The sequence below is a fragment of the Stigmatopora argus genome, unplaced genomic scaffold (genome assembly GCF_051989625.1).
Source record: "Stigmatopora argus isolate UIUO_Sarg unplaced genomic scaffold, RoL_Sarg_1.0 HiC_scaffold_35, whole genome shotgun sequence".
Classification (NCBI taxonomy): domain Eukaryota; kingdom Metazoa; phylum Chordata; class Actinopteri; order Syngnathiformes; family Syngnathidae; genus Stigmatopora; species Stigmatopora argus.
In genome coordinates this window covers 65,417-208,533 of record NW_027520049.1, presented here as the reverse complement: position 1 = coordinate 208,533, position 143,117 = coordinate 65,417, and positions in this window count along the sequence as shown.

The following is a 143,117-nucleotide window of genomic DNA, read 5'->3' as shown; positions in this document are numbered from 1 at the left end:
GAACTGGTCTTGGGTGGTTCTGGTTGTTCCATTTAACCTGAATTTTTGTCTCATATGAGGGTAGATGTATATTGACAATTCTGTATAAAATAATCTTCCAGGGTAGTTGTGAAGTAAAGTTATGCCACAAACAGTGTGCCTAATTTGGGCACTTTTATGACAACGAGTGCTTGTGTTGGAACTGGTCCTGAGTGGTTCTGGTTGGTCCATTTACCCAGGAATGGTGTCTTATTTGTGGGTAGATGTATACTTCACAATTTTGTTTAAAATTAGTCTTCCAGGGAGGTTCTGGGGGGATGTTAGGCAAGAATAAGTGCCCAAATTGGGGTAAATTGCGTCAAAAATAGTGGTTGTCTTGGAACTGGTCTTGGGTGGTTCTGGTTGGTCCATTTACCCTGAATTTTTGTCTCCTATGAGGGTAGATGTATATTGACCATTCTGTATAAAATAATCTTCCAGGGTAGTTGTGAAGTAAAGTTATGCCACAATCAATGTACCTAATATGGGCACTTTTATGACAACGAGTGCTTGTGTTGGAACTGGTCCTGAGCGGTTCTGGTTGGTCCATTTACCCTGAATTTTTGTCCCATATGAGGGGAGATGTATATTGACCATTTTCTATAAAATAATCTTCCAGGGAGTTTCTGGGTGGATGTTAGGCAAGAATAAGTGTCCAAATTGGGGTAATTTTCGTTAAAAATAGTGGTTGCATTGGAACTGGTCTTGGGTGGTTCTGTTTGGTCCATTTAACCTGAATTTTTGTCTCATATGAGGGTAGATGTATATTGACCATTCTGTATAAAATAATCTTCCAGGGTAGTTGTGAAGTAAAGTTATGCCACAAACAGTGTGCCTAATTTGGGCACTTTTATGACAACGAGTGCTTGTATTGGAACTGGTCCTGATTGGTTCTGGTTGGTCCATTTACCCAGGAATGGTGTCTTATTTGTGGGTAGATGTATAATTCACAATATTGTGTAAAATTAGTCTTCCAGGGAGGTTCTGGGGGGATGTTAGGCAAGAATAAGTGCCCAAATTGGGGTAAATTGCGTTAAAAATAGTGGTTGTCTTGGAACTGGTCTTGGGTGGTTCTGGTTTGTCCATTTAACCTGAATTTTTGTCTCATATGAGGGTAGATGTATATTGACAATTCTGTATAAAATAATCTTCCAGGGTAGTTGTGAAGTAAAGTTATGCCACAAACAGTGTGCATAATTTGGGCACTTTTATGACAACGAGTGCTTGTGTTGGAACTGGTCCTGAGCGGTTCTGGTTGGTCCATTTACCCTGAATTTTTGTCTCATATGAGGGGAGATGTATATTGACCATTTTCTATAAAATAATCTTCCAGGGAGTTTCTGGGTGGATGTTAGGCAAGAATAAGTGTCCAAATTGGGGTAATTTTCGTTAAAAATAGTGGTTGCATTGGAACTGGTCTTGGGTGGTTCTGGTTGGTCCATTTAACCTGAATTTTTGTCTCATATGAGGGTAGATGTATATTGACCATTCTGTATAAAATAATCTTCCAGGGTAGTTGTGAAGTAAAGTTATGCCACAAACAGTGTGCCTAATTTGGGCACTTTTATGACAACGAGTGCTTGTATTGGAACTGGTCCTGATTGGTTCTGGTTGGTCCATTTACCCAGGAATGGTGTCTTATTTGTGGGTAGATGTATAATTCACAATATTGTGTAAAATTAGTCTTCCAGGGAGGTTCTGGGGGGATGTTAGGCAAGAAATAGTGCCCAAATTGGGGTAAATTGCGTTAAAAATAGTGGTTGTCTTGGAACTGGTCTTGGGTGGTTCTGGTTGGTCCATTTAACCTGAATTTTTGTCTCATATGAGGGTAGATGTATATTGACAATTCTGTATAAAATAATCTTCCAGGGTAGTTGTGAAGTAAAGTTATGCCACAAACAGTGTGCCTAATTTGGGCACTTTTATGACAACGAGTGCTTGTGTTGGAACTGGTCCTGAGTGGTTCTGGTTGGTCCATTTACCCAGGAATGGTGTCTTATTTGTGGGTAGATGTATACTTCACAATTTTGTGTAAAATTAGTCTTCCAGGGAGGTTCTGGGGGGATGTTAGGCAAGAATAAGTGCCCAAATTGGGGTAAATTGCGTCAAAAATAGTGGTTGTCTTGGAACTGGTCTTGGGTGGTTCTGGTTGGTCCATTTACCCTGAATTTTTGTCTCCTATGAGGGTAGATGTATATTGACCATTCTGTATAAAATAATCTTCCAGGGTAGTTGTGAAGTAAAGTTATGCCACAATCAATGTACCTAATATGGGCACTTTTATGACAACGAGTGCTTGTCTTGGAACTGGTCCTGAGCGGTTCTGGTTGGTCCATTTACCCTGAATTTTTGTCTCATATGAGGGGAGATGTATATTGACCATTTTCTATAAAATAATCTTCCAGGGAGTTTCTGGGTGGATGTTAGGCAAGAATAAGTGTCCAAATTGGGGTAATTTTCGTTAAAAATAGTGGTTGCATTGGAACTGGTCTTGGGTGGTTCTGTTTGGTCCATTTAACCTGAATTTTTGTCTCATATGAGGGTAGATGTATATTGACCATTCTGTATAAAATAATCTTCCAGGGTAGTTGTGAAGTAAAGTTATGCCACAAACAGTGTGCCTAATTTGGGCACTTTTATGACAACGAGTGCTTGTATTGGAACTGGTCCTGATTGGTTCTGGTTGGTCCATTTACCCAGGAATGGTGTCTTATTTGTGGGTAGATGTATAATTCACAATATTGTGTAAAATTAGTCTTCCAGGGAGGTTCTGGGGGGATGTTAGGCAAGAAATAGTGCCCAAATTGGGGTAAATTGCGTTAAAAATAGTGGTTGTCTTGGAACTGGTCTTGGGTGGTTCGGGTTGGTCCATTTAACCTGAATTTTTGTCTCATATGAGGGTAGATGTATATTGACAATTCTGTATAAAATAATCTTTCAGGGTAGTTGTGAAGTAAAGTTATGCCACAAACAGTGTGCCTAATTTGGGCACTTTTATGACAACGAGTGCTTGTGTTGGAACTGGTCCTGAGCGGTTCTGGTTGGTCCATTTACCCTGATTTTTTGTCTCATATGAGGGGAGATGTATATTGACCATTTTCTATAAAATAATCTTCCAGGGAGTTTCTGGGTGGATGTTAGGCAAGAATAAGTGTCCAAATTGGGGTAATTTTCGTTAAAAATAGTGGTTGCATTGGAACTGGTCTTGGGTGGTTCTGTTTGGTCCATTTAACCTGAATTTTTGTCTCATATGAGGGTAGATGTATATTGACCATTCTGTATAAAATAATCTTCCAGGGTAGTTGTGAAGTAAAGTTATGCCACAAACAGTGTGCCTAATTTGGGCACTTTTATGACAACGAGTGCTTGTATTGGAACTGGTCCTGATTGGTTCTGGTTGGTCCATTTACCCAGGAATGGTGTCTTATTTGTGGGTAGATGTATACTTCACAATATTGTGTAAAATTAGTCTTCCAGGGAGGTTCTGGGGGGATGTTAGGCAAAAATAAGTGCCCAAATTGGGGTAAATTGCGTTAAAAATAGTGGTTGTCTTGGAACTGGTCTTGGGTGGTTCTGGTTGTTCCATTTAACCTGAATTTTTGTCTCATATGAGGGTAGATGTATATTGACAATTCTGTATAAAATAATCTTCCAGGGTAGTTGTGAAGTAAAGTTATGCCACAAACAGTGTGCCTAATTTGGGCACTTTTATGACAACGAGTGCTTGTGTTGGAACTGGTCCTGAGTGGTTCTGGTTGGTCCATTTACCCAGGAATGGTGTCTTATTTGTGGGTAGATGTATACTTCACAATTTTGTTTAAAATTAGTCTTCCAGGGAGGTTCTGGGGGGATGTTAGGCAAGAATAAGTGCCCAAATTGGGGTAAATTGCGTCAAAAATAGTGGTTGTCTTGGAACTGGTCTTGGGTGGTTCTGGTTGGTCCATTTACCCTGAATTTTTGTCTCCTATGAGGGTAGATGTATATTGACCATTCTGTATAAAATAATCTTCCAGGGTAGTTGTGAAGTAAAGTTATGCCACAATCAATGTACCTAATATGGGCACTTTTATGACAACGAGTGCTTGTGTTGGAACTGGTCCTGAGCGGTTCTGGTTGGTCCATTTACCCTGAATTTTTGTCCCATATGAGGGGAGATGTATATTGACCATTTTCTATAAAATAATCTTCCAGGGAGTTTCTGGGTGGATGTTAGGCAAGAATAAGTGTCCAAATTGGGGTAATTTTCGTTAAAAATAGTGGTTGCATTGGAACTGGTCTTGGGTGGTTCTGTTTGGTCCATTTAACCTGAATTTTTGTCTCATATGAGGGTAGATGTATATTGACCATTCTGTATAAAATAATCTTCCAGGGTAGTTGTGAAGTAAAGTTATGCCACAAACAGTGTGCCTAATTTGGGCACTTTTATGACAACGAGTGCTTGTATTGGAACTGGTCCTGATTGGTTCTGGTTGGTCCATTTACCCAGGAATGGTGTCTTATTTGTGGGTAGATGTATAATTCACAATATTGTGTAAAATTAGTCTTCCAGGGAGGTTCTGGGGGGATGTTAGGCAAGAAATAGTGCCCAAATTGGGGTAAATTGCGTTAAAAATAGTGGTTGTCTTGGAACTGGTCTTGGGTGGTTCTGGTTGTTCCATTTAACCTGAATTTTTGTCTCATATGAGGGTAGATGTATATTGACAATTCTGTATAAAATAATCTTCCAGGGTAGTTGTGAAGTAAAGTTATGCCACAAACAGTGTGCCTAATTTGGGCACTTTTATGACAACGAGTGCTTGTGTTGGAACTGGTCCTGAGTGGTTCTGGTTGGTCCATTTACCCAGGAATGGTGTCTTATTTGTGGGTAGATGTATACTTCACAATTTTGTTTAAAATTAGTCTTCCAGGGAGGTTCTGGGGGGATGTTAGGCAAGAATAAGTGCCCAAATTGGGGTAAATTGCGTCAAAAATAGTGGTTGTCTTGGAACTGGTCTTGGGTGGTTCTGGTTGGTCCATTTACCCTGAATTTTTGTCTCCTATGAGGGTAGATGTATATTGACCATTCTGTATAAAATAATCTTCCAGGGTAGTTGTGAAGTAAAGTTATGCCACAATCAATGTACCTAATATGGGCACTTTTATGACAACGAGTGCTTGTGTTGGAACTGGTCCTGAGCGGTTCTGGTTGGTCCATTTACCCTGAATTTTTGTCCCATATGAGGGGAGATGTATATTGACCATTTTCTATAAAATAATCTTCCAGGGAGTTTCTGGGTGGATGTTAGGCAAGAATAAGTGTCCAAATTGGGGTAATTTTCGTTAAAAATAGTGGTTGCATTGGAACTGGTCTTGGGTGGTTCTGTTTGGTCCATTTAACCTGAATTTTTGTCTCATATGAGGGTAGATGTATATTGACCATTCTGTATAAAATAATCTTCCAGGGTAGTTGTGAAGTAAAGTTATGCCACAAACAGTGTGCCTAATTTGGGCACTTTTATGACAACGAGTGCTTGTATTGGAACTGGTCCTGATTGGTTCTGGTTGGTCCATTTACCCAGGAATGGTGTCTTATTTGTGGGTAGATGTATAATTCACAATATTGTGTAAAATTAGTCTTCCAGGGAGGTTCTGGGGGGATGTTAGGCAAGAAATAGTGCCCAAATTGGGGTAAATTGCGTTAAAAATAGTGGTTGTCTTGGAACTGGTCTTGGGTGGTTCTGGTTTGTCCATTTAACCTGAATTTTTGTCTCATATGAGGGTAGATGTATATTGACAATTCTGTATAAAATAATCTTCCAGGGTAGTTGTGAAGTAAAGTTATGCCACAAACAGTGTGCATAATTTGGGCACTTTTATGACAACGAGTGCTTGTGTTGGAACTGGTCCTGAGCGGTTCTGGTTGGTCCATTTACCCTGAATTTTTGTCTCATATGAGGGGAGATGTATATTGACCATTTTCTATAAAATAATCTTCCAGGGAGTTTCTGGGTGGATGTTAGGCAAGAATAAGTGTCCAAATTGGGGTAATTTTCGTTAAAAATAGTGGTTGCATTGGAACTGGTCTTGGGTGGTTCTGGTTGGTCCATTTAACCTGAATTTTTGTCTCATATGAGGGTAGATGTATATTGACCATTCTGTATAAAATAATCTTCCAGGGTAGTTGTGAAGTAAAGTTATGCCACAAACAGTGTGCCTAATTTGGGCACTTTTATGACAACGAGTGCTTGTATTGGAACTGGTCCTGATTGGTTCTGGTTGGTCCATTTACCCAGGAATGGTGTCTTATTTGTGGGTAGATGTATAATTCACAATATTGTGTAAAATTAGTCTTCCAGGGAGGTTCTGGGGGGATGTTAGGCAAGAAATAGTGCCCAAATTGGGGTAAATTGCGTTAAAAATAGTGGTTGTCTTGGAACTGGTCTTGGGTGGTTCTGGTTGGTCCATTTAACCTGAATTTTTGTCTCATATGAGGGTAGATGTATATTGACAATTCTGTATAAAATAATCTTCCAGGGTAGTTGTGAAGTAAAGTTATGCCACAAACAGTGTGCCTAATTTGGGCACTTTTATGACAACGAGTGCTTGTGTTGGAACTGGTCCTGAGTGGTTCTGGTTGGTCCATTTACCCAGGAATGGTGTCTTATTTATGGGTAGATGTATATTGACCATTTTCTATAAAATAATCTTCCAGGGAGTTTCTGGGTGGATGTTAGGCAAGAATAAGTGTCCAAATTGGGGTAATTTTCGTTAAAAATAGTGGTTGCATTGGAACTAGTCTTGGGTGGTTCTGTTTGGTCCATTTAACCTGAATTTTTGTCTCATATGAGGGTAGGTGTATATTGACCATTCTGTATAAAATAATCTTCCAGGGTAGTTGTGAAGTAAAGTTATGCCACAAACAGTGTGCCTAATTTGGGCACTTTTATGACAACGAGTGCTTGTATTGGAACTGGTCCTGATTGGTTCTGGTTGGTCCATTTACCCAGGAAAGGTGTCTTATTTGTGGGTAGATGTATAATTCACAATATTGTGTAAAATTAGTCTTCCAGGGAGGTTCTGGGGGGATGTTAGGCAAGAAATAGTGCCCAAATTGGGGTAAATTGCGTTAAAAATAGTGGTTGTCTTGGAACTGGTCTTGGGTGGTTCTGGTTGGTCCATTTAACCTGAATTTTTGTCTCATATGAGGGTACATGTATATTGACAATTCTGTATAAAATAATCTTCCAGGGTAGTTGTGAAGTAAAGTTATGCCACAAACAGTGTGCCTAATTTGGGCACTTTTATGACAACGAGTGCTTGTATTGGAACTGGTCCTGATTGGTTCTGGTTGGTCCATTTACCCAGGAATGGTGTCTTATTTGTGGGTAGATGTATAATTCACAATATTGTGTAAAATTAGTCTTCCAGGGATCTTCTGGGGGGATGTTAGGCAAGAAATAGTGCCCAAATTGGGGTAAATTGCGTTAAAAATAGTGGTTGTCTTGGAACTGGTCTTGGGTGGTTCTGGTTGGTCCATTTAACCTGAATTTTTGTCTCATATGAGGGTAGATGTATATTGACAATTCTGTATAAAATAATCTTCCAGGGTAGTTGTGAAGTAAAGTTATGCCACAAACAGTGTGCCTAATTTGGGCACTTTTATGACAACGAGTGCTTGTGTTGGAACTGGTCCTGAGTGGTTCTGGTTGGTCCATTTACCCAGGAATGGTGTCTTATTTGTGGGTAGATGTATACTTCACAATTTTGTGTAAAATTAGTCTTCCAGGGAGGTTCTGGGGGGATGTTAGGCAAGAATAAGTGCCCAAATTGGGGTAAATTGCGTCAAAAATAGTGGTTGTCTTGGAACTGGTCTTGGGTGGTTCTGGTTGGTCCATTTACCCTGAATTTTTGTCTCCTATGAGGGTAGATGTATATTGACCATTCTGTATAAAATAATCTTCCAGGGTAGTTGTGAAGTAAAGTTATGCCACAATCAATGTACCTAATATGGGCACTTTTATGACAACGAGTGCTTGTCTTGGAACTGGTCCTGAGCGGTTCTGGTTGGTCCATTTACCCTGAATTTTTGTCTCATATGAGGGGAGATGTATATTGACCATTTTCTATAAAATAATCTTCCAGGGAGTTTCTGGGTGGATGTTAGGCAAGAATAAGTGTCCAAATTGGGGTAATTTTCGTTAAAAATAGTGGTTGCATTGGAACTGGTCTTGGGTGGTTCTGTTTGGTCCATTTAACCTGAATTTTTGTCTCATATGAGGGTAGATGTATATTGACCATTCTGTATAAAATAATCTTCCAGGGTAGTTGTGAAGTAAAGTTATGCCACAAACAGTGTGCCTAATTTGGGCACTTTTATGACAACGAGTGCTTGTATTGGAACTGGTCCTGATTGGTTCTGGTTGGTCCATTTACCCAGGAATGGTGTCTTATTTGTGGGTAGATGTATAATTCACAATATTGTGTAAAATTAGTCTTCCAGGGAGGTTCTGGGGGGATGTTAGGCAAGAAATAGTGCCCAAATTGGGGTAAATTGCGTTAAAAATAGTGGTTGTCTTGGAACTGGTCTTGGGTGGTTCTGGTTGGTCCATTTAACCTGAATTTTTGTCTCATATGAGGGGAGATGTATATTGACAATTCTGTATAAAATAATCTTCCAGGGTAGTTGTGAAGTAAAGTTATGCCACAAACAGTGTGCCTAATTTGGGCACTTTTATGACAACGAGTGCTTGTGTTGGAACTGGTCCTGAGCGGTTCTGGTTGGTCCATTTACCCTGAATTTTTGTCTCATATGAGGGGAGATGTATATTGACCATTTTCTATAAAATAATCTTCCAGGGAGTTTCTGGGTGGATGTTAGGCAAGAATAAGTGTCCAAATTGGGGTAATTTTCGTTAAAAATAGTGGTTGCATTGGAACTGGTCTTGGGTGGTTCTGTTTGGTCCATTTAACCTGAATTTTTGTCTCATATGAGGGTAGATGTATATTGACAATTCTGTATAAAATAATCTTCCAGGGTAGTTGTGAAGTAAAGTTATGCCACAAACAGTGTGCCTAATTTGGGCACTTTTATGACAACGAGTGCTTGTGTTGGAACTGGTCCTGAGTGGTTCTGGTTGGTCCATTTACCCAGGAATGGTGTCTTATTTGTGGGTAGATGTATACTTCACAATTTTGTGTAAAATTAGTCTTCCAGGGAGGTTCTGGGGGGATGTTAGGCAAGAATAAGTGCCCAAATTGGGGTAAATTGCGTCAAAAATAGTGGTTGTCTTGGAACTGGTCTTGGGTGGTTCTGGTTGGTCCATTTACCCTGAATTTTTGTCTCCTATGAGGGTAGATGTATATTGACCATTCTGTATAAAATAATCTTCCAGGGTAGTTGTGAAGTAAAGTTATGCCACAATCAATGTACCTAATATGGGCACTTTTATGACAACGAGTGCTTGTCTTGGAACTGGTCCTGAGCGGTTCTGGTTGGTCCATTTACCCTGAATTTTTGTCTCATATGAGGGGAGATGTATATTGACCATTTTCTATAAAATAATCTTCCAGGGAGTTTCTGGGTGGATGTTAGGCAAGAATAAGTGTCCAAATTGGGGTAATTTTCGTTAAAAATAGTGGTTGCATTGGAACTGGTCTTGGGTGGTTCTGTTTGGTCCATTTAACCTGAATTTTTGTCTCATATGAGGGTAGATGTATATTGACCATTCTGTATAAAATAATCTTCCAGGGTAGTTGTGAAGTAAAGTTATGCCACAAACAGTGTGCCTAATTTGGGCACTTTTATGACAACGAGTGCTTGTATTGGAACTGGTCCTGATTGGTTCTGGTTGGTCCATTTACCCAGGAATGGTGTCTTATTTGTGGGTAGATGTATAATTCACAATATTGTGTAAAATTAGTCTTCCAGGGAGGTTCTGGGGGGATGTTAGGCAAGAAATAGTGCCCAAATTGGGGTAAATTGCGTTAAAAATAGTGGTTGTCTTGGAACTGGTCTTGGGTGGTTCTGGTTGGTCCATTTAACCTGAATTTTTGTCTCATATGAGGGGAGATGTATATTGACAATTCTGTATAAAATAATCTTCCAGGGTAGTTGTGAAGTAAAGTTATGCCACAAACAGTGTGCCTAATTTGGGCACTTTTATGACAACGAGTGCTTGTGTTGGAACTGGTCCTGAGCGGTTCTGGTTGGTCCATTTACCCTGAATTTTTGTCTCATATGAGGGGAGATGTATATTGACCATTTTCTATAAAATAATCTTCCAGGGAGTTTCTGGGTGGATGTTAGGCAAGAATAAGTGTCCAAATTGGGGTAATTTTCGTTAAAAATAGTGGTTGCATTGGAACTGGTCTTGGGTGGTTCTGTTTGGTCCATTTAACCTGAATTTTTGTCTCATATGAGGGTAGATGTATATTGACCATTCTGTATAAAATAATCTTCCAGGGTAGTTGTGAAGTAAAGTTATGCCACAAACAGTGTGCCTAATTTGGGCACTTTTATGACAACGAGTGCTTGTATTGGAACTGGTCCTGATTGGTTCTGGTTGGTCCATTTACCCAGGAATGGTGTCTTATTTGTGGGTAGATGTATAATTCACAATATTGTGTAAAATTAGTCTTCCAGGGAGGTTCTGGGGGGATGTTAGGCAAGAAATAGTGCCCAAATTGGGGTAAATTGCGTTAAAAATAGTGGTTGTCTTGGAACTGGTCTTGGGTGGTTCTGGTTGGTCCATTTAACCTGAATTTTTGTCTCATATGAGGGTAGATGTATATTGACAATTCTGTATAAAATAATCTTCCAGGGTAGTTGTGAAGTAAAGTTATGCCACAAACAGTGTGCCTAATTTGGGCACTTTTATGACAACGAGTGCTTGTGTTGGAACTGGTCCTGAGTGGTTCTGGTTGGTCCATTTACCCAGGAATGGTGTCTTATTTGTGGGTAGATGTATACTTCACAATTTTGCGTAAAATTAGTCTTCCAGGGAGGTTCTGGGGGGATGTTAGGCAAGAATAAGTGCCCAAATTGGGGTAAATTGCGTCAAAAATAGTGGTTGTCTTGGAACTGGTCTTGGGTGGTTCTGGTTGTTCCATTTACCCTGAATTTTTGTCTCCTATGAGGGTAGATGTATATTGACCATTCTGTATAAAATAATCTTCCAGGGTAGTTGTGAAGTAAAGTTATGCCACAATCAATGTACCTAATATGGGCACTTTTATGACAACGAGTGCTTGTCTTGGAACTGGTCCTGAGCGGTTCTGGTTGGTCCATTTACCCTGAATTTTTGTCTCATATGAGGGGAGATGTATATTGACCATTTTCTATAAAATAATCTTCCAGGGAGTTTCTGGGTGGATGTTAGGCAAGAATAAGTGTCCAAATTGGGGTAATTTTCGTTAAAAATAGTGGTTGCATTGGAACTGGTCTTGGGTGGTTCTGTTTGGTCCATTTAACCTGAATTTTTGTCTCATATGAGGGTAGGTGTATATTGACCATTCTGTATAAAATAATCTTCCAGGGTAGTTGTGAAGTAAAGTTATGCCACAAACAGTGTGCCTAATTTGGGCACTTTTATGACAACGAGTGCTTGTATTGGAACTGGTCCTGATTGGTTCTGGTTGGTCCATTTACCCAGGAATGGTGTCTTATTTGTGGGTAGATGTATAATTCACAATATTGTGTAAAATTAGTCTTCCAGGGAGGTTCTGGGGGGATGTTAGGCAAGAAATAGTGCCCAAATTGGGGTAAATTGCGTTAAAAATAGTGGTTGTCTTGGAACTGGTCTTGGGTGGTTCTGGTTGGTCCATTTAACCTGAATTTTTGTCTCATATGAGGGTAGATGTATATTGACAATTCTGTATAAAATAATCTTCCAGGGTAGTTGTGAAGTAAAGTTATGCCACAAACAGTGTGCCTAATTTGGGCACTTTTATGACAACGAGTGCTTGTGTTGGAACTGGTCCTGAGTGGTTCTGGTTGGTCCATTTACCCAGGAATGGTGTCTTATTTGTGGGTAGATGTATACTTCACAATTTTGTGTAAATTTAGTCTTCCAGGGAGGTTCTGGGGGGATGTTAGGCAAGAATAAGTGCCCAAATTGGGGTAAATTGCGTCAAAAATAGTGGTTGTCTTGGAACTGGTCTTGGGTGGTTCTGGTTGGTCCATTTACCCTGAATTTTTGTCTCCTATGAGGGTAGATGTATATTGACCATTCTGTATAAAATAATCTTCCAGGGTAGTTGTGAAGTAAAGTTATGCCACAATCAATGTACCTAATATGGGCACTTTTATGACAACGAGTGCTTGTCTTGGAACTGGTCCTGAGCGGTTCTGGTTGGTCCATTTACCCTGAATTTTTGTCTCATATGAGGGGAGATGTATATTGACCATTTTCTATAAAATAATCTTCCAGGGAGTTTCTGGGTGGATGTTAGGCAAGAATAAGTGTCCAAATTGGGGTAATTTTCGTTAAAAATAGTGGTTGCATTGGAACTGGTCTTGGGTGGTTCTGTTTGGTCTATTTAACCTGAATTTTTGTCTCATATGAGGGTAGATGTATATTGACCATTCTGTATAAAATAATCTTCCAGGGTAGTTGTGAAGTAAAGTTATGCCACAAACAGTGTGCCTAATTTGGGCACTTTTATGACAAAGAGTGCTTGTATTGGAACTGGTCCTGATTGGTTCTGGTTGGTCCATTTACCCAGGAATGGTGTCTTATTTGTGGGTAGATGTATAATTCACAATATTGTGTAAAATTAGTCTTCCAGGGAGGTTCTGGGGGGATGTTAGGCAAGAAATAGTGCCCAAATTGGGGTAAATTGCGTTAAAAATAGTGGTTGTCTTGGAACTGGTCTTGGGTGGTTCTGGTTGGTCCATTTAACCTGAATTTTTGTCTCATATGAGGGTAGATGTATATTGACAATTCTGTATAAAATAATCTTCCAGGGTAGTTGTGAAGTAAAGTTATGCCACAAACAGTGTGCCTAATTTGGGCACTTTTATGACAACGAGTGCTTGTGTTGGAACTGGTCCTGAGTGGTTCTGGTTGGTCCATTTACCCAGGAATGGTGTCTTATTTGTGGGTAGATGTATAATTCACAATATTGTGTAAAATTAGTCTTCCAGGGAGGTTCTGGGGGGATGTTAGGCAAGAAATAGTGCCCAAATTGGGGTAAATTGCGTTAAAAATAGTGGTTGTCTTGGAACTGGTCTTGGGTGGTTCTGGTTGGTCCATTTAACCTGAATTTTTGTCTCATATGAGGGTAGATGTATATTGACAATTCTGTATAAAATAATCTTCCAGGGTAGTTGTGAAGTAAAGTTATGCCACAAACAGTGTGCCTAATTTGGGCACTTTTATGACAACGAGTGCTTGTGTTGGAACTGGTCCTGAGTGGTTCTGGTTGGTCCATTTACCCAGGAATGGTGTCTTATTTGTGGGTAGATGTATACTTCACAATTTTGTGTAAAATTAGTCTTCCAGGGAGGTTCTGGGGGGATGTTAGGCAAGAATAAGTGCCCAAATTGGGGTAAATTGCGTCAAAAATAGTGGTTGTCTTGGAACTGGTCTTGGGTGGTTCTGGTTGGTCCATTTACCCTGAATTTTTGTCTCCTATGAGGGTAGATGTATATTGACCATTCTGTATAAAATAATCTTCCAGGGTAGTTGTGAAGTAAAGTTATGCCACAATCAATGTACCTAATATGGGCACTTTTATGACAACGAGTGCTTGTCTTGGAACTGGTCCTGAGCGGTTCTGGTTGGTCCATTTACCCTGAATTTTTGTCTCATATGAGGGGAGATGTATATGGACCATTTTCTATAAAATAATCTTCCAGGGAGTTTCTGGGTGGATGTTAGGCAAGAATAAGTGTCCAAATTGGGGTAATTTTCGTTAAAAATAGTGGTTGCATTGGAACTGGTCTTGGGTGGTTCTGGTTGGTCCATTTAACCTGAATTTTTGTCTCCTATGAGGGTAGATGTATATTGACCATTCTGTATAAAATAATCTTCCAGGGTAGTTGTGAAGTAAAGTTATGCCACAAACAGTGTGCCTAATTTGGGCACTTTTATGACAACGAGTGCTTGTATTGGAACTGGTCCTGATTGGTTCTGGTTGGTCCATTTACCCAGGAATGGTGTCTTATTTGTGGGTAGATGTATAATTCACAATATTGTGTAAAATTAGTCTTCCAGGGAGGTTCTGGGGGGATGTTAGGCAAGAAATAGTGCCCAAATTGGGGTAAATTGCGTTAAAAATAGTGGTTGTCTTGGAACTGGTCTTGGGTGGTTCTGGTTGGTCCATTTAACCTGAATTTTTGTCTCATATGAGGGGAGATGTATATTGACAATTCTGTATAAAATAATCTTCCAGGGTAGTTGTGAAGTAAAGTTATGCCACAAACAGTGTGCCTAATTTGGGCACTTTTATGACAACGAGTGCTTGTGTTGGAACTGGTCCTGAGCGGTTCTGGTTGGTCCATTTACCCTGAATTTTTGTCTCATATGAGGGGAGATGTATATTGACCATTTTCTATAAAATAATCTTCCAGGGAGTTTCTGGGTGGATGTTAGGCAAGAATAAGTGTCCAAATTGGGGTAATTTTCGTTAAAAATAGTGGTTGCATTGGAACTGGTCTTGGGTGGTTCTGTTTGGTCCATTTAACCTGAATTTTTGTCTCATATGAGGGTAGATGTATATTGACCATTCTGTATAAAATAATCTTCCAGGGTAGTTGTGAAGTAAAGTTATGCCACAAACAGTGTGCCTAATTTGGGCACTTTTATGACAACGAGTGCTTGTATTGGAACTGGTCCTGATTGGTTCTGGTTGGTCCATTTACCCAGGAATGGTGTCTTATTTGTGGGTAGATGTATAATTCACAATATTGTGTAAAATTAGTCTTCCAGGGAGGTTCTGGGGGGATGTTAGGCAAGAAATAGTGCCCAAATTGGGGTAAATTGCGTTAAAAATAGTGGTTGTCTTGGAACTGGTCTTGGGTGGTTCTGGTTGGTCCATTTAACCTGAATTTTTGTCTCATATGAGGGTAGATGTATATTGACAATTCTGTATAAAATAATCTTCCAGGGTAGTTGTGAAGTAAAGTTATGCCACAAACAGTGTGCCTAATTTGGGCACTTTTATGACAACGAGTGCTTGTGTTGGAACTGGTCCTGAGTGGTTCTGGTTGGTCCATTTACCCAGGAATGGTGTCTTATTTGTGGGTAGATGTATACTTCACAATTTTGTGTAAAATTAGTCTTCCAGGGAGGTTCTGGGGGGATGTTAGGCAAGAATAAGTGCCCAAATTGGGGTAAATTGCGTCAAAAATAGTGGTTGTCTTGGAACTGGTCTTGGGTGGTTCTGGTTGGTCCATTTACCCTGAATTTTTGTCTCCTATGAGGGTAGATGTATATTGACCATTCTGTATAAAATAATCTTCCAGGGTAGTTGTGAAGTAAAGTTATGCAACAATCAATGTACCTAATATGGGCACTTTTATGACAACGAGTGCTTGTCTTGGAACTGGTCCTGAGCGGTTCTGGTTGGTCCATTTACCCTGAATTTTTGTCTCATATGAGGGGAGATGTATATTGACCATTTTCTATAAAATAATCTTCCAGGGAGTTTCTGGGTGGATGATAGGCAAGAATAAGTGTCCAAATTGGGGTAATTTTCGTTAAAAATAGTGGTTGCATTGGAACTGGTCTTGGGTGGTTCTGTTTGGTCCATTTAACCTGAATTTTTGTCTCATATGAGGGTAGATGTATATTGACCATTCTGTATAAAATAATCTTCCAGGGTAGTTGTGAAGTAAAGTTATGCCACAAACAGTGTGCCTAATTTGGGCACTTTTATGACAACGAGTGCTTGTATTGGAACTGGTCCTGATTGGTTCTGGTTGGTCCATTTACCCAGGAATGGTGTCTTATTTGTGGTTAGATGTATAATTCACAATATTGTGTAAAATTAGTCTTCCAGGGAGGTTCTGGGGGGATGTTAGGCAAGAAATAGTGCCCAAATTGGGGTAAATTGCGTTAAAAATAGTGGTTGTCTTGGAACTGGTCTTGGGTGGTTCTGGTTGGTCCATTTAACCTGAATTTTTGTCTCATATGAGGGTAGATGTATATTGACAATTCTGTATAAAATAATCTTCCAGGGTAGTTGTGAAGTAAAGTTATGCCACAAACAGTGTGCCTAATTTGGGCACTTTTATGACAACGAGTGCTTGTGTTGGAACTGGTCCTGAGCGGTTCTGGTTGGTCCATTTACCCTGATTTTTTGTCTCATATGAGGGGAGATGTATATTGACCATTTTCTATAAAATAATCTTCCAGGGAGTTTCTGGGTGGATGTTAGGCAAGAATAAGTGTCCAAATTGGGGTAATTTTCGTTAAAAATAGTGGTTGCATTGGAACTGGTCTTGGGTGGTTCTGTTTGGTCCATTTAACCTGAATTTTTGTCTCATATGAGGGTAGGTGTATATTGACCATTCTGTATAAAATAATCTTCCAGGGTAGTTGTGAAGTAAAGTTATGCCACAAACAGTGTGCCTAATTTGGGCACTTTTATGACAACGAGTGCTTGTATTGGAACTGGTCCTGATTGGTTCTGGTTGGTCCATTTACCCAGGAATGGTGTCTTATTTGTGGGTAGATGTATAATTCACAATATTGTGTAAAATTAGTCTTCCAGGGAGGTTCTGGGGGGATGTTAGGCAAGAAATAGTGCCCAAATTGGGGTAAATTGCGTTAAAAATAGTGGTTGTCTTGGAACTGGTCTTGGGTGGTTCTGGTTGGTCCATTTAACCTGAATTTTTGTCTCATATGAGGGTACATGTATATTGACAATTCTGTATAAAATAATCTTCCAGGGTAGTTGTGAAGTAAAGTTATGCCACAAACAGTGTGCCTAATTTGGGCACTTTTATGACAACGAGTGCTTGTATTGGAACTGGTCCTGATTGGTTCTGGTTGGTCCATTTACCCAGGAATGGTGTCTTATTTGTGGGTAGATGTATAATTCACAATATTGTGTAAAATTAGTCTTCCAGGGAGGTTCTGGGGGGATGTTAGGCAAGAAATAGTGCCCAAATTGGGGTAAATTGCGTTAAAAATAGTGGTTGTCTTGGAACTGGTCTTGGGTGGTTCTGGTTGGTCCATTTAACCTGAATTTTTGTCTCATATGAGGGTAGATGTATATTGACAATTCTGTATAAAATAATCTTCCAGGGTAGTTGTGAAGTAAAGTTATGCCACAAACAGTGTGCCTAATTTGGGCACTTTTATGACAACGAGTGCTTGTGTTGGAACTGGTCCTGAGTGGTTCTGGTTGGTCCATTTACCCAGGAATGGTGTCTTATTTGTGGGTAGATGTATACTTCACAATTTTGTGTAAAATTAGTCTTCCAGGGAGGTTCTGGGGGGATGTTAGGCAAGAATAAGTGCCCAAATTGGGGTAAATTGCGTCAAAAATAGTGGTTGTCTTGGAACTGGTCTTGGGTGGTTCTGGTTGGTCCATTTACCCTGAATTTTTGTCTCCTATGAGGGTAGATGTATATTGACCATTCTGTATAAAATAATCTTCCAGGGTAGTTGTGAAGTAAAGTTATGCCACAATCAATGTACCTAATATGGGCACTTTTATGACAACGAGTGCTTGTCTTGGAACTGGTCCTGAGCGGTTCTGGTTGGTCCATTTACCCTGAATTTTTGTCTCATATGAGGGGAGATGTATATTGACCATTTTCTATAAAATAATCTTCCAGGGAGTTTCTGGGTGGATGTTAGGCAAGAATAAGTGTCCAAATTGGGGTAATTTTCGTTAAAAATAGTGGTTGCATTGGAACTGGTCTTGGGTGGTTCTGTTTGGTCCATTTAACCTGAATTTTTGTCTCATATGAGGGTAGATGTATATTGACCATTCTGTATAAAATAATCTTCCAGGGTAGTTGTGAAGTAAAGTTATGCCACAAACAGTGTGCCTAATTTGGGCACTTTTATGACAACGAGTGCTTGTATTGGAACTGGTCCTGATTGGTTCTGGTTGGTCCATTTACCCAGGAATGGTGTCTTATTTGTGGGTAGATGTATAATTCACAATATTGTGTAAAATTAGTCTTCCAGGGAGGTTCTGGGGGGATGTTAGGCAAGAAATAGTGCCCAAATTGGGGTAAATTGCGTTAAAAATAGTGGTTGTCTTGGAACTGGTCTTGGGTGGTTCTGGTTGGTCCATTTAACCTGAATTTTTGTCTCATATGAGGGGAGATGTATATTGACAATTCTGTATAAAATAATCTTCCAGGGTAGTTGTGAAGTAAAGTTATGCCACAAACAGTGTGCCTAATTTGGGCACTTTTATGACAACGAGTGCTTGTGTTGGAACTGGTCCTGAGCGGTTCTGGTTGGTCCATTTACCCTGAATTTTTGTCTCATATGAGGGGAGATGTATATTGACCATTTTCTATAAAATAATCTTCCAGGGAGTTTCTGGGTGGATGTTAGGCAAGAATAAGTGTCCAAATTGGGGTAATTTTTGTTAAAAATAGTGGTTGCATTGGAACTGGTCTTGGGTGGTTCTGTTTGGTCCATTTAACCTGAATTTTTGTCTCATATGAGGGTAGATGTATATTGACCATTCTGTATAAAATAATCTTCCAGGGTAGTTGTGAAGTAAAGTTATGCCACAAACAGTGTGCCTAATTTGGGCACTTTTATGACAACGAGTGCTTGTATTGGAACTGGTCCTGATTGGTTCTGGTTGGTCCATTTACCCAGGAATGGTGTCTTATTTGTGGGTAGATGTATAATTCACAATATTGTGTAAAATTAGTCTTCCAGGGAGGTTCTGGGGGGATGTTAGGCAAGAAATAGTGCCCAAATTGGGGTAAATTGCGTTAAAAATAGTGGTTGTCTTGGAACTGGTCTTGGGTGGTTCTGGTTGGTCCATTTAACCTGAATTTTTGTCTCATATGAGGGTAGATGTATATTGACAATTCTGTATAAAATAATCTTCCAGGGTAGTTGTGAAGTAAAGTTATGCCACAAACAGTGTGCCTAATTTGGGCACTTTTATGACAACGAGTGCTTGTGTTGGAACTGGTCCTGAGTGGTTCTGGTTGGTCCATTTACCCAGGAATGGTGTCTTATTTGTGGGTAGATGTATACTTCACAATTTTGTGTAAAATTAGTCTTCCAGGGAGGTTCTGGGGGGATGTTAGGCAAGAAATAGTGCCCAAATTGGGGTAAATTGCGTTAAAAATAGTGGTTGTCTTGGAACTGGTCTTGGGTGGTTCTGGTTGGTCCATTTAACCTGAATTTTTGTCTCCTATGAGGGTAGATGTATATTGACCATTCTGTATAAAATAATCTTCCAGGGTAGTTGTGAAGTAAAGTTATGCCACAATCAATGTACCTAATATGGGCACTTTTATGACGAGTGCTTGTCTTGGAACTGGTCCTGAGCGGTTCTGGTTGGTCCATTTACCCTGAATTTTTGTCTCATATAAGGGGAGATGTATATTGACCATTTTCTATAAAATAATCTTCCAGGGAGTTTCTGGGTGGATGTTAGGCAAGAATAAGTGTCCAAATTGGGGTAATTTTCGTTAAAAATAGTGGTTGCATTGGAACTGGTCTTGGGTGGTTCTGTTTGGTCCATTTAACCTGAATTTTTGTCTCATGAGGGTAGATGTATATTGACCATTCTGTATAAAATAATCTTCCAGGGTAGTTGTGAAGTAAAGTTATGCCACAAACAGTGTGCCTAATTTGGGCACTTTTATGACAACGAGTGCTTGTATTGGAACTGGTCCTGATTGGTTCTGGTTGGTCCATTTACCCAGGAATGGTGTCTTATTTGTGGGTAGATGTATAATTCACAATATTGTGTAAAATTAGTCTTCCAGGGAGGTTCTGGGGGGATGTTAGGCAAGAAATAGTGCCCAAATTGGGGTAAATTGCGTTAAAAATAGTGGTTGTCTTGGAAATGGTCTTGGGTGGTTCTGGTTAATCCATTTAACCTGAATTTTTGTCTCATATGAGGGTAGATGTATATTGAAAATTCTGTATAAAATAATCTTCCAGGGTAGTTGTGAAGTAAAGTTATGCCACAAACAGTGTGCCTAATTTGGGCACTTTTATGACAACGAGTGCTTGTCTTGGAACTGGTCCTGAGCGGTTCTGGTTGGTCCATTTACCCTGAATTTTTGTCTCATATGAGGGGAGATGTATATTGACCATTTTCTATAAAATAATCTTCCAGGGAGTTTCTGGGTGGATGTTAGGCAAGAATAAGTGTCCAAATTGGGGTAATTTTCGTTAAAAATAGTGGTTGCATTGGAACTGGTCTTGGGTGGTTCTGTTTGGTCCATTTAACCTGAATTTTTGTCTCATATGAGGGTAGATGTATATTGACCATTCCGTCTAAAATAATCTTCCAGGGTAGTTGTGAAGTAAAGTTATGCCACAAACAATGTGCCTAATTTGGGCACTTTTATGACAACGAGTGCTTGTATTGGAACTGGTCCTGATTGGTTCTGGTTGGTCCATTTACCCAGGAATGGTGTCTTATTTGTGGGTAGATGTATAATTCACAATATTGTGTAAAATTAGTCTTCCAGGGAGGTTCTGGAGGGATGTTAGGCAAGAAATAGTGCCCAAATTGGGGTAAATTGCGTTAAAAATAGTGGTTGTCTTGGAACTGGTCTTGGGTGGTTCTGGTTGGTCCATTTAACCTGAATTTTTGTCTCATATGAGGGTAGATGTATATTGACAATTCTGTATAAAATAATCTTCCAGGGTAGTTGTGAAGTAAAGTTATGCCACAAACAGTGTGCCTAATTTGGGCACTTTTATGACAACGAGTGCTTGTGTTGGAACTGGTCCTGAGCGGTTCTGGTTGGTCCATTTACCCTGAATTTTTGTCTCATATGAGGGGAGATGTATATTGACCATTTTCTATAAAATAATCTTCCAGGGAGTTTCTGGGTGGATGTTAGGCAAGAATAAGTGTCCAAATTGGGGTAATTTTCGTTAAAAATAGTGGTTGCATTGGAACTGGTCTTGGGTGGTTCTGTTTGGTCCATTTAACCTGAATTTTTGTCTCATATGAGGGTAGATGTATATTGACCATTCTGTATAAAATAATCTTCCAGGGTAGTTGTGAAGTAAAGTTATGCCACAAACAGTGTGCCTAATTTGGGCACTTTTATGACAACGAGTGCTTGTATTGGAACTGGTCCTGATTGGTTCTGGTTGGTCCATTTACCCAGGAATGGTGTCTTATTTGTGGGTAGATGTATAATTCACAATATTGTGTAAAATTAGTCTTCCAGGGAGGTTCTGGAGGGATGTTAGGCAAGAAATAGTGCCCAAATTGGGGTAAATTGCGTTAAAAATAGTGGTTGTCTTGGAACTGGTCTTGGGTGGTTCTGGTTGGTCCATTTAACCTGAATTTTTGTCTCATATGAGGGTAGATGTATATTGACAATTCTGTATAAAATAATCTTCCAGGGTAGTTGTGAAGTAAAGTTATGCCACAAACAGTGTGCCTAATTTGGGCACTTTTATGACAACGAGTGCTTGTGTTGGAACTGGTCCTGAGCGGTTCTGGTTGGTCCATTTACCCTGAATTTTTGTCTCATATGAGGGGAGATGTATATTGACCATTTTCTATAAAATAATCTTCCAGGGAGTTTCTGGGTGGATGTTAGGCAAGAATAAGTGTCCAAATTGGGGTAATTTTCGTTAAAAATAGTGGTTGCATTGGAACTGGTCTTGGGTGGTTCTGTTTGGTCCATTTAACCTGAATTTTTGTCTCATATGAGGGTAGATGTATATTGACCATTCTGTATAAAATAATCTTCCAGGGTAGTTGTGAAGTAAAGTTATGCCACAAACAGTGTGCCTAATTTGGGCACTTTTATGACAACGAGTGCTTGTATTGGAACTGGTCCTGATTGGTTCTGGTTGGTCCATTTACCCAGGAATGGTGTCTTATTTGTGGGTAGATGTATAATTCACAATATTGTGTAAAATTAGTCTTCCAGGGAGGTTCTGGGGGGATGTTAGGCAAGAAATAGTGCCCAAATTGGGGTAAATTGCGTTAAAAATAGTGGTTGTCTTGGAACTGGTCTTGGGTGGTTCTGGTTGGTCCATTTAACCTGAATTTTTGTCTCATATGAGGGTAGATGTATATTGACAATTCTGTATAAAATAATCTTCCAGGGTAGTTGTGAAGTAAAGTTATGCCACAAACAGTGTGCCTAATTTGGGCACTTTTATGACAACGAGTGCTTGTGTTGGAACTGGTCCTGAGTGGTTCTGGTTGGTCCATTTACCCAGGAATGGTGTCTTATTTGTGGGTAGATGTATACTTCACAATTTTGTGTAAAATTAGTCTTCCAGGGAGGTTCTGGGGGGATGTTAGGCAAGAATAAGTGCCCAAATTGGGGTAAATTGCGTCAAAAATAGTGGTTGTCTTGGAACTGGTCTTGGGTGGTTCTGGTTGGTCCATTTACCCTGAATTTTTGTCTCCTATGAGGGTAGATGTATATTGACCATTCTGTATAAAATAATCTTCCAGGGTAGTTGTGAAGTAAAGTTATGCCACAATCAATGTACCTAATATGGGCACTTTTATGACAACGAGTGCTTGTCTTGGAACTGGTCCTGAGCGGTTCTGGTTGGTCCATTTACCCTGAATTTTTGTCTCATATGAGGGGAGATGTATATTGACCATTTTCTATAAAATAATCTTCCAGGGAGTTTCTGGGTGGATGTTAGGCAAGAATAAGTGTCCAAATTGGGGTAATTTTCGTTAAAAAGAGTGGTTGCATTGGAACTGGTCTTGGGTGGTTCTGTTTGGTCCATTTAACCTGAATTTTTGTCTCATATGAGGGTAGATGTATATTGACAATTCTGTATAAAATAATCTTCCAGGGTAGTTGTGAAGTAAAGTTATGCCACAAACAGTGTGCCTAATTTGGGCACTTTTATGACAACGAGTGCTTGTGTTGGAACTGGTCCTGATTGGTTCTGGTTGGTCCATTTACCCAGGAATGGTGTCTTATTTGTGGGTAGATGTATAATTCACAATATTGTGTAAAATTAGTCTTCCAGGGAGGTTCTGGGGGGATGTTAGGCAAGAAATAGTGCCCAAATTGGGGTAAATTGCGTTAAAAATAGTGGTTGTCTGGGAACTGGTCTTGGGTGGTTCTGGTTGGTCCATTTAACCTGAATTTTTGTCTCATATGAGGGTAGATGTATATTGACAATTCTGTATAAAATAATCTTCCAGGGTAGTTGTGAAGTAAAGTTATGCCACAAACAGTGTGCCTAATTTGGGCACTTTTATGACAACGAGTGCTTGTGTTGGAACTGGTCCTGAGCGGTTCTGGTTGGTCCATTTACCCTGATTTTTTGTCTCATATGAGGGGAGATGTATATTGACCATTTTCTATAAAATAATCTTCCAGGGAGTTTCTGGGTGGATGTTAGGCAAGAATAAGTGTCCAAATTGGGGTAATTTTCGTTAAAAATAGTGGTTGCATTGGAACTGGTCTTGGGTGGTTCTGTTTGGTCCATTTAACCTGAATTTTTGTCTCATATGAGGGTAGATGTATATTGACCATTCTGTATAAAATAATCTTCCAGGGTAGTTGTGAAGTAAAGTTATGCCACAAACAGTGTGCCTAATTTGGGCACTTTTATGACAACGAGTGCTTGTATTGGAACTGGTCCTGATTGGTTCTGGTTGGTCCATTTACCCAGGAATGGTGTCTTATTTGTGGGTAGATGTATAATTCACAATATTGTGTAAAATTAGTCTTCCAGGGAGGTTCTGGGGGGATGTTAGGCAAGAAATAGTGCCCAAATTGGGGTAAATTGCGTTAAAAATAGTGGTTGTCTTGGAACTGGTCTTGGGTGGTTCTGGTTGGTCCATTTAACCTGAATTTTTGTCTCATATGAGGGTAGATGTATATTGACAATTCTGTATAAAATAATCTTCCAGGGTAGTTGTGAAGTAAAGTTATGCCACAAACAGTGTGCCTAATTTGGGCACTTTTATGACAATGAGTGCTTGTGTTGGAACTGGTCCTGAGTGGTTCTGGTTGGTCCATTTACCCAGGAATGGTGTCTTATTTGTGGGTAGATGTATACTTCACAATTTTGTGTAAAATTAGTCTTCCAGGGAGGTTCTGGGGGGATGTTAGGCAAGAATAAGTGCCCAAATTGGGGTAAATTGCGTCAAAAATAGTGGTTGTCTTGGAACTGGTCTTGGGTGGTTCTGGTTGGTCCATTTACCCTGAATTTTTGTCTCCTATGAGGGTAGATGTATATTGACCATTCTGTATAAAATAATCTTCCAGGGTAGTTGTGAAGTAAAGTTATGCCACAATCAATGTACCTAATATGGGCACTTTTATGACAACGAGTGCTTGTCTTGGAACTGGTCCTGAGCGGTTCTGGTTGGTCCATTTACCCTGAATTTTTGTCTCATATGAGGGGAGATGTATATTGACCATTTTCTATAAAATAATCTTCCAGGGAGTTTCTGGGTGGATGTTAGGCAAGAATAAGTGTCCAAATTGGGGTAATTTTCGTTAAAAAGAGTGGTTGCATTGGAACTGGTCTTGGGTGGTTCTGTTTGGTCCATTTAACCTGAATTTTTGTCTCATATGAGGGTAGATGTATATTGACAATTCTGTATAAAATAATCTTCCAGGGTAGTTGTGAAGTAAAGTTATGCCACAAACAGTGTGCCTAATTTGGGCACTTTTATGACAACGAGTGCTTGTGTTGGAACTGGTCCTGATTGGTTCTGGTTGGTCCATTTACCCAGGAATGGTGTCTTATTTGTGGGTAGATGTATAATTCACAATATTGTGTAAAATTAGTCTTCCAGGGAGGTTCTGGGGGGATGTTAGGCAAGAAATAGTGCCCAAATTGGGGTAAATTGCGTTAAAAATAGTGGTTGTCTGGGAACTGGTCTTGGGTGGTTCTGGTTGGTCCATTTAACCTGAATTTTTGTCTCATATGAGGGTAGATGTATATTGACAATTCTGTATAAAATAATCTTCCAGGGTAGTTGTGAAGTAAAGTTATGCCACAAACAGTGTGCCTAATTTGGGCACTTTTATGACAACGAGTGCTTGTGTTGGAACTGGTCCTGAGCGGTTCTGGTTGGTCCATTTACCCTGATTTTTTGTCTCATATGAGGGGAGATGTATATTGACCATTTTCTATAAAATAATCTTCCAGGGAGTTTCTGGGTGGATGTTAGGCAAGAATAAGTGTCCAAATTGGGGTAATTTTCGTTAAAAATAGTGGTTGCATTGGAACTGGTCTTGGGTGGTTCTGTTTGGTCCATTTAACCTGAATTTTTGTCTCATATGAGGGTAGATGTATATTGACCATTCTGTATAAAATAATCTTCCAGGGTAGTTGTGAAGTAAAGTTATGCCACAAACAGTGTGCCTAATTTGGGCACTTTTATGACAACGAGTGCTTGTATTGGAACTGGTCCTGATTGGTTCTGGTTGGTCCATTTACCCAGGAATGGTGTCTTATTTGTGGGTAGATGTATAATTCACAATATTGTGTAAAATTAGTCTTCCAGGGAGGTTCTGGGGGGATGTTAGGCAAGAAATAGTGCCCAAATTGGGGTAAATTGCGTTAAAAATAGTGGTTGTCTTGGAACTGGTCTTGGGTGGTTCTGGTTGGTCCATTTAACCTGAATTTTTGTCTCATATGAGGGTAGATGTATATTGACAATTCTGTATAAAATAATCTTCCAGGGTAGTTGTGAAGTAAAGTTATGCCACAAACAGTGTGCCTAATTTGGGCACTTTTATGACAATGAGTGCTTGTGTTGGAACTGGTCTTGAGTGGTTCTGGTTGGTCCATTTACCCAGGAATGGTGTCTTATTTGTGGGTAGATGTATACTTCACAATTTTGTGTAAAATTAGTCTTCCAGGGAGGTTCTGGGGGGATGTTAGGCAAGAATAAGTGCCCAAATTGGGGTAAATTGCGTCAAAAATAGTGGTTGTCTTGGAACTGGTCTTGGGTGGTTCTGGTTGGTCCATTTACCCTGAATTTTTGTCTCCTATGAGGGTAGATGTATATTGACCATTCTGTATAAAATAATCTTCCAGGGTAGTTGTGAAGTAAAGTTATGCCACAATCAATGTACCTAATATGGGCACTTTTATGACAACGAGTGCTTGTCTTGGAACTGGTCCTGAGCGGTTCTGGTTGGTCCATTTACCCTGAATTTTTGTCTCATATGAGGGGAGATGTATATTGACCATTTTCTATAAAATAATCTTCCAGGGAGTTTCTGGGTGGATGTTAGGCAAGAATAAGTGTCCAAATTGGGGTAATTTTCGTTAAAAATAGTGGTTGCATTGGAACTGGTCTTGGGTGGTTCTGTTTGGTCCATTTAACCTGAATTTTTGTCTCATATGAGGGTAGATGTATATTGACCATTCTGTATAAAATAATCTTCCAGGGTAGTTGTGAAGTAAAGTTATGCCACAAACAGTGTGCCTAATTTGGGCACTTTTATGACAACGAGTGCTTGTATTGGAACTGGTCCTGATTGGTTCTGGTTGGTCCATTTACCCAGGAATGGTGTCTTATTTGTGGGTAGATGTATAATTCACAATATTGTGTAAAATTAGTCTTCCAGGGAGGTTCTGGGGGGATGTTAGGCAAGAAATAGTGCCCAAATTGGGGTAAATTGCGTTAAAAATAGTGGTTGTCTTGGAACTGGTCTTGGGTGGTTCTGGTTGGTCCATTTAACCTGAATTTTTGTCTCATATGAGGGTAGATGTATATTGACAATTCTGTATAAAATAATCTTCCAGGGTAGTTGTGAAGTAAAGTTATGCCACAAACAGTGTGCCTAATTTGGGCACTTTTATGACAATGAGTGCTTGTGTTGGAACTGGTCTTGAGTGGTTCTGGTTGGTCCATTTACCCAGGAATGGTGTCTTATTTGTGGGTAGATGTATACTTCACAATTTTGTGTAAAATTAGTCTTCCAGGGAGGTTCTGGGGGGATGTTAGGCAAGAATAAGTGCCCAAATTGGGGTAAATTGCGTCAAAAATAGTGGTTGTCTTGGAACTGGTCTTGGGTGGTTCTGGTTGGTCCATTTACCCTGAATTTTTGTCTCCTATGAGGGTAGATGTATATTGACCATTCTGTATAAAATAATCTTCCAGGGTAGTTGTGAAGTAAAGTTATGCCACAATCAATGTACCTAATATGGGCACTTTTATGACAACGAGTGCTTGTCTTGGAACTGGTCCTGAGCGGTTCTGGTTGGTCCATTTACCCTGAATTTTTGTCTCATATGAGGGGAGATGTATATTGACCATTTTCTATAAAATAATCTTCCAGGGAGTTTCTGGGTGGATGTTAGGCAAGAATAAGTGTCCAAATTGGGGTAATTTTCGTTAAAAATAGTGGTTGCATTGGAACTGGTCTTGGGTGGTTCTGTTTGGTCCATTTAACCTGAATTTTTGTCTCATATGAGGGTAGATGTATATTGACCATTCTGTATAAAATAATCTTCCAGGGTAGTTGTGAAGTAAAGTTATGCCACAAACAGTGTGCCTAATTTGGGCACTTTTATGACAACGAGTGCTTGTGTTGGAACTGGTCCTGAGTGTTTCTGGTTGGTCCATTTACCCAGGAATGGTGTCTTATTTGTGGGTAGATGTATACTTCACAATTTTTTGTAAAATTAGTCTTCCAGGGAGGTTCTGGGGGGATGTTAGGCAAGAATAAGTGCCCAAATTGGGGTAAATTGCGTCAAAAATAGTGGTTGTCTTGGAACTGGTCTTGGGTGGTTCTGGTTGGTCCATTTACCCTGAATTTTTGTCTCCTATGAGGGTAGATGTATATTGACCATTCTGTATAAAATAATTTTCCAGGGTAGTTGTGAAGTAAAGTTATGCCACAATCAATGTACCTAATATGGGCACTTTTATGACAACGAGTGCTTGTCTTGGAACTGGTCCTGAGCGGTTCTGGTTGGTCCATTTACCCTGAATTTTTGTCTCATATGAGGGGAGATGTATATTGACCATTTTCTATAAAATAATCTTCCAGGGAGTTTCTGGGTGGATGTTAGGCAAGAATAAGTGTCCAAATTGGGGTAATTTTCGTTAAAAATAGTGGTTGCATTGGAACTGGTCTTGGGTGGTTCTGTTTGGTCCATTTAACCTGAATTTTTGTCTCATATGAGGGTAGATGTATATTGACCATTCTGTATAAAATAATCTTCCAGGGTAGTTGTGAAGTAAAGTTATGCCACAAACAGTGTGCCTAATTTGGGCACTTTTATGACAACGAGTGCTTGTATTGGAACTGGTCCTGATTGGTTCTGGTTGGTCCATTTACCCAGGAATGGTGTCTTATTTGTGGGTAGATGTATAATTCACAATATTGTGTAAAATTAGTCTTCCAGGGAGGTTCTGGGGGGATGTTAGGCAAGAAATAGTGCCCAAATTGGGGTAAATTGCGTTAAAAATAGTGGTTGTCTTGGAACTGGTCTTGGGTGGTTCTGGTTGGTCCATTTAACCTGAATTTTTGTCTCATATGAGGGTAGATGTATATTGACAATTCTGTATAAAATAATCTTCCAGGGTAGTTGTGAAGTAAAGTTATGCCACAAACAGTGTGCCTAATTTGGGCACTTTTATGACAATGAGTGCTTGTGTTGGAACTGGTCTTGAGTGGTTCTGGTTGGTCCATTTACCCAGGAATGGTGTCTTATTTGTGGGTAGATGTATACTTCACAATTTTGTGTAAAATTAGTCTTCCAGGGAGGTTCTGGGGGGATGTTAGGCAAGAATAAGTGCCCAAATTGGGGTAAATTGCGTCAAAAATAGTGGTTGTCTTGGAACTGGTCTTGGGTGGTTCTGGTTGGTCCATTTACCCTGAATTTTTGTCTCCTATGAGGGTAGATGTATATTGACCATTCTGTATAAAATAATCTTCCAGGGTAGTTGTGAAGTAAAGTTATGCCACAATCAATGTACCTAATATGGGCACTTTTATGACAACGAGTGCTTGTCTTGGAACTGGTCCTGAGCGGTTCTGGTTGGTCCATTTACCCTGAATTTTTGTCTCATATGAGGGGAGATGTATATTGACCATTTTCTATAAAATAATCTTCCAGGGAGTTTCTGGGTGGATGTTAGGCAAGAATAAGTGTCCAAATTGGGGTAATTTTCGTTAAAAAGAGTGGTTGCATTGGAACTGGTCTTGGGTGGTTCTGTTTGGTCCATTTAACCTGAATTTTTGTCTCATATGAGGGTAGATGTATATTGACCATTCTGTATAAAATAATCTTCCAGGGTAGTTGTGAAGTAAAGTTATGCCACAAACAGTGTGCCTAATTTGGGCACTTTTATGACAACGAGTGCTTGTATTGGAACTGGTCCTGATTGGTTCTGGTTGGTCCATTTACCCAGGAATGGTGTCTTATTTGTGGGTAGATGTATAATTCACAATATTGTGTAAAATTAGTCTTCCAGGGAGGTTCTGGGGGGATGTTAGGCAAGAAATAGTGCCCAAATTGGGGTAAATTGCGTTAAAAATAGTGGTTGTCTTGGAACTGGTCTTGGGTGGTTCTGGTTGGTCCATTTAACCTGAATTTTTGTCTCATATGAGGGTAGATGTATATTGACAATTCTGTATAAAATAATCTTCCAGGGTAGTTGTGAAGTAAAGTTATGCCACAAACAGTGTGCCTAATTTGGGCACTTTTATGACAACGAGTGCTTGTGTTGGAACTGGTCCTGAGTGTTTCTGGTTGGTCCATTTACCCAGGAATGGTGTCTTATTTGTGGGTAGATGTATACTTCACAATTTTTTGTAAAATTAGTCTTCCAGGGAGGTTCTGGGGGGATGTTAGGCAAGAATAAGTGCCCAAATTGGGGTAAATTGCGTCAAAAATAGTGGTTGTCTTGGAACTGGTCTTGGGTGGTTCTGGTTGGTCCATTTACCCTGAATTTTTGTCTCCTATGAGGGTAGATGTATATTGACCATTCTGTATAAAATAATTTTCCAGGGTAGTTGTGAAGTAAAGTTATGCCACAATCAATGTACCTAATATGGGCACTTTTATGACAACGAGTGCTTGTCTTGGAACTGGTCCTGAGCGGTTCTGGTTGGTCCATTTACCCTGAATTTTTGTCTCATATGAGGGGAGATGTATATTGACCATTTTCTATAAAATAATCTTCCAGGGAGTTTCTGGGTGGATGTTAGGCAAGAATAAGTGTCCAAATTGGGGTAATTTTCGTTAAAAATAGTGGTTGCATTGGAACTGGTCTTGGGTGGTTCTGTTTGGTCCATTTAACCTGAATTTTTGTCTCATATGAGGGTAGATGTATATTGACCATTCTGTATAAAATAATCTTCCAGGGTAGTTGTGAAGTAAAGTTATGCCACAAACAGTGTGCCTAATTTGGGCACTTTTATGACAACGAGTGCTTGTATTGGAACTGGTCCTGATTGGTTCTGGTTGGTCCATTTACCCAGGAATGGTGTCTTATTTGTGGGTAGATGTATAATTCACAATATTGTGTAAAATTAGTCTTCCAGGGAGGTTCTGGGGGGATGTTAGGCAAGAAATAGTGCCCAAATTGGGGTAAATTGCGTTAAAAATAGTGGTTGTCTTGGAACTGGTCTTGGGTGGTTCTGGTTGGTCCATTTAACCTGATTTTTTGTCTCATATGAGGGTAGATGTATATTGACAATTCTGTATAAAATAATCTTCCAGGGTAGTTGTGAAGTAAAGTTATGCCACAAACAGTGTGCCTAATTTGGGCACTTTTATGACAACGAGTGCTTGTGTTGGAACTGGTCCTGAGCGGTTCTGTTTGGTCCATTTACCCTGATTTTTTGTCTCATATGAGGGGAGATGTATATTGACCATTTTCTATAAAATAATCTTCCAGGGAGTTTCTGGGTGGATATTAGGCAAGAATAAGTGTCCAAATTGGGGTAATTTTCGTTAAAAATAGTGGTTGCATTGGAACTGGTCTTGGGTGGTTCTGTTTGGTCCATTTAACCTGAATTTTTGTCTCATATGAGGGTAGATGTATATTGACCATTCTGTATAAAATAATCTTCCAGGGTAGTTGTGAAGTAAAGTTATGCCACAAACAGTGTGCCTAATTTGGGCACTTTTATGACAACGAGTGCTTGTATTGGAACTGGTCCTGATTGGTTCTGGTTGGTCCATTTACCCAGGAATGGTGTCTTATTTGTGGGTAGATGTATAATTCACAATATTGTGTAAAATTAGTCTTCCAGGGAGGTTCTGGGGGGATGTTAGGCAAGAAATAGTGCCCAAATTGGGGTAAATTGCGTTAAAAATAGTGGTTGTCTTGGAACTGGTCTTGGGTGGTTCTGGTTGGTCCATTTAACTTGAATTTTTGTCTTCTATGAGGGTAGATGTATATTGACAATTCTGTATAAAATAATCTTCCAGGGTAGTTGTGAAGTAAAGTTATGCCACAAACAGTGTGCCTAATTTGGGCACTTTTATGACAACGAGTGCTTGTGTTGGAACTGGTCCTGAGTGGTTCTGGTTGGTCCATTTACCCAGGAATGGTGTCTTATTTGTGGGTAGATGTATACTTCACAATTTTGTGTAAAATTAGTCTTCCAGGGAGGTTCTGGGGGGATGTTAGGCAAGAATAAGTGCCCAAATTGGGGTAAATTGCGTCAAAAATAGTGGTTGTCTTGGAACTGGTCTTGGGTGGTTCTGGTTGGTCCATTTACCCTGAATTTTTGTCTCCTATGAGGGTAGATGTATATTGACCATTCTGTATAAAATAATCTTCCAGGGTAGTTGTGAAGTAAAGTTATGCCACAATCAATGTACCTAATATGGGCACTTTTATGACAACGAGTGCTTGTCTTGGAACTGGTCCTGAGCGGTTCTGGTTGGTCCATTTACCCTGAATTTTTGTCTCATATGAGGGGAGATGTATATTGACCATTTTCTATAAAATAATCTTCCAGGGAGTTTCTGGGTGGATGTTAGGCAAGAATAAGTGTCCAAATTGGGGTAATTTTCGTTAAAAATAGTGGTTGCATTGGAACTGGTCTTGGGTGGTTCTGTTTGGTCCATTTAACCTGAATTTTTGTCTCATATGAGGGTAGATGTATATTGACCATTCTGTATAAAATAATCTTCCAGGGTAGTTGTGAAGTAAAGTTATGCCACAAACAGTGTGCCTAATTTGGGCACTTTTATGACAACGAGTGCTTGTATTGGAACTGGTCCTGATTGGTTCTGGTTGGTCCATTTACCCAGGAATGGTGTCTTATTTGTGGGTAGATGTATAATTCACAATATTGTGTAAAATTAGTCTTCCAGGGAGGTTCTGGGGGGATGTTAGGCAAGAAATAGTGCCCAAATTGGGGTAAATTGCGTTAAAAATAGTGGTTGTCTTGGAACTGGTCTTGGGTGGTTCGGGTTGGTCCATTTAACCTGAATTTTTGTCTCATATGAGGGTAGATGTATATTGACAATTCTGTATAAAATAATCTTTCAGGGTAGTTGTGAAGTAAAGTTATGCCACAAACAGTGTGCCTAATTTGGGCACTTTTATGACAACGAGTGCTTGTGTTGGAACTGGTCCTGAGCGGTTCTGGTTGGTCCATTTACCCTGATTTTTTGTCTCATATGAGGGGAGATGTATATTGACCATTTTCTATAAAATAATCTTCCAGGGAGTTTCTGGGTGGATGTTAGGCAAGAATAAGTGTCCAAATTGGGGTAATTTTCGTTAAAAATAGTGGTTGCATTGGAACTGGTCTTGGGTGGTTCTGTTTGGTCCATTTAACCTGAATTTTTGTCTCATATGAGGGTAGATGTATATTGACCATTCTGTATAAAATAATCTTCCAGGGTAGTTGTGAAGTAAAGTTATGCCACAAACAGTGTGCCTAATTTGGGCACTTTTATGACAACGAGTGCTTGTATTGGAACTGGTCCTGATTGGTTCTGGTTGGTCCATTTACCCAGGAATGGTGTCTTATTTGTGGGTAGATGTATACTTCACAATATTGTGTAAAATTAGTCTTCCAGGGAGGTTCTGGGGGGATGTTAGGCAAAAATAAGTGCCCAAATTGGGGTAAATTGCGTTAAAAATAGTGGTTGTCTTGGAACTGGTCTTGGGTGGTTCTGGTTGTTCCATTTAACCTGAATTTTTGTCTCATATGAGGGTAGATGTATATTGACAATTCTGTATAAAATAATCTTCCAGGGTAGTTGTGAAGTAAAGTTATGCCACAAACAGTGTGCCTAATTTGGGCACTTTTATGACAACGAGTGCTTGTGTTGGAACTGGTCCTGAGTGGTTCTGGTTGGTCCATTTACCCAGGAATGGTGTCTTATTTGTGGGTAGATGTATACTTCACAATTTTGTTTAAAATTAGTCTTCCAGGGAGGTTCTGGGGGGATGTTAGGCAAGAATAAGTGCCCAAATTGGGGTAAATTGCGTCAAAAATAGTGGTTGTCTTGGAACTGGTCTTGGGTGGTTCTGGTTGGTCCATTTACCCTGAATTTTTGTCTCCTATGAGGGTAGATGTATATTGACCATTCTGTATAAAATAATCTTCCAGGGTAGTTGTGAAGTAAAGTTATGCCACAATCAATGTACCTAATATGGGCACTTTTATGACAACGAGTGCTTGTGTTGGAACTGGTCCTGAGCGGTTCTGGTTGGTCCATTTACCCTGAATTTTTGTCCCATATGAGGGGAGATGTATATTGACCATTTTCTATAAAATAATCTTCCAGGGAGTTTCTGGGTGGATGTTAGGCAAGAATAAGTGTCCAAATTGGGGTAATTTTCGTTAAAAATAGTGGTTGCATTGGAACTGGTCTTGGGTGGTTCTGTTTGGTCCATTTAACCTGAATTTTTGTCTCATATGAGGGTAGATGTATATTGACCATTCTGTATAAAATAATCTTCCAGGGTAGTTGTGAAGTAAAGTTATGCCACAAACAGTGTGCCTAATTTGGGCACTTTTATGACAACGAGTGCTTGTATTGGAACTGGTCCTGATTGGTTCTGGTTGGTCCATTTACCCAGGAATGGTGTCTTATTTGTGGGTAGATGTATAATTCACAATATTGTGTAAAATTAGTCTTCCAGGGAGGTTCTGGGGGGATGTTAGGCAAGAAATAGTGCCCAAATTGGGGTAAATTGCGTTAAAAATAGTGGTTGTCTTGGAACTGGTCTTGGGTGGTTCGGGTTGGTCCATTTAACCTGAATTTTTGTCTCATATGAGGGTAGATGTATATTGACAATTCTGTATAAAATAATCTTTCAGGGTAGTTGTGAAGTAAAGTTATGCCACAAACAGTGTGCCTAATTTGGGCACTTTTATGACAACGAGTGCTTGTGTTGGAACTGGTCCTGAGCGGTTCTGGTTGGTCCATTTACCCTGATTTTTTTGTCTCATATGAGGGGAGATGTATATTGACCATTTTCTATAAAATAATCTTCCAGGGAGTTTCTGGGTGGATGTTAGGCAAGAATAAGTGTCCAAATTGGGGTAATTTTCGTTAAAAATAGTGGTTGCATTGGAACTGGTCTTGGATGGTTCTGTTTGGTCCATTTAACCTGAATTTTTGTCTCATATGAGGGTAGATGTATATTGACCATTCTGTATAAAATAATCTTCCAGGGTAGTTGTGAAGTAAAGTTATGCCACAAACAGTGTGCCTAATTTGGGCACTTTTATGACAACGAGTGCTTGTATTGGAACTGGTCCTGATTGGTTCTGGTTGGTCCATTTACCCAGGAATGGTGTCTTATTTGTGGGTAGATGTATACTTCACAATATTGTGTAAAATTAGTCTTCCAGGGAGGTTCTGGGGGGATGTTAGGCAAAAATAAGTGCCCGAATTGGGGTAAATTGCGTTAAAAATAGTGGTTGTCTTGGAACTGGTCTTGGGTGGTTCTGGTTGTTCCATTTAACCTGAATTTTTGTCTCATATGAGGGTAGATGTATATTGACAATTCTGTATAAAATAATCTTCCAGGGTAGTTGTGAAGTAAAGTTATGCCACAAACAGTGTGCCTAATTTGGGCACTTTTATGACAACGAGTGCTTGTGTTGGAACTGGTCCTGAGTGGTTCTGGTTGGTCCATTTACCCAGGAATGGTGTCTTATTTGTGGGTAGATGTATACTTCACAATTTTGATTAAAATTAGTCTTCCAGGGAGGTTCTGGGGGGATGTTAGGCAAGAATAAGTGCCCAAATTGGGGTAAATTGCGTCAAAAATAGTGGTTGTCTTGGAACTGGTCTTGGGTGGTTCTGGTTGGTCCATTTACCCTGAATTTTTGTCTCCTATGAGGGTAGATGTATATTGACCATTCTGTATAAAATAATCTTCCAGGGTAGTTGTGAAGTAAAGTTATGCCACAATCAATGTACCTAATATGGGCACTTTTATGACAACGAGTGCTTGTGTTGGAACTGGTCCTGAGCGGTTCTGGTTGGTCCATTTACCCTGAATTTTTGTCCCATATGAGGGGAGATGTATATTGACCATTTTCTATAAAATAATCTTCCAGGGAGTTTCTGGGTGGATGTTAGGCAAGAATAAGTGTCCAAATTGGGGTAATTTTCGTTAAAAATAGTGGTTGCATTGGAACTGGTCTTGGGTGGTTCTGTTTGGTCCATTTAACCTGAATTTTTGTCTCATATGAGGGTAGATGTATATTGACCATTCTGTATAAAATAATCTTCCAGGGTAGTTGTGAAGTAAAGTTATGCCACAAACAGTGTGCCTAATTTGGGCACTTTTATGACAACGAGTGCTTGTATTGGAACTGGTCCTGATTGGTTCTGGTTGGTCCATTTACCCAGGAATGGTGTCTTATTTGTGGGTAGATGTATAATTCACAATATTGTGTAAAATTAGTCTTCCAGGGAGGTTCTGGGGGGATGTTAGGCAAGAAATAGTGCCCAAATTGGGGTAAATTGCGTTAAAAATAGTGGTTGTCTTGGAACTGGTCTTGGGTGGTTCTGGTTGGTCCATTTAACCTGAATTTTTGTCTCCTATGAGGGTAGATGTATATTGACAATTCTGTATAAAATAATCTTCCAGGGTAGTTGTGAAGTAAAGTTATGCCACAAACAGTGTGCATAATTTGGGCACTTTTATGACAACGAGTGCTTGTGTTGGAACTGGTCCTGAGCGGTTCTGGTTGGTCCATTTACCCTGAATTTTTGTCTCATATGAGGGGAGATGTATATTGACCATTTTCTATAAAATAATCTTCCAGGGAGTTTCTGGGTGGATGTTAGGCAAGAATAAGTGTCCAAATTGGGGTAATTTTCGTTAAAAATAGTGGTTGCATTGGAACTGGTCTTGGGTGGTTCTGGTTGGTCCATTTAACCTGAATTTTTGTCTCATATGAGGGTAGATGTATATTGACCATTCTGTATAAAATAATCTTCCAGGGTAGTTGTGAAGTAAAGTTATGCCACAAACAGTGTGCCTAATTTGGGCACTTTTATGACAACGAGTGCTTGTATTGGAACTGGTCCTGATTGGTTCTGGTTGGTCCATTTACCCAGGAATGGTGTCTTATTTGTGGGTAGATGTATAATTCACAATATTGTGTAAAATTAGTCTTCCAGGGAGGTTCTGGGGGGATGTTAGGCAAGAAATAGTGCCCAAATTGGGGTAAATTGCGTTAAAAATAGTGGTTGTCTTGGAACTGGTCTTGGGTGGTTCTGGTTGGTCCATTTAACCTGAATTTTTGTCTCATATGAGGGTAGATGTATATTGACAATTCTGTATAAAATAATCTTCCAGGGTAGTTGTGAAGTAAAGTTATGCCACAAACAGTGTGCCTAATTTGGGCACTTTTATGACAACGAGTGCTTGTGTTGGAACTGGTCCTGAGTGGTTCTGGTTGGTCCATTTACCCAGGAATGGTGTCTTATTTATGGGTAGATGTATACTTCACAATTTTGTGTAAAATTAATCTTCCAGGGAGGTTCTGGGGGGATGTTAGGCAAGAATAAGTGCCCAAATTGGGGTAAATTGCGTCAAAAATAGTGGTTGTCTTGGAACTGGTCTTGGGTGGTTCTGGTTGGTCCATTTACCCTGAATTTTTGTCTCCTATGAGGGTAGATGTATATTGACCAGTCTGTATAAAATAATCTTCCAGGGTAGTTGTGAAGTAAAGTTATGCCACAATCAATGTACCTAATATGGGCACTTTTATGACAACGAGTGCTTGTCTTGGAACTGGTCCTGAGCGGTTCTGGTTGGTCCATTTACCCTGAATTTTTGTCTCATATGAGGGGAGATGTATATTGACCATTTTCTATAAAATAATCTTCCAGGGAGTTTCTGGGGGAATGTTAGGCAAGAATAAGTGTCCAAATTGGGGTAATTTTCGTTAAAAATAGTGGTTGCATTGGAACTGGTCTTGGTTGGTTCTGGTTGGTCCATTTAACCTGAATTTTTGTCTCATATGAGGGTAGATGTATATTGACCATTCTGTATAAAATAATCTTCCAGGGTAGTTGTGAAGTAAAGTTATGCCACAAACAGTGTGCCTAATTTGGGCACTTTTATGACAACGAGTGCTTTTATTGGAACAGGTCCTGATTGGTTCTGGTTGGTCCATTTACCCAGGAATGGTGTCTTATTTGTGGGTAGATGTATAATTCACAATATTGTGTAAAATTAGTCTTCCAGAGAGGTTCTGGGGGGATGTTAGGCAAGAAATAGTGCCCAAATTGGGGTAAATTGCGTTAAAAATAGTGGTTGTCTTGGAACTGGTCTTGGGTGGTTCTGGTTGGTCAATTTAACCTGAATTTTTGTCTCATATGAGGGTAGATGTATATTGACAATTCTGTATAAAATAATCTTCCAGGGTAGTTGTGAAGTAAAGTTATGCCACAAACAGTGTGCCTAATTTGGGCACTTTTATGACAACGAGTGCTTGTGTTGGAACTGGTCCTGAGTGTTTCTGGTTGGTCCATTTACCCAGGAATGGTGTCTTATTTGTGGGTAGATGTATACTTCACAATTTTTTGTAAAATTAGTCTTCCAGGGAGGTTCTGGGGGGATGTTAGGCAAGAATAAGTGCCCAAATTGGGGTAAATTGCGTCAAAAATAGTGGTTGTCTTGGAACTGGTCTTGGGTGGTTCTGGTTGGTCCATTTACCCTGAATTTTTGTCTCCTATGAGGGTAGATGTATATTGACCATTCTGTATAAAATAATTTTCCAGGGTAGTTGTGAAGTAAAGTTATGCCACAATCAATGTACCTAATATGGGCACTTTTATGACAACGAGTGCTTGTCTTGGAACTGGTCCTGAGCGGTTCTGGTTGGTCCATTTACCCTGAATTTTTGTCTCATATGAGGGGAGATGTATATTGACCATTTTCTATAAAATAATCTTCCAGGGAGTTTCTGGGTGGATGTTAGGCAAGAATAAGTGTCCAAATTGGGGTAATTTTCGTTAAAAATAGTGGTTGCATTGGAACTGGTCTTGGGTGGTTCTGTTTGGTCCATTTAACCTGAATTTTTGTCTCATATGAGGGTAGATGTATATTGACCATTCTGTATAAAATAATCTTCCAGGGTAGTTGTGAAGTAAAGTTATGCCACAAACAGTGTGCCTAATTTGGGCACTTTTATGACAACGAGTGCTTGTATTGGAACTGGTCCTGATTGGTTCTGGTTGGTCCATTTACCCAGGAATGGTGTCTTATTTGTGGGTAGATGTATAATTCACAATATTGTGTAAAATTAGTCTTCCAGGGAGGTTCTGGGGGGATGTTAGGCAAGAAATAGTGCCCAAATTGGGGTAAATTGCGTTAAAAATAGTGGTTGTCTTGGAACTGGTCTTGGGTGGTTCTGGTTGGTCCATTTAACCTGATTTTTTGTCTCATATGAGGGTAGATGTATATTGACAATTCTGTATAAAATAATCTTCCAGGGTAGTTGTGAAGTAAAGTTATGCCACAAACAGTGTGCCTAATTTGGGCACTTTTATGACAACGAGTGCTTGTGTTGGAACTGGTCCTGAGCGGTTCTGGTTGGTCCATTTACCCTGATTTTTTGTCTCATATGAGGGGAGATGTATATTGACCATTTTCTATAAAATAATCTTCCAGGGAGTTTCTGGGTGGATATTAGGCAAGAATAAGTGTCCAAATTGGGGTAATTTTCGTTAAAAATAGTGGTTGCATTGGAACTGGTCTTGGGTGGTTCTGTTTGGTCCATTTAACCTGAATTTTTGTCTCATATGAGGGTAGATGTATATTGACCATTCTGTATAAAATAATCTTCCAGGGTAGTTGTGAAGTAAAGTTATGCCACAAACAGTGTGCCTAATTTGGGCACTTTTATGACAACGAGTGCTTGTATTGGAACTGGTCCTGATTGGTTCTGGTTGGTCCATTTACCCAGGAATGGTGTCTTATTTGTGGGTAGATGTATAATTCACAATATTGTGTAAAATTAGTCTTCCAGGGAGGTTCTGGGGGGATGTTAGGCAAGAAATAGTGCCCAAATTGGGGTAAATTGCGTTAAAAATAGTGGTTGTCTTGGAACTGGTCTTGGGTGGTTCTGGTTGGTCCATTTAACCTGAATTTTTGTCTTCTATGAGGGTAGATGTATATTGACAATTCTGTATAAAATAATCTTCCAGGGTAGTTGTGAAGTAAAGTTATGCCACAAACAGTGTGCCTAATTTGGGCACTTTTATGACAACGAGTGCTTGTGTTGGAACTGGTCCTGAGTGGTTCTGGTTGGTCCATTTACCCAGGAATGGTGTCTTATTTGTGGGTAGATGTATACTTCACAATTTTGTGTAAAATTAGTCTTCCAGGGAGGTTCTGGGGGGATGTTAGGCAAGAATAAGTGCCCAAATTGGGGTAAATTGCGTCAAAAATAGTGGTTGTCTTGGAACTGGTCTTGGGTGGTTCTGGTTGGTCCATTTACCCTGAATTTTTGTCTCCTATGAGGGTAGATGTATATTGACCATTCTGTATAAAATAATCTTCCAGGGTAGTTGTGAAGTAAAGTTATGCCACAATCAATGTACCTAATATGGGCACTTTTATGACAACGAGTGCTTGTCTTGGAACTGGTCCTGAGCGGTTCTGGTTGGTCCATTTACCCTGAATTTTTGTCTCATATGAGGGGAGATGTATATTGACCATTTTCTATAAAATAATCTTCCAGGGAGTTTCTGGGTGGATGTTAGGCAAGAATAAGTGTCCAAATTGGGGTAATTTTCGTTAAAAATAGTGGTTGCATTGGAACTGGTCTTGGGTGGTTCTGTTTGGTCCATTTAACCTGAATTTTTGTCTCATATGAGGGTAGATGTATATTGACCATTCTGTATAAAATAATCTTCCAGGGTAGTTGTGAAGTAAAGTTATGCCACAAACAGTGTGCCTAATTTGGGCACTTTTATGACAACGAGTGCTTGTATTGGAACTGGTCCTGATTGGTTCTGGTTGGTCCATTTACCCAGGAATGGTGTCTTATTTGTGGGTAGATGTATAATTCACAATATTGTGTAAAATTAGTCTTCCAGGGAGGTTCTGGGGGGATGTTAGGCAAGAAATAGTGCCCAAATTGGGGTAAATTGCGTTAAAAATAGTGGTTGTCTTGGAACTGGTCTTGGGTGGTTCGGGTTGGTCCATTTAACCTGAATTTTTGTCTCATATGAGGGTAGATGTATATTGACAATTCTGTATAAAATAATCTTTCAGGGTAGTTGTGAAGTAAAGTTATGCCACAAACAGTGTGCCTAATTTGGGCACTTTTATGACAACGAGTGCTTGTGTTGGAACTGGTCCCGAGCGGTTCTGGTTGGTCCATTTACCCTGATTTTTTGTCTCATATGAGTGGAGATGTATATTGACCATTTTCTATAAAATAATCTTCCAGGGAGTTTCTGGGTGGATGTTAGGCAAGAATAAGTGTCCAAATTGGGGTAATTTTCGTTAAAAATAGTGGTTGCATTGGAACTGGTCTTGGGTGGTTCTGTTTGGTCCATTTAACCTGAATTTTTGTCTCATATGAGGGTAGATGTATATTGACCATTCTGTATAAAATAATCTTCCAGGGTAGTTGTGAAGTAAAGTTATGCCACAAACAGTGTGCCTAATTTGGGCACTTTTATGACAACGAGTGCTTGTATTGGAACTGGTCCTGATTGGTTCTGGTTAGTCCATTTACCCAGGAATGGTGTCTTATTTGTGGGTAGATGTATACTTCACAATATTGTGTAAAATTAGTCTTCCAGGGAGGTTCTGGGGGGATGTTAGGCAAAAATAAGTGCCCAAATTGGGGTAAATTGCGTTAAAAATAGTGGTTGTCTTGGAACTGGTCTTGGGTGGTTCTGGTTGTTCCATTTAACCTGAATTTTTGTCTCATATGAGGGTAGATGTATATTGACAATTCTGTATAAAATAATCTTCCAGGGTAGTTGTGAAGTAAAGTTATGCCACAAACAGTGTGCCTAATTTGGGCACTTTTATGACAACGAGTGCTTGTATTGGAACTGGTCCTGATTGGTTCTGGTTGGTCCATTTACCCAGGAATGGTGTCTTATTTGTGGGTAGATGTATAATTCACAATATTGTGTAAAATTAGTCTTCCAGAGAGGTTCTGGGGGGATGTTAGGCAAGAAATAGTGCCCAAATTGGGGTAAATTGCGTTAAAAATAGTGGTTGTCTTGGAACTGGTCTTGGGTGGTTCTGGTTGGTCCATTTAACCTGAATTTTTGTCTCATATGAGGGTAGATGTATATTGACAATTCTGTATAAAATAATCTTCCAGGGTAGTTGTGAAGTAAAGTTATGCCACAATCAATGTACCTAATATGGGCACTTTTATGACAACGAGTGCTTGTGTTGGAACTGGTCCTGAGCGGTTCTGGTTGGTCCATTTACCCTGAATTTTTGTCTCATATGAGGGGAGATGTATATTGACCATTTTCTATAAAATAATCTTCCAGGGAGTTTCTGGGTGGATGTTAGGCAAGAATAAGTGTCCAAATTGGGGTAATTTTCGTTAAAAATAGTGGTTGCATTGGAACTGGTCTTGGGTGGTTCTGGTTGGTCCATTTAACCTGAATTTTTGTCTCATATGAGGGTAGATGTATATTGACCATTCTGTATAAAATAATCTTCCAGGGTAGTTGTGAAGTAAAGTTATGCCACAAAAAGTGTGCCTAATTTGGGCACTTTTATGACAACGAGTGCTTGTATTGGAACTGGTCCTGATTGGTTCTGGTTGGTCCATTTACCCAGGAATGGTGTCTTATTTGTGGGTAGATGTATAATTCACAATATTGTGTAAAATTAGTCTTCCAGGGAGGTTCTGGGGGGATGTTAGGCAAGAAATAGTGCCCAAATTGGGGTAAATTGCGTTAAAAATAGTGGTTGTCTTGGAACTGGTCTTGGGTGGTTCTGGTTGGTCCATTTAACCTGAATTTTTGTCTCATATGAGGGTAGATGTATATTGACAATTCTGTATAAAATAATCTTCCAGGGTAGTTGTGAAGTAAAGTTATGCCACAAACAGTGTGCCTAATTTGGGCACTTTTATGACAACGAGTGCTTGTGTTGGAACTGGTCCTGAGTGGTTCTGGTTGGTCCATTTACCCAGGAATGGTGTCTTATTTATGGGTAGATGTATACTTCACAATTTTGTGTAAAATTAATCTTCCAGGGAGGTTCTGGGGGGATGTTAGGCAAGAATAAGTGCCCAAATTGGGGTAAATTGCGTCAAAAATAGTGGTTGTCTTGGAACTGGTCTTGGGTGGTTCTGGTTGGTCCATTTACCCTGAATTTTTGTCTCCTATGAGGGTAGATGTATATTGACCATTCTGTATAAAATAATCTTCCAGGGTAGTTGTGAAGTAAAGTTATGCCACAATCAATGTACCTAATATGGGCACTTTTATGACAACGAGTGCTTGTCTTGGAACTGGTCCTGAGCGGTTCTGGTTGGTCCATTTACCCTGAATTTTTGTCTCATATGAGGGGAGATGTATATTGACCATTTTCTATAAAATAATCTTCCAGGGAGTTTCTGGGGGAATGTTAGGCAAGAATAAGTGTCCAAATTGGGGTAATTTTCGTTAAAAATAGTGGTTGCATTGGAACTGGTCTTGGGTGGTTCTGGTTGGTCCATTTAACCTGAATTTTTGTCTCATATGAGGGTAGATATATATTGACCATTCTGTATAAAATAATCTTCCAGGGTAGTTGTGAAGTAAAGTTATGCCACAAACAGTGTGCCTAATTTGGGCACTTTTATGACAACGAGTGCTTTTATTGGAACAGGTCCTGATTGGTTCTGGTTGGTCCATTTACCCAGGAATGGTGTCTTATTTGTGGGTAGATGTATAATTCACAATATTGTGTAAAATTAGTCTTCCAGAGAGGTTCTGGGGGGATGTTAGGCAAGAAATAGTGCCCAAATTGGGGTAAATTGCGTTAAAAATAGTGGTTGTCTTGGAACTGGTCTTGGGTGGTTCTGGTTGGTCCATTTAACCTGAATTTTTGTCTCATATGAGGGTAGATGTATATTGACAATTCTGTATAAAATAATCTTCCAGGGTAGTTGTGAAGTAAAGTTATGCCACAAACAGTGTGCCTAATTTGGGCACTTTTATGACAACGAGTGCTTGTGTTGGAACTGGTCCTGAGTGTTTCTGGTTGGTCCATTTACCCAGGAATGGTGTCTTATTTGTGGGTAGATGTATACTTCACAATTTTTTGTAAAATTAGTCTTCCAGGGAGGTTCTGGGGGGATGTTAGGCAAGAATAAGTGCCCAAATTGGGGTAAATTGCGTCAAAAATAGTGGTTGTCTTGGAACTGGTCTTGGGTGGTTCTGGTTGGTCCATTTACCCTGAATTTTTGTCTCCTATGAGGGTAGATGTATATTGACCATTCTGTATAAAATAATTTTCCAGGGTAGTTGTGAAGTAAAGTTATGCCACAATCAATGTACCTAATATGGGCACTTTTATGACAACGAGTGCTTGTCTTGGAACTGGTCCTGAGCGGTTCTGGTTGGTCCATTTACCCTGAATTTTTGTCTCATATGAGGGGAGATGTATATTGACCATTTTCTATAAAATAATCTTCCAGGGAGTTTCTGGGTGGATGTTAGGCAAGAATAAGTGTCCAAATTGGGGTAATTTTCGTTAAAAATAGTGGTTGCATTGGAACTGGTCTTGGGTGGTTCTGTTTGGTCCATTTAACCTGAATTTTTGTCTCATATGAGGGTAGATGTATATTGACCATTCTGTATAAAATAATCTTCCAGGGTAGTTGTGAAGTAAAGTTATGCCACAAACAGTGTGCCTAATTTGGGCACTTTTATGACAACGAGTGCTTGTATTGGAACTGGTCCTGATTGGTTCTGGTTGGTCCATTTACCCAGGAATGGTGTCTTATTTGTGGGTAGATGTATAATTCACAATATTGTGTAAAATTAGTCTTCCAGGGAGGTTCTGGGGGGATGTTAGGCAAGAAATAGTGCCCAAATTGGGGTAAATTGCGTTAAAAATAGTGGTTGTCTTGGAACTGGTCTTGGGTGGTTCTGGTTGGTCCATTTAACCTGATTTTTTGTCTCATATGAGGGTAGATGTATATTGACAATTCTGTATAAAATAATCTTCCAGGGTAGTTGTGAAGTAAAGTTATGCCACAAACAGTGTGCCTAATTTGGGCACTTTTATGACAACGAGTGCTTGTGTTGGAACTGGTCCTGAGCGGTTCTGGTTGGTCCATTTACCCTGATTTTTTGTCTCATATGAGGGGAGATGTATATTGACCATTTTCTATAAAATAATCTTCCAGGGAGTTTCTGGGTGGATATTAGGCAAGAATAAGTGTCCAAATTGGGGTAATTTTCGTTAAAAATAGTGGTTGCATTGGAACTGGTCTTGGGTGGTTCTGTTTGGTCCATTTAACCTGAATTTTTGTCTCATATGAGGGTAGATGTATATTGACCATTCTGTATAAAATAATCTTCCAGGGTAGTTGTGAAGTAAAGTTATGCCACAAACAGTGTGCCTAATTTGGGCACTTTTATGACAACGAGTGCTTGTATTGGAACTGGTCCTGATTGGTTCTGGTTGGTCCATTTACCCAGGAATGGTGTCTTATTTGTGGGTAGATGTATAATTCACAATATTGTGTAAAATTAGTCTTCCAGGGAGGTTCTGGGGGGATGTTAGGCAAGAAATAGTGCCCAAATTGGGGTAAATTGCGTTAAAAATAGTGGTTGTCTTGGAACTGGTCTTGGGTGGTTCTGGTTGGTCCATTTAACCTGAATTTTTGTCTTCTATGAGGGTAGATGTATATTGACAATTCTGTATAAAATAATCTTCCAGGGTAGTTGTGAAGTAAAGTTATGCCACAAACAGTGTGCCTAATTTGGGCACTTTTATGACAACGAGTGCTTGTGTTGGAACTGGTCCTGAGTGGTTCTGGTTGGTCCATTTACCCAGGAATGGTGTCTTATTTGTGGGTAGATGTATACTTCACAATTTTGTGTAAAATTAGTCTTCCAGGGAGGTTCTGGGGGGATGTTAGGCAAGAATAAGTGCCCAAATTGGGGTAAATTGCGTCAAAAATAGTGGTTGTCTTGGAACTGGTCTTGGGTGGTTCTGGTTGGTCCATTTACCCTGAATTTTTGTCTCCTATGAGGGTAGATGTATATTGACCATTCTGTATAAAATAATCTTCCAGGGTAGTTGTGAAGTAAAGTTATGCCACAATCAATGTACCTAATATGGGCACTTTTATGACAACGAGTGCTTGTCTTGGAACTGGTCCTGAGCGGTTCTGGTTGGTCCATTTACCCTGAATTTTTGTCTCATATGAGGGGAGATGTATATTGACCATTTTCTATAAAATAATCTTCCAGGGAGTTTCTGGGTGGATGTTAGGCAAGAATAAGTGTCCAAATTGGGGTAATTTTCGTTAAAAATAGTGGTTGCATTGGAACTGGTCTTGGGTGGTTCTGTTTGGTCCATTTAACCTGAATTTTTGTCTCATATGAGGGTAGATGTATATTGACCATTCTGTATAAAATAATCTTCCAGGGTAGTTGTGAAGTAAAGTTATGCCACAAACAGTGTGCCTAATTTGGGCACTTTTATGACAACGAGTGCTTGTATTGGAACTGGTCCTGATTGGTTCTGGTTGGTCCATTTACCCAGGAATGGTGTCTTATTTGTGGGTAGATGTATAATTCACAATATTGTGTAAAATTAGTCTTCCAGGGAGGTTCTGGGGGGATGTTAGGCAAGAAATAGTGCCCAAATTGGGGTAAATTGCGTTAAAAATAGTGGTTGTCTTGGAACTGGTCTTGGGTGGTTCGGGTTGGTCCATTTAACCTGAATTTTTGTCTCATATGAGGGTAGATGTATATTGACAATTCTGTATAAAATAATCTTTCAGGGTAGTTGTGAAGTAAAGTTATGCCACAAACAGTGTGCCTAATTTGGGCACTTTTATGACAACGAGTGCTTGTGTTGGAACTGGTCCTGAGCGGTTCTGGTTGGTCCATTTACCCTGATTTTTTGTCTCATATGAGTGGAGATGTATATTGACCATTTTCTATAAAATAATCTTCCAGGGAGTTTCTGGGTGGATGTTAGGCAAGAATAAGTGTCCAAATTGGGGTAATTTTCGTTAAAAATAGTGGTTGCATTGGAACTGGTCTTGGGTGGTTCTGTTTGGTCCATTTAACCTGAATTTTTGTCTCATATGAGGGTAGATGTATATTGACCATTCTGTATAAAATAATCTTCCAGGGTAGTTGTGAAGTAAAGTTATGCCACAAACAGTGTGCCTAATTTGGGCACTTTTATGACAACGAGTGCTTGTATTGGAACTGGTCCTGATTGGTTCTGGTTGGTCCATTTACCCAGGAATGGTGTCTTATTTGTGGGTAGATGTATACTTCACAATATTGTGTAAAATTAGTCTTCCAGGGAGGTTCTGGGGGGATGTTAGGCAAAAATAAGTGCCCAAATTGGGGTAAATTGCGTTAAAAATAGTGGTTGTCTTGGAACTGGTCTTGGGTGGTTCTGGTTGTTCCATTTAACCTGAATTTTTGTCTCATATGAGGGTAGATGTATATTGACAATTCTGTATAAAATAATCTTCCAGGGTAGTTGTGAAGTAAAGTTATGCCACAAACAGTGTGCCTAATTTGGGCACTTTTATGACAACGAGTGCTTGTGTTGGAACTGGTCCTGAGTGGTTCTGGTTGGTCCATTTACCCAGGAATGGTGTCTTATTTGTGGGTAGATGTATACTTCACAATTTTGTTTAAAATTAGTCTTCCAGGGAGGTTCTGGGGGGATGTTAGGCAAGAATAAGTGCCCAAATTGGGGTAAATTGCGTCAAAAATAGTGGTTGTCTTGGAACTGGTCTTGGGTGGTTCTGGTTGGTCCATTTACCCTGAATTTTTGTCTCCTATGAGGGTAGATGTATATTGACCATTCTGTATAAAATAATCTTCCAGGGTAGTTGTGAAGTAAAGTTATGCCACAATCAATGTACCTAATATGGGCACTTTTATGACAACGAGTGCTTGTGTTGGAACTGGTCCTGAGCGGTTCTGGTTGGTCCATTTACCCTGAATTTTTGTCTCATATGAGGGGAGATGTATATTGACCATTTTCTATAAAATAATCTTCCAGGGAGTTTCTGGGTGGATGTTAGGCAAGAATAAGTGTCCAAATTGGGGTAATTTTCGTTAAAAATAGTGGTTGCATTGGAACTGGTCTTGGGTGGTTCTGGTTGGTCCATTTAACCTGAATTTTTGTCTCATATGAGGGTAGATGTATATTGACCATTCTGTATAAAATAATCTTCCAGGGTAGTTGTGAAGTAAAGTTATGCCACAAACAGTGTGCCTAATTTGGGCACTTTTATGACAACGAGTGCTTGTATTGGAACTGGTCCTGATTGGTTCTGGTTGGTCCATTTACCCAGGAATGGTGTCTTATTTGTGGGTAGATGTATAATTCACAATATTGTGTAAAATTAGTCTTCCAGGGAGGTTCTGGGGGGATGTTAGGCAAGAAATAGTGCCCAAATTGGGGTAAATTGCGTTAAAAATAGTGGTTGTCTTGGAACTGGTCTTGGGTGGTTCTGGTTGGTCCATTTAACCTGAATTTTTGTCTCATATGAGGGTAGATGTATATTGACAATTCTGTATAAAATAATCTTCCAGGGTAGTTGTGAAGTAAAGTTATGCCACAAACAGTGTGCCTAATTTGGGCACTTTTATGACAACGAGTGCTTGTGTTGGAACTGGTCCTGAGTGGTTCTGGTTGGTCCATTTACCCAGGAATGGTGTCTTATTTATGGGTAGATGTATACTTCACAATTTTGTGTAAAATTAATCTTCCAGGGAGGTTCTGGGGGGATGTTAGGCAAGAATAAGTGCCCAAATTGGGGTAAATTGCGTCAAAAATAGTGGTTGTCTTGGAACTGGTCTTGGGTGGTTCTGGTTGGTCCATTTACCCTGAATTTTTGTCTCCTATGAGGGTAGATGTATATTGACCATTCTGTATAAAATAATCTTCCAGGGTAGTTGTGAAGTAAAGTTATGCCACAATCAATGTACCTAATATGGGCACTTTTATGACAACGAGTGCTTGTCTTGGAACTGGTCCTGAGCGGTTCTGGTTGGTCCATTTACCCTGAATTTTTGTCTCATATGAGGGGAGATGTATATTGACCATTTTCTATAAAATAATCTTCCAGGGAGTTTCTGGGGGAATGTTAGGCAAGAATAAGTGTCCAAATTGGGGTAATTTTCGTTAAAAATAGTGGTTGCATTGGAACTGGTCTTGGGTGGTTCTGGTTGGTCCATTTAACCTGAATTTTTGTCTCATATGAGGGTAGATGTATATTGACCATTCTGTATAAAATAATCTTCCAGGGTAGTTGTGAAGTAAAGTTATGCCACAAACAGTGTGCCTAATTTGGGCACTTTTATGACAACGAGTGCTTTTATTGGAACAGGTCCTGATTGGTTCTGGTTGGTCCATTTACCCAGGAATGGTGTCTTATTTGTGGGTAGATGTATAATTCACAATATTGTGTAAAATTAGTCTTCCAGAGAGGTTCTGGGGGGATGTTAGGCAAGAAATAGTGCCCAAATTGGGGTAAATTGCGTTAAAAATAGTGGTTGTCTTGGAACTGGTCTTGGGTGGTTCTGGTTGGTCCATTTAACCTGAATTTTTGTCTCATATGAGGGTAGATGTATATTGACAATTCTGTATAAAATAATCTTCCAGGGTAGTTGTGAAGTAAAGTTATGCCACAATCAATGTACCTAATATGGGCACTTTTATGACAACGAGTGCTTGTGTTGGAACTGGTCCTGAGCGGTTCTGGTTGGTCCATTTACCCTGATTTTTTGTCTCATCTGAGGGGAGATGTATATTGACCATTTTCTCTAAAATAATCTTCCAGGGAGTTTCTGGGTGGATGTTAGGCAAGAATAAGTGTCCAAATTGGGGTAATTTTCGTTAAAAATAGTGGTTGCATTGGAACTGGTCTTGGGTGGTTCTGTTTGGTCCATTTAACCTGAATTTTTGTCTCATATGAGGGTAGGTGTATATTGACCATTCTGTATAAAATAATCTTCCAGGGTAGTGGTGAAGTAAAGTTATGCCACAAACAGTGTGCCTAATTTGGGCACTTTTATGACAACGAGTGCTTGTATTGGAACTGGTCCTGATTGGTTCTGGTTGGTCCATTTACCCAGGAATGGTGTCTTATTTGTGGGTAGATGTATAATTCACAATATTGTGTAAAATTAGTCTTCCAGGGAGGTTCTGGGGGGATGTTAGGCAAGAAATAGTGCCCAAATTGGGGTAAATTGCGTTAAAAATAGTGGTTGTCTTGGAACTGGTCTTGGGTGGTTCTGGTTGGTCCATTTAACCTGAATTTTTGTCTCATATGAGGGTAGATGTATATTGACAATTCTGTATAAAATAATCTTCCAGGGTAGTTGTGAAGTAAAGTTATGCCACAAACAGTGTGCCTAATTTGGGCACTTTTATGACAACGAGTGCTTGTGTTGGAACTGGTCCTGAGTGGTTCTGGTTGGTCCATTTACCCAGGAATGGTGTCTTATTTGTGGGTAGATGTATACTTCACAATTTTGTGTAAAATTAGTCTTCCAGGGAGGTTCTGGGGGGATGTTAGGCAAGAATAAGTGCCCAAATTGGGGTAAATTGCGTCAAAAATAGTGGTTGTCTTGGAACTGGTCTTGGGTGGTTCTGGTTGGTCCATTTACCCTGAATTTTTGTCTCCTATGAGGGTAGATGTATATTGACCATTCTGTATAAAATAATCTTCCAGGGTAGTTGTGAAGTAAAGTTATGCCACAATCAATGTACCTAATATGGGCACTTTTATGACAACGAGTGCTTGTCTTGGAACTGGTCCTGAGCGGTTCTGGTTGGTCCATTTACCCTGAATTTTTGTCTCATATGAGGGGAGATGTATATTGACCATTTTCTATAAAATAATCTTCCAGGGAGTTTCTGGGTGGATGTTAGGCAAGAATAAGTGTCCAAATTGGGGTAATTTTCGTTAAAAATAGTGGTTGCATTGGAACTGGTCTTGGGTGGTTCTGTTTGGTCCATTTAACCTGAATTTTTGTCTCATATGAGGGTAGATGTATATTGACCATTCTGTATAAAATAATCTTCCAGGGTAGTTGTGAAGTAAAGTTATGCCACAAACAGTGTGCCTAATTTGGGCACTTTTATGACAACGAGTGCTTGTATTGGAACTGGTCCTGATTGGTTCTGGTTGGTCCATTTACCCAGGAATGGTGTCTTATTTGTGGGTAGATGTATAATTCACAATATTGTGTAAAATTAGTCTTCCAGGGAGGTTCTGGGGGGATGTTAGGCAAGAAATAGTGCCCAAATTGGGGTAAATTGCGTTAAAAATAGTGGTTGTCTTGGAACTGGTCTTGGGTGGTTCTGGTTGGTCCATTTAACCTGAATTTTTGTCTCATATGAGGGTACATGTATATTGACAATTCTGTATAAAATAATCTTCCAGGGTAGTTGTGAAGTAAAGTTATGCCACAAACAGTGTGCCTAATTTGGGCACTTTTATGACAACGAGTGCTTGTATTGGAACTGGTCCTGATTGGTTCTGGTTGGTCCATTTACCCAGGAATGGTGTCTTATTTGTGGGTAGATGTATAATTCACAATATTGTGTAAAATTAGTCTTCCAGGGAGGTTCTGGGGGGATGTTAGGCAAGAAATAGTGCCCAAATTGGGGTAAATTGCGTTAAAAATAGTGGTTGTCTTGGAACTGGTCTTGGGTGGTTCTGGTTGGTCCATTTAACCTGAATTTTTGTCTCATATGAGGGTAGATGTATATTGACAATTCTGTATAAAATAATCTTCCAGGGTAGTTGTGAAGTAAAGTTATGCCACAAACAGTGTGCCTAATTTGGGCACTTTTATGACAACGAGTGCTTGTGTTGGAACTGGTCCTGAGTGGTTCTGGTTGGTCCATTTACCCAGGAATGGTGTCTTATTTGTGGGTAGATGTATACTTCACAATTTTGTGTAAAATTAGTCTTCCAGGGAGGTTCTGGGGGGATGTTAGGCAAGAATAAGTGCCCAAATTGGGGTAAATTGCGTCAAAAATAGTGGTTGTCTTGGAACTGGTCTTGGGTGGTTCTGGTTGGTCCATTTACCCTGAATTTTTGTCTCCTATGAGGGTAGATGTATATTGACCATTCTGTATAAAATAATCTTCCAGGGTAGTTGTGAAGTAAAGTTATGCCACAATCAATGTACCTAATATGGGCACTTTTATGACAACGAGTGCTTGTCTTGGAACTGGTCCTGAGCGGTTCTGGTTGGTCCATTTACCCTGACTTTTTGTCTCATATGAGGGGAGATGTATATTGACCATTTTCTATAAAATAATCTTCCAGGGAGTTTCTGGGTGGATGTTAGGCAAGAATAAGTGTCCAAATTGGGGTAATTTTCGTTAAAAATAGTGGTTGCATTGGAACTGGTCTTGGGTGGTTCTGTTTGGTCCATTTAACCTGAATTTTTGTCTCATATGAGGGTAGATGTATATTGACCATTCTGTATAAAATAATCTTCCAGGGTAGTTGTGAAGTAAAGTTATGCCACAAACAGTGTGCCTAATTTGGGCACTTTTATGACAACGAGTGCTTGTATTGGAACTGGTCCTGATTGGTTCTGGTTGGTCCATTTACCCAGGAATGGTGTCTTATTTGTGGGTAGATGTATAATTCACAATATTGTGTAAAATTAGTCTTCCAGGGAGGTTCTGGGGGGATGTTAGGCAAGAAATAGTGCCCAAATTGGGGTAAATTGCGTCAAAAATAGTGGTTGTCTTGGAACTGGTCTTGGGTGGTTCTGGTTGGTCCATTTACCCTGAATTTTTGTCTCCTATGAGGGTAGATGTATATTGACCATTCTGTATAAAATAATCTTCCAGGGTAGTTGTGAAGTAAAGTTATGCCACAATCAATGTACCTAATATGGGCACTTTTATGACAACGAGTGCTTGTCTTGGAACTGGTCCTGAGCGGTTCTGGTTGGTCCATTTACCCTGAATTTTTGTCTCATATGAGGGGAGATGTATATTGACCATTTTCTATAAAATAATCTTCCAGGGAGTTTCTGGGTGGATGTTAGGCAAGAATAAGTGTCCAAATTGGGGTAATTTTCGTTAAAAATAGTGGTTGCATTGGAACTGGTCTTGGGTGGTTCTGTTTGGTCCATTTAACCTGAATTTTTGTCTCATATGAGGGTAGATGTATATTGACCATTCTGTATAAAATAATCTTCCAGGGTAGTTGTGAAGTAAAGTTATGCCACAAACAGTGTGCCTAATTTGGGCACTTTTATGACAACGAGTGCTTGTATTGGAACTGGTCCTGATTGGTTCTGGTTGGTCCATTTACCCAGGAATGGTGTCTTATTTGTGGGTAGATGTATAATTCACAATATTGTGTAAAATTAGTCTTCCAGGGAGGTTCTGGGGGGATGTTAGGCAAGAAATAGTGCCCAAATTGGGGTAAATTGCGTTAAAAATAGTGGTTGTCTTGGAACTGGTCTTGGGTGGTTCTGGTTGGTCCATTTAACCTGAATTTTTGTCTCATATGAGGGTACATGTATATTGACAATTCTGTATAAAATAATCTTCCAGGGTAGTTGTGAAGTAAAGTTATGCCACAAACAGTGTGCCTAATTCTGGCACTTTTATGACAACGAGTGCTTGTATTGGAACTGGTCCTGATTGGTTCTGGTTGGTCCATTTACCCATGAATGGTGTCTTATTTGTGGGTAGATGTATAATTCACAATATTGTGTAAAATTAGTCTTCCAGGGAGGTTCTGGGGGGATGTTAGGCAAGAAATAGTGCCCAAATTGGGGTAAATTGCGTTAAAAATAGTGGTTGTCTTGGAACTGGTCTTGGGTGGTTCTGGTTGGTCCATTTAACCTGAATTTTTGTCTCATATGAGGGTAGATGTATATTGACAATTCTGTATAAAATAATCTTCCAGGGTAGTTGTGAAGTAAAGTTATGCCACAAACAGTGTGCCTAATTTGGGCACTTTTATGACAACGAGTGCTTGTGTTGGAACTGGTCCTGAGTGGTTCTGGTTGGTCCATTTACCCAGGAATGGTGTCTTATTTGTGGGTAGATGTATACTTCACAATTTTGTGTAAAATTAGTCTTCCAGGGAGGTTCTGGGGGGATGTTAGGCAAGAATAAGTGCCCAAATTGGGGTAAATTGCGTCAAAAATAGTGGTTGTCTTGGAACTGGTCTTGGGTGGTTCTGGTTGGTCCATTTACCCTGAATTTTTGTCTCCTATGAGGGTAGATGTATATTGACCATTCTGTATAAAATAATCTTCCAGGGTAGTTGTGAAGTAAAGTTATGCCACAATCAATGTACCTAATATGGGCACTTTTATGACAACGAGTGCTTGTCTTGGAACTGGTCCTGAGCGGTTCTGGTTGGTCCATTTACCCTGACTTTTTGTCTCATATGAGGGGAGATGTATATTGACCATTTTCTATAAAATAATCTTCCAGGGAGTTTCTGGGTGGATGTTAGGCAAGAATAAGTGTCCAAATTGGGGTAATTTTCGTTAAAAATAGTGGTTGCATTGGAACTGGTCTTGGGTGGTTCTGTTTGGTCCATTTAACCTGAATTTTTGTCTCATATGAGGGTAGATGTATATTGACCATTCTGTATAAAATAATCTTCCAGGGTAGTTGTGAAGTAAAGTTATGCCACAAACAGTGTGCCTAATTTGGGCACTTTTATGACAACGAGTGCTTGTATTGGAACTGGTCCTGATTGGTTCTGGTTGGTCCATTTACCCAGGAATGGTGTCTTATTTGTGGGTAGATGTATAATTCACAATATTGTGTAAAATTAGTCTTCCAGGGAGGTTCTGGGGGGATGTTAGGCAAGAAATAGTGCCCAAATTGGGGTAAATTGCGTTAAAAATAGTGGTTGTCTTGGAACTGGTCTTGGGTGGTTCTGGTTGGTCCATTTAACCTGAATTTTTGTCTCATATGAGGGGAGATGTATATTGACAATTCTGTATAAAATAATCTTCCAGGGTAGTTGTGAAGTAAAGTTATGCCACAAACAGTGTGCCTAATTTGGGCACTTTTATGACAACGAGTGCTTGTGTTGGAACTGGTCCTGAGCGGTTCTGGTTGGTCCATTTACCCTGAATTTTTGTCTCATATGAGGGGAGATGTATATTGACCATTTTCTATAAAATAATCTTCCAGGGAGTTTCTGGGTGGATGTTAGGCAAGAATAAGTGTCCAAATTGGGGTAATTTTCGTTAAAAATAGTGGTTGCATTGGAACTGGTCTTGGGTGGTTCTGTTTGGTCCATTTAACCTGAATTTTTGTCTCATATGAGGGTAGATGTATATTGACCATTCTGTATAAAATAATCTTCCAGGGTAGTTGTGAAGTAAAGTTATGCCACAAACAGTGTGCCTAATTTGGGCACTTTTATGACAACGAGTGCTTGTATTGGAACTGGTCCTGATTGGTTCTGGTTGGTCCATTTACCCAGGAATGGTGTCTTATTTGTGGGTAGATGTATAATTCACAATATTGTGTAAAATTAGTCTTCCAGGGAGGTTCTGGGGGGATGTTAGGCAAGAAATAGTGCCCAAATTGGGGTAAATTGCGTTAAAAATAGTGGTTGTCTTGGAACTGGTCTTGGGTGGTTCTGGTTGGTCCATTTAACCTGAATTTTTGTCTCATATGAGGGTAGATGTATATTGACAATTCTGTATAAAATAATCTTCCAGGGTAGTTGTGAAGTAAAGTTATGCCACAAACAGTGTGCCTAATTTGGGCACTTTTATGACAACGAGTGCTTGTGTTGGAACTGGTCCTGAGTGGTTCTGGTTGGTCCATTTACCCAGGAATGGTGTCTTATTTGTGGGTAGATGTATACTTCACAATTTTGTGTAAAATTAGTCTTCCAGGGAGGTTCTGGGGGGATGTTAGGCAAGAATAAGTGCCCAAATTGGGGTAAATTGCGTCAAAAATAGTGGTTGTCTTGGAACTGGTCTTGGGTGGTTCTGGTTGTTCCATTTACCCTGAATTTTTGTCTCCTATGAGGGTAGATGTATATTGACCATTCTGTATAAAATAATCTTCCAGGGTAGTTGTGAAGTAAAGTTATGCCACAATCAATGTACCTAATATGGGCACTTTTATGACAACGAGTGCTTGTCTTGGAACTGGTCCTGAGCGGTTCTGGTTGGTCCATTTACCCTGAATTTTTGTCTCATATGAGGGGAGATGTATATTGACCATTTTCTATAAAATAATCTTCCAGGGAGTTTCTGGGTGGATGTTAGGCAAGAATAAGTGTCCAAATTGGGGTAATTTTCGTTAAAAATAGTGGTTGCATTGGAACTGGTCTTGGGTGGTTCTGTTTGGTCCATTTAACCTGAATTTTTGTCTCATATGAGGGTAGGTGTATATTGACCATTCTGTATAAAATAATCTTCCAGGGTAGTTGTGAAGTAAAGTTATGCCACAAACAGTGTGCCTAATTTGGGCACTTTTATGACAACGAGTGCTTGTATTGGAACTGGTCCTGATTGGTTCTGGTTGGTCCATTTACCCAGGAATGGTGTCTTATTTGTGGGTAGATGTATAATTCACAATATTGTGTAAAATTAGTCTTCCAGGGAGGTTCTGGGGGGATGTTAGGCAAGAAATAGTGCCCAAATTGGGGTAAATTGCGTTAAAAATAGTGGTTGTCTTGGAACTGGTCTTGGGTGGTTCTGGTTGGTCCATTTAACCTGAATTTTTGTCTCATATGAGGGTAGATGTATATTGACAATTCTGTATAAAATAATCTTCCAGGGTAGTTGTGAAGTAAAGTTATGCCACAAACAGTGTGCCTAATTTGGGCACTTTTATGACAACGAGTGCTTGTGTTGGAACTGGTCCTGAGTGGTTCTGGTTGGTCCATTTACCCAGGAATGGTGTCTTATTTGTGGGTAGATGTATACTTCACAATTTTGTGTAAATTTAGTCTTCCAGGGAGGTTCTGGGGGGATGTTAGGCAAGAATAAGTGCCCAAATTGGGGTAAATTGCGTCAAAAATAGTGGTTGTCTTGGAACTGGTCTTGGGTGGTTCTGGTTGGTCCATTTACCCTGAATTTTTGTCTCCTATGAGGGTAGATGTATATTGACCATTCTGTATAAAATAATCTTCCAGGGTAGTTGTGAAGTAAAGTTATGCCACAATCAATGTACCTAATATGGGCACTTTTATGACAACGAGTGCTTGTCTTGGAACTGGTCCTGAGCGGTTCTGGTTGGTCCATTTACCCTGAATTTTTGTCTCATATGAGGGGAGATGTATATTGACCATTTTCTATAAAATAATCTTCCAGGGAGTTTCTGGGTGGATGTTAGGCAAGAATAAGTGTCCAAATTGGGGTAATTTTCGTTAAAAATAGTGGTTGCATTGGAACTGGTCTTGGGTGGTTCTGTTTGGTCCATTTAACCTGAATTTTTGTCTCATATGAGGGTAGATGTATATTGACCATTCTGTATAAAATAATCTTCCAGGGTAGTTGTGAAGTAAAGTTATGCCACAAACAGTGTGCCTAATTTGGGCACTTTTATGACAACGAGTGCTTGTATTGGAACTGGTCCTGATTGGTTCTGGTTGGTCCATTTACCCAGGAATGGTGTCTTATTTGTGGGTAGATGTATAATTCACAATATTGTGTAAAATTAGTCTTCCAGGGAGGTTCTGGGGGGATGTTAGGCAAGAAATAGTGCCCAAATTGGGGTAAATTGCGTTAAAAATAGTGGTTGTCTTGGAACTGGTCTTGGGTGGTTCTGGTTGGTCCATTTAACCTGAATTTTTGTCTCATATGAGGGTAGATGTATATTGACAATTCTGTATAAAATAATCTTCCAGGGTAGTTGTGAAGTAAAGTTATGCCACAAACAGTGTGCCTAATTTGGGCACTTTTATGACAACGAGTGCTTGTGTTGGAACTGGTCCTGAGTGGTTCTGGTTGGTCCATTTACCCAGGAATGGTGTCTTATTTGTGGGTAGATGTATAATTCACAATATTGTGTAAAATTAGTCTTCCAGGGAGGTTCTGGGGGGATGTTAGGCAAGAAATAGTGCCCAAATTGGGGTAAATTGCGTTAAAAATAGTGGTTGTCTTGGAACTGGTCTTGGGTGGTTCTGGTTGGTCCATTTAACCTGAATTTTTGTCTCATATGAGGGTAGATGTATATTGACAATTCTGTATAAAATAATCTTCCAGGGTAGTTGTGAAGTAAAGTTATGCCACAAACAGTGTGCCTAATTTGGGCACTTTTATGACAACGAGTGCTTGTGTTGGAACTGGTCCTGAGTGGTTCTGGTTGGTCCATTTACCCAGGAATGGTGTCTTATTTGTGGGTAGATGTATACTTCACAATTTTGTGTAAAATTAGTCTTCCAGGGAGGTTCTGGGGGGATGTTAGGCAAGAATAAGTGCCCAAATTGGGGTAAATTGCGTCAAAAATAGTGGTTGTCTTGGAACTGGTCTTGGGTGGTTCTGGTTGGTCCATTTACCCTGAATTTTTGTCTCCTATGAGGGTAGATGTATATTGACCATTCTGTATAAAATAATCTTCCAGGGTAGTTGTGAAGTAAAGTTATGCAACAATCAATGTACCTAATATGGGCACTTTTATGACAACGAGTGCTTGTCTTGGAACTGGTCCTGAGCGGTTCTGGTTGGTCCATTTACCCTGAATTTTTGTCTCATATGAGGGGAGATGTATATTGACCATTTTCTATAAAATAATCTTCCAGGGATTTTCTGGGTGGATGTTAGGCAAGAATAAGTGTCCAAATTGGGGTAATTTTCGTTAAAAATAGTGGTTGCATTGGAACTGGTCTTGGGTGGTTCTGTTTGGTCCATTTAACCTGAATTTTTGTCTCATATGAGGGTAGATGTATATTGACCATTCTGTATAAAATAATCTTCCAGGGTAGTTGTGAAGTAAAGTTATGCCACAAACAGTGTGCCTAATTTGGGCACTTTTATGACAACGAGTGCTTGTATTGGAACTGGTCCTGATTGGTTCTGGTTGGTCCGTTTACCCAGGAATGGTGTCTTATTTGTGGTTAGATGTATAATTCACAATATTGTGTAAAATTAGTCTTCCAGGGAGGTTCTGGGGGGATGTTAGGCAAGAAATAGTGCCCAAATTGGGGTAAATTGCGTTAAAAATAGTGGTTGTCTTGGAACTGGTCTTGGGTGGTTCTGGTTGGTCCATTTAACCTGAATTTTTGTCTCATATGAGGGTAGATGTATATTGACAATTCTGTATAAAATAATCTTCCAGGGTAGTTGTGAAGTAAAGTTATGCCACAAACAGTGTGCCTAATTTGGGCACTTTTATGACAACGAGTGCTTGTGTTGGAACTGGTCCTGAGCGGTTCTGGTTGGTCCATTTACCCTGATTTTTTGTCTCATATGAGGGGAGATGTATATTGACCATTTTCTATAAAATAATCTTCCAGGGAGTTTCTGGGTGGATGTTAGGCAAGAATAAGTGTCCAAATTGGGGTAATTTTCGTTAAAAATAGTGGTTGCATTGGAACTGGTCTTGGGTGGTTCTGTTTGGTCCATTTAACCTGAATTTTTGTCTCATATGAGGGTAGGTGTATATTGACCATTCTGTATAAAATAATCTTCCAGGGTAGTTGTGAAGTAAAGTTATGCCACAAACAGTGTGCCTAATTTGGGCACTTTTATGACAACGAGTGCTTGTATTGGAACTGGTCCTGATTGGTTCTGGTTGGTCCATTTACCCAGGAAAGGTGTCTTATTTGTGGGTAGATGTATAATTCACAATATTGTGTAAAATTAGTCTTCCAGGGAGGTTCTGGGGGGATGTTAGGCAAGAAATAGTGCCCAAATTGGGGTAAATTGCGTTAAAAATAGTGGTTGTCTTGGAACTGGTCTTGGGTGGTTCTGGTTGGTCCATTTAACCTGAATTTTTGTCTCATATGAGGGTACATGTATATTGACAATTCTGTATAAAATAATCTTCCAGGGTAGTTGTGAAGTAAAGTTATGCCACAAACAGTGTGCCTAATTTGGGCACTTTTATGACAACGAGTGCTTGTATTGGAACTGGTCCTGATTGGTTCTGGTTGGTCCATTTACCCAGGAATGGTGTCTTATTTGTGGGTAGATGTATAATTCACAATATTGTGTAAAATTAGTCTTCCAGGGATCTTCTGGGGGGATGTTAGGCAAGAAATAGTGCCCAAATTGGGGTAAATTGCGTTAAAAATAGTGGTTGTCTTGGAACTGGTCTTGGGTGGTTCTGGTTGGTCCATTTAACCTGAATTTTTGTCTCATATGAGGGTAGATGTATATTGACAATTCTGTATAAAATAATCTTCCAGGGTAGTTGTGAAGTAAAGTTATGCCACAAACAGTGTGCCTAATTTGGGCACTTTTATGACAACGAGTGCTTGTGTTGGAACTGGTCCTGAGTGGTTCTGGTTGGTCCATTTACCCAGGAATGGTGTCTTATTTGTGGGTAGATGTATACTTCACAATTTTGTGTAAAATTAGTCTTCCAGGGAGGTTCTGGGGGGATGTTAGGCAAGAATAAGTGCCCAAATTGGGGTAAATTGCGTCAAAAATAGTGGTTGTCTTGGAACTGGTCTTGGGTGGTTCTGGTTGGTCCATTTACCCTGAATTTTTGTCTCATATGAGGGGAGATGTATATTGACCATTTTCTATAAAATAATCTTCCAGGGAGTTTCTGGGTGGATGTTAGGCAAGAATAAGTGTCCAAATTGGGGTAATTTTCGTTAAAAATAGTGGTTGCATTGGAACTGGTCTTGGGTGGTTCTGTTTGGTCCATTTAACCTGAATTTTTGTCTCATATGAGGGTAGATGTATATTGACCATTCTGTATAAAATAATCTTCCAGGGTAGTTGTGAAGTAAAGTTATGCCACAAACAGTGTGCCTAATTTGGGCACTTTTATGACAACGAGTGCTTGTATTGGAACTGGTCCTGATTGGTTCTGGTTGGTCCATTTACCCAGGAATGGTGTCTTATTTGTGGGTAGATGTATAATTCACAATATTGTGTAAAATTAGTCTTCCAGGGAGGTTCTGGGGGGATGTTAGGCAAGAAATAGTGCCCAAATTGGGGTAAATTGCGTTAAAAATAGTGGTTGTCTTGGAACTGGTCTTGGGTGGTTCTGGTTGGTCCATTTAACCTGAATTTTTGTCTCATATGAGGGGAGATGTATATTGACAATTCTGTATAAAATAATCTTCCAGGGTAGTTGTGAAGTAAAGTTATGCCACAAACAGTGTGCCTAATTTGGGCACTTTTATGACAACGAGTGCTTGTGTTGGAACTGGTCCTGAGCGGTTCTGGTTGGTCCATTTACCCTGAATTTTTGTCTCATATGAGGGGAGATGTATATTGACCATTTTCTATAAAATAATCTTCCAGGGAGTTTCTGGGTGGATGTTAGGCAAGAATAAGTGTCCAAATTGGGGTAATTTTCGTTAAAAATAGTGGTTGCATTGGAACTGGTCTTGGGTGGTTCTGTTTGGTCCATTTAACCTGAATTTTTGTCTCATATGAGGGTAGATGTATATTGACAATTCTGTATAAAATAATCTTCCAGGGTAGTTGTGAAGTAAAGTTATGCCACAAACAGTGTGCCTAATTTGGGCACTTTTATGACAACGAGTGCTTGTGTTGGAACTGGTCCTGAGTGGTTCTGGTTGGTCCATTTACCCAGGAATGGTGTCTTATTTGTGGGTAGATGTATACTTCACAATTTTGTGTAAAATTAGTCTTCCAGGGAGGTTCTGGGGGGATGTTAGGCAAGAATAAGTGCCCAAATTGGGGTAAATTGCGTCAAAAATAGTGGTTGTCTTGGAACTGGTCTTGGGTGGTTCTGGTTGGTCCATTTACCCTGAATTTTTGTCTCCTATGAGGGTAGATGTATATTGACCATTCTGTATAAAATAATCTTCCAGGGTAGTTGTGAAGTAAAGTTATGCCACAATCAATGTACCTAATATGGGCACTTTTATGACAACGAGTGCTTGTCTTGGAACTGGTCCTGAGCGGTTCTGGTTGGTCCATTTACCCTGAATTTTTGTCTCATATGAGGGGAGATGTATATTGACCATTTTCTATAAAATAATCTTCCAGGGAGTTTCTGGGTGGATGTTAGGCAAGAATAAGTGTCCAAATTGGGGTAATTTTCGTTAAAAATAGTGGTTGCATTGGAACTGGTCTTGGGTGGTTCTGTTTGGTCCATTTAACCTGAATTTTTGTCTCATATGAGGGTAGATGTATATTGACCATTCTGTATAAAATAATCTTCCAGGGTAGTTGTGAAGTAAAGTTATGCCACAAACAGTGTGCCTAATTTGGGCACTTTTATGACAACGAGTGCTTGTATTGGAACTGGTCCTGATTGGTTCTGGTTGGTCCATTTACCCAGGAATGGTGTCTTATTTGTGAATAGATGTATAATTCACAATATTGTGTAAAATTAGTCTTCCAGGGAGGTTCTGGGGGGATGTTAGGCAAGAAATAGTGCCCAAATTGGGGTAAATTGCGTTAAAAATAGTGGTTGTCTTGGAACTGGTCTTGGGTGGTTCTGGTTGGTCCATTTAACCTGAATTTTTGTCTCATATGAGGGGAGATGTATATTGACAATTCTGTATAAAATAATCTTCCAGGGTAGTTGTGAAGTAAAGTTATGCCACAAACAGTGTGCCTAATTTGGGCACTTTTATGACAACGAGTGCTTGTGTTGGAACTGGTCCTGAGCGGTTCTGGTTGGTCCATTTACCCTGAATTTTTGTCTCATATGAGGGGAGATGTATATTGACCATTTTCTATAAAATAATCTTCCAGGGAGTTTCTGGGTGGATGTTAGGCAAGAATAAGTGTCCAAATTGGGGTAATTTTCGTTAAAAATAGTGGTTGCATTGGAACTGGTCTTGGGTGGTTCTGTTTGGTCCATTTAACCTGAATTTTTGTCTCATATGAGGGTAGATGTATATTGACCATTCTGTATAAAATAATCTTCCAGGGTAGTTGTGAAGTAAAGTTATGCCACAAACAGTGTGCCTAATTTGGGCACTTTTATGACAACGAGTGCTTGTATTGGAACTGGTCCTGATTGGTTCTGGTTGGTCCATTTACCCAGGAATGGTGTCTTATTTGTGGGTAGATGTATAATTCACAATATTGTGTAAAATTAGTCTTCCAGGGAGGTTCTGGGGGGATGTTAGGCAAGAAATAGTGCCCAAATTGGGGTAAATTGCGTTAAAAATAGTGGTTGTCTTGGAACTGGTCTTGGGTGGTTCTGGTTGGTCCATTTAACCTGAATTTTTGTCTCATATGAGGGTAGATGTATATTGACAATTCTGTATAAAATAATCTTCCAGGGTAGTTGTGAAGTAAAGTTATGCCACAAACAGTGTGCCTAATTTGGGCACTTTTATGACAACGAGTGCTTGTGTTGGAACTGGTCCTGAGTGGTTCTGGTTGGTCCATTTACCCAGGAATGGTGTCTTATTTGTGGGTAGATGTATACTTCACAATTTTGTGTAAAATTAGTCTTCCAGGGAGGTTCTGGGGGATGTTAGGCAAGAATAAGTGCCCAAATTGGGGTAAATTGCGTCAAAAATAGTGGTTGTCTTGGAACTGGTCTTGGGTGGTTCTGGTTGTTCCATTTACCCTGAATTTTTGTCTCCTATGAGGGTAGATGTATATTGACCATTCTGTATAAAATAATCTTCCAGGGTAGTTGTGAAGTAAAGTTATGCCACAATCAATGTACCTAATATGGGCACTTTTATGACAACGAGTGCTTGTCTTGGAACTGGTCCTGAGCGGTTCTGGTTGGTCCATTTACCCTGAATTTTTGTCTCATATGAGGGGAGATGTATATTGACCATTTTCTATAAAATAATCTTCCAGGGAGTTTCTGGGTGGATGTTAGGCAAGAATAAGTGTCCAAATTGGGGTAATTTTCGTTAAAAATAGTGGTTGCATTGGAACTGGTCTTGGGTGGTTCTGTTTGGTCCATTTAACCTGAATTTTTGTCTCATATGAGGGTAGATGTATATTGACCATTCTGTATAAAATAATCTTCCAGGGTAGTTGTGAAGTAAAGTTATGCCACAAACAGTGTGCCTAATTTGGGCACTTTTATGACAACGAGTGCTTGTATTGGAACTGGTCCTGATTGGTTCTGGTTGATCCATTTACCCAGGAATGGTGTCTTATTTGTGGGTAGATGTATAATTCACAATATTGTGTAAAATTAGTCTTCCAGGGAGGTTCTGGGGGGATGTTAGGCAAGAAATAGTGCCCAAATTGGGGTAAATTGCGTTAAAAATAGTGGTTGTCTTGGAACTGGTCTTGGGTGGTTCTGGTTGGTCCATTTAACCAGAATTTTTGTCTCATATGAGGGTAGATCTATATTGACAATTCTGTATAAAATAATCTTCCAGGGTAGTTGTGAAGTAAAGTTATGCCACAAACAGTGTGCCTAATTTGGGCACTTTTATGACAACGAGTGCTTGTGTTGGAACTGGTCCTGAGTGGTTCTGGTTGGTCCATTTACCCAGGAATGGTGTCTTATTTGTGGGTAGATGTATAATTCACAATATTGTGTAAAATTAGTCTTCCAGGGAGGTTCTGGGGGGATGTTAGGCAAGAAATAGTGCCCAAATTGGGGTAAATTGCGTTAAAAATAGTGGTTGTCTTGGAACTGGTCTTGGGTGGTTCTGGTTGGTCCATTTAACCTGAATTTTTGTCTCATATGAGGGTAGATGTATATTGACAATTCTGTATAAAATAATCTTCCAGGGTAGTTGTGAAGTAAAGTTATGCCACAAACAGTGTGCCTAATTTGGGCACTTTTATGACAACGAGTGCTTGTGTTGGAACTGGTCCTGAGTGGTTCTGGTTGGTCCATTTACCCAGGAATGGTGTCTTATTTGTGGGTAGATGTATACTTCACAATTTTGTGTAAAATTAGTCTTCCAGGGAGGTTCTGGGGGGATGTTAGGCAAGAATAAGTGCCCAAATTGGGGTAAATTGCGTCAAAAATAGTGGTTGTCTTGGAACTGGTCTTGGGTGGTTCTGGTTGGTCCATTTACCCTGAATTTTTGTCTCCTATGAGGGTAGATGTATATTGACCATTCTGTATAAAATAATCTTCCAGGGTAGTTGTGAAGTAAAGTTATGCCACAATCAATGTACCTAATATGGGCACTTTTATGACAACGAGTGCTTGTCTTGGAACTGGTCCTGAGCGGTTCTGGTTGGTCCATTTACCCTGAATTTTTGTCTCATATGAGGGGAGATGTATATGGACCATTTTCTATAAAATAATCTTCCAGGGAGTTTCTGGGTGGATGTTAGGCAAGAATAAGTGTCCAAATTGGGGTAATTTTCGTTTCAAATAGTGGTTGCATTGGAACTGGTCTTGGGTGGTTCTGTTTGGTCCATTTAACCTGAATTTTTGTCTCATATGAGGGTAGATGTATATTGACCATTCTGTATAAAATAATCTTCCAGGGTAGTTGTGAAGTAAAGTTATGCCACAAACAGTGTGCCTAATTTGGGCACTTTTATGACAACGAGTGCTTGTATTGGAACTGGTCCTGATTGGTTCTGGTTGGTCCATTTACCCAGGAATGGTGTCTTATTTGTGGGTAGATGTATAATTCACAATATTGTGTAAAATTAGTCTTCCAGGGAGGTTCTGGGGGGATGTTAGGCAAGAAATAGTGCCCAAATTGGGGTAAATTGCGTTAAAAATAGTGGTTGTCTTGGAACTGGTCTTGGGTGGTTCTGGTTGGTCCATTTAACCTGAATTTTTGTCTCATATGAGGGGAGATGTATATTGACAATTCTGTATAAAATAATCTTCCAGGGTAGTTGTGAAGTAAAGTTATGCCACAAACAGTGTGCCTAATTTGGGCACTTTTATGACAACGAGTGCTTGTGTTGGAACTGGTCCTGAGCGGTTCTGGTTGGTCCATTTACCCTGAATTTTTGTCTCATATGAGGGGAGATGTATATTGACCATTTTCTATAAAATAATCTTCCAGGGAGTTTCTGGGTGGATGTTAGGCAAGAATAAGTGTCCAAATTGGGGTAATTTTCGTTAAAAATAGTGGTTGCATTGGAACTGGTCTTGGGTGGTTCTGTTTGGTCCATTTAACCTGAATTTTTGTCTCATATGAGGGTAGATGTATATTGACCATTCTGTATAAAATAATCTTCCAGGGTAGTTGTGAAGTAAAGTTATGCCACAAACAGTGTGCCTAATTTGGGCACTTTTATGACAACGAGTGCTTGTATTGGAACTGGTCCTGATTGGTTCTGGTTGGTCCATTTACCCAGGAATGGTGTCTTATTTGTGGGTAGATGTATAATTCACAATATTGTGTAAAATTAGTCTTCCAGGGAGGTTCTGGGGGGATGTTAGGCAAGAAATAGTGCCCAAATTGGGGTAAATTGCGTTAAAAATAGTGGTTGTCTTGGAACTGGTCTTGGGTGGTTCTGGTTGGTCCATTTAACCTGAATTTTTGTCTCATATGAGGGTAGATGTATATTGACAATTCTGTATAAAATAATCTTCCAGGGTAGTTGTGAAGTAAAGTTATGCCACAAACAGTGTGCCTAATTTGGGCACTTTTATGACAACGAGTGCTTGTGTTGGAACTGGTCCTGAGTGGTTCTGGTTGGTCCATTTACCCAGGAATGGTGTCTTATTTGTGGGTAGATGTATACTTCACAATTTTGTGTAAAATTAGTCTTCCAGGGAGGTTCTGGGGGGATGTTAGGCAAGAATAAGTGCCCAAATTGGGGTAAATTGCGTCAAAAATAGTGGTTGTCTTGGAACTGGTCTTGGGTGGTTCTGGTTGGTCCATTTACCCTGAATTTTTGTCTCCTATGAGGGTAGATGTATATTGACCATTCTGTATAAAATAATCTTCCAGGGTAGTTGTGAAGTAAAGTTATGCAACAATCAATGTACCTAATATGGGCACTTTTATGACAACGAGTGCTTGTCTTGGAACTGGTCCTGAGCGGTTCTGGTTGGTCCATTTACCCTGAATTTTTGTCTCATATGAGGGGAGATGTATATTGACCATTTTCTATAAAATAATCTTCCAGGGAGTTTCTGGGTGGATGTTAGGCAAGAATAAGTGTCCAAATTGGGGTAATTTTCGTTAAAAATAGTGGTTGCATTGGAACTGGTCTTGGGTGGTTCTGTTTGGTCCATTTAACCTGAATTTTTGTCTCATATGAGGGTAGATGTATATTGACCATTCTGTATAAAATAATCTTCCAGGGTAGTTGTGAAGTAAAGTTATGCCACAAACAGTGTGCCTAATTTGGGCACTTTTATGACAACGAGTGCTTGTATTGGAACTGGTCCTGATTGGTTCTGGTTGGTCCATTTACCCAGGAATGGTGTCTTATTTGTGGGTAGATGTATAATTCACAATATTGTGTAAAATTAGTCTTCCAGGGAGGTTCTGGGGGGATGTTAGGCAAGAAATAGTGCCCAAATTGGGGTAAATTGCGTTAAAAATAGTGGTTGTCTTGGAACTGGTCTTGGGTGGTTCTGGTTGGTCCATTTAACCTGAATTTTTGTCTCATATGAGGGTAGATGTATATTGACAATTCTGTATAAAATAATCTTCCAGGGTAGTTGTGAAGTAAAGTTATGCCACAAACAGTGTGCCTAATTTGGGCACTTTTATGACAACGAGTGCTTGTGTTGGAACTGGTCCTGAGCGGTTCTGGTTGGTCCATTTACCCTGATTTTTTTGTCTCATATGAGGGGAGATGTATATTGACCATTTTCTATAAAATAATCTTCCAGGGAGTTTCTGGGTGGATGTTAGGCAAGAATAAGTGTCCAAATTGGGGTAATTTTCGTTAAAAATAGTGGTTGCATTGGAACTGGTCTTGGGTGGTTCTGTTTGGTCCATTTAACCTGAATTTTTGTCTCATATGAGGGTAGGTGTATATTGACCATTCTGTATAAAATAATCTTCCAGGGTAGTTGTGAAGTAAAGTTATGCCACAAACAGTGTGCCTAATTTGGGCACTTTTATGACAACGAGTGCTTGTATTGGAACTGGTCCTGATTGGTTCTGGTTGGTCCATTTACCCAGGAATGGTGTCTTATTTGTGGGTAGATGTATAATTCACAATATTGTGTAAAATTAGTCTTCCAGGGAGGTTCTGGGGGGATGTTAGGCAAGAAATAGTGCCCAAATTGGGGTAAATTGCGTTAAAAATAGTGGTTGTCTTGGAACTGGTCTTGGGTGGTTCTGTTTGGTCCATTTAACCTGAATTTTTGTCTCATATGAGGGTAGATGTATATTGACAATTCTGTATAAAATAATCTTCCAGGGTAGTTGTGAAGTAAAGTTATGCCACAAACAGTGTGCCTAATTTGGGCACTTTTATGACAACGAGTGCTTGTGTTGGAACTGGTCCTGAGTGGTTCTGGTTGGTCCATTTACCCAGGAATGGTGTCTTATTTGTGGGTAGATGTATACTTCACAATTTTGTGTAAAATTAGTCTTCCAGGGAGGTTCTGGGGGGATGTTAGGCAAGAATAAGTGCCCAAAATGGGGTAAATTGCGTCAAAAATAGTGGTTGTCTTGGAACTGGTCTTGGGTGGTTCTGGTTGGTCCATTTACCCTGAATTTTTGTCTCCTATGAGGGTAGATGTATATTGACCATTCTGTATAAAATAATCTTCCAGGGTAGTTGTGAAGTAAAGTTATGCCACAATCAATGTACCTAATATGGGCACTTTTATGACAACGAGTGCTTGTCTTGGAACTGGTCCTGAGCGGTTCTGGTTGGTCCATTTACCCTGAATTTTTGTCTCATATGAGGGGAGATGTATATTGACCATTTTCTATAAAATAATCTTCCAGGGAGTTTCTGGGTGGATGTTAGGCAAGAATAAGTGTCCAAATTGGGGTAATTTTCGTTAAAAATAGTGGTTGCATTGGAACTGGTCTTGGGTGGTTCTGTTTGGTCCATTTAACCTGAATTTTTGTCTCATATGAGGGTAGATGTATATTGACAATTCTGTATAAAATAATCTTCCAGGGTAGTTGTGAAGTAAAGTTATGCCACAAACAGTGTGCCTAATTTGGGCACTTTTATGACAACGAGTGCTTGTGTTGGAACTGGTCCTGAGTGGTTCTGGTTGGTCCATTTACCCAGGAATGGTGTCTTATTTGTGGGTAGATGTATACTTCACAATTTTGTGTAAAATTAGTCTTCCAGGGAGGTTCTGGGGGGATGTTAGGCAAGAATAAGTGCCCAAATTGGGGTAAATTGCGTCAAAAATAGTGGTTGTCTTGGAACTGGTCTTGGGTGGTTTTGGTTGGTCCATTTACCCTGAATTTTTGTCTCCTATGAGGGTAGATGTATATTGACCATTCTGTATAAAATAATCTTCCAGGGTAGTTGTGAAGTAAAGTTATGCCACAATCAATGTACCTAATATGGGCACTTTTATGACAACGAGTGCTTGTCTTGGAACTGGTCCTGAGCGGTTCTGGTTGGTCCATTTACCCGGAATTTTTGTCTCATATGAGGGGAGATGTATATTGACCATTTTCTATAAAATAATCTTCCAGGGAGTTTCTGGGTGGATGTTAGGCAAGAATAAGTGTCCAAATTGGGGTAATTTTCGTTAAAAATAGTGGTTGCATTGGAACTGGTCTTGGGTGGTTCTGTTTGGTCCATTTAACCTGAATTTTTGTCTCATATGAGGGTAGATGTATATTGACCATTCTGTATAAAATAATCTTCCAGGGTAGTTGTGAAGTAAAGTTATGCCACAAACAGTGTGCCTAATTTGGGCACTTTTATGACAACGAGTGCTTGTATTGGAACTGGTCCTGATTGGTTCTGGTTGGTCCATTTACCCAGGAATGGTGTCTTATTTGTGGGTAGATGTATAATTCACAATATTGTGTAAAATTAGTCTTCCAGGGAGGTTCTGGGGGGATGTTAGGCAAGAAATAGTGCCCAAATTGGGGTAAATTGCGTTAAAAATAGTGGTTGTCTTGGAACTGGTCTTGGGTGGTTCTGGTTGGTCCATTTAACCTGAATTTTTGTCTCATATGAGGGTAGATGTATATTGACAATTCTGTATAAAATAATCTTCCAGGGTAGTTGTGAAGTAAAGTTATGCCACAAACAGTGTGCCTAATTTGGGCACTTTTATGACAACGAGTGCTTGTGTTGGAACTGGTCCTGAGCGGTTCTGGTTGGTCCATTTACCCTGATTTTTTGTCTCATATGAGGGGAGATGTATATTGACCATTTTCTATAAAATAATCTTCCAGGGAGTTTCTGGGTGGATGTTAGGCAAGAATAAGTGTCCAAATTGGGGTAATTTTCGTTAAAAATAGTGGTTGCATTGGAACTGGTCTTGGGTGATTCTGTTTGGTCCATTTAACCTGAATTTTTGTCTCATATGAGGGTAGGTGTATATTGACCATTCTGTATAAAATAATCTTCCAGGGTAGTTGTGAAGTAAAGTTATGCCACAAACAGTGTGCCTAATTTGGGCACTTTTATGACAACGAGTGCTTGTATTGGAACTGGTCCTGATTGGTTCTGGTTGGTCCATTTACCCAGGAATGGTGTCTTATTTGTGGGTAGATGTATAATTCACAATATTGTGTAAAATTAGTCTTCCAGGGAGGTTCTGGGGGGATGTTAGGCAAGAAATAGTGCCCAAATTGGGGTAAATTGCGTTAAAAATAGTGGTTGTCTTGGAACTGGTCTTGGGTGGTTCTGTTTGGTCCATTTAACCTGAATTTTTGTCTCATATGAGGGTAGATGTATATTGACAATTCTGTATAAAATAATCTTCCAGGGTAGTTGTGAAGTAAAGTTATGCCACAAACAGTGTGCCTAATTTGGGCACTTTTATGACAACGAGTGCTTGTGTTGGAACTGGTCCTGAGTGGTTCTGGTTGGTCCATTTACCCAGGAATGGTGTCTTATTTGTGGGTAGATGTATACTTCACAATTTTGTGTAAAATTAGTCTTCCAGGGAGGTTCTGGGGGGATGTTAGGCAAGAATAAGTGCCCAAAATGGGGTAAATTGCGTCAAAAATAGTGGTTGTCTTGGAACTGGTCTTGGGTGGTTTTGGTTGGTCCATTTACCCTGAATTTTTGTCTCCTATGAGGGTAGATGTATATTGACCATTCTGTATAAAATAATCTTCCAGGGTAGTTGTGAAGTAAAGTTATGCCACAATCAATGTACCTAATATGGGCACTTTTATGACAACGAGTGCTTGTCTTGGAACTGGTCCTGAGCGGTTCTGGTTGGTCCATTTACCCGGAATTTTTGTCTCATATGAGGGGAGATGTATATTGACCATTTTCTATAAAATAATCTTCCAGGGAGTTTCTGGGTGGATGTTAGGCAAGAATAAGTGTCCAAATTGGGGTAATTTTCGTTAAAAATAGTGGTTGCATTGGAACTGGTCTTGGGTGGTTCTGTTTGGTCCATTTAACCTGAATTTTTGTCTCATATGAGGGTAGATGTATATTGACCATTCTGTATAAAATAATCTTCCAGGGTAGTTGTGAAGTAAAGTTATGCCACAAACAGTGTGCCTAATTTGGGCACTTTTATGACAACGAGTGCTTGTATTGGAACTGGTCCTGATTGGTTCTGGTTGGTCCATTTACCCAGGAATGGTGTCTTATTTGTGGGTAGATGTATAATTCACAATATTGTGTAAAATTAGTCTTCCAGGGAGGTTCTGGGGGGATGTTAGGCAAGAAATAGTGCCCAAATTGGGGTAAATTGCGTTAAAAATAGTGGTTGTCTTGGAACTGGTCTTGGGTGGTTCTGGTTGGTCCATTTAACCTGAATTTTTGTCTCATATGAGGGTAGATGTATATTGACAATTCTGTATAAAATAATCTTCCAGGGTAGTTGTGAAGTAAAGTTATGCCACAAACAGTGTGCCTAATTTGGGCACTTTTATGACAACGAGTGCTTGTGTTGGAACTGGTCCTGAGCGGTTCTGGTTGGTCCATTTACCCTGATTTTTTGTCTCATATGAGGGGAGATGTATATTGACCATTTTCTATAAAATAATCTTCCAGGGAGTTTCTGGGTGGATGTTAGGCAAGAATAAGTGTCCAAATTGGGGTAATTTTCGTTAAAAATAGTGGTTGCATTGGAACTGGTCTTGGGTGATTCTGTTTGGTCCATTTAACCTGAATTTTTGTCTCATATGAGGGTAGGTGTATATTGACCATTCTGTATAAAATAATCTTCCAGGGTAGTTGTGAAGTAAAGTTATGCCACAAACAGTGTGCCTAATTTGGGCACTTTTATGACAACGAGTGCTTGTATTGGAACTGGTCCTGATTGGTTCTGGTTGGTCCATTTACCCAGGAATGGTGTCTTATTTGTGGGTAGATGTATAATTCACAATATTGTGTAAAATTAGTCTTCCAGGGAGGTTCTGGGGGGATGTTAGGCAAGAAATAGTGCCCAAATTGGGGTAAATTGCGTTAAAAATAGTGGTTGTCTTGGAACTGGTCTTGGGTGGTTCTGTTTGGTCCATTTAACCTGAATTTTTGTCTCATATGAGGGTAGATGTATATTGACAATTCTGTATAAAATAATCTTCCAGGGTAGTTGTGAAGTAAAGTTATGCCACAAACAGTGTGCCTAATTTGGGCACTTTTATGACAACGAGTGCTTGTGTTGGAACTGGTCCTGAGTGGTTCTGGTTGGTCCATTTACCCAGGAATGGTGTCTTATTTGTGGGTAGATGTATACTTCACAATTTTGTGTAAAATTAGTCTTCCAGGGAGGTTCTGGGGGGATGTTAGGCAAGAATAAGTGCCCAAAATGGGGTAAATTGCGTCAAAAATAGTGGTTGTCTTGGAACTGGTCTTGGGTGGTTCTGGTTGGTCCATTTACCCTGAATTTTTGTCTCCTATGAGGGTAGATGTATATTGACCATTCTGTATAAAATAATCTTCCAGGGTAGTTGTGAAGTAAAGTTATGCCACAATCAATGTACCTAATATGGGCACTTTTATGACAACGAGTGCTTGTCTTGGAACTGGTCCTGAGCGGTTCTGGTTGGTCCATTTACCCTGAATTTTTGTCTCATATGAGGGGAGATGTATATTGACCATTTTCTATAAAATAATCTTCCAGGGAGTTTCTGGGTGGATGTTAGGCAAGAATAAGTGTCCAAATTGGGGTAATTTTCGTTAAAAATAGTGGTTGCATTGGAACTGGTCTTGGGTGGTTCTGTTTGGTCCATTTAACCTGAATTTTTGTCTCATATGAGGGTAGATGTATATTGACAATTCTGTATAAAATAATCTTCCAGGGTAGTTGTGAAGTAAAGTTATGCCACAAACAGTGTGCCTAATTTGGGCACTTTTATGACAACGAGTGCTTGTGTTGGAACTGGTCCTGAGTGGTTCTGGTTGGTCCATTTACCCAGAAATGGTGTCTTATTTGTGGGTAGATGTATACTTCACAATTTTGTGTAAAATTAGTCTTCCAGGGAGGTTCTGGGGGGATGTTAGGCAAGAATAAGTGCCCAAATTGGGGTAAATTGCGTCAAAAATAGTGGTTGTCTTGGAACTGGTCTTGGGTGGTTTTGGTTGGTCCATTTACCCTGAATTTTTGTCTCCTATGAGGGTAGATGTATATTGACCATTCTGTATAAAATAATCTTCCAGGGTAGTTGTGAAGTAAAGTTATGCCACAATCAATGTACCTAATATGGGCACTTTTATGACAACGAGTGCTTGTCTTGGAACTGGTCCTGAGCGGTTCTGGTTGGTCCATTTACCCGGAATTTTTGTCTCATATGAGGGGAGATGTATATTGACCATTTTCTATAAAATAATCTTCCAGGGAGTTTCTGGGTGGATGTTAGGCAAGAATAAGTGTCCAAATTGGGGTAATTTTCGTTAAAAATAGTGGTTGCATTGGAACTGGTCTTGGGTGGTTCTGTTTGGTCCATTTAACCTGAATTTTTGTCTCATATGAGGGTAGATGTATATTGACCATTCTGGATAAAATAATCTTCCAGGGTAGTTGTGAAGTAAAGTTATGCCACAAACAGTGTGCCTAATTTGGGCACTTTTATGACAACGAGTGCTTGTATTGGAACTGGTCCTGATTGGTTCTGGTTGGTCCATTTACCCAGGAATGGTGTCTTATTTGTGGGTAGATGTATAATTCACAATATTGTGTAAAATTAGTCTTCCAGGGAGGTTCTGGGGGGATGTTAGGCAAGAAATAGTGCCCAAATTGGGGTAAATTGCGTTAAAAATAGTGGTTGTCTTGGAACTGGTCTTGGGTGGTTCTGGTTGGTCCATTTAACCTGAATTTTTGTCTCATATGAGGGTAGATGTATATTGACAATTCTGTATAAAATAATCTTCCAGGGTAGTTGTGAAGTAAAGTTATGCCACAAACAGTGTGCCTAATTTGGGCACTTTTATGACAACGAGTGCTTGTGTTGGAACTGGTCCTGAGCGGTTCTGGTTGGTCCATTTACCCTGATTTTTTGTCTCATATGAGGGGAGATGTATATTGACCATTTTCTATAAAATAATCTTCCAGGGAGTTTCTGGGTGGATGTTAGGCAAGAATAAGTGTCCAAATTGGGGTAATTTTCGTTAAAAATAGTGGTTGCATTGGAACTGGTCTTGGGTGATTCTGTTTGGTCCATTTAACCTGAATTTTTGTCTCATATGAGGGTAGGTGTATATTGACCATTCTGTATAAAATAATCTTCCAGGGTAGTTGTGAAGTAAAGTTATGCCACAAACAGTGTGCCTAATTTGGGCACTTTTATGACAACGAGTGCTTGTATTGGAACTGGTCCTGATTGGTTCTGGTTGGTCCATTTACCCAGGAATGGTGTCTTATTTGTGGGTAGATGTATAATTCACAATATTGTGTAAAATTAGTCTTCCAGGGAGGTTCTGGGGGGATGTTAGGCAAGAAATAGTGCCCAAATTGGGGTAAATTGCGTTAAAAATAGTGGTTGTCTTGGAACTGGTCTTGGGTGGTTCTGGTTGGTCCATTTAACCTGAATTTTTGTCTCATATGAGGGTAGATGTATATTGACAATTCTGTATAAAATAATCTTCCAGGGTAGTTGTGAAGTAAAGTTATGCCACAAACAGTGTGCCTAATTTGGGCACTTTTATGACAACGAGTGCTTGTGTTGGAACTGGTCCTGAGTGGTTCTGGTTGGTCCATTTACCCAGGAATGGTGTCTTATTTGTGGGTAGATGTATACTTCACAATTTTGTGTAAAATTAGTCTTCCAGGGAGGTTCTGGGGGGATGTTAGGCAAGAATAAGTGCCCAAATTGGGGTAAATTGCGTCAAAAATAGTGGTTGTCTTGGAACTGGTCTTGGGTGGTTCTGGTTGGTCCATTTACCCTGAATTTTTGTCTCCTATGAGGGTAGATGTATATTGACCATTCTGTATAAAATAATCTTCCAGGGTAGTTGTGAAGTAAAGTTATGCCACAATCAATGTACCTAATATGGGCACTTTTATGACAACGAGTGCTTGTCTTGGAACTGGTCCTGAGCGGTTCTGGTTGGTCCATTTACCCTGAATTTTTGTCTCATATGAGGGGAGATGTATATTGACCATTTTCTATAAAATAATCTTCCAGGGAGTTTCTGGGTGGATGTTAGGCAAGAATAAGTGTCCAAATTGGGGTAATTTTCGTTAAAAATAGTGGTTGCATTGGAACTGGTCTTGGGTGGTTCTGTTTGGTCCATTTAACCTGAATTTTTGTCTCATATGAGGGTAGATGTATATTGACCATTCTGTATAAAATAATCTTCCAGGGTAGTTGTGAAGTAAAGTTATGCCACAAACAGTGTGCCTAATTTGGGCACTTTTATGACAACGAGTGCTTGTATTGGAACTGGTCCTGATTGGTTCTGGTTGGTCCATTTACCCAGGAATGGTGTCTTATTTGTGGGTAGATGTATAATTCACAATATTGTGTAAAATTAGTCTTCCAGGGAGGTTCTGGGGGGATGTTAGGCAAGAAATAGTGCCCAAATTGGGGTAAATTGCGTTAAAAATAGTGGTTGTCTTGGAACTGGTCTTGGGTGGTTCTGGTTGGTCCATTTAACCTGAATTTTTGTCTCATATGAGGGTAGATGTATATTGACAATTCTGTATAAAATAATCTTCCAGGGTAGTTGTGAAGTAAAGTTATGCCACAAACAGTGTGCCTAATTTGGGCACTTTTATGACAACGAGTGCTTGTGTTGGAACTGGTCCTGAGTGGTTCTGGTTGGTCCATTTACCCAGGAATGGTGTCTTATTTGTGGGTAGATGTATACTTCACAATTTTGTGTAAAATTAGTCTTCCAGGGAGGTTCTGGGGGGATGTTAGGCAAGAATAAGTGCCCAAATTGGGGTAAATTGCGTCAAAAATAGTGGTTGTCTTGGAACTGGTCTTGGGTGGTTCTGGTTGGTCCATTTACCCTGAATTTTTGTCTCCTATGAGGGTAGATGTAAATTGACCATTCTGTATAAAATAATCTTCCAGGGAGTTTCTGGGTGGATGTTAGGCAAGAATAAGTGTCCAAATTGGGGTAATTTTCGTTAAAAATAGTGGTTGCATTGGAACTGGTCTTGGGTGGTTCTGTTTGGTCCATTTAACCTGAATTTTTGTCTCATATGAGGGTAGATGTATATTGACCATTCTGTATAAAATAATCTTCCAGGGTAGTTGTGAAGTAAAGTTATGCCACAAACAGTGTGCCTAATTTGGGCACTTTTATGACAACGAGTGCTTGTATTGGAACTGGTCCTGATTGGTTCTGGTTGGTCCATTTACCCAGGAATGGTGTCTTATTTGTGGGTAGATGTATAATTCACAATATTGTGTAAAATTAGTCTTCCAGGGAGGTTCTGGGGGGATGTTAGGCAAGAAATAGTGCCCAAATTGGGGTAAATTGCGTTAAAAATAGTGGTTGTCTTGGAACTGGTCTTGGGTGGTTCTGGTTGGTCCATTTAACCTGAATTTTTGTCTCATATGAGGGTAGATGTATATTGACAATTCTGTATAAAATAATCTTCCAGGGTAGTTGTGAAGTAAAGTTATGCCACAAACAGTGTGCCTAATTTGGGCACTTTTATGACAACGAGTGCTTGTGTTGGAACTGGTCCTGAGTGGTTCTGGTTGGTCCATTTACCCAGGAATGGTGTCTTATTTGTGGGTAGATGTATACTTCACAATTTTGCGTAAAATTAGTCTTCCAGGGAGGTTCTGGGGGGATGTTAGGCAAGAATAAGTGCCCAAATTGGGGTAAATTGCGTCAAAAATAGTGGTTGTCTTGGAACTGGTCTTGGGTGGTTCTGGTTGTTCCATTTACCCTGAATTTTTGTCTCCTATGAGGGTAGATGTATATTGACCATTCTGTATAAAATAATCTTCCAGGGTAGTTGTGAAGTAAAGTTATGCCACAATCAATGTACCTAATATGGGCACTTTTATGACAACGAGTGCTTGTCTTGGAACTGGTCCTGAGCGGTTCTGGTTGGTCCATTTACCCTGATTTTTTGTCTCATATGAGGGGAGATGTATATTGACCATTTTCTATAAAATAATCTTCCAGGGAGTTTCTGGGTGGATGTTAGGCAAGAATAAGTGTCCAAATTGGGGTAATTTTCGTTAAAAATAGTGGTTGCATTGGAACTGGTCTTGGGTGATTCTGTTTGGTCCATTTAACCTGAATTTTTGTCTCATATGAGGGTAGGTGTATATTGACCATTCTGTATAAAATAATCTTCCAGGGTAGTTGTGAAGTAAAGTTATGCCACAAACAGTGTGCCTAATTTGGGCACTTTTATGACAACGAGTGCTTGTATTGGAACTGGTCCTGATTGGTTCTGGTTGGTCCATTTACCCAGGAATGGTGTCTTATTTGTGGGTAGATGTATAATTCACAATATTGTGTAAGATTAGTCTTCCAGGGAGGTTCTGGGGGGATGTTAGGCAAGAATAAGTGCCCAAATTGGGGTAAATTGCGTCAAAAATAGTGGTTGTCTTGGAACTGGTCTTGGGTGGTTCTGGTTGGTCCATTTACCCTGAATTTTTGTCTCCTATGAGGGTAGATGTATATTGACCATTCTGTATAAAATAATCTTCCAGGGTAGTTGTGAAGTAAAGTTATGCCACAATCAATGTACCTAATATGGGCACTTTTATGACAACGAGTGCTTGTCTTGGAACTGGTCCTGAGCGGTTCTGGTTGGTCCATTTACCCTGAATTTTTGTCTCATATGAGGGGAGATGTATATTGACCATTTTCTATAAAATAATCTTCCAGGGAGTTTCTGGGTGGATGTTAGGCAAGAATAAGTGTCCAAATTGGGGTAATTTTCGTTAAAAATAGTGGTTGCATTGGAACTGGTCTTGGGTGGTTCTGTTTGGTCCATTTAACCTGAATTTTTGTCTCATATGAGGGTAGATGTATATTGACCATTCTGTATAAAATAATCTTCCAGGGTAGTTGTGAAGTAAAGTTATGCCACAAACAGTGTGCCTAATTTGGGCACTTTTATGACAACGAGTGCTTGTATTGGAACTGGTCCTGATTGGTTCTGGTTGGTCCATTTACCCAGGAATGGTGTCTTATTTGTGGGTAGATGTATAATTCACAATATTGTGTAAAATTAGTCTTCCAGGGAGGTTCTGGGGGGATGTTAGGCAAGAAATAGTGCCCAAATTGGGGTAAATTGCGTTAAAAATAGTGGTTGTCTTGGAACTGGTCTTGGGTGGTTCTGGTTGGTCCATTTAACCTGAATTTTTGTCTCATATGAGGGTAGATGTATATTGACAATTCTGTATAAAATAATCTTCCAGGGTAGTTGTGAAGTAAAGTTATGCCACAAACAGTGTGCCTAATTTGGGCACTTTTATGACAACGAGTGCTTGTGTTGGAACTGGTCCTGAGTGGTTCTGGTTGGTCCATTTACCCAGGAATGGTGTCTTATTTGTGGGTAGATGTATACTTCACAATTTTGTGTAAAATTAGTCTTCCAGGGAGGTTCTGGGGGGATGTTAGGCAAGAATAAGTGCCCAAATTGGGGTAAATTGCGTCAAAAATAGTGGTTGTCTTGGAACTGGTCTTGGGTGGTTCTGGTTGGTCCATTTACCCTGAATTTTTGTCTCCTATGAGGGTAGATGTATATTGACCATTCTGTATAAAATAATCTTCCAGGGTAGTTGTGAAGTAAAGTTATGCCACAATCAATGTACCTAATATGGGCACTTTTATGACAACGAGTGCTTGTCTTGGAACTGGTCCTGAGCGGTTCTGGTTGGTCCATTTACCCTGAATTTTTGTCTCATATGAGGGGAGATGTATATTGACCATTTTCTATAAAATAATCTTCCAGGGAGTTTCTGGGTGGATGTTAGGCAAGAATAAGTGTCCAAATTGGGGTAATTTTCGTTAAAAATAGTGGTTGCATTGGAACTGGTCTTGGGTGGTTCTGTTTGGTCCATTTAACCTGAATTTTTGTCTCATATGAGGGTAGATGTATATTGACCATTCTGTATAAAATAATCTTCCAGGGTAGTTGTGAAGTAAAGTTATGCCACAAACAGTGTGCCTAATTTGGGCACTTTTATGACAACGAGTGCTTGTATTGGAACTGGTCCTGATTGGTTCTGGTTGGTCCATTTACCCAGGAATGGTGTCTTATTTGTGGGTAGATGTATAATTCACAATATTGTGTAAAATTAGTCTTCCAGGGAGGTTCTGGGGGGATGTTAGGCAAGAAATAGTGCCCAAATTGGGGTAAATTGCGTTAAAAATAGTGGTTGTCTTGGAACTGGTCTTGGGTGGTTCTGGTTGGTCCATTTAACCTGAATTTTTGTCTCATATGAGGGTAGATGTATATTGACAATTCTGTATAAAATAATCTTCCAGGGTAGTTGTGAAGTAAAGTTATGCCACAAACAGTGTGCCTAATTTGGGCACTTTTATGACAACGAGTGCTTGTGTTGGAACTGGTCCTGAGTGGTTCTGGTTGGTCCATTTACCCAGGAATGGTGTCTTATTTGTGGGTAGATGTATACTTCACAATTTTGTGTAAAATTAGTCTTCCAGGGAGGTTCTGGGGGGATGTTAGGCAAGAATAAGTGCCCAAATTGGGGTAAATTGCGTCAAAAATAGTGGTTGTCTTGGAACTGGTCTTGGGTGGTTCTGGTTGGTCCATTTACCCTGAATTTTTGTCTCCTATGAGGGTAGATGTAAATTGACCATTCTGTATAAAATAATCTTCCAGGGTAGTTGTGAAGTAAAGTTATGCCACAATCAATGTACCTAATATGGGCACTTTTATGACAACGAGTGCTTGTCTTGGAACTGGTCCTGAGCGGTTCTGGTTGGTCCATTTACCCTGAATTTTTGTCTCATATGAGGGGAGATGTATATTGACCATTTTCTATAAAATAATCTTCCAGGGAGTTTCTGGGTGGATGTTAGGCAAGAATAAGTGTCCAAATTGGGGTAATTTTCGTTAAAAATAGTGGTTGCATTGGAACTGGTCTTGGGTGGTTCTGTTTGGTCCATTTAACCTGAATTTTTGTCTCATATGAGGGTAGATGTATATTGACCATTCTGTATAAAATAATCTTCCAGGGTAGTTGTGAAGTAAAGTTATGCCACAAACAGTGTGCCTAATTTGGGCACTTTTATGACAACGAGTGCTTGTATTGGAACTGGTCCTGATTGGTTCTGGTTGGTCCATTTACCCAGGAATGGTGTCTTATTTGTGGGTAGATGTATAATTCACAATATTGTGTAAAATTAGTCTTCCAGGGAGGTTCTGGGGGGATGTTAGGCAAGAAATAGTGCCCAAATTGGGGTAAATTGCGTTAAAAATAGTGGTTGTCTTGGAACTGGTCCTGAGCGGTTCTGGTTGGTCCATTTAACCTGAATTTTTGTCTCATATGAGGGGAGATGTATATTGACCATTTTCTATAAAATAATCTTCCAGGGAGTTTCTGGGTGGATGTTAGGCAAGAATAAGTGTCCAAATTGGGGTAATTTTCGTTAAAAATAGTGGTTGCATTGGAACTGGTCTTGGGTGGTTCTGTTTGGTCCATTTAACCTGAATTTTTGTCTCATATGAGGGTAGATGTATATTGACCATTCTGTATAAAATAATCTTCCAGGGTAGTTGTGAAGTAAAGTTATGCCACAAACAGTGTGCCTAATTTGGGCACTTTTATGACAACGAGTGCTTGTATTGGAACTGGTCCTGATTGGTTCTGGTTGGTCCATTTACCCAGGAATGGTGTCTTATTTGTGGGTAGATGTATAATTCACAATATTGTGTAAAATTAGTCTTCCAGGGAGGTTCTGGGGGGATGTTAGGCAAGAAATAGTGCCCAAATTGGGGTAAATTGCGTTAAAAATAGTGGTTGTCTTGGAACTGGTCTTGGGTGGTTCTGGTTGGTCCATTTAACCTGAATTTTTGTCTCATATGAGGGTAGATGTATATTGACAATTCTGTATAAAATAATCTTCCAGGGTAGTTGTGAAGTAAAGTTATGCCACAAACAGTGTGCCTAATTTGGGCACTTTTATGACAACGAGTGCTTGTGTTGGAACTGGTCCTGAGTGGTTCTGGTTGGTCCATTTACCCAGGAATGGTGTCTTATTTGTGGGTAGATGTATACTTCACAATTTTGTGTAAAATTAGTCTTCCAGGGAGGTTCTGGGGGGATGTTAGGCAAGAATAAGTGCCCAAATTGGGGTAAATTGCGTCAAAAATAGTGGTTGTCTTGGAACTGGTCTTGGGTGGTTCTGGTTGTTCCATTTACCCTGAATTTTTGTCTCCTATGAGGGTAGATGTATATTGACCATTCTGTATAAAATAATCTTCCAGGGTAGTTGTGAAGTAAAGTTATGCCACAATCAATGTACCTAATATGGGCACTTTTATGACAACGAGTGCTTGTCTTGGAACTGGTCCTGAGCGGTTCTGGTTGGTCCATTTACCCTGATTTTTTGTCTCATATGAGGGGAGATGTATATTGACCATTTTCTATAAAATAATCTTCCAGGGAGTTTCTGGGTGGATGTTAGGCAAGAATAAGTGTCCAAATTGGGGTAATTTTCGTTAAAAATAGTGGTTGCATTGGAACTGGTCTTGGGTGATTCTGTTTGGTCCATTTAACCTGAATTTTTGTCTCATATGAGGGTAGGTGTATATTGACCATTCTGTATAAAATAATCTTCCAGGGTAGTTGTGAAGTAAAGTTATGCCACAAACAGTGTGCCTAATTTGGGCACTTTTATGACAACGAGTGCTTGTATTGGAACTGGTCCTGATTGGTTCTGGTTGGTCCATTTACCCAGGAATGGTGTCTTATTTGTGGGTAGATGTATAATTCACAATATTGTGTAAGATTAGTCTTCCAGGGAGGTTCTGGGGGGATGTTAGGCAAGAAATAGTGCCCAAATTGGGGTAAATTGCGTTAAAAATAGTGGTTGTCTTGGAACTGGTCTTGGGTGGTTCTGGTTGGTCCATTTAACCTGAATTTTTGTCTCATATGAGGGTAGATGTATATTGACAATTCTGTATAAAATAATCTTCCAGGGTAGTTGTGAAGTAAAGTTATGCCACAAACAGTGTGCCTAATTTGGGCACTTTTATGACAACGAGTGCTTGTGTTGGAACTGGTCCTGAGTGGTTCTGGTTGGTCCATTTACCCAGGAATGGTGTCTTATTTGTGGGTAGATGTATACTTCACAATTTTGTGTAAAATTAGTCTTCCAGGGAGGTTCTGGGGGGATGTTAGGCAAGAATAAGTGCCCAAATTGGGGTAAATTGCGTCAAAAATAGTGGTTGTCTTGGAACTGGTCTTGGGTGGTTCTGGTTGTTCCATTTACCCTGAATTTTTGTCTCCTATGAGGGTAGATGTATATTGACCATTCTGTATAAAATAATCTTCCAGGGTAGTTGTGAAGTAAAGTTATGCCACAATCAATGTACCTAATATGGGCACTTTTATGACAACGAGTGCTTGTCTTGGAACTGGTCCTGAGCGGTTCTGGTTGGTCCATTTACCCTGATTTTTTGTCTCATATGAGGGGAGATGTATATTGACCATTTTCTATAAAATAATCTTCCAGGGAGTTTCTGGGTGGATGTTAGGCAAGAATAAGTGTCCAAATTGGGGTAATTTTCGTTAAAAATAGTGGTTGCATTGGAACTGGTCTTGGGTGATTCTGTTTGGTCCATTTAACCTGAATTTTTGTCTCATATGAGGGTAGGTGTATATTGACCATTCTGTATAAAATAATCTTCCAGGGTAGTTGTGAAGTAAAGTTATGCCACAAACAGTGTGCCTAATTTGGGCACTTTTATGACAACGAGTGCTTGTATTGGAACTGGTCCTGATTGGTTCTGGTTGGTCCATTTACCCAGGAATGGTGTCTTATTTGTGGGTAGATGTATAATTCACAATATTGTGTAAGATTAGTCTTCCAGGGAGGTTCTGGGGGGATGTTAGGCAAGAAATAGTGCCCAAATTGGGGTAAATTGCGTTAAAAATAGTGGTTGTCTTGGAACTGGTCTTGGGTGGTTCTGGTTGGTCCATTTAACCTGAATTTTTGTCTCATATGAGGGTAGATGTATATTGACAATTCTGTATAAAATAATCTTCCAGGGTAGTTGTGAAGTAAAGTTATGCCACAAACAGTGTGCCTAATTTGGGCACTTTTATGACAACGAGTGCTTGTGTTGGAACTGGTCCTGAGTGGTTCTGGTTGGTCCATTTACCCAGGAATGGTGTCTTATTTGTGGGTAGATGTATACTTCACAATTTTGTGTAAAATTAGTCTTCCAGGGAGGTTCTGGGGGGATGTTAGGCAAGAATAAGTGCCCAAATTGGGGTAAATTGCGTCAAAAATAGTGGTTGTCTTGGAACTGGTCTTGGGTGGTTCTGGTTGGTCCATTTACCCTGAATTTTTGTCTCCTATGAGGGTAGATGTATATTGACCATTCTGTATAAAATAATCTTCCAGGGTAGTTGTGAAGTAAAGTTATGCCACAATCAATGTACCTAATATGGGCACTTTTATGACAACGAGTGCTTGTCTTGGAACTGGTCCTGAGCGGTTCTGGTTGGTCCATTTACCCTGAATTTTTGTCTCATATGAGGGGAGATGTATATTGACCATTTTCTATAAAATAATCTTCCAGGGAGTTTCTGGGTGGATGTTAGGCAAGAATAAGTGTCCAAATTGGGGTAATTTTCGTTAAAAATAGTGGTTGCATTGGAACTGGTCTTGGGTGGTTCTGTTTGGTCCATTTAACCTGAATTTTTGTCTCATATGAGGGTAGATGTATATTGACCATTCTGTATAAAATAATCTTCCAGGGTAGTTGTGAAGTAAAGTTATGCCACAAACAGTGTGCCTAATTTGGGCACTTTTATGACAACGAGTGCTTGTATTGGAACTGGTCCTGATTGGTTCTGGTTGGTCCATTTACCCAGGAATGGTGTCTTATTTGTGGGTAGATGTATAATTCACAATATTGTGTAAAATTAGTCTTCCAGGGAGGTTCTGGGGGGATGTTAGGCAAGAAATAGTGCCCAAATTGGGGTAAATTGCGTTAAAAATAGTGGTTGTCTTGGAACTGGTCTTGGGTGGTTCTGGTTGGTCCATTTAACCTGAATTTTTGTCTCATATGAGGGTAGATGTATATTGACAATTCTGTATAAAATAATCTTCCAGGGTAGTTGTGAAGTAAAGTTATGCCACAAACAGTGTGCCTAATTTGGGCACTTTTATGACAACGAGTGCTTGTGTTGGAACTGGTCCTGAGTGGTTCTGGTTGGTCCATTTACCCAGGAATGGTGTCTTATTTGTGGGTAGATGTATACTTCACAATTTTGTGTAAAATTAGTCTTCCAGGGAGGTTCTGGGGGGATGTTAGGCAAGAATAAGTGCCCAAATTGGGGTAAATTGCGTCAAAAATAGTGGTTGTCTTGGAACTGGTCTTGGGTGGTTCTGGTTGGTCCATTTACCCTGAATTTTTGTCTCCTATGAGGGTAGATGTATATTGACCATTCTGTATAAAATAATCTTCCAGGGTAGTTGTGAAGTAAAGTTATGCCACAATCAATGTACCTAATATGGGCACTTTTATGACAACGAGTGCTTGTCTTGGAACTGGTCCTGAGCGGTTCTGGTTGGTCCATTTACCCTGAATTTTTGTCTCATATGAGGGGAGATGTATATTGACCATTTTCTATAAAATAATCTTCCAGGGAGTTTCTGGGTGGATGTTAGGCAAGAATAAGTGTCCAAATTGGGGTAATTTTCATTAAAAATAGTGGTTGCATTGGAACTGGTCTTGGGTGGTTCTGTTTGGTCCATTTAACCTGAATTTTTGTCTCATATGAGGGTAGATGTATATTGACCATTCTGTATAAAATAATCTTCCAGGGTAGTTGTGAAGTAAAGTTATGCCACAAACAGTGTGCCTAATTTGGGCACTTTTATGACAACGAGTGCTTGTATTGGAACTGGTCCTGATTGGTTCTGGTTGGTCCATTTACCCAGGAATGGTGTCTTATTTGTGGGTAGATGTATAATTCACAATATTGTGTAAAATTAGTCTTCCAGGGAGGTTCTGGGGGGATGTTAGGCAAGAAATAGTGCCCAAATTGGGGTAAATTGCGTTAAAAATAGTGGTTGTCTTGGAACTGGTCTTGGGTGGTTCTGGTTGGTCCATTTAACCTGAATTTTTGTCTCATATGAGGGGAGATGTATATTGACAATTCTGTATAAAATAATCTTCCAGGGTAGTTGTGAAGTAAAGTTATGCCACAAACAGTGTGCCTAATTTGGGCACTTTTATGACAACGAGTGCTTGTGTTGGAACTGGTCCTGAGCGGTTCTGGTTGGTCCATTTACCCTGAATTTTTGTCTCATATGAGGGGAGATGTATATTGACCATTTTCTATAAAATAATCTTCCAGGGAGTTTCTGGGTGGATGTTAGGCAAGAATAAGTGTCCAAATTGGGGTAATTTTCGTTAAAAATAGTGGTTGCATTGGAACTGGTCTTGGGTGGTTCTGTTTGGTCCATTTAACCTGAATTTTTGTCTCATATGAGGGTAGATGTATATTGACCATTCTGTATAAAATAATCTTCCAGGGTAGTTGTGAAGTAAAGTTATGCCACAAACAGTGTGCCTAATTTGGGCACTTTTATGACAACGAGTGCTTGTATTGGAACTGGTCCTGATTGGTTCTGGTTGGTCCATTTACCCAGGAATGGTGTCTTATTTGTGGGTAGATGTATAATTCACAATATTGTGTAAAATTAGTCTTCCAGGGAGGTTCTGGGGGGATGTTAGGCAAGAAATAGTGCCCAAATTGGGGTAAATTGCGTTAAAAATAGTGGTTGTCTTGGAACTGGTCTTGGGTGGTTCTGGTTGGTCCATTTAACCTGAATTTTTGTCTCATATGAGGGTAGATGTATATTGACAATTCTGTATAAAATAATCTTCCAGGGTAGTTGTGAAGTAAAGTTATGCCACAAACAGTGTGCCTAATTTGGGCACTTTTATGACAACGAGTGCTTGTGTTGGAACTGGTCCTGAGTGGTTCTGGTTGGTCCATTTACCCAGGAATGGTGTCTTATTTGTGGGTAGATGTATACTTCACAATTTTGTGTAAAATTAGTCTTCCAGGGAGGTTCTGGGGGGATGTTAGGCAAGAATAAGTGCCCAAATTGGGGTAAATTGCGTCAAAAATAGTGGTTGTCTTGGAACTGGTCTTGGGTGGTTCTGGTTGTTCCATTTACCCTGAATTTTTGTCTCCTATGAGGGTAGATGTATATTGACCATTCTGTATAAAATAATCTTCCAGGGTAGTTGTGAAGTAAAGTTATGCCACAATCAATGTACCTAATATGGGCACTTTTATGACAACGAGTGCTTGTCTTGGAACTGGTCCTGAGCGGTTCTGGTTGGTCCATTTACCCTGAATTTTTGTCTCATATGAGGGGAGATGTATATTGACCATTTTCTATAAAATAATCTTCCAGGGAGTTTCTGGGTGGATGTTAGGCAAGAATAAGTGTCCAAATTGGGGTAATTTTCGTTAAAAATAGTGGTTGCATTGGAACTGGTCTTGGGTGGTTCTGTTTGGTCCATTTAACCTGAATTTTTGTCTCATATGAGGGTAGATGTATATTGACCATTCTGTATAAAATAATCTTCCAGGGTAGTTGTGAAGTAAAGTTATGCCACAAACAGTGTGCCTAATTTGGGCACTTTTATGACAACGAGTGCTTGTATTGGAACTGGTCCTGATTGGTTCTGGTTGGTCCATTTACCCAGGAATGGTGTCTTATTTGTGGGTAGATGTATAATTCACAATATTGTGTAAAATTAGTCTTCCAGGGAGGTTCTGGGGGGATGTTAGGCAAGAAATAGTGCCCAAATTGGGGTAAATTGCGTTAAAAATAGTGGTTGTCTTGGAACTGGTCTTGGGTGGTTCTGGTTGGTCCATTTAACCTGAATTTTTGTCTCATATGAGGGTAGATGTATATTGACAATTCTGTATAAAATAATCTTCCAGGGTAGTTGTGAAGTAAAGTTATGCCACAAACAGTGTGCCTAATTTGGGCACTTTTATGACAACGAGTGCTTGTGTTGGAACTGGTCCTGAGTGGTTCTGGTTGGTCCATTTACCCAGGAATGGTGTCTTATTTGTGGGTAGATGTATACTTCACAATTTTGTGTAAAATTAGTCTTCCAGGGAGGTTCTGGGGGGATGTTAGGCAAGAATAAGTGCCCAAATTGGGGTAAATTGCGTCAAAAATAGTGGTTGTCTTGGAACTGGTCTTGGGTGGTTCTGGTTGGTCCATTTACCCTGAATTTTTGTCTCCTATGAGGGTAGATGTATATTGACCATTCTGTATAAAATAATCTTCCAGGGTAGTTGTGAAGTAAAGTTATGCCACAATCAATGTACCTAATATGGGCACTTTTATGACAACGAGTGCTTGTCTTGGAACTGGTCCTGAGCGGTTCTGGTTGGTCCATTTACCCTGAATTTTTGTCTCATATGAGGGGAGATGTATATTGACCATTTTCTATAAAATAATCTTCCAGGGAGTTTCTGGGTGGATGTTAGGCAAGAATAAGTGTCCAAATTGGGGTAATTTTCGTTAAAAATAGTGGTTGCATTGGAACTGGTCTTGGGTGGTTCTGTTTGGTCCATTTAACCTGAATTTTTGTCTCATATGAGGGTAGATGTATATTGACCATTCTGTATAAAATAATCTTCCAGGGTAGTTGTGAAGTAAAGTTATGCCACAAACAGTGTGCCTAATTTGGGCACTTTTATGACAACGAGTGCTTGTATTGGAACTGGTCCTGATTGGTTCTGGTTGGTCCATTTACCCAGGAATGGTGTCTTATTTGTGGGTAGATGTATAATTCACAATATTGTGTAAAATTAGTCTTCCAGGGAGGTTCTGGGGGGATGTTAGGCAAGAAATAGTGCCCAAATTGGGGTAAATTGCGTTAAAAATAGTGGTTGTCTTGGAACTGGTCTTGGGTGGTTCTGGTTGGTCCATTTAACCTGAATTTTTGTCTCATATGAGGGGAGATGTATATTGACAATTCTGTATAAAATAATCTTCCAGGGTAGTTGTGAAGTAAAGTTATGCCACAAACAGTGTGCCTAATTTGGGCACTTTTATGACAACGAGTGCTTGTGTTGGAACTGGTCCTGAGTGGTTCTGGTTGGTCCATTTACCCAGGAATGGTGTCTTATTTGTGGGTAGATGTATACTTCACAATTTTGTGTAAAATTAGTCTTCCAGGGAGGTTCTGGGGGGATGTTAGGCAAGAATAAGTGCCCAAATTGGGGTAAATTGCGTCAAAAATAGTGGTTGTCTTGGAACTGGTCTTGGGTGGTTCTGGTTGTTCCATTTACCCTGAATTTTTGTCTCCTATGAGGGTAGATGTATATTGACCATTCTGTATAAAATAATCTTCCAGGGTAGTTGTGAAGTAAAGTTATGCCACAATCAATGTACCTAATATGGGCACTTTTATGACAACGAGTGCTTGTCTTGGAACTGGTCCTGAGCGGTTCTGGTTGGTCCATTTACCCTGAATTTTTGTCTCATATGAGGGGAGATGTATATTGACCATTTTCTATAAAATAATCTTCCAGGGAGTTTCTGGGTGGATGTTAGGCAAGAATAAGTGTCCAAATTGGGGTAATTTTCGTTAAAAATAGTGGTTGCATTGGAACTGGTCTTGGGTGGTTCTGTTTGGTCCATTTAACCTGAATTTTTGTCTCATATGAGGGTAGATGTATATTGACCATTCTGTATAAAATAATCTTCCAGGGTAGTTGTGAAGTAAAGTTATGCCACAAACAGTGTGCCTAATTTGGGCACTTTTATGACAACGAGTGCTTGTATTGGAACTGGTCCTGATTGGTTCTGGTTGGTCCATTTACCCAGGAATGGTGTCTTATTTGTGGGTAGATGTATAATTCACAATATTGTGTAAAATTAGTCTTCCAGGGAGGTTCTGGGGGGATGTTAGGCAAGAAATAGTGCCCAAATTGGGGTAAATTGCGTTAAAAATAGTGGTTGTCTTGGAACTGGTCTTGGGTGGTTCTGGTTGGTCCATTTAACCTGAATTTTTGTCTCATATGAGGGTAGATGTATATTGACAATTCTGTATAAAATAATCTTCCAGGGTAGTTGTGAAGTAAAGTTATGCCACAAACAGTGTGCCTAATTTGGGCACTTTTATGACAACGAGTGCTTGTGTTGGAACTGGTCCTGAGTGGTTCTGGTTGGTCCATTTACCCAGGAATGGTGTCTTATTTGTGGGTAGATGTATACTTCACAATTTTGTGTAAAATTAGTCTTCCAGGGAGGTTCTGGGGGGATGTTAGGCAAGAATAAGTGCCCAAATTGGGGTAAATTGCGTCAAAAATAGTGGTTGTCTTGGAACTGGTCTTGGGTGGTTCTGGTTGGTCCATTTACCCTGAATTTTTGTCTCCTATGAGGGTAGATGTATATTGACCATTCTGTATAAAATAATCTTCCAGGGTAGTTGTGAAGTAAAGTTATGCCACAATCAATGTACCTAATATGGGCACTTTTATGACAACGAGTGCTTGTCTTGGAACTGGTCCTGAGCGGTTCTGGTTGGTCCATTTACCCTGAATTTTTGTCTCTTATGAGGGGAGATGTATATTGACCATTTTCTATAAAATAATCTTCCAGGGAGTTTCTGGGTGGATGTTAGGCAAGAATAAGTGTCCAAATTGGGGTAATTTTCGTTAAAAATAGTGGTTGCATTGGAACTGGTCTTGGGTGGTTCTGTTTGGTCCATTTAACCTGAATTTTTGTCTCATATGAGGGTAGATGTATATTGACCATTCTGTATAAAATAATCTTCCAGGGTAGTTGTGAAGTAAAGTTATGCCACAAACAGTGTGCCTAATTTGGGCACTTTTATGACAACGAGTGCTTGTATTGGAACTGGTCCTGATTGGTTCTGGTTGGTCCATTTACCCAGGAATGGTGTCTTATTTGTGGGTAGATGTATAATTCACAATATTGTGTAAAATTAGTCTTCCAGGGAGGTTCTGGGGGGATGTTAGGCAAGAAATAGTGCCCAAATTGGGGTAAATTGCGTTAAAAATAGTGGTTGTCTTGGAACTGGTCTTGGGTGGTTCTGGTTGGTCCATTTAACCTGAATTTTTGTCTCATATGAGGGTAGATGTATATTGACAATTCTGTATAAAATAATCTTCCAGGGTAGTTGTGAAGTAAAGTTATGCCACAAACAGTGTGCCTAATTTGGGCACTTTTATGACAACGAGTGCTTGTGTTGGAACTGGTCCTGAGTGGTTCTGGTTGGTCCATTTACCCAGGAATGGTGTCTTATTTGTGGGTAGATGTATAATTCACAATATTGTGTAAAATTAGTCTTCCAGGGAGGTTCTGGGGGGATGTTAGGCAAGAAATAGTGCCCAAATTGGGGTAAATTGCGTTAAAAATAGTGGTTGTCTTGGAACTGGTCTTGGGTGGTTCTGGTTGGTCCATTTAACCTGAATTTTTGTCTCATATGAGGGTAGATGTATATTGACAATTCTGTATAAAATAATCTTCCAGGGTAGTTGTGAAGTAAAGTTATGCCACAAACAGTGTGCCTAATTTGGGCACTTTTATGACAACGAGTGCTTGTGTTGGAACTGGTCCTGAGTGGTTCTGGTTGGTCCATTTACCCAGGAATGGTGTCTTATTTGTGGGTAGATGTATACTTCACAATTTTGTGTAAAATTAGTCTTCCAGGGAGGTTCTGGGGGGATGTTAGGCAAGAATAAGTGCCCAAATTGGGGTAAATTGCGTCAAAAATAGTGGTTGTCTTGGAACTGGTCTTGGGTGGTTCTGGTTGGTCCATTTACCCTGAATTTTTGTCTCCTATGAGGGTAGATGTATATTGACCATTCTGTATAAAATAATCTTCCAGGGTAGTTGTGAAGTAAAGTTATGCCACAATCAATGTACCTAATATGGGCACTTTTATGACAACGAGTGCTTGTCTTGGAACTGGTCCTGAGCGGTTCTGGTTGGTCCATTTACCCTGAATTTTTGTCTCATATGAGGGGAGATGTATATTGACCATTTTCTATAAAATAATCTTCCAGGGAGTTTCTGGGTGGATGTTAGGCAAGAATAAGTGTCCAAATTGGGGTAATTTTCGTTAAAAATAGTGGTTGCATTGGAACTGGTCTTGGGTGGTTCTGTTTGGTCCATTTAACCTGAATTTTTGTCTCATATGAGGGTAGATGTATATTGACCATTCTGTATAAAATAATCTTCCAGGGTAGTTGTGAAGTAAAGTTATGCCACAAACAGTGTGCCTAATTTGGGCACTTTTATGACAACGAGTGCTTGTATTGGAACTGGTCCTGATTGGTTCTGGTTGGTCCATTTACCCAGGAATGGTGTCTTATTTGTGGGTAGATGTATAATTCACAATATTGTGTAAAATTAGTCTTCCAGGGAGGTTCTGGGGGGATGTTAGGCAAGAAATAGTGCCCAAATTGGGGTAAATTGCGTTAAAAATAGTGGTTGTCTTGGAACTGGTCTTGGGTGGTTCTGGTTGGTCCATTTAACCTGAATTTTTGTCTCATATGAGGGTAGATGTATATTGACAATTCTGTATAAAATAATCTTCCAGGGTAGTTGTGAAGTAAAGTTATGCCACAAACAGTGTGCCTAATTTGGGCACTTTTATGACAACGAGTGCTTGTGTTGGAACTGGTCCTGAGTGGTTCTGGTTGGTCCATTTACCCAGGAATGGTGTCTTATTTGTGGGTAGATGTATAATTCACAATATTGTGTAAAATTAGTCTTCCAGGGAGGTTCTGGGGGGATGTTAGGCAAGAAATAGTGCCCAAATTGGGGTAAATTGCGTTAAAAATAGTGGTTGTCTTGGAACTGGTCTTGGGTGGTTCTGGTTGGTCCATTTAACCTGAATTTTTGTCTCATATGAGGGTAGATGTATATTGACAATTCTGTATAAAATAATCTTCCAGGGTAGTTGTGAAGTAAAGTTATGCCACAAACAGTGTGCCTAATTTGGGCACTTTTATGACAACGAGTGCTTGTGTTGGAACTGGTCCTGAGTGGTTCTGGTTGGTCCATTTACCCAGGAATGGTGTCTTATTTGTGGGTAGATGTATACTTCACAATTTTGTGTAAAATTAGTCTTCCAGGGAGGTTCTGGGGGGATGTTAGGCAAGAATAAGTGCCCAAATTGGGGTAAATTGCGTCAAAAATAGTGGTTGTCTTGGAACTGGTCTTGGGTGGTTCTGGTTGGTCCATTTACCCTGAATTTTTGTCTCCTATGAGGGTAGATGTATATTGACCATTCTGTATAAAATAATCTTCCAGGGTAGTTGTGAAGTAAAGTTATGCCACAATCAATGTACCTAATATGGGCACTTTTATGACAACGAGTGCTTGTCTTGGAACTGGTCCTGAGCGGTTCTGGTTGGTCCATTTACCCTGAATTTTTGTCTCATATGAGGGGAGATGTATATGGACCATTTTCTATAAAATAATATTCCAGGGAGTTTCTGGGTGGATGTTAGGCAAGAATAAGTGTCCAAATTGGGGTAATTTTCGTTAAAAATAGTGGTTGCATTGGAACTGGTCTTGGGTGGTTCTGTTTGGTCCATTTAACCTGAATTTTTGTCTCATATGAGGGTAGATGTATATTGACCATTCTGTATAAAATAATCTTCCAGGGTAGTTGTGAAGTAAAGTTATGCCACAAACAGTGTGCCTAATTTGGGCACTTTTATGACAACGAGTGCTTGTATTGGAACTGGTCCTGATTGGTTCTGGTTGGTCCATTTACCCAGGAATGGTGTCTTATTTGTGGGTAGATGTATAATTCACAATATTGTGTAAAATTAGTCTTCCAGGGAGGTTCTGGGGGGATGTTAGGCAAGAAATAGTGCCCAAATTGGGGTAAATTGCGTTAAAAATAGTGGTTGTCTTGGAACTGGTCTTGGGTGGTTCTGGTTGGTCCATTTAACCTGAATTTTTGTCTCATATGAGGGTAGATGTATATTGACAATTCTGTATAAAATAATCTTCCAGGGTAGTTGTGAAGTAAAGTTATGCCACAAACAGTGTGCCTAATTTGGGCACTTTTATGACAACGAGTGCTTGTGTTGGAACTGGTCCTGAGCGGTTCTGGTTGGTCCATTTACCCTGATTTTTTGTCTCATATGAGGGGAGATGTATATTGACCATTTTCTATAAAATAATCTTCCAGGGAGTTTCTGGGTGGATGTTAGGCAAGAATAAGTGTCCAAATTGGGGTAATTTTCGTTAAAAATAGTGGTTGCATTGGAACTGGTCTTGGGTGGTTCTGTTTGGTCCATTTAACCTGAATTTTTGTCTCATATGAGGGTAGATGTATATTGACCATTCTGTATAAAATAATCTTCCAGGGTAGTTGTGAAGTAAAGTTATGCCACAAACAGTGTGCCTAATTTGGGCACTTTTATGACAACGAGTGCTTGTATTGGAACTGGTCCTGATTGGTTCTGGTTGGTCCATTTACCCAGGAATGGTGTCTTATTTGTGGGTAGATGTATACTTCACAATATTGTGTAAAATTAGTCTTCCAGGGAGGTTCTGGGGGGATGTTAGGCAAAAATAAGTGCCCAAATTGGGGTAAATTGCGTTAAAAATAGTGGTTGTCTTGGAACTGGTCTTGGGTGGTTCTGGTTGTTCCATTTAACCTGAATTTTTTTCTCATATGAGGGTAGATGTATATTGACAATTCTGTATAAAATAATCTTCCAGGGTAGTTGTGAAGTAAAGTTATGCCACAAACAGTGTGCCTAATTTGGGCACTTTTATGACAACGAGTGCTTGTGTTGGAACTGGTCCTGAGTGGTTCTGGTTGGTCCATTTACCCAGGAATGGTGTCTTATTTGTGGGTAGATGTATACTTCACAATTTTGTTTAAAATTAGTCTTCCAGGGAGGTTCTGGGGGGATGTTAGGCAAGAATAAGTGCCCAAATTGGGGTAAATTGCGTCAAAAATAGTGGTTGTCTTGGAACTGGTCTTGGGTGGTTCTGGTTGGTCCATTTACCCTGAATTTTTGTCTCCTATGAGGGTAGATGTATATTGACCATTCTGTATAAAATAATCTTCCAGGGTAGTTGTGAAGTAAAGTTATGCCACAATCAATGTACCTAATATGGGCACTTTTATGACAACGAGTGCTTGTGTTGGAACTGGTCCTGAGCGGTTCTGGTTGGTCCATTTACCCTGAATTTTTGTCCCATATGAGGGGAGATGTATATTGACCATTTTCTATAAAATAATCTTCCAGGGAGTTTCTGGGTGGATGTTAGGCAAGAATAAGTGTCCAAATTGGGGTAATTTTCGTTAAAAATAGTGGTTGCATTGGAACTGGTCTTGGGTGGTTCTGTTTGGTCCATTTAACCTGAATTTTTGTCTCATATGAGGGTAGATGTATATTGACCATTCTGTATAAAATAATCTTCCAGGGTAGTTGTGAAGTAAAGTTATGCCACAAACAGTGTGCCTAATTTGGGGACTTTTATGACAACGAGTGCTTGTATTGGAACTGGTCCTGATTGGTTCTGGTTGGTCCATTTACCCAGGAATGGTGTCTTATTTGTGGGTAGATGTATAATTCACAATATTGTGTAAAATTAGTCTTCCAGGGAGGTTCTGGGGGGATGTTAGGCAAGAAATAGTGCCCAAATTGGGGTAAATTGCGTTAAAAATAGTGGTTGTCTTGGAACTGGTCTTGGGTGGTTCTGGTTGGTCCATTTAACCTGAATTTTTGTCTCATATGAGGGTAGATGTATATTGACAATTCTGTATAAAATAATCTTCCAGGGTAGTTGTGAAGTAAAGTTATGCCACAAACAGTGTGCATAATTTGGGCACTTTTATGACAACGAGTGCTTGTGTTGGAACTGGTCCTGAGCGGTTCTGGTTGGTCCATTTACCCTGAATTTTTGTCTCATATGAGGGGAGATGTATATTGACCATTTTCTATAAAATAATCTTCCAGGGAGTTTCTGGGTGGATGTTAGGCAAGAATAAGTGTCCAAATTGGGGTAATTTTCGTTAAAAATAGTGGTTGCATTGGAACTGGTCTTGGGTGGTTCTGGTTGGTCCATTTAACCTGAATTTTTGTCTCATATGAGGGTAGATGTATATTGACCATTCTGTATAAAATAATCTTCCAGGGTAGTTGTGAAGTAAAGTTATGCCACAAACAGTGTGCCTAATTTGGGCACTTTTATGACAACGAGTGCTTGTATTGGAACTGGTCCTGATTGGTTCTGGTTGGTCCATTTACCCAGGAATGGTGTCTTATTTGTGGGTAGATGTATAATTCACAATATTGTGTAAAATTAGTCTTCCAGGGAGGTTCTGGGGGGATGTTAGGCAAGAAATAGTGCCCAAATTGGGGTAAATTGCGTTAAAAATAGTGGTTGTCTTGGAACTGGTCTTGGGTGGTTCTGGTTGGTCCATTTAACCTGAATTTTTGTCTCATATGAGGGTAGATGTATATTGACAATTCTGTATAAAATAATCTTCCAGGGTAGTTGTGAAGTAAAGTTATGCCACAAACAGTGTGCCTAATTTGGGCACTTTTATGACAACGAGTGCTTGTGTTGGAACTGGTCCTGAGTGGTTCTGGTTGGTCCATTTACCCAGGAATGGTGTCTTATTTGTGGGTAGATGTATACTTCACAATTTTGTGTAAAATTAATCTTCCAGGGAGGTTCTGGGGGGATGTTAGGCAAGAATAAGTGCCCAAATTGGGGTAAATTGCGTCAAAAATAGTGGTTGTCTTGGAACTGGTCTTGGGTGGTTCTGGTTGGTCCATTTACCCTGAATTTTTGTCTCCTATGAGGGTAGATGTATATTGACCATTCTGTATAAAATAATCTTCCAGGGTAGTTGTGAAGTAAAGTTATGCCACAATCAATGTACCTAATATGGGCACTTTTATGACAACGAGTGCTTGTCTTGGAACTGGTCCTGAGCGGTTCTGGTTGGTCCATTTACCCTGAATTTTTGTCTCATATGAGGGGAGATGTATATTGACCATTTTCTATAAAATAATCTTCCAGGGAGTTTCTGGGGGAATGTTAGGCAAGAATAAGTGTCCAAATTGGGGTAATTTTCGTTAAAAATAGTGGTTGCATTGGAACTGGTCTTGGGTGGTTCTGGTTGGTCCATTTAACCTGAATTTTTGTCTCATATGAGGGTAGATGTATATTGACCATTCTGTATAAAATAATCTTCCAGGGTAGTTGTGAAGTAAAGTTATGCCACAAACAGTGTGCCTAATTTGGGCACTTTTATGACAACGAGTGCTTGTGTTGGAACTGGTCCTGAGTGGTTCTGGTTGGTCCATTTACCCAGGAATGGTGTCTTATTTGTGGGTAGATGTATACTTCACAATTTTGTGTAAAATTAGTCTTCCAGGGAGGTTCTGGGGGGATGTTAGGCAAGAATAAGTGCCCAAATTGGGGTAAATTGCGTCAAAAATAGTGGTTGTCTTGGAACTGGTCTTGGGTGGTTCTGGTTGGTCCATTTACCCTGAATTTTTGTCTCCTATGAGGGTAGATGTATATTGACCATTCTGTATAAAATAATCTTCCAGGGTAGTTGTGAAGTAAAGTTATGCCACAATCAATGTACCTAATATGGGCACTTTTATGACAACGAGTGCTTGTCTTGGAACTGGTCCTGAGCGGTTCTGGTTGGTCCATTTACCCTGAATTTTTGTCTCATATGAGGGGAGATGTATATTGACCATTTTCTATAAAATAATCTTCCAGGGAGTTTCTGGGTGGATGTTAGGCAAGAATAAGTGTCCAAATTGGGGTAATTTTCGTTAAAAATAGTGGTTGCATTGGAACTGGTCTTGGGTGGTTCTGTTTGGTCCATTTAACCTCAATTTTTGTCTCATATGAGGGTAGATGTATATTGACCATTCTGTATAAAATAATCTTCCAGGGTAGTTGTGAAGTAAAGTTATGCCACAAACAGTGTGCCTAATTTGGGCACTTTTATGACAACGAGTGCTTGTATTGGAACTGGTCCTGATTGGTTCTGGTTGGTCCATTTACCCAGAAATGGTGTCTTATTTGTGGGTAGATGTATAATTCACAATATTGTGTAAAATTAGTCTTCCAGGGAGGTTCTGGGGGGATGTTAGGCAAGAAATAGTGCCCAAATTGGGGTAAATTGCGTTAAAAATAGTGGTTGTCTTGGAACTGGTCTTGGGTGGTTCTGGTTGGTCCATTTAACCTGAATTTTTGTCTCATATGAGGGTAGATGTATATTGACAATTCTGTATAAAATAATCTTCCAGGGTAGTTGTGAAGTAAAGTTATGCCACAAACAGTGTGCCTAATTTGGGCACTTTTATGACAACGAGTGCTTGTGTTGGAACTGGTCCTGAGTGGTTCTGGTTGGTCCATTTACCCAGGAATGGTGTCTTATTTGTGGGTAGATGTATACTTCACAATTTTGTGTAAAATTAGTCTTCCAGGGAGGTTCTGGGGGGATGTTAGGCAAGAATAAGTGCCCAAATTGGGGTAAATTGCGTCAAAAATAGTGGTTGTCTTGGAACTGGTCTTGGGTGGTTCTGGTTGGTCCATTTACCCTGAATTTTTGTCTCCTATGAGGGTAGATGTATATTGACCATTCTGTATAAAATAATCTTCCAGGGTAGTTGTGAAGTAAAGTTATGCCACAATCAATGTACCTAATATGGGCACTTTTATGACAACGAGTGCTTGTCTTGGAACTGGTCCTGAGCGGTTCTGGTTGGTCCATTTACCCTGAATTTTTGTCTCATATGAGGGGAGATGTATATTGACCATTTTCTATAAAATAATCTTCCAGGGAGTTTCTGGGTGGATGTTAGGCAAGAATAAGTGTCCAAATTGGGGTAATTTTCGTTAAAAATAGTGGTTGCATTGGAACTGGTCTTGGGTGGTTCTGTTTGGTCCATTTAACCTGAATTTTTGTCTCATATGAGGGTAGATGTATATTGACCATTCTGTATAAAATAATCTTCCAGGGTAGTTGTGAAGTAAAGTTATGCCACAAACAGTGTGCCTAATTTGGGCACTTTTATGACAACGAGTGCTTGTATTGGAACTGGTCCTGATTGGTTCTGGTTGGTCCATTTACCCAGGAATGGTGTCTTATTTGTGGGTAGATGTATAATTCACAATATTGTGTAAAATTAGTCTTCCAGGGAGGTTCTGGGGGGATGTTAGGCAAGAAATAGTGCCCAAATTGGGGTAAATTGCGTTAAAAATAGTGGTTGTCTTGGAACTGGTCTTGGGTGGTTCTGGTTGGTCCATTTAACCTGAATTTTTGTCTCATATGAGGGTACATGTATATTGACAATTCTGTATAAAATAATCTTCCAGGGTAGTTGTGAAGTAAAGTTATGCCACAAACAGTGTGCCTAATTTGGGCACTTTTATGACAACGAGTGCTTGTATTGGAACTGGTCCTGATTGGTTCTGGTTGGTCCATTTACCCAGGAATGGTGTCTTATTTGTGGGTAGATGTATAATTCACAATATTGTGTAAAATTAGTCTTCCAGGGAGGTTCTGGGGGGATGTTAGGCAAGAAATAGTGCCCAAATTGGGGTAAATTGCGTTAAAAATAGTGGTTGTCTTGGAACTGGTCTTGGGTGGTTCTGTTTGGTCCATTTAACCTGAATTTTTGTCTCATATGAGGGTAGATGTATATTGACAATTCTGTATAAAATAATCTTCCAGGGTAGTTGTGAAGTAAAGTTATGCCACAAACAGTGTGCCTAATTTGGGCACTTTTATGACAACGAGTGCTTGTGTTGGAACTGGTCCTGAGTGGTTCTGGTTGGTCCATTTACCCAGGAATGGTGTCTTATTTGTGGGTAGATGTATACTTCACAATTTTGTGTAAAATTAGTCTTCCAGGGAGGTTCTGGGGGGATGTTAGGCAAGAATAAGTGCCCAAATTGGGGTAAATTGCGTCAAAAATAGTGGTTGTCTTGGAACTGGTCTTGGGTGGTTCTGGTTGGTCCATTTACCCTGAATTTTTGTCTCCTATGAGGGTAGATGTATATTGACAATTCTGTATAAAATAATCTTCCAGGGTAGTTGTGAAGTAAAGTTATGCCACAAACAGTGTGCCTAATTTGGGCACTTTTATGACAACGAGTGCTTGTGTTGGAACTGGTCCTGAGCGGTTCTGGTTGGTCCATTTACCCTGATTTTTTGTCTCATATGAGGGGAGATGTATATTGACCATTTTCTATAAAATAATCTTCCAGGGAGTTTCTGGGTGGATGTTAGGCAAGAATAAGTGTCCAAATTGGGGTAATTTTCGTTAAAAATAGTGGTTGCATTGGAACTGGTCTTGGGTGGTTCTGTTTGGTCCATTTAACCTGAATTTTTGTCTCATATGAGGGTAGGTGTATATTGACCATTCTGTATAAAATAATCTTCCAGGGTAGTTGTGAAGTAAAGTTATGCCACAAACAGTGTGCCTAATTTGGGCACTTTTATGACAACGAGTGCTTGTATTGGAACTGGTCCTGATTGGTTCTGGTTGGTCCATTTACCCAGGAATGGTGTCTTATTTGTGGGTAGATGTATAATTCACAATATTGTGTAAAATTAGTCTTCCAGGGAGGTTCTGGGGGGATGTTAGGCAAGAAATAGTGCCCAAATTGGGGTAAATTGCGTTAAAAATAGTGGTTGTCTTGGAACTGGTCTTGGGTGGTTCTGGTTGGTCCATTTAACCTGAATTTTTGTCTCATATGAGGGTAGATGTATATTGACAATTCTGTATAAAATAATCTTCCAGGGTAGTTGTGAAGTAAAGTTATGCCACAAACAGTGTGCCTAATTTGGGCACTTTTATGACAACGAGTGCTTGTGTTGGAACTGGTCCTGAGTGGTTCTGGTTGGTCCATTTACCCAGGAATGGTGTCTTATTTGTGGGTAGATGTATACTTCACAATTTTGTGTAAATTGTCGGTATCCGGGGGTTTTGGGTTTGGGTTTGGGTTTGGGTTTGGGTTAGAGTTAGGGGTTGGGTTGGGGTTTGGGTTAGAGTTAGGGGTTGGGTTGGGGTTGTGGTTGGGGTTGTGGTTGTGGTTGTGGTTGGGGGCTCGGTTGTTGTTAGGGGTAGGGTGGTCCCCGGCAGGAGCGTGTCCGGGAAAAGTGTCACTTGATCGGGCATGAGTAGTAGGATGAGTCGGTCCCGGTGCTGGGGTTGAGCCACCGGGACGGCATGATTGGGTTGCCCGAGAATGGTGTCTGTTGGTCGGGCAGGAGTAGGAGGATGAGTCGGTATCCGGGGTTTTGGGTTTGGGTTTGGGTTTGGGTTAGAGTTGGGGGTTGGGTTGGGGTTGTGGTTGGGGTTGTGGTTGTGGTTGGGGGCTCGGTTGTTGTTAGGGGTAGGGTGGTTGTTGGGGCTACTTGCCAACACTTAAATAAACTCGAACACAAGAGCACACATTGAGACAGAAAGAATGAAATTCAAGGCCGCGTCTGCAGAGGCGGGGGTCAAGCAAGAACTCAGATGCCGGAGAATGTGACTACTCTCCAGGCCTCTCCAAGCTATTTCCCGCCGTAAACCTGCTTCAACGGTGTTTTTAATAGAGATAAGACAAGTCATAAAAATGGGAGGCGTTAATACAAATGAAGGAGGTGGAGGACAAAATGGTGTAGTGCACATTTGAACCAATAGGTGTAGATAAATTCTATTCTAGTGACTTCTAATACATCAGAGTGCAAAAGTGTGCAAGATTAAATATAAGAATACAATTCATATTTCACATTTCCCCCCTGAAGTAACTAAAATACATTTCTTTAAACATCAATTTGTATCCCTCCTTTTCAGGTTTTAGAATGCAAATATCATCATCAGTTACTATTCATAGGGTATGGAAAATAACAAAATCACTTGTCAAGGCAGAGGCGAAAACTCAAGTTTACTCAGCGGTACTTGAGAAAAAATTCCTCTACGTCCCTCTTAATGAGCGAACACAATTTTTAAGTCAAGACAAGTACATTTACCCAGAGGACTCAACATTCTGGGATTCGTCACACTTTGGAGGAGTGCAAGAATCTCCAGCATGGTTTGTCATGCTGTGGTACTGTATGTCACTGTAAGCTACCAGCGTGTGCTGGATAGATTTTTGAATCATAGCTTTCATACAAGGGATTACACACATTAAGAAAATACAGAATAGTAGTAAAACCGCAAGAAAGGGAGTTGCAAATTTAATCAGAATATGGAACCATGATCCGGTTGTGAACCACGACCACAGTGATGCACCTACGGCTGAGTGATCCTGGGCCATGGTGTTGGCTAGGGCTTTCATTTCAGCTATGGCACGAGTTATGTTACCTTCGTCACCGGTTTCATCTGGGATGAAGGTGCAACAGTGTTCTCCAACTATGGCACACACACCTCCATCCTTAGCTGTTATCAAATCTAGGACCATTCGGTCTTGCAACTCCATTTCTCTAAGGGCTTTCAATTCATCTGCTATACCTTGTAGGGCCTTGACTGTTTGGTTAATGAACAGTCCCATGCGATAATTCAATGTCTCTACACGGAGCATAAGTTTACCCACTCCAAGCTGGGGAAGTAGTGACAATATGATTTTTTGGGGGGTGGACCATAATTTATGATCATCAGGAACATCACTGCCCCAAATTGAATCATGTGGTTTGAATTGCACTGGTGTTGATCTCTTATTTCTTACTGGTATTTTCACTCCCCTTAAAATGAATGCATCTTGGACCATCTGCACCATTGCACAACGACCTTTCCATGCTGTGGGCAAACCCAAATACACCGTATATCCACACATCCAATACCCATCATCTTGAGGATCAGTGCCCATCACATCGGGGACAGTGTAATAGTCCCTGCAGGTGGCACCCAGGGGTGCTCCTGTGGCATTGAACCTGGCTTTGTTAGTGGTGTCTCGTGTGCACGGAGTAAGTACCTCACTACAGTATTTCATGGGGACTTCTCCTACCGGTCTAGAGTTGCCCCATAATGCCATGTTACTAGCGAAACACACAGCCTTAAAATCGCGTGGGAATGGGACGTTGTTTAACATAGCTAGATTTGTCCAATCATAGTTCAATAACCTTGTGAATTTTCTACCTGTTAAAGGTGGTACAGTGGCATCAATTTTGGGAACTACAGATCTAATTACATTCCACAGGTACCGTGATCTCAGGATGTCGGGATACCATAGAGGTGTGTAGGTGTTATAGGCATAGGGGTCAATCGGCTTGGGATACACTGGTGGGGTACCTGTGGAATAGGGCATACGACTACACACATAACAACTTTCTTTCACACCAGTTAGTTTTTTCTGAAATACCATGAAATTATACCACATATTTTCTTCGTAGTGGTTCTTTGGATTGTTCTTTTCATACCACTTCACTCTCCTCTGTGACAGGATCACAGCATTGTCTCGTTTTTCAACTCGAATCTCTGGGGGCGGGGCATTCAGCCACACCCAGGCTGTCACTGACAGTACAGTCACTGTGATGAGGGTGGCAACAGCTTTCATTTTGGCTTCTGTGTGAGGGTGCAAAGACTATGAGAGGTCAAGGTTAGTTGAGGGGTGCTCGTGGCAGGTGAGCAGACGTCAGATGAGTTTTTCACGAACAAGGGTTTTGGCACCGTCCGACTTCCAGTCTACTCAGAGTCACCGATTTCTCGAACAACTTTGACTTGGGATTGGTGAATCCACGTCGACCTCTCAGCAATCTTTACTGCTGTGGGGGTGGTGAGTTGAACCACGAATGGGCCTTCCCAACGTGGCGAGGACCAGGACTTCCTTTTTATGACTCGAATCAGGATCTGGTCACCAGGCTTCACCACCTCCTGCAAGGGAGACAAAGGGGATAGCGGCAGCTTACATGTATTTTGGACAAGTTTTTCTCTAAACATTTTTACCATCCACTCTGTGAGTGGATCTGCCTCGCCCTTAGTCTCTTGCCATGGTTCACCTTCCCATAGGGGAAGATGAAATGGTCTTCCATGAACTATCTCAAAAGGTGTTAATCCTGAGCTAGTTGGTACTATTCTCATATATGTTTTGACCAGTGATAGGCATTCTGGCCATGGCTTTTTTGTCTCTTCCATGGTTTTCTTAAGCCTTAGTTTTATTGTACCATTCGTTCTCTCTACCAGTCCCGCGCTTTGCGGATGGTACGAGCAGTGGTTTTTTAAACTTATTCCTAGGTGTTTTGCCATGTGTTGTACTATGCTGTTTACAAAATGAGCTCCATTGTCACTCCAGATGATTCTGGGGATCCCATGTTCTGGGATTATGTGTTTACAGATAGCTTTAGCCACCGTCAATGCGTCTGGTGATTTTGAAGAGACTATTTCAGTCCATTTTGAGAATGAGTCAATCAAGACTAAACAGTATTTATATTGGTTGCTTCTGGATAATTCAATGAAATCCATGTGTATAATTTCAAATGGGTAGGTACCTTTTGGGCATTGGCCTCGTTTGGGCCTGAGGTTACCTTGCACATTATGTCTGCAACAAATTAAACAGTTCTTACAAAAAATTTTAAAGTAGGTATTTAGACCTGTTGGCACATAAAACACACGCTGTACCATCTTAATCATTCCCCCTGTTGAGACATGAGACTTTCCATGGCTCAATTTTGCTACCATTTGGAATAAATTCTTTGGTAAGCATGGTAGGCCTTTTGTTGTATATAGGCCGTCTGCAGACTGTTCTGCGCCTTTAAGTATCCATGCATCTTTTTCTTTCTGTGGTGCAATGTTTTGCATATCAATCAATACTGTTTTGGGGATTGACTCATTTTGTTGTTGTTGTTGTTGTGTATACTGTGCAGTAAGTGTTTGTGCTGCTCCTTTAGCTGCTGTATCTGCTCTAGCATTTCCTCTACTAATTCTGTCACTGCTGTTAGTATGTGCCTTACATTTGCATACAGCTATGTGGCTTGGAAGTAGTACTGCATTAAGTAATTGTTTCAGCAGTTCGGCATGTTCTACTGATTTGCCTGTGGATGTTTTCATCCCTCTTCTATTCCATTGTGCGGCAAATACATGTAGAGTGGAGTGTGCATATTGGCTGTCTGTATAAATGGTGACCTTCTTACCTTTAAACAATTTGCATGCCTTTGTCAATGCTATAATTTCTGCAGCTTGAGCTGATAGATTAGATGGCAATTTTTCTGCACATAAGACTTTGTTGTCTGTGACGACTGCGAATCCTACTTGATTTCTTCCTTGTTCTGATTTGGATGCTGATCCATCTACGTATACATAAGTGCTGTCTGGAATAGGAGTATCTTTGAGATCTGGTCTTGGTTTGCAGCTTTCGCTGGTTCTTTCATCACATTGGTGTGGATCTCCGTCTTCTTCGGTTGGTATTAACGTTGCTGGGTTCAAGGTATTGCATCGCTTAATGGTGAGATGGGGTTGCGATAACAATGTGGCTGTTATGGCCAGGTGTCTTGCTGGTGACAGGAATGACATTTTGGTTTGTGTTATCAGTAGATCCACTTCATGGGGGACTTGGAGTGTGAGTGGATGGAACAGTACAAGTTCAGCTGTCATCTGGACGGCCAATGCTGCTGCGCACACTGCTCGTACACACGGAGGTAGAGCAGCTGCAACTGGGTCCAGTCGTTTTGAGTAGAACGCTACTGGTTTCATCTTTGTTCCATGTGGTTGTAGTAACACTGATGTCATGAACGTTCCTTTGCAAGTCACTGTTTGGGTGAATGTTTTTTCATAGTCAGGAAGCGCTAGGACTCCTGATTCCAGGATTTGTTGCTTCACTTCCATGAATGTTCGGTTTCCTTCTTCAGTCCATGTTACTGGGTCTCTCATCGTCATCTCAGTAGCATAGATCATGTCTAGCAGTGGTTGAGTTAGTTCTGCATAGTTTGGAATCCAACTCCTGCAGTAGTTAGTTAGGCCTAAGAAGGCCATCATTTGTTTTTTCGTCTGTGGTTTCGGACATTGCTGGATGGCTTCTCGTCTTCCATCCGTTAGTTCCCTTCCTTTCTGTGAGACTCGGTGTCCCAGGAAGGTGACTGACTCCTGACAGTACTGCAGTTTCTTCAGCGATGCTTTGTTCCCAGTTTGCTCCAGATGTTTGAATAATCTGATCGCTTCTTCTTTGTTTTCCTCTTCTGTGGGACTGGCTATCAGTATGTCGTCTACATATACTAAGATCTGTGTGGTGTCTTTATGTTCATGCTGATTTATACATGCTGCGATCTCTTGTGAGAATATTGTGGGGCTGTCACAGAACCCCTGTGGCAGCCTTGTGTATGTGTATTTGGTTCCTTCGAACGTGAAACCAAACCAGTCTTGGGCTGTTTTGTGTAATGGAACAGAGAAAAATGCATTGCTTAGATCAATTACTGTAAAGAATTTCTGATGTGGTTTTAACTCGTTCAACAGTTTATGTGGGTCTGGTACACAGGGTGCTCTGGATCTCACTGCTTCGTTGACCCGTCTTAGGTCCTGGACCAATCTCCACGTTCCTGTCTCTGTTTTCTTCACGGGAAAGATAGCCGTGTTACATTCGCTTGATGGACTTTCAATTAGAATGCCTGCTTCGAGCATTTCTTTAATTACTGGTCGGATGCCATCTATAGCATCTGGTTTAAGGGCGTATTGTTTGGCTCGTGGTCGAAATGATGTCTTGGGCTCAATTCTTACTTCCTTTGCTGTGGTCATTTTTCCTACGTCTGCTTTTGATTTGGACCACAGTGAACTCGGTACTGTAGGGAAGTCTTCAGCTTGTAGCAGTATGTAGTCTTGTCATGCAGTCAAATGCGTTTTCGGACTTGCTTGAGTCATCCACTTCAGCTTATGTCTTGTCACTGTTCCATATGGGGTGTTTGTCAGTACGCTGACTGTGGGAGTCTGATGTGACCACGACTCCTCGCTTCTGGTCTCCAAGAATTGCACCATGTGTCCTAGGTCTTTCCAGGACCTGTGGGGTTTTCTCTTTATGGACACATGGGGTGTTATCCCAAACTGTAGCAGTTTTTCCGCTTGAGGCGGCAAGTCCACTGAGGCGGCCGCATCCCCCTCTGTCGTGGAGTACAAGTACTGCAGTCGAACTAGTTGGGGTCCCAGTCGCTCAAACTGTTTAACAAATTCCGGTCTGGCTTTCCCAAACTTCATGGTGATGTGTAGTGGCCAGTGGGTTTGTGTTTGGCCATTTACATTTTCGACTTTGGATTTTAAATGCCGGATTACAGATGAGGGCCCTTGTGTTGCTAAATCTAGGGAGTAGAACGTATAAGGTTCCTCTTGATCTTCGACTACTTGGATTTCCGCTTCTTCCCACCTGTGTACTGGTTTCATACCATCATCCGTGGGGATAAGGCTGATTCCCAGTTTACGGAGTAGATCTCTTCCCAGGAGGTTCACAGGACAGTTCTTACTTAGGACGAACTTTGCTTCATGATCTCGTCCATTTTCATCTGTTATTTTTGTTTTCTTCGACTTCTTCAACAGCTCCATGTGTCCTCCTGCTCCTATCACAGTGATCCATTCCTTTCCTGGTACCAATCCTGGCACTTTGTCTTTAATGACTGATTTATCTGCTCCAGTGTCGCATAAGAATCTTACTGGTGTTTGACTTTGTCCCACCAGCAAGGTGTAGTATGGTTTGCTGTCTCTGTCCCAGAGGGTGGACATGATTTCGGTTAAGTCTAACACTTCTACTGGCGAGCAGGGGGTTTCTTCGTCCTCCCCATCGCTTTCTTCAGTTTCCTCTTCCGTGTTAGGCTTCCATTTCTCTTTCTTCTGGCGTCATTCTTGATATTGATTTTCAGGGTTGAACGGTGGGGGTCTCTGGTTCCACGTTGGTGGATTTTTGCAGTCTCGAGCAAAGTGTCCTCTCTGTCCACAATTGTAACACTTGTCATCTGGGTTTGCTTTTCTTGGTGGGCCGTGTCTTCCTCGGCCTCTTCCTCGGCCTCTTCCTCTTCCACGTCCTCGTTGGTAGAATATTTCTGATGACTCTTGGTTCACCAATGAGGCCATGGCTTGGGTAAGAGTATTAACTCCGGAGCTTACCTGTTTTTGGCGGTGTCTCTCCTCGGCATGAATCGCCCACTCCATTAGTTGATTCATTGGCATGGTTCGGTATGTGACACAGTACTTCTGCACGAACCCTTTGATTTGGGGCTGGAGCCCTTCCAGGAACCCTTGTCTCAATTGGGCTTGGTACGCTCCTTGCTCATTTTGGTCTTCTGTTATCCCACTGTGAATTTTGAACACTTCTTCAAATCTTGCTCTAAATTTATGAATTCCTTCTCCTTGTTCCTGTGTTGTGGCTCTGATTTTGTCATAACATGGTGTAGGGCGCCACGTGTCTCGAACTCGGGTCAGGACTCTTTCCACTAGCTGCGTTAGGTATTCTGAATCATGGGGGTGGATTTTTCCTTGGTTGTTTCTCTCGTCGAAGTTTCCTCTTACTCTGGCCCAGTTGTGTCCCAGACTCAAGGTGAATGCTTTTCTTGTCTCAGCTCCATTCAGGTGGAAACTTTGTCTCAGCTGTTCAAAATTATTGGTCCATTCAATTGGGTTCTTTATTGGGTCTCCCAGTCCTTTGCATGCTTCGGTGCATTCGGACTCGGTCCATGGACGGTGGACGAGAATGGTTTGATCGCGATCTCCGTTCACTTGAAAGTGTGGATTTGCAACTTCAACCATGGGGTACATTTGGCTTGGTGGTGCCCATGGCTGTGGGTCAGCGTGAGGTCCTTCAAATGCTATCAAGGAAGGATAGAGTTGTTGCCCCCCCCTTTTTTCTTTTTGTGCTCTCGTCTGCATTTTGATGACTCCTGCTGGTCCTGCAGGGGCATCTGTGGGCTCTGGCTCACCCCTCCTTACTTCATCGTGTGGTATGCAAGAGACATTTTGTAACTTGAGATGTTGTTCTTGTGTGTGCATTGGAGGTCCCCCTCCCGCATTGTGCTCTTGGCTTGTAGTGAAAGGAGCCTGGTACGGTCTGTCGCCGGAGCGGGGGGCTGAGGAGGGGGCCAGTGTTTCTTCATGAGGTCTAATATCAATCAAAGCTGTCATACTTGTTTTTTGTTCAGCTTGTTTAATTTTCTTAATAATCTTTTTCTTATGTCTTAATTGGGCCTGGACGATCCAAACCTGAATATCTTCAAGCTCTCTACATATCTTCTCCTTTTTTCCACTTTCAACAGCTTTCTCCACTTGCAATTTTCGCTTTATGGCCTGTAATGGCTCTTCCAAAAGTCTCCCATCCCACTCTTTATTCTTCCTCCATTTTTCCATATAAGTGCAATTATCAGGAAAATGTTTAAGCATAAACTTCATGTCGGTTGGAACTTCTTTGCTGCTTTTCAATCCCATTTTGGAGACTTTTCTTTTGTTTGAAGATTTTTTATTTTTCTTAAAAATAATTATATTTGCAAATTCTGCTATTCCCGTAACGCATTTATGACTTTTTATTTATGCCGGTGTTTACTCACCTTCTTTAGGGACGTCCCGTTTAATTAACTATCTTATTTATCCACCTAAGTAGTCATTTAGACTCTTGTTTTGCGCGGCAAAGTTGTGATTTACGAGCGTGTCACTAGTGCTCTGGTTTGAATTTCTCCTTATGAAGATTACTTGCAAGTTTTATAGTTATTATTCTATATATTTTTTCTTTATATTGAGCTCTTTCATTCTCTTGGCACAGTATAACAATATTTTTCTTCTATATTTTTAACACAACCCTCGAAGTCCCTTGGCGGGGGGGGCCCCTACCTTCCCTTTGTCTGCTGATCAGGCAGATCGGCCGACACACAGCCTTTTATCGTGCTGTATACTGTTAAACATAATTCCGACAAACAGAAAAATGTCTTTCCGACACACAGAAAGAAGAATCTCCGACACACAGAGAAGAGTATACGCAACTTTTCTTTTTTTTACTTTTTTTTTTTTTTTTGGGTTGGATTCTACAAATTAATTTTAAAAGTGCCTTACCGCTCAGGTGCGCTCTGCGTCCGGTGGGATGGATTCGCTTCCTTCTTCTGGACAGCGGAGAATCGATCACCCTTCTCCTCAATGGGGAAACAGCTGACGTCAGATTTTTGGATTGATTTTTCGCGATCCAAAATCAAGATGCGAATCTTCCCGGGTTTCGGGCACCAGAATGTTGGGGCTACTTGCCAACACTTAAATAAACTCGAACACAAGAGCACACATTGAGACAGAAAGAATGAAATTCAAGGCCGCGTCTGCAGAGGCGGGGGTCAAGCAAGAACTCAGATGCCGGAGAATGTGACTACTCTCCAGGCCTCTCCAAGCTATTTCCCGCCATAAACCTGCTTCAACGGTGTTTTTAATAGAGATAAGACAAGTCATAAAAATGGGAGGCGTTAATACAAATGAAGGAGGTGGAGGACAAAATGGTGTAGTGCACATTTGAACCAATAGGTGTAGATAAATTCTATTCTAGTGACTTCTAATACATCAGAGTGCAAAAGTGTGCAAGATTAAATATAAGAATACAATTCATATTTCACAGTGGTCCCCGGCAGGAGCGTGTCCGGGAAAAGTGTCACTTGATCGGGCATGAGTAGTAGGATGAGTCGGTCCCGGTGCTGGGGTTGAGCCACCGGGACGGCATGATTGGGTTGCCCGAGAATGGTGTCTGTTGGTCGGGCAGGAGTAGGAGGATGAGTCGGTATCCGGGGTTTTGGGTTTGGGTTTGGGTTTGGGTTTGGGTTTGGGTTTGGGTTTGGGTTTGGGTTTGGGTTAGAGTTAGGGGTTGGGTTGGGGTTGTGGTTGGGGTTGTGGTTGTGGTTGGGGGCTCGGTTGTTGTTAGGGGTAGGGTGGTCCCCGGCAGGAGCGTGTCCGGGAAAAGTGTCACTTGATCGGGCATGAGTAGTAGGATGAGTCGGTCCCGGTGCTGGGGTTGAGCCACCGGGACGGCATGATTGGGTTGCCCGAGAATGGTGTCTGTTGGTCGGGCAGGAGTAGGAGGATGAGTCGGTATCCGGGGTTTTGGGTTTGGGTTTGGGTTTGGGTTTGGGTTAGAGTTAGGGGTTGGGTTGGGGTTGTGGTTGGGGTTGTGGTTGTGGTTGGGGGCTCGGTTGTTGTTAGGGGTAGGGTGGTCCCCGGCAGGAGCGTGTCCGGGAAAAGTGTCACTTGATCGGGCATGAGTAGTAGGATGAGTCGGTCCCGGTGCTGGGGTTGAGCCACCGGGACGGCATGATTGGGTTGCCCGAGAATGGTGTCTGTTGGTCGGGCAGGAGTAGGAGGATGAGTCGGTATCCGGGGTTTTGGGTTTGGGTTTGGGTTAGAGTTGGGGGTTGGGTTGGGGTGGTGGTTGGGGTTGTGGTTGTGGTTGGGGGCTCGGTTGTTGTTAGGGGTAGGGTGGTCCCCGGCAGGAGCGTGTCCGGGAAAAGTGTCACTTGATCGGGCATGAGTAGTAGGATGAGTCGGTCCCGGTGCTGGGGTTGAGCCACCGGGACGGCATGATTGGGTTGCCCGAGAATGGTGTCTGTTGGTCGGGCAGGAGTAGGAGGATGAGTCGGTATCCGGGGTTTTGGGTTTGGGTTTGGGTTTGGGTTTGGGTTTGGGTTTGGGTTAGAGTTAGGGGTTGGGTTGGGGTTGTGGTTGGGGTTGTGGTTGTGGTTGGGGGCTCGGTTGTTGTTAGGGGTAGGGTGGTCCCCGGCAGGAGCGTGTCCGGGAAAAGTGTCACTTGATCGGGCATGAGTAGTAGGATGAGTCGGTCCCGGTGCTGGGGTTGAGCCACCGGGACGGCATGATTGGGTTGCCCGAGAATGGTGTCTGTTGGTCGGGCAGGAGTAGGAGGATGAGTCGGTATCCGGGGTTTTGGGTTTGGGTTTGGGTTTGGGTTTGGGTTTGGGTTTGGGTTTGGGTTAGAGTTAGGGGTTGGGTTGGGGTTGTGGTTGGGGTTGTGGTTGTGGTTGGGGGCTCGGTTGTTGTTAGGGGTAGGGTGGTCCCCGGCAGGAGCGTGTCCGGGAAAAGTGTCACTTGATCGGGCATGAGTAGTAGGATGAGTCGGTCCCGGTGCTGGGGTTGAGCCACCGGGACGGCATGATTGGGTTGCCCGAGAATGGTGTCTGTTGGTCGGGCAGGAGTAGGAGGATGAGTCGGTATCCGGGGTTTTGGGTTTGGGTTTGGGTTTGGGTTTGGGTTTGGGTTAGAGTTAGGGGTTGGGTTGGGGTTGTGGTTGGGGTTGTGGTTGTGGTTGGGGGCTCGGTTGTTGTTAGGGGTAGGGTGGTCCCCGGCAGGAGCGTGTCCGGGAAAAGTGTCACTTGATCGGGCATGAGTAGTAGGATGAGTCGGTCCCGGTGCTGGGGTTGAGCCACCGGGACGGCATGATTGGGTTGCCCGAGAATGGTGTCTGTTGGTCGGGCAGGAGTAGGAGGATGAGTCGGTATCCGGGGTTTTGGGTTTGGGTTTGGGTTTGGGTTAGAGTTGGGGGTTGGGTTGGGGTTGTGGTTGGGGTTGTGGTTGTGGTTGGGGGCTCGGTTGTTGTTAGGGGTAGGGTGGTCCCCGGCAGGAGCGTGTCCGGGAAAAGTGTCACTTGATCGGGCATGAGTAGTAGGATGAGTCGGTCCCGGTGCTGGGGTTGAGCCACCGGGACGGCATGATTGGGTTGCCCGAGAATGGTGTCTGTTGGTCGGGCAGGAGTAGGAGAATGAGTCGGTATCCGGGGGTTTGGGTTTGGGTTTGGGTTTGGGTTTGGGTTAGAGTTAGGGGTTGGGTTGGGGTTGTGGTTGGGGTTGTGGTTGTGGTTGGGGGCTCGGTTGTTGTTAGGGGTAGGGTGGTCCCCGGCAGGAGCGTGTCCGGGAAAAGTGTCACTTGATCGGGCATGAGTAGTAGGATGAGTCGGTCCCGGTGCTGGGGTTGAGCCACCGGGACGGCATGATTGGGTTGCCCGAGAATGGTGTCTGTTGGTCGGGCAGGAGTAGGAGGATGAGTCGGTATCCGGGGTTTTGGGTTTGGGTTTGGGTTTGGGTTTGGGTTTGGGTTTGGGTTAGAGTTAGGGGTTGGGTTGGGGTTGTGGTTGGGGTTGTGGTTGTGGTTGGAGGCTCGGTTGTTGTTAGGGGTAGGGTGGTCCCCGGCAGGAGCGTGTCCGGGAAAAGTGTCACTTGATCGGGCATGAGTAGTAGGATGAGTCGGTCCCGGTGCTGGGGTTGAGCCACCGGGACGGCATGATTGGGTTGCCCGAGAATGGTGTCTGTTGGTCGGGCAGGAGTAGGAGGATGAGTCGGTATCCGGGGTTTTGGGTTTGGGTTTGGGTTTGGGTTTGGGTTAGAGTTAGGGGTTGGGTTGGGGTTGTGGTTGGGGTTGTGGTTGTGGTTGGGGGCTCGGTTGTTGTTAGGGGTAGGGTGGTCCCCGGCAGGAGCGTGTCCGGGAAAAGTGTCACTTGATCGGGCATGAGTAGTAGGATGAGTCGGTCCCGGTGCTGGGGTTGAGCCACCGGGACGGCATGATTGGGTTGCCCGAGAATGGTGTCTGTTGGTCGGGCAGGAGTAGGAGGATGAGTCGGTATCCGGGGTTTTGGGTTTGGGTTTGGGTTTGGGTTAGAGTTGGGGGTTGGGTTGGGGTTGTGGTTGGGGTTGTGGTTGTGGTTGGGGGCTCGGTTGTTGTTAGGGGTAGGGTGGTCCCCGGCAGGAGCGTGTCCGGGAAAAGTGTCACTTGATCGGGCATGAGTAGTAGGATGAGTCGGTCCCGGTGCTGGGGTTGAGCCACCGGGACGGCATGATTGGGTTGCCCGAGAATGGTGTCTGTTGGTCGGGCAGGAGTAGGAGGATGAGTCGGTATCCGGGGTTTTGGGTTTGGGTTTGGGTTTGGGTTAGAGTTGGGGGTTGGGTTGGGGTTGTGGTTGGGGTTGTGGTTGTGGTTGGGGGCTCGGTTGTTGTTAGGGGTAGGGTGTTCCCCGGCAGGAGCGTGTCCGGGAAAAGTGTCACTTGATCGGGCATGAGTAGTAGGATGAGTCGGTCCCGGTGCTGGGGTTGAGCCACCGGGACGGCATGATTGGGTTGCCCGAGATATGTGTCTGTTGGTCGGGCAGGAGTAGGAGGATGAGTCGGTATCCGGGGTTTTGGGTTTGGGTTTGGGTTTGGTTTTGGGTTTGGGTTTGGGTTTGGGTTAGAGTTAGGGGTTGGGTTGGGGTTGTGGTTGGGGTTGTGGTTGTGGTTGGGGGCTCGGTTGTTGTTAGGGGTAGGGTGGTCCCCGGCAGGAGCGTGTCCGGGAAAAGTGTCACTTGATCGGGCATGAGTAGTAGGATGAGTCGGTCCCGGTGCTGGGGTTGAGCCACCGGGACGGCATGATTGGGTTGCCCGAGAATGGTGTCTGTTGGTCGGGCAGGAGTAGGAGGATGAGTCGGTATCCGGGGTTTTGGGTTTGGGTTTGGGTTTGGGTTTGGGTTTGGGTTTGGGTTAGAGTTAGGGGTTGGGTTGGGGTTTGGGTTAGAGTTAGGGGTTGGGTTGGGGTTGTGGTTGGGGTTGTGGTTGTGGTTGTGGTTGGGGGCTCGGTTGTTGTTAGGGGTAGGGTGGTCCCCGGCAGGAGCGTGTCCGGGAAAAGTGTCACTTGATCGGGCATGAGTAGTAGGATGAGTCGGTCCCGGTGCTGGGGTTGAGCCACCGGGACGGCATGATTGGGTTGCCCGAGAATGGTGTCTGTTGGTCGGGCAGGAGTAGGAGGATGAGTCGGTATCCGGGGTTTTGGGTTTGGGTTTGGGTTTGGGTTTGGGTTTGGGTTTGGGTTTGGGTTTGGGTTAGAGTTAGGGGTTGGGTTGGGGTTGTGGTTGGGGTTGTGGTTGTGGTTGTGGTTGGGGGCTCGGTTGTTGTTAGGGGTAGGGTGGTCCCCGGCAGGAGCGTGTCCGGGAAAAGTGTCACTTGATCGGGCATGAGTAGTAGGATGAGTCGGTCCCGGTGCTGGGGTTGAGCCACCGGGACGGCATGATTGGGTTGCCCGAGAATGGTGTCTGTTGGTCGGGCAGGAGTAGGAGGATGAGTCGGTATCCGGGGTTTTGGGTTTGGGTTTGGGTTTGGGTTTGGGTTTGGGTTAGAGTTAGGGGTTGGGTTGGGGTTGTGGTTGGGGTTGTGGTTGTGGTTGGGGGCTCGGTTGTTGTTAGGGGTAGGGTGGTCCCCGGCAGGAGCGTGTCCGGGAAAAGTGTCACTTGATCGGGCATGAGTAGTAGGATGAGTCGGTCCCGGTGCTGGGGTTGAGCCACCGGGACGGCATGATTGGGTTGCCCGAGAATGGTGTCTGTTGGTCGGGCAGGAGTAGGAGGATGAGTCGGTATCCGGGGTTTTGGGTTTGGGTTTGGGTTAGAGTTGGGGGTTGGGTTGGGGTTGTGGTTGGGGTTGTGGTTGTGGTTGGGGGCTCGGTTGTTGTTAGGGGTAGGGTGGTCCCCGGCAGGAGCGTGTCCGGGAAAAGTGTCACTTGATCGGGCATGAGTAGTAGGATGAGTCGGTCCCGGTGCTGGGGTTGAGCCACCGGGACGGCATGATTGGGTTGCCCGAGAATGGTGTCTGTTGGTCGGGCAGGAGTAGGAGGATGAGTCGGTATCCGGGGTTTTGGGTTTGGGTTTGGGTTTGGGTTAGAGTTGGGGGTTGGGTTGGGGTTGTGGTTGGGGTTGTGGTTGTGGTTGGGGGCTCGGTTGTTGTTAGGGGTAGGGTGGTCCCCGGCAGGAGCGTGTCCGGGAAAAGTGTCACTTGATCGGGCATGAGTAGTAGGATGAGTCGGTCCCGGTGCTGGGGTTGAGCCACCGGGACGGCATGATTGGGTTGCCCGAGAATGGTGTCTGTTGGTCGGGCAGGAGTAGGAGGATGAGTCGGTATCCGGGGTTTTGGGTTTGGGTTTGGGTTTGGGTTTGGGTTTGGGTTTGGGTTTGGGTTAGAGTTAGGGGTTGGGTTGGGGTTGTGGTTGGGGTTGTGGTTGTGGTTGGGGGCTCGGTTGTTGTTAGGGGTAGGGTGGTCCCCGGCAGGAGCGTGTCCGGGAAAAGTGTCACTTGATCGGGCATGAGTAGTAGGATGAGTCGGTCCCGGTGCTGGGGTTGAGCCACCGGGACGGCATGATTGGGTTGCCCGAGAATGGTGTCTGTTGGTCGGGCAGGAGTAGGAGGATGAGTCGGTATCCGGGGTTTTGGGTTTGGGTTTGGGTTTGGGTTTGGGTTTGGGTTAGAGTTAGGGGTTGGGTTGGGGTTGTGGTTGGGGTTGTGGTTGTGGTTGGGGGCTCGGTTGTTGTTAGGGGTAGGGTGGTCCCCGGCAGGAGCGTGTCCGGGAAAAGTGTCACTTGATCGGGCATGAGTAGTAGGATGAGTCGGTCCCGGTGCTGGGGTTGAGCCACCGGGACGGCATGATTGGGTTGCCCGAGAATGGTGTCTGTTGGTCGGGCAGGAGTAGGAGGATGAGTCGGTATCCGGGGTTTTGGGTTTGGGTTTGGGTTAGAGTTGGGGGTTGGGTTGGGGTTGTGGTTGGGGTTGTGGTTGTGGTTGGGGGCTCGGTTGTTGTTAGGGGTAGGGTGGTCCCCGGCAGGAGCGTGTCCGGGAAAAGTGTCACTTGATCGGGCATGAGTAGTAGGATGAGTCGGTCCCGGTGCTGGGGTTGAGCCACCGGGACGGCATGATTGGGTTGCCCGAGAATGGTGTCTGTTGGTCGGGCAGGAGTAGGAGGATGAGTCGGTATCCGGGGTTTGGGTTTGGGTTTGGGTTTGGGTTTGGGTTTGGGTTTGGGTTTGGGTTTGGGTTTGGGTTAGAGTTAGGGGTTGGGTTGGGGTTGTGGTTGGGGTTGTGGTTGTGGTTGGGGGCTCGGTTGTTGTTAGGGGTAGGGTGGTCCCCGGCAGGAGCGTGTCCGGGAAAAGTGTCACTTGATCGGGCATGAGTAGTAGGATGAGTCGGTCCCGGTGCTGGGGTTGAGCCACCGGGACGGCATGATTGGGTTGCCCGAGAATGGTGTCTGTTGGTCGGGCAGGAGTAGGAGGATGAGTCGGTATCCGGGGTTTTGGGTTTGGGTTTGGGTTTGGGTTTGGGTTTGGGTTAGAGTTAGGGGTTGGGTTGGGGTTGTGGTTGGGGTTGTGGTTGTGGTTGGGGGCTCGGTTGTTGTTAGGGGTAGGGTGGTCCCCGGCAGGAGCGTGTCCGGGAAAAGTGTCACTTGATCGGGCATGAGTAGTAGGATGAGTCGGTCCCGGTGCTGGGGTTGAGCCACCGGGACGGCATGATTGGGTTGCCCGAGAATGGTGTCTGTTGGTCGGGCAGGAGTAGGAGGATGAGTCGGTATCCGGGGTTTTGGGTTTGGGTTTGGGTTTGGGTTAGAGTTGGGGGTTGGGTTGGGGTTGTGGTTGGGGTTGTGGTTGTGGTTGGGGGCTCGGTTGTTGTTAGGGGTAGGGTGGTCCCCGGCAGGAGCGTGTCCGGGAAAAGTGTCACTTGATCGGGCATGAGTAGTAGGATGAGTCGGTCCCGGTGCTGGGGTTGAGCCACCGGGACGGCATGATTGGGTTGCCCGAGAATGGTGTCTGTTGGTCGGGCAGGAGTAGGAGGATGAGTCGGTATCCGGGGTTTTGGGTTTGGGTTTGGGTTTGGGTTAGAGTTGGGGGTTGGGTTGGGGTTGTGGTTGGGGTTGTGGTTGTGGTTGGGGGCTCGGTTGTTGTTAGGGGTAGGGTGTTCCCCGGCAGGAGCGTGTCCGGGAAAAGTGTCACTTGATCGGGCATGAGTAGTAGGATGAGTCGGTCCCGGTGCTGGGGTTGAGCCACCGGGACGGCATGATTGGGTTGCCCGAGATTGGTGTCTGTTGGTCGGGCAGGAGTAGGAGGATGAGTCGGTATCCGGGGTTTTGGGTTTGGGTTTGGGTTTGGTTTTGGGTTTGGGTTTGGGTTTGGGTTAGAGTTAGGGGTTGGGTTGGGGTTGTGGTTGGGGTTGTGGTTGTGGTTGGGGGCTCGGTTGTTGTTAGGGGTAGGGTGGTCCCCGGCAGGAGCGTGTCCGGGAAAAGTGTCACTTGATCGGGCATGAGTAGTAGGATGAGTCGGTCCCGGTGCTGGGGTTGAGCCACCGGGACGGCATGATTGGGTTGCCCGAGAATGGTGTCTGTTGGTCGGGCAGGAGTAGGAGGATGAGTCGGTATCCGGGGTTTTGGGTTTGGGTTTGGGTTTGGGTTTGGGTTTGGGTTTGGGTTTGGGTTAGAGTTAGGGGTTGGGTTGGGGTTTGGGTTAGAGTTAGGGGTTGGGTTGGGGTTGTGGTTGGGGTTGTGGTTGTGGTTGTGGTTGGGGGCTCGGTTGTTGTTAGGGGTAGGGTGGTCCCCGGCAGGAGCGTGTCCGGGAAAAGTGTCACTTGATCGGGCATGAGTAGTAGGATGAGTCGGTCCCGGTGCTGGGGTTGAGCCACCGGGACGGCATGATTGGGTTGCCCGAGAATGGTGTCTGTTGGTCGGGCAGGAGTAGGAGGATGAGTCGGTATCCGGGGTTTTGGGTTTGGGTTTGGGTTTGGGTTTGGGTTTGGGTTTGGGTTTGGGTTAGAGTTAGGGGTTGGGTTGGGGTTGTGGTTGGGGTTGTGGTTGTGGTTGTGGTTGGGGGCTCGGTTGTTGTTAGGGGTAGGGTGGTCCCCGGCAGGAGCGTGTCCGGGAAAAGTGTCACTTGATCGGGCATGAGTAGTAGGATGAGTCGGTCCCGGTGCTGGGGTTGAGCCACCGGGACGGCATGATTGGGTTGCCCGAGAATGGTGTCTGTTGGTCGGGCAGGAGTAGGAGGATGAGTCGGTATCCGGGGTTTTGGGTTTGGGTTTGGGTTTGGGTTTGGGTTTGGGTTAGAGTTAGGGGTTGGGTTGGGGTTGTGGTTGGGGTTGTGGTTGTGGTTGGGGGCTCGGTTGTTGTTAGGGGTAGGGTGGTCCCCGGCAGGAGCGTGTCCGGGAAAAGTGTCACTTGATCGGGCATGAGTAGTAGGATGAGTCGGTCCCGGTGCTGGGGTTGAGCCACCGGGACGGCATGATTGGGTTGCCCGAGAATGGTGTCTGTTGGTCGGGCAGGAGTAGGAGGATGAGTCGGTATCCGGGGTTTTGGGTTTGGGTTTGGGTTAGAGTTGGGGGTTGGGTTGGGGTTGTGGTTGGGGTTGTGGTTGTGGTTGGGGGCTCGGTTGTTGTTAGGGGTAGGGTGGTCCCCGGCAGGAGCGTGTCCGGGAAAAGTGTCACTTGATCGGGCATGAGTAGTAGGATGAGTCGGTCCCGGTGCTGGGGTTGAGCCACCGGGACGGCATGATTGGGTTGCCCGAGAATGGTGTCTGTTGGTCGGGCAGGAGTAGGAGGATGAGTCGGTATCCGGGGTTTTGGGTTTGGGTTTGGGTTTGGGTTAGAGTTGGGGGTTGGGTTGGGGTTGTGGTTGGGGTTGTGGTTGTGGTTGGGGGCTCGGTTGTTGTTAGGGGTAGGGTGGTCCCCGGCAGGAGCGTGTCCGGGAAAAGTGTCACTTGATCGGGCATGAGTAGTAGGATGAGTCGGTCCCGGTGCTGGGGTTGAGCCACCGGGACGGCATGATTGGGTTGCCCGAGAATGGTGTCTGTTGGTCGGGCAGGAGTAGGAGGATGAGTCGGTATCCGGGGTTTTGGGTTTGGGTTTGGGTTTGGGTTTGGGTTTGGGTTTGGGTTTGGGTTAGAGTTAGGGGTTGGGTTGGGGTTGTGGTTGGGGTTGTGGTTGTGGTTGGGGGCTCGGTTGTTGTTAGGGGTAGGGTGGTCCCCGGCAGGAGCGTGTCCGGGAAAAGTGTCACTTGATCGGGCATGAGTAGTAGGATGAGTCGGTCCCGGTGCTGGGGTTGAGCCACCGGGACGGCATGATTGGGTTGCCCGAGAATGGTGTCTGTTGGTCGGGCAGGAGTAGGAGGATGAGTCGGTATCCGGGGTTTTGGGTTTGGGTTTGGGTTTGGGTTTGGGTTTGGGTTAGAGTTAGGGGTTGGGTTGGGGTTGTGGTTGGGGTTGTGGTTGTGGTTGGGGGCTCGGTTGTTGTTAGGGGTAGGGTGGTCCCCGGCAGGAGCGTGTCCGGGAAAAGTGTCACTTGATCGGGCATGAGTAGTAGGATGAGTCGGTCCCGGTGCTGGGGTTGAGCCACCGGGACGGCATGATTGGGTTGCCCGAGAATGGTGTCTGTTGGTCGGGCAGGAGTAGGAGGATGAGTCGGTATCCGGGGTTTTGGGTTTGGGTTTGGGTTAGAGTTGGGGGTTGGGTTGGGGTTGTGGTTGGGGTTGTGGTTGTGGTTGGGGGCTCGGTTGTTGTTAGGGGTAGGGTGGTCCCCGGCAGGAGCGTGTCCGGGAAAAGTGTCACTTGATCGGGCATGAGTAGTAGGATGAGTCGGTCCCGGTGCTGGGGTTGAGCCACCGGGACGGCATGATTGGGTTGCCCGAGAATGGTGTCTGTTGGTCGGGCAGGAGTAGGAGGATGAGTCGGTATCCGGGGTTTTGGGTTTGGGTTTGGGTTTGGGTTTGGGTTTGGGTTTGGGTTTGGGTTAGAGTTAGGGGTTGGGTTGGGGTTGTGGTTGGGGTTGTGGTTGTGGTTGGGGGCTCGGTTGTTGTTAGGGGTAGGGTGGTCCCCGGCAGGAGCGTGTCCGGGAAAAGTGTCACTTGATCGGGCATGAGTAGTAGGATGAGTCGGTCCCGGTGCTGGGGTTGAGCCACCGGGACGGCATGATTGGGTTGCCCGAGAATGGTGTCTGTTGGTCGGGCAGGAGTAGGAGGATGAGTCGGTATCCGGGGTTTTGGGTTTGGGTTTGGGTTTGGGTTTGGGTTTGGGTTAGAGTTAGGGGTTGGGTTGGGGTTGTGGTTGGGGTTGTGGTTGTGGTTGGGGGCTCGGTTGTTGTTAGGGGTAGGGTGGTCCCCGGCAGGAGCGTGTCCGGGAAAAGTGTCACTTGATCGGGCATGAGTAGTAGGATGAGTCGGTCCCGGTGCTGGGGTTGAGCCACCGGGACGGCATGATTGGGTTGCCCGAGAATGGTGTCTGTTGGTCGGGCAGGAGTAGGAGGATGAGTCGGTATCCGGGGTTTTGGGTTTGGGTTTGGGTTTGGGTTAGAGTTGGGGGTTGGGTTGGGGTTGTGGTTGGGGTTGTGGTTGTGGTTGGGGGCTCGGTTGTTGTTAGGGGTAGGGTGGTCCCCGGCAGGAGCGTGTCCGGGAAAAGTGTCACTTGATCGGGCATGAGTAGTAGGATGAGTCGGTCCCGGTGCTGGGGTTGAGCCACCGGGACGGCATGATTGGGTTGCCCGAGAATGGTGTCTGTTGGTCGGGCAGGAGTAGGAGGATGAGTCGGTATCCGGGGTTTTGGGTTTGGGTTTGGGTTTGGGTTAGAGTTGGGGGTTGGGTTGGGGTTGTGGTTGGGGTTGTGGTTGTGGTTGGGGGCTCGGTTGTTGTTAGGGGTAGGGTGTTCCCCGGCAGGAGCGTGTCCGGGAAAAGTGTCACTTGATCGGGCATGAGTAGTAGGATGAGTCGGTCCCGGTGCTGGGGTTGAGCCACCGGGACGGCATGATTGGGTTGCCCGAGATTGGTGTCTGTTGGTCGGGCAGGAGTAGGAGGATGAGTCGGTATCCGGGGTTTTGGGTTTGGGTTTGGGTTTGGGTTTGGGTTTGGGTTTGGGTTTGGGTTAGAGTTAGGGGTTGGGTTGGGGTTGTGGTTGGGGTTGTGGTTGTGGTTGGGGGCTCGGTTGTTGTTAGGGGTAGGGTGGTCCCCGGCAGGAGCGTGTCCGGGAAAAGTGTCACTTGATCGGGCATGAGTAGTAGGATGAGTCGGTCCCGGTGCTGGGGTTGAGCCACCGGGACGGCATGATTGGGTTGCCCGAGAATGGTGTCTGTTGGTCGGGCAGGAGTAGGAGGATGAGTCGGTATCCGGGGTTTTGGGTTTGGGTTTGGGTTTGGGTTTGGGTTTGGGTTTGGGTTTGGGTTAGAGTTAGGGGTTGGGTTGGGGTTTGGGTTAGAGTTAGGGGTTGGGTTGGGGTTGTGGTTGGGGTTGTGGTTGTGGTTGTGGTTGGGGGCTCGGTTGTTGTTAGGGGTAGGGTGGTCCCCGGCAGGAGCGTGTCCGGGAAAAGTGTCACTTGATCGGGCATGAGTAGTAGGATGAGTCGGTCCCGGTGCTGGGGTTGAGCCACCGGGACGGCATGATTGGGTTGCCCGAGAATGGTGTCTGTTGGTCGGGCAGGAGTAGGAGGATGAGTCGGTATCCGGGGTTTTGGGTTTGGGTTTGGGTTTGGGTTTGGGTTTGGGTTTGGGTTAGAGTTAGGGGTTGGGTTGGGGTTGTGGTTGGGGTTGTGGTTGTGGTTGTGGTTGGGGGCTCGGTTGTTGTTAGGGGTAGGGTGGTCCCCGGCAGGAGCGTGTCCGGGAAAAGTGTCACTTGATCGGGCATGAGTAGTAGGATGAGTCGGTCCCGGTGCTGGGGTTGAGCCACCGGGACGGCATGATTGGGTTGCCCGAGAATGGTGTCTGTTGGTCGGGCAGGAGTAGGAGGATGAGTCGGTATCCGGGGTTTTGGGTTTGGGTTTGGGTTAGAGTTGGGGGTTGGGTTGGGGTTGTGGTTGGGGTTGTGGTTGTGGTTGGGGGCTCGGTTGTTGTTAGGGGTAGGGTGGTCCCCGGCAGGAGCGTGTCCGGGAAAAGTGTCACTTGATCGGGCATGAGTAGTAGGATGAGTCGGTCCCGGTGCTGGGGTTGAGCCACCGGGACGGCATGATTGGGTTGCCCGAGAATGGTGTCTGTTGGTCGGGCAGGAGTAGGAGGATGAGTCGGTATCCGGGGTTTTGGGTTTGGGTTTGGGTTTGGGTTAGAGTTGGGGGTTGGGTTGGGGTTGTGGTTGGGGTTGTGGTTGTGGTTGGGGGCTCGGTTGTTGTTAGGGGTAGGGTGGTCCCCGGCAGGAGCGTGTCCGGGAAAAGTGTCACTTGATCGGGCATGAGTAGTAGGATGAGTCGGTCCCGGTGCTGGGGTTGAGCCACCGGGACGGCATGATTGGGTTGCCCGAGAATGGTGTCTGTTGGTCGGGCAGGAGTAGGAGGATGAGTCGGTATCCGGGGTTTTGGGTTTGGGTTTGGGTTTGGGTTTGGGTTTGGGTTTGGGTTAGAGTTAGGGGTTGGGTTGGGGTTGTGGTTGGGGTTGTGGTTGTGGTTGGGGGCTCGGTTGTTGTTAGGGGTAGGGTGGTCCCCGGCAGGAGCGTGTCCGGGAAAAGTGTCACTTGATCGGGCATGAGTAGTAGGATGAGTCGGTCCCGGTGCTGGGGTTGAGCCACCGGGACGGCATGATTGGGTTGCCCGAGAATGGTGTCTGTTGGTCGGGCAGGAGTAGGAGGATGAGTCGGTATCCGGGGTTTTGGGTTTGGGTTTGGGTTTGGGTTTGGGTTTGGGTTAGAGTTAGGGGTTGGGTTGGGGTTGTGGTTGGGGTTGTGGTTGTGGTTGGGGGCTCGGTTGTTGTTAGGGGTAGGGTGGTCCCCGGCAGGAGCGTGTCCGGGAAAAGTGTCACTTGATCGGGCATGAGTAGTAGGATGAGTCGGTCCCGGTGCTGGGGTTGAGCCACCGGGACGGCATGATTGGGTTGCCCGAGAATGGTGTCTGTTGGTCGGGCAGGAGTAGGAGGATGAGTCGGTATCCGGGGTTTTGGGTTTGGGTTTGGGTTAGAGTTGGGGGTTGGGTTGGGGTTGTGGTTGGGGTTGTGGTTGTGGTTGGGGGCTCGGTTGTTGTTAGGGGTAGGGTGGTCCCCGGCAGGAGCGTGTCCGGGAAAAGTGTCACTTGATCGGGCATGAGTAGTAGGATGAGTCGGTCCCGGTGCTGGGGTTGAGCCACCGGGACGGCATGATTGGGTTGCCCGAGAATGGTGTCTGTTGGTCGGGCAGGAGTAGGAGGATGAGTCGGTATCCGGGGTTTTGGGTTTGGGTTTGGGTTTGGGTTTGGGTTTGGGTTTGGGTTTGGGTTTGGGTTAGAGTTAGGGGTTGGGTTGGGGTTGTGGTTGGGGTTGTGGTTGTGGTTGGGGGCTCGGTTGTTGTTAGGGGTAGGGTGGTCCCCGGCAGGAGCGTGTCCGGGAAAAGTGTCACTTGATCGGGCATGAGTAGTAGGATGAGTCGGTCCCGGTGCTGGGGTTGAGCCACCGGGACGGCATGATTGGGTTGCCCGAGAATGGTGTCTGTTGGTCGGGCAGGAGTAGGAGGATGAGTCGGTATCCGGGGTTTTGGGTTTGGGTTTGGGTTTGGGTTTGGGTTTGGGTTTGGGTTAGAGTTAGGGGTTGGGTTGGGGTTGTGGTTGGGGTTGTGGTTGTGGTTGGGGGCTCGGTTGTTGTTAGGGGTAGGGTGGTCCCCGGCAGGAGCGTGTCCGGGAAAAGTGTCACTTGATCGGGCATGAGTAGTAGGATGAGTCGGTCCCGGTGCTGGGGTTGAGCCACCGGGACGGCATGATTGGGTTGCCCGAGAATGGTGTCTGTTGGTCGGGCAGGAGTAGGAGGATGAGTCGGTATCCGGGGTTTTGGGTTTGGGTTTGGGTTTGGATTAGAGTTGGGGGTTGGGTTGGGGTTGTGGTTGGGGTTGTGGTTGTGGTTGGGGGCTCGGTTGTTGTTAGGGGTAGGGTGGTCCCCGGCAGGAGCGTGTCCGGGAAAAGTGTCACTTGATCGGGCATGAGTAGTAGGATGAGTCGGTCCCGGTGCTGGGGTTGAGCCACCGGGACGGCATGATTGGGTTGCCCGAGAATGGTGTCTGTTGGTCGGGCAGGAGTAGGAGGATGAGTCGGTATCCGGGGTTTTGGGTTTGGGTTTGGGTTTGGGTTTGGGTTTGGGTTTGGGTTAGAGTTAGGGGTTGGGTTGGGGTTGTGGTTGGGGTTGTGGTTGTGGTTGTGGTTGGGGGCTCGGTTGTTGTTAGGGGTAGGGTGGTCCCCGGCAGGAGCGTGTCCGGGAAAAGTGTCACTTGATCGGGCATGAGTAGTAGGATGAGTCGGTCCCGGTGCTGGGGTTGAGCCACCGGGACGGCATGATTGGGTTGCCCGAGAATGGTGTCTGTTGGTCGGGCAGGAGTAGGAGGATGAGTCGGTATCCGGGGTTTTGGGTTTGGGTTTGGGTTTGGATTAGAGTTGGGGGTTGGGTTGGGGTTGTGGTTGGGGTTGTGGTTGTGGTTGGGGGCTCGGTTGTTGTTAGGGGTAGGGTGGTCGCCGGCAGGAGCGTGTCCGGGAAAAGTGTCACTTGATCGGGCATGAGTAGTAGGATGAGTCGGTCCCGGTGCTGGGGTTGAGCCACCGGGACGGCATGATTGGGTTGCCCGAGAATGGTGTCTGTTGGTCGGGCAGGAGTAGGAGGATGAGTCGGTATCCGGGGTTTTGGGTTTGGGTTTGGGTTTGGGTTTGGGTTTGGGTTTGGGTTTGGGTTAGAGTTAGGGGTTGGGTTGGGGTTGTGGTTGGGGTTGTGGTTGTGGTTGGGGGCTCGGTTGTTGTTAGGGGTAGGGTGGTCCCCGGCAGGAGCGTGTCCGGGAAAAGTGTCACTTGATCGGGCATGAGTAGTAGGATGAGTCGGTCCCGGTGCTGGGGTTGAGCCACCGGGACGGCATGATTGGGTTGCCCGAGAATGGTGTCTGTTGGTCGGGCAGGAGTAGGAGGATGAGTCGGTATCCGGGGTTTTGGGTTTGGGTTTGGGTTTGGGTTTGGGTTTGGGTTAGAGTTAGGGGTTGGGTTGGGGTTGTTGTTGGGGTTGTGGTTGTGGTTGGGGGCTCGGTTGTTGTTAGGGGTAGGGTGGTCCCCGGCAGGAGCGTGTCCGGGAAAAGTGTCACTTGATCGGGCATGAGTAGTAGGATGAGTCGGTCCCGGTGCTGGGGTTGAGCCACCGGGACGGCATGATTGGGTTGCCCGAGAATGGTGTCTGTTGGTCGGGCAGGAGTAGGAGGATGAGTCGGTATCCGGGGTTTTGGGTTTGGGTTTGGGTTTGGGTTTGGGTTTGGGTTTGGGTTTGGGTTAGAGTTAGGGGTTGGGTTGGGGTTGTGGTTGGGGTTGTGGTTGTGGTTGGGGGCTCGGTTGTTGTTAGGGGTAGGGTGGTCCCCGGCAGGAGCGTGTCCGGGAAAAGTGTCACTTGATCGGGCATGAGTAGTAGGATGAGTCGGTCCCGGTGCTGGGGTTGAGCCACCGGGACGGCATTATTGGGTTGCCCGAGAATGGTGTCTGTTGGTCGGGCAGGAGTAGGAGGATGAGTCGGTATCCGGGGTTTTGGGTTTGGGTTTGGGTTAGAGTTGGGGGTTGGGTTGGGGTTGTGGTTGGGGTTGTGGTTGTGGTTGGGGGCTCGGTTGTTGTTAGGGGTAGGGTGGTCCCCGGCAGGAGCGTGTCCGGGAAAAGTGTCACTTGATCGGGCATGAGTAGTAGGATGAGTCGGTCCCGGTGCTGGGGTTGAGCCACCGGGACGGCATGATTGGGTTGCCCGAGAATGGTGTCTGTTGGTCGGGCAGGAGTAGGAGGATGAGTCGGTATCCGGGGTTTTGGGTTTGGGTTTGGGTTTGGGTTTGGGTTTGGGTTTGGGTTTGGGTTTGGGTTTGGGTTAGAGTTGGGGGTTGGGTTGGGGTTGTGGTTGGGGTTGTGGTTGTGGTTGGGGGCTCGGTTGTTGTTAGGGGTAGGGTGGTCCCCGGCAGGAGCGTGTCCGGGAAAAGTGTCACTTGATCGGGCATGAGTAGTAGGATGAGTCGGTCCCGGTGCTGGGGTTGAGCCACCGGGACGGCATGATTGGGTTGCCCGAGAATGGTGTCTGTTGGTCGGGCAGGAGTAGGAGGATGAGTCGGTATCCGGGGTTTTGGGTTTGGGTTTGGGTTTGGGTTTGGGTTAGAGTTAGGGGTTGGGTTGGGGTTGTGGTTGTGGTTGTGGTTGGGGGCTCGGTTGTTGTTAGGGGTAGGGTGGTCCCCGGCAGGAGCGTGTCCGGGAAAAGTGTCACTTGATCGGGCATGAGTAGTAGGATGAGTCGGTCCCGGTGCTGGGGTTGAGCCACCGGGACGGCATGATTGGGTTGCCCGAGAATGGTGTCTGTTGGTCGGGCAGGAGTAGGAGGATGAGTCGGTATCCGGGGTTTTGGGTTTGGGTTTGGGTTTGGGTTTGGGTTTGGGTTTGGGTTTGGGTTTGGGTTAGAGTTAGGGGTTGGGTTGGGGTTGTGGTTGGGGTTGTGGTTGTGGTTGGGGGCTCGGTTGTTGTTAGGGGTAGGGTGGTCCCCGGCAGGAGCGTGTCCGGGAAAAGTGTCACTTGATCGGGCATGAGTAGTAGGATGAGTCGGTCCCGGTGCTGGGGTTGAGCCACCGGGACGGCATGATTGGGTTGCCCGAGAATGGTGTCTGTTGGTCGGGCAGGAGTAGGAGGATGAGTCGGTATCCGGGGTTTTGGGTTTGGGTTAGAGTTGGGGGTTGGGTTGGGGTTGTGGTTGGGGTTGTGGTTGTGGTTGGGGGCTCGGTTGTTGTTAGGGGTAGGGTGGTCCCCGGCAGGAGCGTGTCCGGGAAAAGTGTCACTTGATCGGGCATGAGTAGTAGGATGAGTCGGTCCCGGTGCTGGGGTTGAGCCACCGGGACGGCATGATTGGGTTGCCCGAGAATGGTGTCTGTTGGTCGGGCAGGAGTAGGAGGATGAGTCGGTATCCGGGGTTTTGGGTTTGGGTTTGGGTTTGGGTTTGGGTTAGAGTTAGGGGTTGGGTTGGGGTTGTGGTTGGGGTTGTGGTTGTGGTTGGGGGCTCGGTTGTTGTTAGGGGTAGGGTGGTCCCCGGCAGGAGCGTGTCCGGGAAAAGTGTCACTTGATCGGGCATGAGTAGTAGGATGAGTCGGTCCCGGTGCTGGGGTTGAGCCACCGGGACGGCATGATTGGGTTGCCCGAGAATGGTGTCTGTTGGTCGGGCAGGAGTAGGAGGATGAGTCGGTATCCGGGGTTTTGGGTTTGGGTTTGGGTTAGAGTTGGGGGTTGGGTTGGGGTTGTGGTTGGGGTTGTGGTTGTGGTTGGGGGCTCGGTTGTTGTTAGGGGTAGGGTGGTCCCCGGCAGGAGCGTGTCCGGGAAAAGTGTCACTTGATCGGGCATGAGTAGTAGGATGAGTCGGTCCCGGTGCTGGGGTTGAGCCACCGGGACGGCATGATTGGGTTGCCCGAGAATGGTGTCTGTTGGTCGGGCAGGAGTAGGAGGATGAGTCGGTATCCGGGGTTTTGGGTTTGGGTTTGGGTTTGGGTTAGAGTTGGGGGTTGGGTTGGGGTTGTGGTTGGGGTTGTGGTTGTGGTTGGGGGCTCGGTTGTTGTTAGGGGTAGGGTGGTCCCCGGCAGGAGCGTGTCCGGGAAAAGTGTCACTTGATCGGGCATGAGTAGTAGGATGAGTCGGTCCCGGTGCTGGGGTTGAGCCACCGGGACGGCATGATTGGGTTGCCCGAGAATGGTGTCTGTTGGTTGGGCAGGAGTAGGAGGATGAGTCGGTATCCGGGGTTTTGGGTTTGGGTTTGGGTTTGGGTTTGGGTTTGGGTTAGAGTTAGGGGTTGGGTTGGGGTTGTGGTTGGGGTTGTGGTTGTGGTTGGGGGCTCGGTTGTTGTTAGGGGTAGGGTGGTCCCCGGCAGGAGCGTGTCCGGGAAAAGTGTCACTTGATCGGGCATGAGTAGTAGGATGAGTCGGTCCCGGTGCTGGGGTTGAGCCACCGGGACGGCATGATTGGGTTGCCCGAGAATGGTGTCTGTTGGTCGGGCAGGAGTAGGAGGATGAGTCGGTATCCGGGGTTTTGGGTTTGGGTTTGGGTTTGGGTTTGGGTTTGGGTTAGAGTTAGGGGTTGGGTTGGGGTTGTGGTTGGGGTTGTGGTTGTGGTTGGGGGCTCGGTTGTTGTTAGGGGTAGGGTGGTCCCCGGCAGGAGCGTGTCCGGGAAAAGTGTCACTTGATCGGGCATGAGTAGTAGGATGAGTCGGTCCCGGTGCTGGGGTTGAGCCACCGGGACGGCATGATTGGGTTGCCCGAGAATGGTGTCTGTTGGTCGGGCAGGAGTAGGAGGATGAGTCGGTATCCGGGGTTTTGGGTTTGGGTTTGGGTTAGAGTTGGGGGTTGGGTTGGGGTTGTGGTTGGGGTTGTGGTTGTGGTTGGGGGCTCGGTTGTTGTTAGGGGTAGGGTGGTCCCCGGCAGGAGCGTGTCCGGGAAAAGTGTCACTTGATCGGGCATGAGTAGTAGGATGAGTCGGTCCCGGTGCTGGGGTTGAGCCACCGGGACGGCATGATTGGGTTGCCCGAGAATGGTGTCTGTTGGTCGGGCAGGAGTAGGAGGATGAGTCGGTATCCGGGGTTTTGGGTTTGGGTTTGGGTTTGGGTTTGGGTTTGGGTTAGAGTTAGGGGTTGGGTTGGGGTTGTGGTTGGGGTTGTGGTTGTGGTTGGGGGCTCGGTTGTTGTTAGGGGTAGGGTGGTCCCCGGCAGGAGCGTGTCCGGGAAAAGTGTCACTTGATCGGGCATGAGTAGTAGGATGAGTCGGTCCCGGTGCTGGGGTTGAGCCACCGGGACGGCATGATTGGGTTGCCCGAGAATGGTGTCTGTTGGTCGGGCAGGAGTAGGAGGATGAGTCGGTATCCGGGGTTTTGGGTTTGGGTTTGGGTTAGAGTTGGGGGTTGGGTTGGGGTTGTGGTTGGGGTTGTGGTTGTGGTTGGGGGCTCGGTTGTTGTTAGGGGTAGGGTGGTCCCCGGCAGGAGCGTGTCCGGGAAAAGTGTCACTTGATCGGGCATGAGTAGTAGGATGAGTCGGTCCCGGTGCTGGGGTTGAGCCACCGGGACGGCATGATTGGGTTGCCCGAGAATGGTGTCTGTTGGTCGGGCAGGAGTAGGAGGATGAGTCGGTATCCGGGGTTTTGGGTTTGGGTTTGGGTTTGGGTTTGGGTTAGAGTTAGGGGTTGGGTTGGGGTTGTGGTTGTGGTTGTGGTTGGGGGCTCGGTTGTTGTTAGGGGTAGGGTGGTCCCCGGCAGGAGCGTGTCCGGGAAAAGTGTCACTTGATCGGGCATGAGTAGTAGGATGAGTCGGTCCCGGTGCTGGGGTTGAGCCACCGGGACGGCATGATTGGGTTGCCCGAGAATGGTGTCTGTTGGTCGGGCAGGAGTAGGAGGATGAGTCGGTATCCGGGGTTTTGGGTTTGGGTTTGGGTTTGGGTTTGGGTTTGGGTTTGGGTTTGGGTTGGGTTTGGGTTTGGGTTAGAGTTAGGGGTTGGGTTGGGGTTGTGGTTGGGGTTGTGGTTGTGGTTGGGGGCTCGGTTGTTGTTAGGGGTAGGGTGGTCCCCGGCAGGAGCGTGTCCGGGAAAAGTGTCACTTGATCGGGCATGAGTAGTAGGATGAGTCGGTCCCGGTGCTGGGGTTGAGCCACCGGGACGGCATGATTGGGTTGCCCGAGAATGGTGTCTGTTGGTCGGGCAGGAGTAGGAGGATGAGTCGGTATCCGGGGTTTTGGGTTTGGGTTAGAGTTGGGGGTTGGGTTGGGGTTGTGGTTGGGGTTGTGGTTGTGGTTGGGGGCTCGGTTGTTGTTAGGGGTAGGGTGGTCCCCGGCAGGAGCGTGTCCGGGAAAAGTGTCACTTGATCGGGCATGAGTAGTAGGATGAGTCGGTCCCGGTGCTGGGGTTGAGCCACCGGGACGGCATGATTGGGTTGCCCGAGAATGGTGTCTGTTGGTCGGGCAGGAGTAGGAGGATGAGTCGGTATCCGGGGTTTTGGGTTTGGGTTTGGGTTTGGGTTTGGGTTTGGGTTAGAGTTAGGGGTTGGGTTGGGGTTGTGGTTGGGGTTGTGGTTGTGGTTGGGGGCTCGGTTGTTGTTAGGGGTAGGGTGGTCCCCGGCAGGAGCGTGTCCGGGAAAAGTGTCACTTGATCGGGCATGAGTAGTAGGATGAGTCGGTCCCGGTGCTGGGGTTGAGCCACCGGGACGGCATGATTGGGTTGCCCGAGAATGGTGTCTGTTGGTCGGGCAGGAGTAGGAGGATGAGTCGGTATCCGGGGTTTTGGGTTTGGGTTTGGGTTAGAGTTGGGGGTTGGGTTGGGGTTGTGGTTGGGGTTGTGGTTGTGGTTGGGGGCTCGGTTGTTGTTAGGGGTAGGGTGGTCCCCGGCAGGAGCGTGTCCGGGAAAAGTGTCACTTGATCGGGCATGAGTAGTAGGATGAGTCGGTCCCGGTGCTGGGGTTGAGCCACCGGGACGGCATGATTGGGTTGCCCGAGAATGGTGTCTGTTGGTCGGGCAGGAGTAGGAGGATGAGTCGGTATCCGGGGTTTTGGGTTTGGGTTTGGGTTTGGGTTTGGGTTTGGGTTTGGGTTTGGGTTTGGGTTAGAGTTAGGGGTTGGGTTGGGGTTGTGGTTGGGGTTGTGGTTGTGGTTGGGGGCTCGGTTGTTGTTAGGGGTAGGGTGGTCCCCGGCAGGAGCGTGTCCGGGAAAAGTGTCACTTGATCGGGCATGAGTAGTAGGATGAGTCGGTCCCGGTGCTGGGGTTGAGCCACCGGGACGGCATGATTGGGTTGCCCGAGAATGGTGTCTGTTGGTCGGGCAGGAGTAGGAGGATGAGTCGGTATCCGGGGTTTTGGGTTTGGGTTTGGGTTTGGGTTTGGGTTTGGGTTAGAGTTAGGGGTTGGGTTGGGGTTGTGGTTGGGGTTGTGGTTGTGGTTGGGGCTCGGTTGTTGTTAGGGGTAGGGTGGTCCCCGGCAGGAGCGTGTCCGGGAAAAGTGTCACTTGATCGGGCCATGAGTAGTAGGATGAGTCGGTCCCGGTGCTGGGGTTGAGCCACCGGGACGGCATGATTGGGTTGCCCGAGAATGGTGTCTGTTGGTCGGGCAGGAGTAGGAGGATGAGTCGGTATCCGGGGTTTTGGGTTTGGGTTTGGGTTTGGATTAGAGTTGGGGGTTGGGTTGGGGTTGTGGTTGGGGTTGTGGTTGTGGTTGGGGGCTCGGTTGTTGTTAGGGGTAGGGTGGTCGCCGGCAGGAGCGTGTCCGGGAAAAGTGTCACTTGATCGGGCATGAGTAGTAGGATGAGTCGGTCCCGGTGCTGGGGTTGAGCCACCGGGACGGCATGATTGGGTTGCCCGAGAATGGTGTCTGTTGGTCGGGCAGGAGTAGGAGGATGAGTCGGTATCCGGGGTTTTGGGTTTGGGTTTGGGTTTGGGTTTGGGTTTGGGTTTGGGTTTGGGTTTGGGTTAGAGTTAGGGGTTGGGTTGGGGTTGTGGTTGGGGTTGTGGTTGTGGTTGGGGGCTCGGTTGTTGTTAGGGGTAGGGTGGTCCCCGGCAGGAGCGTGTCCGGGAAAAGTGTCACTTGATCGGGCATGAGTAGTAGGATGAGTCGGTCCCGGTGCTGGGGTTGAGCCACCGGGACGGCATGATTGGGTTGCCCGAGAATGGTGTCTGTTGGTCGGGCAGGAGTAGGAGGATGAGTCGGTATCCGGGGTTTTGGGTTTGGGTTTGGGTTTGGGTTTGGGTTTGGGTTAGAGTTAGGGGTTGGGTTGGGGTTGTTGTTGGGGTTGTGGTTGTGGTTGGGGGCTCGGTTGTTGTTAGGGGTAGGGTGGTCCCCGGCAGGAGCGTGTCCGGGAAAAGTGTCACTTGATCGGGCATGAGTAGTAGGATGAGTCGGTCCCGGTGCTGGGGTTGAGCCACCGGGACGGCATGATTGGGTTGCCCGAGAATGGTGTCTGTTGGTCGGGCAGGAGTAGGAGGATGAGTCGGTATCCGGGGTTTTGGGTTTGGGTTTGGGTTTGGGTTTGGGTTTGGGTTTGGGTTTGGGTTAGAGTTAGGGGTTGGGTTGGGGTTGTGGTTGGGGTTGTGGTTGTGGTTGGGGGCTCGGTTGTTGTTAGGGGTAGGGTGGTCCCCGGCAGGAGCGTGTCCGGGAAAAGTGTCACTTGATCGGGCATGAGTAGTAGGATGAGTCGGTCCCGGTGCTGGGGTTGAGCCACCGGGACGGCATTATTGGGTTGCCCGAGAATGGTGTCTGTTGGTCGGGCAGGAGTAGGAGGATGAGTCGGTATCCGGGGTTTTGGGTTTGGGTTTGGGTTAGAGTTGGGGGTTGGGTTGGGGTTGTGGTTGGGGTTGTGGTTGTGGTTGGGGGCTCGGTTGTTGTTAGGGGTAGGGTGGTCCCCGGCAGGAGCGTGTCCGGGAAAAGTGTCACTTGATCGGGCATGAGTAGTAGGATGAGTCGGTCCCGGTGCTGGGGTTGAGCCACCGGGACGGCATGATTGGGTTGCCCGAGAATGGTGTCTGTTGGTCGGGCAGGAGTAGGAGGATGAGTCGGTATCCGGGGTTTTGGGTTTGGGTTTGGGTTTGGGTTTGGGTTTGGGTTTGGGTTTGGGTTTGGGTTTGGGTTAGAGTTAGGGGTTGGGTTGGGGTTGTGGTTGGGGTTGTGGTTGTGGTTGGGGGCTCGGTTGTTGTTAGGGGTAGGGTGGTCCCCGGCAGGAGCGTGTCCGGGAAAAGTGTCACTTGATCGGGCATGAGTAGTAGGATGAGTCGGTCCCGGTGCTGGGGTTGAGCCACCGGGACGGCATGATTGGGTTGCCCGAGAATGGTGTCTGTTGGTCGGGCAGGAGTAGGAGGATGAGTCGGTATCCGGGGTTTTGGGTTTGGGTTTGGGTTAGAGTTGGGGGTTGGGTTGGGGTTGTGGTTGGGGTTGTGGTTGTGGTTGGGGGCTCGGTTGTTGTTAGGGGTAGGGTGGTCCCCGGCAGGAGCGTGTCCGGGAAAAGTGTCACTTGATCGGGCATGAGTAGTAGGATGAGTCGGTCCCGGTGCTGGGGTTGAGCCACCGGGACGGCATGATTGGGTTGCCCGAGAATGGTGTCTGTTGGTCGGGCAGGAGTAGGAGGATGAGTCGGTATCCGGGGTTTTGGGTTTGGGTTTGGGTTTGGGTTTGGGTTAGAGTTAGGGGTTGGGTTGGGGTTGTGGTTGTGGTTGTGGTTGGGGGCTCGGTTGTTGTTAGGGGTAGGGTGGTCCCCGGCAGGAGCGTGTCCGGGAAAAGTGTCACTTGATCGGGCATGAGTAGTAGGATGAGTCGGTCCCGGTGCTGGGGTTGAGCCACCGGGACGGCATGATTGGGTTGCCCGAGAATGGTGTCTGTTGGTCGGGCAGGAGTAGGAGGATGAGTCGGTATCCGGGGTTTTGGGTTTGGGTTTGGGTTTGGGTTTGGGTTTGGGTTTGGGTTTGGGTTTGGGTTTGGGTTAGAGTTAGGGGTTGGGTTGGGGTTGTGGTTGGGGTTGTGGTTGTGGTTGGGGGCTCGGTTGTTGTTAGGGGTAGGGTGGTCCCCGGCAGGAGCGTGTCCGGGAAAAGTGTCACTTGATCGGGCATGAGTAGTAGGATGAGTCGGTCCCGGTGCTGGGGTTGAGCCACCGGGACGGCATGATTGGGTTGCCCGAGAATGGTGTCTGTTGGTCGGGCAGGAGTAGGAGGATGAGTCGGTATCCGGGGTTTTGGGTTTGGGTTAGAGTTGGGGGTTGGGTTGGGGTTGTGGTTGGGGTTGTGGTTGTGGTTGGGGGCTCGGTTGTTGTTAGGGGTAGGGTGGTCCCCGGCAGGAGCGTGTCCGGGAAAAGTGTCACTTGATCGGGCATGAGTAGTAGGATGAGTCGGTCCCGGTGCTGGGGTTGAGCCACCGGGACGGCATGATTGGGTTGCCCGAGAATGGTGTCTGTTGGTCGGGCAGGAGTAGGAGGATGAGTCGGTATCCGGGGTTTTGGGTTTGGGTTTGGGTTTGGGTTTGGGTTTGGGTTAGAGTTAGGGGTTGGGTTGGGGTTGTGGTTGGGGTTGTGGTTGTGGTTGGGGGCTCGGTTGTTGTTAGGGGTAGGGTGGTCCCCGGCAGGAGCGTGTCCGGGAAAAGTGTCACTTGATCGGGCATGAGTAGTAGGATGAGTCGGTCCCGGTGCTGGGGTTGAGCCACCGGGACGGCATGATTGGGTTGCCCGAGAATGGTGTCTGTTGGTCGGGCAGGAGTAGGAGGATGAGTCGGTATCCGGGGTTTTGGGTTTGGGTTTGGGTTAGAGTTGGGGGTTGGGTTGGGGTTGTGGTTGGGGTTGTGGTTGTGGTTGGGGGCTCGGTTGTTGTTAGGGGTAGGGTGGTCCCCGGCAGGAGCGTGTCCGGGAAAAGTGTCACTTGATCGGGCATGAGTAGTAGGATGAGTCGGTCCCGGTGCTGGGGTTGAGCCACCGGGACGGCATGATTGGGTTGCCCGAGAATGGTGTCTGTTGGTCGGGCAGGAGTAGGAGGATGAGTCGGTATCCGGGGTTTTGGGTTTGGGTTTGGGTTTGGGTTAGAGTTGGGGGTTGGGTTGGGGTTGTGGTTGGGGTTGTGGTTGTGGTTGGGGGCTCGGTTGTTGTTAGGGGTAGGGTGGTCCCCGGCAGGAGCGTGTCCGGGAAAAGTGTCACTTGATCGGGCATGAGTAGTAGGATGAGTCGGTCCCGGTGCTGGGGTTGAGCCACCGGGACGGCATGATTGGGTTGCCCGAGAATGGTGTCTGTTGGTCGGGCAGGAGTAGGAGGATGAGTCGGTATCCGGGGTTTTGGGTTTGGGTTTGGGTTTGGGTTTGGGTTAGAGTTAGGGGTTGGGTTGGGGTTGGGGTTGGGGTTGTGGTTGTGGTTGGGGGCTCGGTTGTTGTTAGGGGTAGGGTGGTCCCCGGCAGGAGCGTGTCCGGGAAAAGTGTCACTTGATCGGGCATGAGTAGTAGGATGAGTCGGTCCCGGTGCTGGGGTTGAGCCACCGGGACGGCATGATTGGGTTGCCCGAGAATGGTGTGTTGCCCGAGAATGGTGTCTGTTGGTCGGGCAGGAGTAGGAGGATGAGTCGGTATCCGGGGTTTTGGGTTTGGGTTTGGGTTAGAGTTGGGGGTTGGGTTGGGGTTGTGGTTGGGGTTGTGGTTGTGGTTGGGGGCTCGGTTGTTGTTAGGGGTAGGGTGGTCCCCGGCAGGAGCGTGTCCGGGAAAAGTGTCACTTGATCGGGCATGAGTAGTAGGATGAGTCGGTCCCGGTGCTGGGGTTGAGCCACCGGGACGGCATGATTGGGTTGCCCGAGAATGGTGTCTGTTGGTCGGGCAGGAGTAGGAGGATGAGTCGGTATCCGGGGTTTTGGGTTTGGGTTTGGGTTTGGGTTTGGGTTTGGGTTAGAGTTAGGGGTTGGGTTGGGGTTGTGGTTGGGGTTGTGGTTGTGGTTGGGGGCTCGGTTGTTGTTAGGGGTAGGGTGGTCCCCGGCAGGAGCGTGTCCGGGAAAAGTGTCACTTGATCGGGCATGAGTAGTAGGATGAGTCGGTCCCGGTGCTGGGGTTGAGCCACCGGGACGGCATGATTGGGTTGCCCGAGAATGGTGTCTGTTGGTCGGGCAGGAGTAGGAGGATGAGTCGGTATCCGGGGTTTTGGGTTTGGGTTTGGGTTAGAGTTGGGGGTTGGGTTGGGGTTGTGGTTGGGGTTGTGGTTGTGGTTGGGGGCTCGGTTGTTGTTAGGGGTAGGGTGGTCCCCGGCAGGAGCGTGTCCGGGAAAAGTGTCACTTGATCGGGCATGAGTAGTAGGATGAGTCGGTCCCGGTGCTGGGGTTGAGCCACCGGGACGGCATGATTGGGTTGCCCGAGAATGGTGTCTGTTGGTCGGGCAGGAGTAGGAGGATGAGTCGGTATCCGGGGTTTTGGGTTTGGGTTTGGGTTTGGGTTAGAGTTGGGGGTTGGGTTGGGGTTGTGGTTGGGGTTGTGGTTGTGGTTGGGGGCTCGGTTGTTGTTAGGGGTAGGGTGGTCCCCGGCAGGAGCGTGTCCGGGAAAAGTGTCACTTGATCGGGCATGAGTAGTAGGATGAGTCGGTCCCGGTGCTGGGGTTGAGCCACCGGGACGGCATGATTGGGTTGCCCGAGAATGGTGTCTGTTGGTCGGGCAGGAGTAGGAGGATGAGTCGGTATCCGGGGTTTTGGGTTTGGGTTTGGGTTTGGGTTTGGGTTTGGGTTTGGGTTTGGGTTAGAGTTAGGGGTTGGGTTGGGGTTGTGGTTGGGGTTGTGGTTGTGGTTGGGGGCTCGGTTGTTGTTAGGGGTAGGGTGGTCCCCGGCAGGAGCGTGTCCGGGAAAAGTGTCACTTGATCGGGCATGAGTAGTAGGATGAGTCGGTCCCGGTGCTGGGGTTGAGCCACCGGGACGGCATGATTGGGTTGCCCGAGAATGGTGTCTGTTGGTCGGGCAGGAGTAGGAGGATGAGTCGGTATCCGGGGTTTTGGGTTTGGGTTTGGGTTTGGGTTTGGGTTTGGGTTAGAGTTAGGGGTTGGGTTGGGGTTGTGGTTGGGGTTGTGGTTGTGGTTGGGGGCTCGGTTGTTGTTAGGGGTAGGGTGGTCCCCGGCAGGAGCGTGTCCGGGAAAAGTGTCACTTGATCGGGCATGAGTAGTAGGATGAGTCGGTCCCGGTGCTGGGGTTGAGCCACCGGGACGGCATGATTGGGTTGCCCGAGAATGGTGTCTGTTGGTCGGGCAGGAGTAGGAGGATGAGTCGGTATCCGGGGTTTTGGGTTTGGGTTTGGGTTAGAGTTGGGGGTTGGGTTGGGGTTGTGGTTGGGGTTGTGGTTGTGGTTGGGGGCTCGGTTGTTGTTAGGGGTAGGGTGGTCCCCGGCAGGAGCGTGTCCGGGAAAAGTGTCACTTGATCGGGCATGAGTAGTAGGATGAGTCGGTCCCGGTGCTGGGGTTGAGCCACCGGGACGGCATGATTGGGTTGCCCGAGAATGGTGTCTGTTGGTCGGGCAGGAGTAGGAGGATGAGTCGGTATCCGGGGTTTTGGGTTTGGGTTTGGGTTTGGGTTTGGGTTTGGGTTTGGGTTTGGGTTTGGGTTTGGGTTAGAGTTAGGGGTTGGGTTGGGGTTGTGGTTGGGGTTGTGGTTGTGGTTGGGGGCTCGGTTGTTGTTAGGGGTAGGGTGGTCCCCGGCAGGAGCGTGTCCGGGAAAAGTGTCACTTGATCGGGCATGAGTAGTAGGATGAGTCGGTCCCGGTGCTGGGGTTGAGCCACCGGGACGGCATGATTGGGTTGCCCGAGAATGGTGTCTGTTGGTCGGGCAGGAGTAGGAGGATGAGTCGGTATCCGGGGTTTTGGGTTTGGGTTTGGGTTTGGGTTTGGGTTTGGGTTAGAGTTAGGGGTTGGGTTGGGGTTGTGGTTGGGGTTGTGGTTGTGGTTGGGGGCTCGGTTGTTGTTAGGGGTAGGGTGGTCCCCGGCAGGAGCGTGTCCGGGAAAAGTGTCACTTGATCGGGCATGAGTAGTAGGATGAGTCGGTCCCGGTGCTGGGGTTGAGCCACCGGGACGGCATGATTGGGTTGCCCGAGAATGGTGTCTGTTGGTCGGGCAGGAGTAGGAGGATGAGTCGGTATCCGGGGTTTTGGGTTTGGGTTTGGGTTTGGGTTAGAGTTGGGGGTTGGGTTGGGGTTGTGGTTGGGGTTGTGGTTGTGGTTGGGGGCTCGGTTGTTGTTAGGGGTAGGGTGGTCCCCGGCAGGAGCGTGTCCGGGAAAAGTGTCACTTGATCGGGCATGAGTAGTAGGATGAGTCGGTCCCGGTGCTGGGGTTGAGCCACCGGGACGGCATGATTGGGTTGCCCGAGAATGGTGTCTGTTGGTCGGGCAGGAGTAGGAGGATGAGTCGGTATCCGGGGTTTTGGGTTTGGGTTTGGGTTTGGGTTAGAGTTGGGGGTTGGGTTGGGGTTGTGGTTGGGGTTGTGGTTGTGGTTGGGGGCTCGGTTGTTGTTAGGGGTAGGGTGTTCCCCGGCAGGAGCGTGTCCGGGAAAAGTGTCACTTGATCGGGCATGAGTAGTAGGATGAGTCGGTCCCGGTGCTGGGGTTGAGCCACCGGGACGGCATGATTGGGTTGCCCGAGATTGGTGTCTGTTGGTCGGGCAGGAGTAGGAGGATGAGTCGGTATCCGGGGTTTTGGGTTTGGGTTTGGGTTTGGGTTTGGGTTTGGGTTTGGGTTTGGGTTTGGGTTAGAGTTAGGGGTTGGGTTGGGGTTGTGGTTGGGGTTGTGGTTGTGGTTGGGGGCTCGGTTGTTGTTAGGGGTAGGGTGGTCCCCGGCAGGAGCGTGTCCGGGAAAAGTGTCACTTGATCGGGCATGAGTAGTAGGATGAGTCGGTCCCGGTGCTGGGGTTGAGCCACCGGGACGGCATGATTGGGTTGCCCGAGAATGGTGTCTGTTGGTCGGGCAGGAGTAGGAGGATGAGTCGGTATCCGGGGTTTTGGGTTTGGGTTTGGGTTTGGGTTTGGGTTTGGGTTTGGGTTTGGGTTAGAGTTAGGGGTTGGGTTGGGGTTTGGGTTAGAGTTAGGGGTTGGGTTGGGGTTGTGGTTGGGGTTGTGGTTGTGGTTGTGGTTGGGGGCTCGGTTGTTGTTAGGGGTAGGGTGGTCCCCGGCAGGAGCGTGTCCGGGAAAAGTGTCACTTGATCGGGCATGAGTAGTAGGATGAGTCGGTCCCGGTGCTGGGGTTGAGCCACCGGGACGGCATGATTGGGTTGCCCGAGAATGGTGTCTGTTGGTCGGGCAGGAGTAGGAGGATGAGTCGGTATCCGGGGTTTTGGGTTTGGGTTTGGGTTTGGGTTTGGGTTTGGGTTTGGGTTTGGGTTAGAGTTAGGGGTTGGGTTGGGGTTGTGGTTGGGGTTGTGGTTGTGGTTGTGGTTGGGGGCTCGGTTGTTGTTAGGGGTAGGGTGGTCCCCGGCAGGAGCGTGTCCGGGAAAAGTGTCACTTGATCGGGCATGAGTAGTAGGATGAGTCGGTCCCGGTGCTGGGGTTGAGCCACCGGGACGGCATGATTGGGTTGCCCGAGAATGGTGTCTGTTGGTCGGGCAGGAGTAGGAGGATGAGTCGGTATCCGGGGTTTTGGGTTTGGGTTTGGGTTTGGGTTTGGGTTTGGGTTAGAGTTAGGGGTTGGGTTGGGGTTGTGGTTGGGGTTGTGGTTGTGGTTGGGGGCTCGGTTGTTGTTAGGGGTAGGGTGGTCCCCGGCAGGAGCGTGTCCGGGAAAAGTGTCACTTGATCGGGCATGAGTAGTAGGATGAGTCGGTCCCGGTGCTGGGGTTGAGCCACCGGGACGGCATGATTGGGTTGCCCGAGAATGGTGTCTGTTGGTCGGGCAGGAGTAGGAGGATGAGTCGGTATCCGGGGTTTTGGGTTTGGGTTTGGGTTAGAGTTGGGGGTTGGGTTGGGGTTGTGGTTGGGGTTGTGGTTGTGGTTGGGGGCTCGGTTGTTGTTAGGGGTAGGGTGGTCCCCGGCAGGAGCGTGTCCGGGAAAAGTGTCACTTGATCGGGCATGAGTAGTAGGATGAGTCGGTCCCGGTGCTGGGGTTGAGCCACCGGGACGGCATGATTGGGTTGCCCGAGAATGGTGTCTGTTGGTCGGGCAGGAGTAGGAGGATGAGTCGGTATCCGGGGTTTTGGGTTTGGGTTTGGGTTTGGGTTAGAGTTGGGGGTTGGGTTGGGGTTGTGGTTGGGGTTGTGGTTGTGGTTGGGGGCTCGGTTGTTGTTAGGGGTAGGGTGGTCCCCGGCAGGAGCGTGTCCGGGAAAAGTGTCACTTGATCGGGCATGAGTAGTAGGATGAGTCGGTCCCGGTGCTGGGGTTGAGCCACCGGGACGGCATGATTGGGTTGCCCGAGAATGGTGTCTGTTGGTCGGGCAGGAGTAGGAGGATGAGTCGGTATCCGGGGTTTTGGGTTTGGGTTTGGGTTTGGGTTTGGGTTTGGGTTTGGGTTTGGGTTAGAGTTAGGGGTTGGGTTGGGGTTGTGGTTGGGGTTGTGGTTGTGGTTGGGGGCTCGGTTGTTGTTAGGGGTAGGGTGGTCCCCGGCAGGAGCGTGTCCGGGAAAAGTGTCACTTGATCGGGCATGAGTAGTAGGATGAGTCGGTCCCGGTGCTGGGGTTGAGCCACCGGGACGGCATGATTGGGTTGCCCGAGAATGGTGTCTGTTGGTCGGGCAGGAGTAGGAGGATGAGTCGGTATCCGGGGTTTTGGGTTTGGGTTTGGGTTTGGGTTTGGGTTTGGGTTAGAGTTAGGGGTTGGGTTGGGGTTGTGGTTGGGGTTGTGGTTGTGGTTGGGGGCTCGGTTGTTGTTAGGGGTAGGGTGGTCCCCGGCAGGAGCGTGTCCGGGAAAAGTGTCACTTGATCGGGCATGAGTAGTAGGATGAGTCGGTCCCGGTGCTGGGGTTGAGCCACCGGGACGGCATGATTGGGTTGCCCGAGAATGGTGTCTGTTGGTCGGGCAGGAGTAGGAGGATGAGTCGGTATCCGGGGTTTTGGGTTTGGGTTTGGGTTAGAGTTGGGGGTTGGGTTGGGGTTGTGGTTGGGGTTGTGGTTGTGGTTGGGGGCTCGGTTGTTGTTAGGGGTAGGGTGGTCCCCGGCAGGAGCGTGTCCGGGAAAAGTGTCACTTGATCGGGCATGAGTAGTAGGATGAGTCGGTCCCGGTGCTGGGGTTGAGCCACCGGGACGGCATGATTGGGTTGCCCGAGAATGGTGTCTGTTGGTCGGGCAGGAGTAGGAGGATGAGTCGGTATCCGGGGTTTTGGGTTTGGGTTTGGGTTTGGGTTTGGGTTTGGGTTTGGGTTTGGGTTTGGGTTTGGGTTAGAGTTAGGGGTTGGGTTGGGGTTGTGGTTGGGGTTGTGGTTGTGGTTGGGGGCTCGGTTGTTGTTAGGGGTAGGGTGGTCCCCGGCAGGAGCGTGTCCGGGAAAAGTGTCACTTGATCGGGCATGAGTAGTAGGATGAGTCGGTCCCGGTGCTGGGGTTGAGCCACCGGGACGGCATGATTGGGTTGCCCGAGAATGGTGTCTGTTGGTCGGGCAGGAGTAGGAGGATGAGTCGGTATCCGGGGTTTTGGGTTTGGGTTTGGGTTTGGGTTTGGGTTTGGGTTAGAGTTAGGGGTTGGGTTGGGGTTGTGGTTGGGGTTGTGGTTGTGGTTGGGGGCTCGGTTGTTGTTAGGGGTAGGGTGGTCCCCGGCAGGAGCGTGTCCGGGAAAAGTGTCACTTGATCGGGCATGAGTAGTAGGATGAGTCGGTCCCGGTGCTGGGGTTGAGCCACCGGGACGGCATGATTGGGTTGCCCGAGAATGGTGTCTGTTGGTCGGGCAGGAGTAGGAGGATGAGTCGGTATCCGGGGTTTTGGGTTTGGGTTTGGGTTTGGATTAGAGTTGGGGGTTGGGTTGGGGTTGTGGTTGGGGTTGTGGTTGTGGTTGGGGGCTCGGTTGTTGTTAGGGGTAGGGTGGTCCCCGGCAGGAGCGTGTCCGGGAAAAGTGTCACTTGATCGGGCATGAGTAGTAGGATGAGTCGGTCCCGGTGCTGGGGTTGAGCCACCGGGACGGCATGATTGGGTTGCCCGAGAATGGTGTCTGTTGGTCGGGCAGGAGTAGGAGGATGAGTCGGTATCCGGGGTTTTGGGTTTGGGTTTGGGTTTGGGTTTGGGTTTGGGTTTGGGTTTGGGTTTGGGTTAGAGTTAGGGGTTGGGTTGGGGTTGTGGTTGGGGTTGTGGTTGTGGTTGGGGGCTCGGTTGTTGTTAGGGGTAGGGTGGTCCCCGGCAGGAGCGTGTCCGGGAAAAGTGTCACTTGATCGGGCATGAGTAGTAGGATGAGTCGGTCCCGGTGCTGGGGTTGAGCCACCGGGACGGCATGATTGGGTTGCCCGAGAATGGTGTCTGTTGGTCGGGCAGGAGTAGGAGGATGAGTCGGTATCCGGGGTTTTGGGTTTGGGTTTGGGTTTGGGTTTGGGTTTGGGTTAGAGTTAGGGGTTGGGTTGGGGTTGTTGTTGGGGTTGTGGTTGTGGTTGGGGGCTCGGTTGTTGTTAGGGGTAGGGTGGTCCCCGGCAGGAGCGTGTCCGGGAAAAGTGTCACTTGATCGGGCATGAGTAGTAGGATGAGTCGGTCCCGGTGCTGGGGTTGAGCCACCGGGACGGCATGATTGGGTTGCCCGAGAATGGTGTCTGTTGGTCGGGCAGGAGTAGGAGGATGAGTCGGTATCCGGGGTTTTGGGTTTGGGTTTGGGTTTGGGTTTGGGTTTGGGTTTGGGTTTGGGTTTGGGTTAGAGTTAGGGGTTGCGTTGGGGTTGTGGTTGGGGTTGTGGTTGTGGTTGGGGGCTCGGTTGTTGTTAGGGGTAGGGTGGTCCCCGGCAGGAGCGTGTCCGGGAAAAGTGTCACTTGATCGGGCATGAGTAGTAGGATGAGTCGGTCCCGGTGCTGGGGTTGAGCCACCGGGACGGCATTATTGGGTTGCCCGAGAATGGTGTCTGTTGGTCGGGCAGGAGTAGGAGGATGAGTCGGTATCCGGGGTTTTGGGTTTGGGTTTGGGTTAGAGTTGGGGGTTGGGTTGGGGTTGTGGTTGGGGTTGTGGTTGTGGTTGGGGGCTCGGTTGTTGTTAGGGGTAGGGTGGTCCCCGGCAGGAGCGTGTCCGGGAAAAGTGTCACTTGATCGGGCATGAGTAGTAGGATGAGTCGGTCCCGGTGCTGGGGTTGAGCCACCGGGACGGCATGATTGGGTTGCCCGAGAATGGTGTCTGTTGGTCGGGCAGGAGTAGGAGGATGAGTCGGTATCCGGGGTTTTGGGTTTGGGTTTGGGTTTGGGTTTGGGTTTGGGTTTGGGTTTGGGTTAGAGTTAGGGGTTGGGTTGGGGTTGTGGTTGGGGTTGTGGTTGTGGTTGTGGTTGGGGGCTCGGTTGTTGTTAGGGGTAGGGTGGTCCCCGGCAGGAGCGTGTCCGGGAAAAGTGTCACTTGATCGGGCATGAGTAGTAGGATGAGTCGGTCCCGGTGCTGGGGTTGAGCCAC